Here is a 144,179-nt window from a genome sequence, read left to right on the forward strand (position 1 = left end):
AGTTCATAAAGTGGGTCAGGAAGAGATTCATGATCCAAGCCTATAAAAATCAATACAAGTAAGGTGTTCCATTTTAAGATAGTGGATGGAAGACACGTATCAAATTTTGTTTCCTCCCAAAATCCCAGTGAAAGAAATTTTTGAACAAAAGTCAAGATAGCAAGGACAGAGAGAACAAGGAAGCAGACAACAGTAAAAAAATTTTGGAAGCTAGAAGGCAAAGAGGACTAATAGCTAACAATTTAACCAACCCCCCAAAACTGAATTATAGCCAATGGCTGGGAGAGCTAAGAACCAACATAATTTACTCTAAAAATCCTCAAAGTCTCAGGACCAGATAAATAACTCTGAATTCTAGGTGAGAGGGAAGGGGAAGAGTAAAGAGAAGTGGGTTAAATTAGATTCCCTGATCCCCAGATTAATGGACTTCTATTCTACAGAGACTGGACTGGAAGGGTGTGAGATGGGCAGGGTGAGGATGGAGGAACTGCACTGAAAAGGGGAGGATTAAGTGAATTTATGAAGGCTCAATGCTAATCACAGGAACTCTGAACTGTGAGGGAACTCACATCATCTAGCAAGGAACCCAAAACTGCTTAACCTGTATCTTGAGACTAGATCTCTACTGGATGAATTGCACAATCTTAAGAAAGCCTGTTATATGTAAGGTAAACTTGGTTCTATCAAAGGCCCTCAACAATGACTAATTATGGAATCTCTAAGATCTAATTAACGTAGTAGAACAGGATGGTGTGAGTGAATTCCTGGGTAGTTACGAGTGCCACCACCAGCCCCCAAGGCTAGCTTCCCTTATAGCTTTTAAAGTACAGTGCTATAAATATATTTTCCTCATTATTTACAAAACATTTTGTTCACTCTAGTTTACTGTATTTTAAGAATCCAGTATACAAAACATGTAACATACATGTTTGTAACATACATGTTTGTATTTGTAACATACAAAATACATATTAATCGGCTGTGTAATCAATAAGGCTTCCAGAGACATCTGGGTGGCTTAGTTGGTTAAGTGCCCAATTCTTGATTTTGGCTCAGGTCATGATCTCGGTTGAGATCAAGCCCTGAAAGGGGCTCTGCACTGGCAGTGCAGAGCCTACTTGGGACTCTCTTTCTTGCTCTTGCTCTCTCAATAAATAAACATTAAAAAAAACAAAAACAACAACAACAACAACAAAAAACAGAAAATAAGTTTTGGGAAAAAAAAAAAGACAGAAATTGGAAGTCTTGTGCACTATTGATGGGAATGTAAAATGACACAGCCACCATGGAAAACAGTATGACAGCTCCTCAAAAAACTGAAAAACAGAATTACCATATGATCTAGCAATTCCACTTCTCAGTATGTACTCAAAAGAAGTGAAAGCGTGGTCTTGAAGCAACACAGGATATCCACGTTCACTGCAGCATTATTCATAACAGCCAAGAGTTGGAAGCATCCATGGATAAATAAACAAAATGTGGCATATACATTACATTGGGGTATTATTCAACCTTAAAAATAAAAGAAATTCTGACACATCACAACATGGCTGAATGTGGGGGATAAGCTTAAGAATCCCCTGGGCTTACACCAATGGGTTGACAAGGCATAAAGAAATACAAAGTCATAAAATGCTCACACCCGAGTTTGGGTAAACCAGATTGGCATCCCAAGAATAGGGAGGTGCAAAGGTGCCAGGATTAGGGAGGTGCAAAGGCACCCAAAATAGGGAGGGGGTGCAGAGCCCCCAAAAGACAGAGGGAGAGGCAAAGGCCTGAAATAGAAATGGTACAAAGGTGCCCATTACACAGGTATAGGAAATAAACAAGATTAGATGTTCAGGGTGGAAACACCCCCAATTTAGTACTGTAACAGAAAAGTTCCTTTCACAGTAGCATAGGGGCAGGTTAGGTAAATTGGTGAATTAAACTATGGACTGGACCACTGCGCTGCAGGCAAAGCAGCCCAGAGCGGAGATGGTTAACAAAAGAAAAAGTGCTTTGTCAACCCTGAGGTTATATCCCCTATCTGTCTCATCCCCGGCTAGCTAAGATAAACAGAGGTGCTACCTCATGTCTGCTGTGAACAACCTTCCTCCCGACTGCCCAGCACCCAGATTTTGTTTTGTATTAACCCAAACCCCTAACCACAAATATCCTTAAGATCCCCTTTCCCTCACATCCACAAGTTAATATTCACAGATTCATTATCCCTTTGTGCACGTCCATCGCCATGTTTGTAAGCCTTCTGATCCTAATAAAAACGGGGCAAGGACCCTTATTCAGGGCTCATGTCTTTTCCTGGACATTAGCCATCTCTCGCTTTAATCCTGAGTCCATTCTTCTGCTGGCCAAAAGAGAACTTAGACTTAGAGTCTATGGCAGATGAACCTTGAGGACATTAGGCCAAGTGAAAGAAGTTGGTCACAAAAAGACAAATACTGCATGGTTCCACTTATATGAAGTACCTAGAATAGTCTAGTTCATAAAGAGAGAAAGTAGAATGGTGGTTGCCAGGGCCACGGGGAAAAGGAAACAGGAAGTTGTTTAATGGACATAATTTCAGTTTTACAAGATGGAAAAGTTCTATAACTTTGTTGGTGAATATACCTCACTACTGAACTGTACACTTCAGAATGGTTAAGATGGCAAATTTTGTGTTATGTGTATTTTTACAATTAAAAAAAAGTTTTTTTAAGTGAGTATAATGGTTAACTCTGGAGGGAGAGGTGGCACTGTAGTGGTTAATTCTGTGACAATTTGTCTAGGCCACAAAGTGCCCAGAGCAAACGTTATTCTAGGTGTTTCTGGGAGGGTGTTTTATTTTATTTATTTATTTGGTGCAAAAAGGTGATTTTATTAAAGCAGGGGGACAAGACCCATGGGCAGAAAGAGCTGCCTATGAGGGTGTTTTAGAGGAGATTAATATTTAAATCAGTGGACAGTGAGTAAAGCAGACTGCCCTCCATCATGTGTGTGGGCCTCAATTCAAGTGACCAGCAGACAGCCTTCACACTCTATCTGCAGTATCAGCTCTTCCTGGTACTATAACAGACTGCCTTTGGACTCAAACTGAAAGATTGACTCTTCTGGATTCCAGCCTGCCAGTCCACCCTACCAATTTTGAATTTGCCAGCCTTCATAATCGTAGAGTCCATTCATTATCATAAATTCTCTCAACGTATGTACACACCTTATTGTTTCTGTTTCTCTGGAGAACCCTAATACATGTAGAATAGGAGAAAGGCATACAGTACTTTCCCTTATCCATGTGGGATATGTTCCAAGACCTTCCAGTGGATTTCTGTAACAGTGGACAGTACTGAATCCTATATAGTTTTTCCTATACATACATACTTATGATAAAGTTTCATTTATAAATAAGCAACGTAAAAGATTAACAATAGCTAATAACAGAACTATAATATACTGTAAAATAAGTTATGTGAATGTGGTTTCTCTCTCAAAATGTTGTACGGTACTCACCCTTCTTCTTGTGATGATAGATGAGAAAATGCCTATGTGATGAGATGAAGTGAGGTGAATGACGTAGGCATTGGGAAGTAACATTAAGCTACTACTGTCCTTCTGACCATACGTCAGAAGGAGAATCATCTGCTTCTGGATCGCGGTTGACTGCAGGTAACTGAAACCACAGAAAGCGAAACTGCAGATAAGGGGGGACTACTGTATAAGAGACTTGCTAAGGGATCCGTAATGTTCTATTTCTTAACCTGGGTTGTTGTATATGGTATTTATCATTATTCTTTAAACTGCATACACATTTTAAGCACTTTTGTATGTATGTCTTATCACAATTTAGAACAATTTAACTTAAATTCTAAGATTGGGATGAAACCAATCTATTTACCAAAGTTCATATCTAGGTTTCTTAACCCTTCAAATTTTTAAATAAATAACCTGGGCCTGCTAAGCCCATCTGTACCTGGAGATGATCTTAACTTAAATTGGTTTAGCTGACTTAAGTGGATCATGTGTGATGGGTCTATAATGAATCACTAACAGTAATGAAGAATGCTTTGAGTTTGACACTTTTAAAGATGATTATCCCTCATGCTGCTGAGAGATGTCATCAAACTAGACAGACAACAGTGCCATTTCAGACTTTTTCCATCATCCATCCTTGTCCTCTAGTTCCTCTAGAATACTTCCAAAGGCCAAAACCCTCATCACCCTTTCAACTATCCAATAACTTAGTATGTACTAAGCACATAAAGCCTGATGGAGAGAATAAAAAATTATTCCCAGACCATCAACATGCCCAAGTGTTTAACTTATCCTGGGTAAGTTTTAGCATCTCACATTAAAACATTCTATAACCAGGACGCCTGGCTGGCTCAGTCACAAGAGCATATGACTCTTAATCTTGGAGTTGTGAATTCAAGTCCCATATTGGGTACAGAGATTACTTAACAAACTTACTTTAAAAACAAAAAACATTTTGAAACCCTATACCAAGTTTACATTTCAAAGGCTGCTTTTTTTAAGTTCTTTAACTGGGGGAAAATTAAAATTATTCAATATGTTGTATGTTTGTCAAAAATCAGAATGAAGATGGGATCCATGGAAAGCAAAACAATTGTGGCAATGAGCTGAGCAATTTCATGGCCATCTTTTGATACTAAGCCAATTGCAAAAAAAAAAAAAAAAAAAAAAAAAAAAAGCCCACCCCACAACAATTTTTAAAAAGTGGGACAGGGGCAGCACCTGGCTGGCTCAGTTGGTAGAACATGAACTCTTCATCTCAGGGTCATGTATGCAAGCCCCACGTTGGGTATGGAGCCTACTTTAAGTAAAAAAACTTCAAAATAAGTCAACTGAAAATACAGGAATTTTAACTTATCCAATTTCCAGAGACATAATTAAGTACATATAAATTCAAGTATTTTGCATTTGTGTGGCAAAATACAGAACTTCAGAAGCTGTTACACTAAACAGGGTACAAGAATAATTTATCTTATTTAACATCTTTCAGGGGCACCTGGGTGGCTCAGTCAGTTAAACATCCACTCTTGGATCTCGGTTCAGGTCATGGTCCCAAGGTTTCTGAGACTGAGCCCCACAGCAGGCTCTGGGCTGATAGCACATATGAGCCTGCTTGGGATTCTCTCTGTCTCTCGTGCCACCCCAAAAATAAATAAACTAAAAAAAAAAATCTTTTAAAATGTATTTCCAAAATACTAAGCATATGCTCACTGTATAAATTTGGAAAATATAAAAAATCACTAAGAAAAAACTACTCGTAATCCTACTTCTGGAGGGAAACTCCTATGTCTTATGTCAGAAAGTGCAGCTGACAGAGTGTCTAAGCATAGGTTCCTCCACACACTCCCAAGCTCTTCCCCCAGGGACTTGGTTGAGTCCACTGCTGCTTTTACTAATTATCTGTGCTCTAGGCATTTCCACAACAGACCTGTGAAACAGGTGGTATTATTCCCACTTAACTCTAAAAAGAAACTGGAACTCAAAGGAAAAATAACTTGACAGGAGCAAGTGTTAGAACCACATTGAAATCCAGATTTGAAGGTTCCTCTTCATCTACATTAATACTGCCCTCAAGCCAGAAAATTCCCTCTTGACTAACCTCCACAACTGAATTAAATCTGGCTTATTTACTACTAAGTATGATTTGGTTTTCAAAGAGATAATTTAATTTAGACTCCAACAGTAATTTCTCCTAAAGGTTTTACTGGACAGTTGGATGTTTCCTATTTCCACTTTTCTTCATACACTCAGATCCATTTCAAGCTCTTTTCCTATTTTGATAATGAATTTTTTCTGAATGTATTCTTTTTTTCAACGTTTTTTATTTATTTTTGGGACAGAAAGAGACAGAGCATGAATGGGGGAGGGGCAGAGAGAGAGGGAGACACAGAATCGGAAGCAGGCTCCAGGCTTTGAGCCATCAGCCCAGAGCCTGATGCGGGGCTCGAACTCACGGACCGTGAGATCGTGACCTGGCTGAAGTCGGACGCTTAACCAACTGCGCCACCCAGGCGCCCCTCTGAATGTATTCTTATTCCACAGACTGATATATCCGGTACCTGCAGAATATACCTGTGGGTTTACAGGTCTGTGGACATATAGTAGAAAAGAAGGTCTCACAAACTTAAGTGCTTTATACACTGGGCTCACTGAAGGCATGCTCTAAAATTCTGACAACCTATAGCACATCATCAAGAAACAGATTAAATAAATTCTGGTTCATTCACTGATAGAGTGGAATATATATGGCTATGGAAGAATACCTAGTTCCTTCTTTGGTGCTCTGCATGTACGTGGTACTTCTGTGGCTGTTGATGCAGTGCCTCATCAGCTGGGGGAGGGACGGGGTGACCTCAAACAGGCCATGGCCTAGAGTTCAGGCATGCTCAACTGGCTCATGGAGGTCTATGATGAGGGTAGCAGAAGAACTTGGTGTGATCAGAATTGTTCTAATCAAAAAATTTGTTTTTTTTTAAGTTTATTTATGTATTTGGATAAAGGGAGAGAGAGAGAGAGGAGAGAGAGAGGAGAGAGATAGAGAATCCCAGGCAGGCTTGGTGCTGCCACCACAGAGAGCGATGCAGGGCTTGAACTCACAAACTGCGAGATCACGACCCTGAGCTGAAATCAAGAGTTGGACGCTCAATCGAGCCACCCAGGCACCCCCAGAAGAATGGTTTTTATAGGTGACTTGAGCCAATTAGTAAGCATATTAAGAACAGTGGAGCTAGGTTTCTGTCAGAGAATGGAGCTACAAACACAGGAAAAAAAAAGAAAGCTAAAATAAACCCTGTGGGGCAATATTGGCATTGGAAGTATCAATGTGAATTTACAGTTTCTTATACGGAGAGATGTCAGAAGTCAAGATCATGAAGAGAAAACAACACTGAGGAACTGTTCCAGGTTGAAGCTGAAAAACGGTAAGAAATATGAGTTATCGTAGACTGCATAGACTTATAAAGGACATTACTGGGAACAACTTATGTGAACAGGGTCTGTGGACTGGGTAATAATGTATCCATATTAATTTCTTGATTTTGAAGGTTACATTATGGGGTTAAGTAGAAGAGCATTCTGATTTTTAGAAATTATACACTGACGTTTAGATACTAAGTGGATGATTAAAAGGCATGTCTGCAACTTACTCTTAAATGGTTCAGGAAAAAACCATACTCTGTTAAGAGAAAGAAAAAATGATAGGATAAATGTGGCTAAATGTTGATAATTGGGAAATATGAAGGGGGATACAGACTTTCTTTGTGCTATTCTGGCAACTTTTCCTTAAGACTGAAATTTCAGGGGAACTGGTTGGCTCATGTGGCAGGGGCATGGAACTCTTGATCTCAGGGCTGTGAGTTTCAGCCCTACGTCGGTAAAGATTGCTTAAAAGTAAAATCTTAGAAAAAAAAAAAAGATCAAAATTTCACAGTGAATTGTAAAAAAAACAAAAACAAAACCAAATATAGACATTCTTTATAATATAGAATAAAGACATATTAATTTTTTTTAATTTAGTACAGAAAAATGTGTATTAGCTACTATTTGTAAGAAGGGACAATTACATACACCTATGTACACACACATAGGTAGTGAGTGTATTCTTACAGATACAGAGTGTCTGCAGAAACATACAAGGATCTGACCTACATTGGTTTCTGCCACAGATGGAAAGTCAGTAGCTAAAGAAAAATGAGAAAGGTTTTTTACTCTGAAACTTTTCAATTTCGTACTTTGTAAAAGTAACAAAAAAAATGCTTTAATTAGGTGGGTGTTTAAATTTAAGTGCCAGGCTGGCTACTTTAGAAGCATCCAGGGAAATTTTAAAACTAGATTAGCAGGCCTCAATTCCAGAAATTCTATTTCAGTGGCTCCAGGTTAGGGGTCAGATATCTCTAAAATTTCCTAATTTGAAAATATAACATGGTTTGGGAATTGGTGCTTTAACCAAATTACCCAAACCAGATTCTCTCTAAACTAAAACTCTAGGTAATTAGGAACTTAGAAACAAATACTTTTTGTCCAATGAAGGATACGATCATAACCTAGGGAAAGGATATTCTAGAAGCGAAATCAGAAAATCTAAACCAGGGTTTGCACTGACTCTTGAGTTGAAGTCAAGGCATTTACAAGTCACTCCACCATTCTGAATCCTTATTAAGGACCAAAAATATCCTTGAGGCTAAGGTCACCTGAATACTACTTAGTATAGATAATACATTCAAATACTCTGTACTCCTCAGAAGGAACATTCTATGTAAATATGTAGCAAGATTACATAGTTATGTTTAGTTAAAAAAACAATCAGTTGGCAAAAGTAGATACAGTATCTGTAACATTCTGCATCTCAAGTGGTGAGTTCACCAGTGTTCATTATTGGTTTATAAACTTCGATAGTAACTATATTTTCTTATCTGCATCAAATTTTACACGAGAACGTAATTTTTAAAAAATGCAAGCAACAAAATAACAATGAGTGTAGATGTGCGGTCCTTACATTTAAAAAGTAAATAAAAGAAAACTAAGCATTACCATGCCAGCAGTACATGTTTATTATTATTCGTGAATGGCCCCGAAGACTTTCAAGGCCCATGTTTATTAGTATAACCACAGATATGAAATATCACTTAGTGACATGGAGTGAAAAGGACAGTTTTACACATATTAAAAAAATACATACACATTCACACATAGTCTCTCTGTCAAGTGCTCACCATACACTGCTACAAAAGCAGGAGGCATCAAGCTGCAGGAGTTCCAATTACACATAACTTGTTGAAACATCTCAAGCTTAAAAACTGCACTTAGGTTGCAAAAATAAAGTTTCTTTCTTCAAACATTTTGATCAGAGCTCAAGCAATGCAAATAATGAACACCAATGATTTTCATACTACTTAACACACTTTAAAACATAAAAGGGTCGACAGTTGCAAAAGTCCTGAAAATGTAGAGGTTATAGGAATGAACAATGCATTTCATCCAAGAAAAAGTCTACAGTAGATCCGTCTCATCCTGGCTCGTAAATATTTAAGAATCATAATTTACTATACTCAAAGTTAAGCCAGAATAAACAAAATGATAAACAGAAAAATCATTACTTCAAATGAGGCATTATTGCCCTTAGTTTCTTTAGACAATTTCACTAGTGCAAGAGCATCATTTACCTGAAAGATCATGAGTCACAATTAAAGAGCACTCATACAAAACTATTTCCTTTTTTCTTTAAAAAGTGCCACATACTGTACTTCTCAATTAAAAAAAAAAAAAAAAAAAGCAAACTGCACATACACTAATGAAAGACCGTTTGTCTCCATCTCTTGTCAATGAGGAAAGGCCAGAGTGATTCTTTGATTCCAATTCGAAATGGTGTTCGCTGGCCAATGCCCAAGGTCTCTAATTTGGAGCAGTCAAGCTGAGCATTTCTTGGACGTTGTGCTCCTAAGACAGGACTGTCAGTTATCTTTAAAGAAAAATAGAAACAAAAGTATTTGAAATAAGTAAAAAGCCCATGTTGAGGTTTTATATTCTCTATTTGACTCTGTCCTTACTGCAAATCTGTCTGATTCCTGGAAAAATATACAAATAAACAATTAAGACAATACTTTTTTCTATAAACTTCACCAGTACTCATGGGCTTCCTTGTACATGATGATTTAGAGATAAGTAACAATATAAACCACCAGCAAACACGCAAAGTGAACTTTAACTAGTACTAGAAAATAAAGTCCTTCAATATTTTTAAAGCAACAAGAAAAATTGTATCAACAATACATACTATCGTGACAGATCTGGGCTTTCAACAAGTGAAATTTTAAAATGCCACGTACTGGGTGGCTCAGTCAGTTGAGCGTCCAACTTCGGCTCAGTTCCTGATCTCACCGTTAATGGGCTCGAGCCCCGCAACGGGCTCTGTGCTGAGCGCTCAGAGCCTGGAGCCTGCTTTGGATTCTGTGTCCCCCCATCTCTGTCCCTCCCCCGCTCATGCTCTCTCAAAAGTGAATAAGCATTAAAAAAAAACCATTTTTTAAATAAAATAAAATAAAATAAAATAAAATAAAACAAAACAAAACAAAACAAAATGCCATGTACTTACAGGTCTTAAGTGACTGCTGGGGAGATTGAAAGCATCTGCGATTGCACATGCCATTTCATACTTAGTCATCTGTTCATTGCCAGACCAGTGAAAGGTTCCTTTAATTGATGGATCCTAATAAAGACACAAGAATTCAAAATAGGATCAACTTTTTCAGCTGAGCAGAATGGTAGGTGTGACAGAAAAGCTAATTTAACAGGTCCAAGAATTGAAACACATCCCTCCTTTCTGGAATGCTCTCCACAAGGTATCTAAAATCAAATTCCTATAAATATACCCAGCTAAACATGAGAAGCAATTTCTTGAATTTAGGCTTAAGAATTTTTTTAAATAAAAATATAAATGACTCCAATTTTATTTAGTGGGAATCCTAAAAATGATTACAGATTTTTATGGAAACAGGCCCATTTAATGAGTATTTCTAATTATTCTAAGAAGCTAAAACCAAAACTGTTAAGAATCATTTTGAGGTAATTAGTCATAACATCATTAAATACTAGTATAGTACATATTTAAAATACAAATTTTTATGTGTTAAAAAACTATAGACAAACTTATTACTATTCTAAAATAAATCAGTCTCATCTTTCCATGAATACTCTATTTAGTTCCGACTTTTTCATGTCTAAAACTAATTCCTATTCTAATATCTAAAAATATTACAAATCATTCTTAAAAAGGCTGAAATTATAAATTCCTATGTAGATTCATTCTTCTTTGGCACTACACAGATCTTAAACAAAATTAATTTTTTTTTTAAAGATTCTATTTTTAAGTAATCTCCACACCTAACATTGGACTCAAACTCACAACCCTGAGATCAAGAGTCACACGCTCTACAGAATGAGCCAGTCAGGTGCCCCAAACAGAGTAACGTGTTAAAGACATTAGATTATTTTGTCATCCAAAGAAAAAATACAAGTTTCTAGTCATCTTGCAATAAAAGAATGACAGACAGGGTCCATAGTATATGAGAAATCAATTCAAACACAAGAGCATAATATTTTTACTATTTATAAGTATAGCCTACTACTGCAAACCACTTTTGTTTGGTCTCTTTGTCGTTCTAAAAATTTTAAATAAAAACTTGCAGTTGTTTCTTTATATTATTAATTAAAAACTATTATTTAAGGGGCGCCTGGGTGGCTCAGGCAGTTAAGCATCCAACTTTGGCTCAGGTCATGATCTCGAAGTTCGTGATTTTAAGCTCCACATCTGGCTCTGCACTGGCGGTGCAAAGCCTGCTTAGGATTCTCTCTCTCTCTGCCCCTTCACTTGTGCGCATGCGATCTCTCTCTCTCCCAAAATAAATATATAAACTTAAAAAAAAAAACAAAAAAAACCTCAATGATTTTCCATCACTTTAAAAAGAAAGAAATATTAGCAAAGAAAGCAAAAGCACTGTGACTTTCACTCAATGGTGGAAATCAGAAATTCTTCCTTCCCAAGATTCTCACCAGCATCCTCTTTTCTGCTAACTGGCGACACACAGTGGCTACATCTTTGACGTGTGTGGGGAACCTCTGCTGCCAGTGGTCCATGTTTGCAGACTTGTTACTGAACTGCACTTTATCAAACATAACAGTCACAGCACTTTCGTCAAGCTTTTCGACTTCTCCATACAAAACAGGAATTCTCAAAACAGCAGCTCCTACGAATTAATTAAAAAAAAAATAATCTTTAAAAAAATCTTTTAAAGCTGACTGGTTCTTATCTTAAGTCCTGATATAAAATGAAAGTATGCGGATTTAAACTAGATTGTAGGAAACTTGCAATGTACCAAAATGACATATGGCTTCTCTGTAATAAGGCCCATTTAATAAATGTGATACTTTCTTTTTAATTTTTTTAAATGTTTATTTGTTTTTGACAGAGAGACAGAGCATGAAGAGGGGAGGGGCAGAGACACAGGGAGACAGAGAAGGGGAAGCAGGCTCCAGGCTCCGACCTGTCAGCACAGAGCCCGACGCGGGGCTCGAACTCACAGACCATGAGATCACGACCTGAGCCGAAGTCAGACGCTCAACGGACTGAGCCACCCAGGCGCCCCATATGTAATACTGAGTTTTTAAAGGTCTCTGTCATTTGGGGTATTTTTATATGTTATTTTCAACAATCCTAGTAATGAAGAAATTCAACCGATCATGACAACTAAACACAGTAAGTGATCTTTGACTTATTAAAGAATAAAAAAATAAGAAATAAAATGCATTGAAGGCCATTATTAGGACAAGTGGGAAAATTCCTATATAAACAATATGTATAACATTATATTAATGTTACATTTCCTGAGTGTGATAACTACATTGTAATTATGTAAGAACATTCTTGTTAAAAGATAAATGGCATAGTAAACTATTCTGTGGTAGAATTCAACCAATTCTTGAATTTCAATTCTTGAAACCACTGAGTAAGGAATTATGATATATTTAGATTTTATGTTGGTCCCTAATGAGCTGTCACAACAGACTGGATAATTAACACCTTAACTGAAAATTAACAAACTATTTTTTTTTCAAATATTTTTTATTTTTGAGACAGAGGTCACAAGTGGGGAGGGGCAGAGGAGAGGGAGACAGAGGATCCAGAGCAGGATCCACACTGACGGCAGAGAGCCCAACATGGGGCTCAAACCCATGAACCAGGAGATCATGACTTGAGCAGAAGTTGGAAGTTTAACCAACTGAGCCATCCAGGCACCCCACAAAGTATTTTAATTAAATCAACATATTGGATAACTGTGTATAGAAATGCATTCAAGGATGATTCCTGCATGATAATTTAGAATATTAAAAAACTATATATCCTGGAAATCTATATTAGAGGATGCTTCTCAAAGACAGTACAGTCTAGGGCAGTGCAAGGAATCATTACATCAAGTACTATACAGCCATTGATAGGAAAAAGATAACCCAGAGATGATTCACTATGTATTAAAATACAAATATGGGGGGAGAACCAGGTTATAAAACAAAACCCATACACTTTTAAAAATTCACAAAAATTGCTTCCATACCTAACCACATCTGGTGCTTCTCCGAGGCAGCGTTATAAAAGAACTTCTGCTCTTGACTTCTTTTTAAAACCCTAAAGGGGCGCCTGCGTGTTGAGCGTCCAACTTCTGATTTCAGCTCAGGTCACAATCTTGGGGTCATGGGATCAACCCTCTGTGCTGAGCTTGGAGCCAGCTTATGATTCATATTCATTCTCTCTCTCTCTCTCTCTCTCTATATATACACACACACACACACACACACACACACATATATGTAAATATATAAAAATATCCATAAATATATATTTGTAATTTTTAATGTAGTTTTCATTATAAAATATATACAAATATATATAAAATATATATTTGTAATACATATAAATATATATGTAATTTTTAATGTAGTTTTTCTTGCTTCCCTTTTTCAAGTTTCAAACTTCCTTACCATATATGTAGGCCCTGAAAAGGAAGAGGGTGGTTGGTTAAGCATCCAACTTCAGCTCAGATCATGATCTCATAGTTCCTGGGTTCAAGCCCCACGTCAGGTTCTGTGCTGACAGCTTGGAGCCTGAAGCCTGCTTCAAATTCCGTGTCTCTCTCTCTCTCTGACCCTCCCCCAACTCATGCTCTGTCTCTCTCAAAAATGAATAAACATTAAGAAAAAAAAGAGATTCTCTCTCTCTCTTTCTGCCTCTCTCCCCAACTCTAAAATAAAAAAATAAAATAATGTCAGCTGTGCTGACAGCTCAGAGCCTGAAGCCTGCTTCGTATCCTGTCTCCCTCTCTCTCTGCCCCTCCCCGTTCATGCTCTCTCCCTCTCAAAAATAAATATTAAAAAAAATTTTTTAATAAATAAAATAAAATAAATAATAAAAATAAAAAACATACAAAAAAACCCAAATACCTCAATCTAGGAGAAATGATACTGAGCTGTTTTTTCAAAGTAGGTTACAAATATTTATACTATTAAGACTTCTTTTCTTTATACAATAATATATTTTTTTTAAGTAAGTTCTACGCCTAATGTGGGGCTTGAACTCACAATCCCAAGATCAAGAGTCACATGTTCTATGGACTGAGCCACCAGGTGCCCCTATAAAATGACATTTATGTATACATTGTTACTGGAAAGTCTGGAAAAATTCATAAATTCTTCATGATTTCTAAAATTCTTATTTTTCTTTTTTATTAACTACCTTCTTTCTCCAATGATTTATGCTCAATTTTTTCAAAATTTAAAAAACATATTTGTTTTTTTAAATATTTTACTTATTTATTGAACATTTCTTCATTTTTGAGAGACAGAGACAGACTGAGTGGGGAAGGGGCAGAGAGAGGGAGACACAGAATCTGAAGCAGGCTCCAGGCTCTGAGTTGTCAGCATAGAGCCCGACGCAGGGCTTGAACCCACGGGCTATGGGATCAGAACCTGAGCTGAAGTCGGCCACCCAACCGACTGAGCCACCTAGGCGCCCTAAAAAACATGTTTGTATAGATGTCATATCATTTCCTCAAAGCAATCAGAGGCTAAAGAAATTGTGTCTTACCTAAATTGTTCTCTAGGACAGCCTTTTCTCCTTCTAATTTTGTTTTGCCATACAGATTTAGGGGACTTGGTACATCTTCCTCTCTGTAAGGTGGATTTGTTCCATCAAATACATAATCTGAGCTAATGTAGATTAGAAATGCTCCAATTAAAGCTAAAAAAGAAAGACATGAAAAAAATCATCTATTAAATTATTACACAACATTACTCTGTACTGGTATTCATAACAGCTATTCATCATATATAAAACAAACCTCTTATAAGCAATCTACAAAACTTCAATCTTTATAAACTCAGCAATTATTTAATATTTCATGAAGACTTCATAAAGTCATCATTACCTGCTTCCTTTGCTAAATTCCCAGAAGCATCCACATTAAGTTGCGAAGCAGCATCTGGCTGATTTTCGACAACATCTGGCCTTCTCTCTGCTGCACAATGTACTATGACATGGGGCTGGAAGTTAAACATTGATGTATTTTTAAACCATAAGGAATAAAACAGGGGAGCTACAGCCTTCCAATAGTAACTCAATTCATAAAAAAAAAAAGTTTGTTAAATCAACATTCCTTCAACTACAGAATCGCTGTAATTTTTATTGTAGTTTTGCCATGCTTTCCTTTTTCAAGTTTCGAACTTCCTTAACATATATATAGGCCCTGAAAAGCAAAGAGCAATTTAGTAATCCCGAGGAAAACCAAAATCAGTGTCAACAACTATTATTTCTCAATCAAAATAAGCTTTGTCCTCTAATGTGGGTCGGAGAAAAGAGCTAACATTAATGTAATTAATATGACCTTAATACTTAATAAATCTACATTAAAGGGAGAATACAAATTTCAAATTAAATTCATAAACTCAAATCTCTTAGACTACTTAACAAATGTCAACTACCCACAAAAACTAAATTCCCAGTTCATCATTTAGTATGTCAGCTGTATAGTAAACACTGTGCAAGGAACAGGATTTCATAATCTAGTAGAAAACAACAAAAAAAGACAGATATGTAAGGAGACTATTTCAGTACAATTCTATTTCAGATAGAATGGGAGGTGCCTGGTTGGCTCAGTGGGTAGAACATGCAACTTTTGATTTTGTTGGGTTTGTGAGTTCAAGCCCCACATTGGGCCTAGAGCTTACTATTTTTTTTTTTTTTAATGTTTTATTTTGGGAGAGGGAGATGGAGAGGGAAAATATGAAGGTGCAGGGGAGGGACAGGGGCAGATAGACAGACAGAGACAGAGAATTCCAAGTAGGCTCCATGCAGCATAGACACTGACTTGGAGGCTTGAACTCATGAACCCTGAAATCAGGACCTGAGATGAAATCAAGAGTCAGATGCTTAACCAACTGAACCATCTAGGCGCTCTCTAGAACTTATTTAAAAAAAAAAAAAAAAAAAATTATGTTTTTAATTATAGATTTAATTATAGATTATATTATGTTTTTAATTAAAGATTGAGGAATGCATGGGGCATCTACTTCCCAAAGAAGGTGAACCAAGGTTAAGATTTGGTAAAACCACTGACACACAGGGCTCATGTACAAACATACCAAATGATCTCCTTCCTCAACAACTGTTAGAGGAACCATGACCTTTGGAGTTGTTTTAAAACTTCAATGTGCATAATCCAGGGTGCTTCTTAAGATGTCCTGGTCCCCACCATAGACTTACTGAATTAAAACCTCTGGAAGTGAGACACACCTAAAGAACAAGTTCCCCAAGTGATTCTGATGCGCATGTCTCTTGGACCATACTTCTGAAAAGAACTTTAACTCTCAATTTGATCAGACGTAGAATAGAACCTAAATTTTTTCATAACTTTTCTATGGCAATGGTTAAGAGTTATTTAACCTCTCTGAGCTTTTTTCACCTCTAAAATGGAAATGATAGTATCGATTTTGCAGTGCTGTAAGGTTTACAGACAATATTAAAAAAGCATTTGCATAGAAAGTGGTGCTTAACAAGAGTACTTCACAAACATAAGCTTTTTATAAAATGCTCATATTTCCAACTTTTGTCAACCTATGTTTCAACCTAATCTTTTCAAGGACTACATATACTTTGCATGCTTACAAAAAAAAAAAAAGTGCACTACTCAATTGACCTTTGAACATGGATTTGAATTGCATGGATCCACTTATATGCTGATTTTTTTGTTGTTGTTTATAAATACAGTACTGTGTTTTAAATGTATTTTCTCTTCCTTATGATTTACTCAGTAATATTTTCTTCTCCCTAGTTTACTTTATTGTAAGAATACAGTATATAACACATATAATGTACAAAATATGTGTAATCAACTGAGTTATCGGTAAGGCTTCCAGTCAATAGTAGGCTATTAGCAGTTAAGTTTGGGGGAAGTAAAATGTTATATAGATTTTCTTTCTTTTTTTTCTTTTTTAAACATTTATTTATTATTGAAAGACAGAGAGAGTCAGAGTGTGAGCAGGGGAGGAGCAGAGGGAGAGGGAGAAACAGAATGGGAAGCAGGCTCCAGGCTCTGAGCTGTCAGCACAGAGCCCGACAATGGGGCTCGAACTCACGAGCTGTGAGATCATGACCTGAGCCAAAGTTGGACACTTAACCAACTGAGCCACCCAGGTGCCCCTCTTATACAGATTTTCAATTGTGCAGGAGTCAGCATTCCTAAATCCTGAATTATTCAAGGGTCAACTGTATATTATTGCTGCTTAGTAGGTTACAGCTTAAGTACAGTATTTTCCTTGAGAAAAGAACAATTTCTAAATCATCCAGACAATTCTTAACATAGTTTATATATGTGCTAAAATAAACAGACTCAACCATACCTGAAAATCATGAATGATGTGATGAACCGCTTCAGAATCCAAAAGATTAACCTGTTCAAATTTTGGTCTTGCTCTTCTAAAACCACAGCCAAAGGCATGCCAATTATTCTGCTTAAATTCTTTATACACAGCTCTGCCCAGAAGCCCAGTGGCACCAGTAATCAAAACCCGCCTACTGGGGAGGTTAACTTCCTCCTAAAAAAGTGAAGAAGGATAAAGATTACTCACTTTGAAAATATTCTAAGAAATCAGTCATCATCATTGTTCACTAAATACTTTGAGTCTAAGAAGTTAGCTTCATGTCCTACATCTATTAGACAACTCTTAAGTTAGAATAAAAATCAAACTGCATCAATAATTATATCACTTATTAAAAGTTTTATTAATCCTATCCATGAAAAAGAACCCAAAATGATACTGTAAGGATATACCTAGTCAATTAAATTCCAACCCCCACCCCCACCTTTTAGAAAAAAAAAATAAAGATTTTATTTTGGGGGCACCTGGATGGCTCAGTTAACCGCCTGACCCTTGATTTCAGGTCAGGTCATGGTATCACAGTTTCTGGGTTTGAGCCCCGCACTGGGCTCTGCACTTAGGGTAGAGCCTGCTTGGGATTCTTTCTTTCTGTCCCTCCCCTGCTTGCATGAGCACACTCTATCTCTGAAGACAAATAAACTTAAAAAGTATTTTATCTTTAAGTAATCTCTAGACCCAAGGTGAGGCTCGAACTTACAACAAGATCCAGATTCACATGTTCTACCTAATGAGCCAGGTAGGTGCCCTGATTTCTTATGTTAATAATGGAAAATCTTATTTTAATGATGAGTGATGTCAAAATGAACAAACAGCAATTTTAATTACATCCTCCAGTTTATAAAATGCACCATTAGTTTGAAGCTTACTTATTTTTTATGGCCGGATGAACTATTTGGCTGTATTCAACAATATACTCAAAAGTTGACATTTTTTGGTCTTCAGTTTGTAACCTCAACTTTTCTTTCACATTTCATTGATTTATCATATTTTGATAGGTCTGAGTTAAGGAATTCACATGTCACAGGCATTTATGTGGAGGAAAAAAAAATGTGGCCTTAATAGTAATAATATTCTGAGTTTAACCAAACCAAATATTCAATTTTAACCAATGGTTTAAATTAAACCATTTCTAAATTTAATCAGTAAATTTTCCTGAGTTAACTCTAAATTTATCTTCACAGACCTGTTAAAACTAACATAAAAGGACAGGGACACCTGAGTGGCTCAGTTTCAGGTCATGATCTTGTGGCTCCTGAGTTCAAGTCCCACATCTGGCTCTGTGCTGTGGGTGCAGACCCTGCTTCAGATGCTCTGTCCCCCTCTCTGCGCCCCTCCCCCACTTGTGTTCACACACTCTCTCCCACTCAAAAATATATATATATATAAAAAAAAAAAAACCTAACATGGGCGCGCCTGGGTGGCTCAGTCGGTTGAGCGTCTGACTTTGGCTCAGGTCATGATCTTGTGGTTTGTGAGTTTGAGCCCCAGGTCGGGCTCTGTGCTGACAGCTCAGAGCCTGGAGCCTGATTTGGATTCTGTGTCTCCCTCTCTCTCTGCCCCTCCCCTGCTCATGCTCTGTCACTTTCTGTCTCAAAAATAAATAAAACATTAAAAAAAAAAATTAAAAAAAAACAACCTAACAGACAAAAGGACAAAAAAATTAACACAGATGAGAAAAAAAAATAAACTAAAATATTTTAAATTGATCTGTGTTGCTATTGTGAAAGAAAAAAGTCCTTACACAATGAAATTAAAAGGAACTACCTAGAAAATAAGTTGTTTCCAAAGCAGTTTAAAAAACTTCTCTTCTTAAGACGTGTAACATCAAATTTCCCAGACTCTTGAAAAAAATCAACATTTACTATTTAAAAAAACAAAAACGGGGGCGCCTGGGTGGCTCAGTTGGATAGGCGTCAGACTTCGGCTCGGGTCATGATCTCATGGTTCGTGGGTTCGAGCCTCACATAGGGCTCTGTGCTGACAGCTCAGAGCCTGGAGCCAGCTTCTGATTCTGTGCATCTGTCTCTCTTTCTCTGCCCCTCTCCTGCTCGTACTCTCTTTCTCAAAAACAAATAAACATTAAAAAAAAATTTATAAATAAATAAACAAACACCAACAAAGTTTTATTAGGGGTACCCAGCTGGCTCGGTTGGTACAGCATGCAACTCTTGATCTCAGGGTTGTGAGTTCAAGCCCATGTTGGACGTTGAGCCTACTTAAAAAAAAAAAATTTCTTACAGTTTTATCAATTTGAGGTCTTCTTATTTCAAGTGCTGTTATGGTCATCTATTCTGAGCTGTCAAAAACTTTAAACAAGCACATAATAACTAAAGATCTTTCTTTTTTAGCCCTTATGTCAGCAGAATAACTTGGCACTATAGTTTAAAAAAAAAAGGCCACCAAAATTATCTATTTATACCATAGGAAAAACCTGAAATGAAAGGGCAGACAGAAACAGTACAAAAGGTAAATTCTTGAAGATATTTTTTCTTTAGTGCAACCAACTTCAAAACATTTTAAAAGTTGAAGTGAAATTCATCTAGGCTCTCTAGTGTAAAACTTGGCTCTAAGCCAACTGATCTATGAAAACAAGGATTTCAGCCAACAAAATATTTTCTTTGAATTTTGGCACAAAAACAGCTCTACAAAGACTGAATTGTTAAGAAGATAAAACATGCCAAGTCTAGTAGATACAATCAGAAAACCATTTACACAGAATAAATACCATAAAGATCCCTGGGAAAATATTATAAAGTGGCTATAATTTGGTTTCTTCAGAGTTTCTCACTCTTTAGTACTTCACTTTATAGAAGCAAAGGAATATAGAACAGTTCTTAGGTCAGTGGTTTTTAGGCTTTACTATAGATAAGAATCATGAGTGAGGCTTTCAGATCCAGTACATCTGAGGTAAATCCTGATAATTTACATTTCTAATAAGTTCTCAGGAACGTGCTGATGATGGTGATTTGGGAACTGTACTTTGAGAAATGTAATCTTGAACTCCAGGGAAAATCCAAGGTTTTCCTAAAGATAAATTTATCTTATTCAAACAAGCCAAAAATTGTCATCTTTCAAAAAGCAACAACAAACTTTCCTTCTCTCTTCCCCCGTGAAAAAAGAAAAACAACAAAAAGTCAAAGAACAAGCATCACGCATTCCACAAAGGTTATTAAACATTGAATTCAGATCTCTGCATACTGCATTGATTCTGTGAAACACACTTTTTCCTCATTTTAACATCCCTGTTAAATGAATGAAATAGAGATGCAACTTATTACTGTCCTAGACTTGCAGTGTTTTTTGCTTTTTAGTGCATCTTAAAACAAGAACCCAGATGCTATTGTAATCAAGTACATCTTGGATTTGATGCAATATAGTAGTATTAAATTACAAGCACAGCAAGGCTCTTTGGGAATTCAATACACTTAACTTCAAAAAAGGGATGAGGTTACGAGGAAAAAAGACCACCTTATATCCTTATCCTCTGGGGTAACTTGTATGGTCCCTAGAAGAAAATATGAAAAACAGTCCATGGTACCTAGTGGTCAGATGTCAATGCTCAAGAATTTTCTTTATTAAAATAGCAGAGATCTGAAGTGCAAACATTTCCTAAAACAAAAATGATACTGTACTATCTTGTATTTGGAAACTATTGAGTGTTATGTAAGCCTATATCATACCTTTTGATCATAAGATAACCTTGTTAAACATGTAGGGTAAGTATTTCCAAACTGAGGAATCTGAAGCCTAGAGATGTTAAAGGTTGTATGGAAAACCGGAAAGGTTGGGACCAGAACTTGCTTCTTGCTTCTATGGTCCAAGCCAAATATATACAGAGTTGCGTCTTAATCCTTTGACCTTCTATTTGACTTCATAATGATTAAATTTTAACTGTTCTGCCACAAAATATGGTATTGGGAAGTTACTGAAATCTCTATTGATCGAATTCCTCATTTGGACAAAATGACTAAGGCTCCTCATACAATTTTAGCATTTTCCACATTATCCTCAACACAGAGTAGACGGAGTCTGAAAGGAGTGAAAGGAGCTTCATTTACTTAAAGTAATTTTTCCTCTTCACAGAGTTCTTTCTAGAGACTCAATGAGCACCTTCTGTCACCAGTGTAAGAGCCAAGACAAGGTTTTTCATTTGGACTGCAAATTTATTGGTTGTTAGCAAATAAAATGTGCCTCACTCTGAAATTAAAAGATGCCTAACAAAAATAGCTCTTCTATTTTTGACTTTCTCTATCAGAAATCTACCTGAAGCTTTTTAAAAGCAGTTTTGATTATTTTATTTTCAAAAGAAAAGAAATATTCCTGTAAAAAAATTATTTGACTGTTACGCCATAAAATATTTTAGTCCTGCTAAACACAGAGATGTCCATGCACTTCAAGGAACTCAGAATGAAGAATAAAAAGTTTTCTAGTTAACCCAAAACCACAATAAACAGCTCAAAAAAATCATCTACCTGAAAAATCTACTTTCTTAATTTTTATTATCTTATGTGTAAAGTATCAAATGTCACTTTGTTATTCTGAATATACTTGCCACACTCTGCAGAAACTCTTACAAGTTCAGAACTTCAAGTGACCACATTTATAGACATCAAAAAATTCTTTGAAAAGTTAAATACATATAAATAAATGCAGAACTACCACTTTTATTATGCTACCTAATCAAGTGATAACAAACTATAGGTAATGAGATAAATGGATCTTTCCAAATGGCCACAGTAGTCTGGGACAATTATTTCTACTTTAGCATACTTGCATTAACTTCCACTAAAAATGTCTTAGCAAAAGACTAACATCTAAATAGAGATCTTCTTAAGTTTTAGTGGTAAACATAATATTTGCTATTTGGAACCTTTTCAATTTGGCAGTTTCCCATCCCGCCCTCCCTCCCTCCCCCCGCAATGATCCTCATACAACATTCCCCTGGAGGCAGATCTTTTGAGTAGACTGTACCGGACTCAAGACTTAACTCAAGATCCCCTGAGTACCTAGGCAACACTGGTCTAACTCCTACTGTTACCCTATTACTATCCTACAAGACAGTGTAAACAGGTACCAGTACAGTTGTCTTCTCCAACACAATATGCAAGGCAGTCCTCATTCTCACAAGTGAATTTTAATTCTGTATGTTTTGAGAGAGCAGCAAATATGTGTCAAGATTTAGCGTGGGGACACCTAGCTGGCTGAGTCTGTACAGCATACAATCTGAATCTGGGGCTGTGAGTTAGAGGGCCCTGATGGATGTACAGATTACATTCAAATAAAAAAAAACAATAAAAAAAAAAGATTTAGGCTGTATCACTTTTAATGAAGGAAATCATGAAAACCTATTGAAAACTTATTTTCATTAGTCTACAGAACTCCCACTGTGAAAAAAAGATTAAGCTTTACATACACGTATGCATATATATGTAAACAATATGTAACGTTATGTGTTCAGTACTTTTAGGAGCACATAGGAACAACACGTAAATTTAACTTAACCTCCCAAATCCCAAAGTGATTAGAAACACTAACTATGCTGTATCTTGAAAGCATAAAAATTCTGCATTATCAAAAACAGCCACCTCCCATACCGTCTCTTATTTTCATAAGACATTAGTCTAGGCATTAACATTTCTTTTTATCCCCACTGCTAGATAAATTCTAGCAGTTCTGTGGATTGAATGTGGGGAGGCCTGTAATGAAATATGAGAGAATGGAGGAAGCGCAATACCTGGGATAGCTCTCCCACCGTAACAACCTTCCTTTATGCAATCTCTGTAGCGGTTCAAAGCCCGAGAAAGTGAAAGAGATTTGTCGGTTCCAAGCCTACTTAATGAACTTGGGCCAAGGACTCACCCTACAAGCCTCAATTTTCTCATCTGTAAAATGGAGCAAAAATCCTCTCATAGTTATGACGATTAAATAATGCATGTAAAGTGCACAATACAGTGCCTTGCACAAAACTTAAAAGTTCAGTAAGTTGTCATCTCTAAAACTGCTATTTCTGAAAAGCCACTTTCCCCTACTTTCTCAGACATAAGAACTAGCAGGATCGAGGGATATGAACAAAGAATGAAAAAGAAATTCAGAAAGATAAAACCAAAATCGAAACAGCTCAGAAAAACGCCTCTTCGTTGCTGGGAGGGGAGACAGAAGACAAGAAAGTGAAACCAGACCTACTCCTTTCCTGCCGCAGGACTGGAAGAGCAAACACAAACGGGTGTGCGCCGAGGTAAACAAACTCGGTGGCGCCGCCCTCTCCTCCCGGAGCTAGGAAAGAGGTGCTGAGACGACTCAGGGCTGGGGGCTAGGATTGCTGCAGGATGCGCAAGGTAAACCACCCAAGCCCTCCCTCCCCCTCGACCTGGCTCTTCCCCCTCTGCACTCCCGGTTGCAAGAGACGCCCAGGTCGACTCCCTCACCTCCACTAGCCGGCAGCTCCCGGGAACAAAGTGGATAGAGAGCTCCTTCTCTCGCCCCACCATGCCCGCCGTCTTTGCGCCGCAGACGCAGCGATCGCCACTTCCTCCAGCCCAGGATCGCCACGGGCCGCAGCTTCCTCGCCCTCGGCCCGCCTCCCTAGGTCCGGGCCGACCCCCTGTTCACTGCTTCCGGCTTCCGCCGCCAAGGCCGCGCCCGATGATTGGCCACATTCCGTGAATGCCTCCGAAAGGGGCCGGGCAGCGTCCTGTACGCAGCCAGCCCACTCCCAACTCTTAAAGGGATACACAAAACAAAGGCCTTGGCCTTAGGCAATGAACACAAGTTTTGTTTTGGGGAAGATTGTTTAATTTATGTACTATTTTCTCTCTTCGTCTCTCTTCTTGACTAGGGAAGGATTAAATTGGATCGCCTGAGGCTTCAAGTTTGCAGACTGCGCAGTGCATGGGAATCAACTGAGCATAAAATACGTTTAGTAGGAGAAAACATTTTAAAGCCATGGGGTGTGTTTAGGTAAGAAGGGAAGGAGGGAGCACCGTGGACGTACAGCATTAGGAATGTTTTTTACAGAGATTTAGAAAGACGAAGAATAAAAATACAAGTCCTGGCATCTGAATCATTAACAACCTCAACAACCCATTTGTCGTTCTGGGATGCTAAAATGTAGTATGTGTCAAATTCCAAATAAATCAAACTATTTTTAACTAGTTAAAAAGAGGAGGGTAAGGGGAGGAATAACTTGGGTGCCTCTTCAAAACGCAGATTCTCAGACTTTACCTGTATTTACAGAATGAAAATCTGCGGTAATATAAAACCAGGGACTCTACATTTTAGTGGATTTAACAAGAGTCAAAACCCCACCGACCACCTTTGAGAAGCATCACATTAGGAACTGCCCCGTCAGGCTACGCCAGCCTGGCCTCCGTAACCATCGTAAATTAAGGACGAAACCAAGAGACAGAGTAATGTCTGGACCTTCCACCACCTGTATGACTTCTTAAAAGTAACAAATCAGAAACAACAGCTCTAAGTGTTGAGAACGACCTCTCAGGCAACTGGTTTCCTTCCTAGCTCAAAACAGCAAAATGCCTATCAGTTGGAATGCCTGCGAAATTTACTCAGGAAAAAACCCGCCATAGACCCTGTAGGGTTCGCCAACAGTTCACCGCTCCAATCTGAGTGTTCTTATTCAGACATACACGATACCAAAACTGAAAAGTCGCTCACAAGTGTGACCGATGCTTGGATTTTTCTTAAAAGAGCTTCTTTTCATAATCCCTTTAGTTTACTTCAGAGCCAAAGACTAAACAGCCTTTTGAAAAAGTTTTTCTTTGTCTGAGCCCCGTGAATTTCCTTTCTGCCCAACCCCCCAACAAGAACTCATTTCTTTATTCGTGTTAACAGTCTTTTTTTTTTTTTTTTTTTGGAACGGTGGGGGAAGAGAACCTGAGGCCCCTCGTTTTCGGAGTTTCATTTTTATGCAAGCTGCTACCCTTAACAGTTTAGCATTATTCAGACAGTCCTTGAGAGGACTGTCCCAGCATTAAACATTCATAATCTGCAGACAAAGAGAAAGGTGAGTATGGGTGGGAGGTAGGAGAGGCAAATTTAAGATCCTCCTAATCCTCCTCCTTTAAAAACTGGGAGATTTTTGTTTTTTTTTTTTTAATTTCTAGATACAACGTTGCGATGCAACCTAATTTTTCTATTAATAAAAAAAGTAAGTGTTCAATGTGAATAAGATTTCATTGCATATTATTATTATTATTATTATTATTATTATTATTTTTGCAGAGCAGCCTCGTGTAGAGTTAGGAACAAGAGTTTTCTCACCTACTTTTGAGAACCGGTCTGATAGCTCCCAGGTAAAACTTGCATATAGTTCTAAAGGTATATGTTCATGTATAGTTTTTTATCATTCTCTTTAAAGATGAAAGTTTCTTTGTGAACAAAAATGCCATTGTTGTAGACAATATCCAAGTTCGTGTGGTGGCGAAGTCTATAAATTTAAAGAGAGCAGCCTGGAGCTAAAAGTTATGTTAGCAGATTCAGTTCATGCTAAGACAAAGAAAGGCTGGGGCACACAATTACAGATAAAATCCTTAGTTACATAGAACCTTCACCTACATCATTGCATTTAATGTGGTAAATGAAGCTGCTGTTCTGTTTTGCATTTAATTTTTGTCAATTAATGAGTCTTAGCTGAGCTCTCCATAACCTGGTTCCCAGGGTCAATAATTAAACTTGGTTTATTCTTCCATGTTCCAAAGTTACATGTTTTAAAGAAATGAATGACACCCCGTTTCTTTTTTCTTCTTTTAACACACCTTTTTGGTTTTTACCATTCACTGGGATGCTTTTAAAAGAAACTAACTCCAGAATGCTTCATTTCTTGAATATGTGGCTCTTACCTGGTCCATGTCCTCCGGCATTTCAGGCATGATTCCAAAATATCTCAGGAAAACAGACTTGGGATGAGTCTCTGCCTCTTCTGCCTGGGTCTTTGTTCTGCCTGAAGAGAGCGCAGGCACGGAAAAACGTGAGCTTCAGCTTCACTCGACCTTTTAAATTAGCATTTTGATTCCAATCCCAGAATCTCATGCAGTTTTCCACATTGCAGTAAACTGGCAGCTGATTCCCCCTGGCAGTCTTGAAAATACCCAATGAGAAGTTTCATGTTTAATTGCCTGCCAAGTTAAGGTCCATTACAAAACCATTAGGAGATCCAGTGTTGTTTTGTTGTTTTTTTTTTTTTAAAGAAGAAACAAAGAAGCAAAAAAAACCTTCCTGTGAATACTTGTTGCAATTTTCTCTGGAAGAAGAAAAGCAAGAGCTCACAGATGGAAAGAAGGCAGATCATGCAATTGATTGATTCCTATTCTGAAATATTTTATTCAGTTACACATTATGGTTATTACAACAGAATCTTTGTAAAGTTTTTCAGTGTTTTTCCTCCTGGTGTCTCCTCATTAACTATTTCAAAGGACATTAAAAGGCACTGGTGGTAACAGCTCCCTACAATTAAAATGCAGCAGGTCATTTCTATTAACACTGATCTGCCTTCTGACTGAGAAAATGGTAGATTGAGTAGCTTTAAGTTTGGCCAGGCATTAAGGACTTCTAGATCAGCAATTCCCAAACCTGTCTGTACCCCAGAACCTATGAAACTAAGTCATTCTGTAGGAGTTAAGTCCAATAATCTTATTTTTAACTATTTCAAGGACAATTAATATGCTCAGTTAAATTTGAACCATTGTTCTGGACTATGGTTCTGTAACAATTTAGAACAATAAAAAAAATTGCCATTTAGATAGAGCTAACTATATTAACTCGTTATATTCTACACACTTAGGGCACACAGCACGTAGAAAACTCTATGAGACATGCAGAAGGTCTATAAGTAATGGAGGACTATACAATTTCTTAAAATTGATAAATTAAAATTTATCAAAATAAAAGAACTTGTACCCATCAAAAGACAATATTAACAAATAGGCAAATCACAAACTGAGGGAAAAAAATCTTGGTGCATATATCTGAACAGGATTTCTAGTCAGAATATTTAAAGTACACCTGTTGAAACTGCTTGAAAGCATGAAGTTGAGGGGCACCTGGCTGGCTGAGTTAGAGGGTCATGACTCTAGATCTGGGGTTGTGAGTTCAAGCCCCACGTTGGGTGTAGAGATTACTTAAGTAACTTATTTTAAAAACGCATAAAGCTGAACAAAAATCAAAATGGCTGCACGAATGCTTCAGCAAAACTTGATTTTTTTTTTTTAATTTTTTTTTCAACGTTTATTTATTTTTGGGACAGAGAGAGACAGAGCATGAATGGGGGAGGGGCAGAGAGAGAGGGAGACACAGAATCGGAAACAGGCTCCAGGCTCCGAGCCATCAGCCCAGAGCCTGACGCGGGGCTCGAACTCACGGACCGCGAGATCGTGACCTGGCTGAAGTCGGACGCTTAACCGACTGCGCCACCCAGGCGCCCCGCAAAACTTGATTTTAAACTGAGTAACCCCTTCCCTCTCTTCCTCCAACCTTCCTTCCCTCCTCCATTCAGTAAACCTTCCCTTCTTAGCCTTTTGTTTCAGGAACCCAGTTCCACCCTGAAAACACATACACAATTCGTGTCTAAACTGGCTAGATCCTCTATTTCTCTATAAAATCCCCCAGCCTCTTTGTCTGCAGAGGGGGTGGGCAGGAAGGGGGCTTGCGGTTTTTGAAAGCCATGGCCTGCTGCAGCTGCTTTTACCCTGCAAAGCAATAAAGCTATTGTTCCTCCTTATTCCAAACTCTGTCTTCATGTTAGATTTTGGATCCGAAACACAGAGGTTGGTTACTGACAACACTACAACTCAATTGTTTTTTTTTTTTAATCATTTAAAAAATGAACACAATTTTGGGACACCTTGGGTGGCTCAGTCGGTTGAGTGTCCAACTCTTGGTTTCGGCTCAGGTCACGATCTCACTCACGGTTCGTGGGTTCAGGCCCCACGTGGGGCTCTGCGCTGACAGTGTGGAGCCTGCTTAGAATTCTCTCCCTGCCCCCCCCCCCAAATAAATAAACTTAAAAAAAAGGACACGCTTTGAACACATACTTAACAAAGACAGAAAATTGGTCAATAATTACATAAAAAGATGCTCAGCATATGGGAAATGCAAACTAAAATCATACTGAAATACTGTCACCGGCTAGACCCCAAGACCTGACCTTTACTACTTACCTGCTTATACCCGACCTTTGTCCCACATTTTTCCTTAAGCTCTTCTTTCCAGCTTATCTCTTAACTCAGGCAAAAGACCTGAAGAACAGAGTATCCCGAAACTGCAACTACCCCTCAAGCAGTATCAAATGGTAGGGCAAAGAATCTGCTGGCCCAGACCTCCAGACAAGTTTGAGCTCAACCCCCGACTCATGCCTGTGGAAATGGACCACTGAGTGATTTGTGGGGTGACTGACAGTTACCTTTACCTCATTATAATACTAAAATCTCCACCCGGCGGGGGGGGGGGGGTGGCGGTAGCGGGGAACAAGCCTCATTCACAGAACACATGTATAGGCATGTTTCCTTAAGGCGCATGCACAATCTTATGCCTGCTTCTACATATGCTGATGAAGTTCCCCTTTCTACTTGCATCCTAACCCTGGATAAAAGGAATCCATTCACCCTTGCTCAGGGACTCATGGCTTTGGAAGCTATTCCCTGTGATCTCCTTATTTGCTGCAGATAAAGTTTACTGTGTGTGACAACTCCACCTGGGGTGTAGCTCTTACCTGTGACTTACCAAGGATTGAATTTATGTTAGTTTGGTTACAATACTGTTACATACCTAATGGAATGGTTAAAATTTAAAAGACTGATAATATCGTATGCTAACAAGCATTTTCAGCAACTAGATTGCTCATTTATTACTAGTGGGAGTATCAAATGATACAACCACTTTAGAAAACTCGTAATTTATTATAAAGTTGAACCCCTAACTCAGTAATTCTGTTTCTAGATGATCACCCAGGAGAAATTAAAGCATATGTACATAAAGACTTGTGCAAGAATATTCATGGCAGCTGAATTCAAAACAACCTAAAATTGGAAACAGCTCAAATATCCATTAATAGATGAATGGATAAGTAGATTATGGTATATTCATAGTACTGGTATCTTACTTAGCTATACAAAGAAACGAACTATATGAATGAAACTCAAAATCATTATACTGAGTTAAGGCAGCTAGACACACGAGAGTATGATTCCATATATGTGAAATTCTAAAACCAGTTGAAACTAATCTATGGTAAAAGAAACTAGCTTGGGGGGAAAGGTAGGGATTGATCGTAAAGGCCATAAATGAACTTTCCCAAATAATGGAAATATTTTATATCTTTTTTTTTTTTTTACATTTTATATCTTGATAGCTTAAATTTTTTTTTCATTTATTTATTTTTGAGAGACAGAGATTGAGCACAAGTGGGGGAGGGGCAGAGAGACAGAAGGAGACACAGAATCTGAAGCAGGCTCCAGGCTCTGAGCTGATAGCACAGAGCCTGATGTGGGGCTCGAACTCACAAACTGTGAGATCATGACCTGAGCCGAAGTCAGATGCTCAACCGACTGAGCCACCCAGGCGCCTCTATCTTGATAGTTTTATATCTTCAATATGCTTATCAAACTATAAGAATTATGATATGGGGGAGGCTGGCTGGCTGGCTCAGTTGGTAGAGCATGTGACTCTGATCTTAGGGTCCTGAGTTCAAGCTCTATATTGGCTGTATAGAATATTTTAAAAATTAATAATAAAAATGTTTAAAAATAAGTTGCAATAGAATTTAAAAAAAGAATTAAGAGCTGTTCATTTCACTGTATTACTATATGTAATTTATACCTCAATTTCAAAACAATATCACAGTCATATTTTGGGCATTTGTTAGATTCAGTCAACAATATCCAGGATACTAGTTTGAGGTAGTGTTAACCATTGCATTGGTAGTGTTCTCTAGGATGCAAGCTATCAGCAGAAGGGGGGTGGGGGAGGCACAAAATGTGTTTTGTTTTGCAGGACCAGTAGTTCCTGCCAAGCAGACACCTGGGTAGGTGTTTTGCCTGGTACCCCTTGTATGAGCCATTTTGAACGAATTTGGAACACACAATTCCCCCTGAGCTGTCCTGAAGTTACCTTTAGCTCATTATAATACTAAGATCTTCTCCAATGGGTGGGGTTTTCCACCAGTTTTTGAACATACAATGTATGTTCTAACATGTTGATGTGCTAGGCATGTGCAATTGAACCAGAGTACCTAAGTAATAGAATATGCATATATGTTCCTTAATGCACATGCAAGCTCCCTGCCACTGCCCCTTAATACACTGAATAAAAGGTTCCTGTACTAACCCCATAGGGAGATAATGCTTTGAGAGCTATCCACCCCCAACCCCCTCCTAACTTGGAACAAGTAACAAAAAGTTCTTTGCTTTCAAGGCTTCTTTGGATTGTGTTCCATTTCCACCCCTTGAGTTCTGTTACAGTACAAATGACGAACTAAATGGACAGCATTTAAATTTCTAAACTCATTAGGACCTAAGAAATGTAAGACTTTTTCCTTGATAGGATATGCACACTTTTTTCAAGTTTAAGAAATAGATCTCTAAATTATAATGAATGATACCCCAAGGGCAAGAGCAAGGGTTTTTGTTGCTTCTGTTTTATAACCTCCTCTTACCTCCCCACTCCTCCATTTTAATTTTTATTTATTTTTAATTTTATTTATTTATTTAGAGAGAGAGAGAGCAGGGGAGGGGCAGAAAGAGTGGGTGAGAGAGAATCCCAAGCAGGCTCATGCTGTCAGCACAGAGTCCAACCCAGGGATCTATCTCATGACTGTAAGATATGACCTGAGCCAAAATCAAGAGTCAGAAGCTTAACTGGCTGAGCCACCCAGGCGCCCCTCCTCTCTACTTTTAAAATACCCTTTGATTCCACTATCTCAGATGTTCCCATCTCTGTGACTCTAATACCTACATGAATGACTCTGTCCTAAGCTATGTTTTCCCATTTCCAGATGCCTAAAAGGTATCTTACCTGTATGTTCCTCTGGTATATCAAACTCACAGGTCCAAGAAACTAAAAGTAAATTTAATATTAATTCATCATCTTGTCCTCTAAATCCGATCTTCCTCTTAACCCTGAGGTTTGTGAGAAAGATACTTTTTATACTAATTAACTCATAGACTCAAATATGCATATGGGGATTTATTAGGGAATAAAGATAAATTAGAATTTAATCATTAAAACAACATAGTTGTTTCCTGGTTTCCTACCTCACTTGTACTAAAATAAGTTATTTTTAATGGTTTCATAAATGTTTATTTATTTATTTTGAGAGAGAATGAGAGTGGGGGAGGGCCAGAGAGAGAGGGAGAGAATCCCAAGCAGGCTCCGTGCCATCAATGCACAGCATGACAGGGGCTCAATCTCATGAACTGAAATCAAGAGTTGGTTGCTGAGTCTCAATTGACTGAGCCACCTAGGTGCCCCATTAAAATAAATTAAACATATTAAACATATTAACATATTAAAAAAAGTTTAAAATGTGGGGAAAAATTACTAGAGGAAAATGTATATAATAATCTTGGTGGGAGGAAGTCTTTTATGAGCATATCATAAAATTCAGAAACCAACAGTGAAAATATCAACAAAGTAGACTATATAGATTTTGGTAAATATCTGCATAACAACAATAGCAACAATAATAGTGATAATTATCCAAGTCAAAAGACAAACTGGGAGAAAATATATATGATGCATGAGAAATCAAGAGCTAATTGCTATGCTATATAAGGAAGCTTGAAAGTCAGGGGGAAAAGAAAAAAACCTTAAAAGTCAACCTTTTAAAGTGTAGAATTCAGGGTGCCTGAGTGGCTCAGTGGGTTAAGTGTCTCACTCTTGATTTTGGCTCAGGTCATGACCTCAGGGTTGGTGAGTTTAAGCCCGGAATTGTGTTCTGTGCCTACAGTGAGGAGACTGCTTGGGATTCTTTCTCACTCCCTCTCTCTCTGCCCCTCCCCCGCTCACATTCTCTGTCTCTCTCAAAATAAAATAAACTTAAAAAAAAAATAAAGTGTAGAATTCAATGGTTTTCAGTATATCCAGAGCTGTGAAACCACCACCACTCTCCAGGGAACATTGCCAAATTCTTGGAAGTGGCCACTGAATTTCACAGGTTAGTGGAGGAGGGGTACAAAAGTTCAACCAAAGGATGAGAGAAAGGAATGGAAAATAAAGATGAGCTCAATACTGTAGAAAACTCTTCCAAACACTGGGAAGGGGTAAAGGCATGGGAGTGGGGGCGGATTTAACATCCAAGAAAGACTGTGAGTTTTGTTTTGCCCTGTTTTTTGCTTAGTTTTAAAAGGTCTACTATTAGAGTATGTTTGTATAACAAGGAGTGTGATCAATTAATTGATAGGAGGTATTATGGGTTAAGTTGTGCCTCCCAGAATGACATGTTGAGGTCCTAATCCACAGCACCTCAGAATGTGACCTTGTTTGAAAATAAGGTTGTTGTCCAATTCATATTTATGGAGACAGGGATGTAGAATTCTCCTGAAGGGAGACACTGCAAGTCTCGTGGTTTAGTCTGCCATCAATGGAGTGGAGAAGTATAATCCTGCTCCTGGAATTACTGTATTTTGAACAATAATACAAGGTACTGCAAGGAATAAAGGCAAGAGAATCTGAGGACACATATATTCAGTTGGAAAATTTAAAAGAGGAAAGATGAGGAAGTCCTGCCCATCTGTTTCAGTTTTCAGTTAAGTGTGTGGTAATATCGTCAGCTGGGGGTGATGAGGAAGGAGGGATACATGAGTCAGAACTGTGAGGAGAAGCCTCAAAATGAACGAAAATTGTACATAAGTAAGTTTTTAGCTAATGCAGATTTTTTGGGGGGGGGTCTTTGTGTCATCTAATGTAGGAGGATTTTAAAAACTTTTTAATTATAAAAATTTTCAAACTTACAGAAAAATTTAGAGAAGAGTTTAATGAACAAACAGCCTTATACTTTCTACCTAAGCTCTACAATTGTTTATTTTGCTATACTTGCTTTCTCTCTATATATTTGAAATTAAATTTGTTTTTCTGAAACACTTCAAAATAAGTTGTAGGCATCATGACATTTTACTCTTTCTATGTCATGACATTTTAGTCTTATTAAAAACATCAGCATTCATTTTCTAAAAATAAGGTCAGTCTATCATATGACTACAATACCATTGTCACACTTAGGAAGATTCACAATTCCATATTATCATCTACATTGTAATTTCTCTAATTGTTCCAAGAATGTATTTTATACCTTAAAAAAAAAACAAAAAACAAAAACCAACATACCACCAAGGTCTGCACATTTTCACATTATGTTTGCTTTATTCATCTTTTTTTTTTTTTTTCCTTAAGACTGTTTTTAGAGTGGTTTTAGGTTCATAGGAAAAATGAGCGGAAGGTACAGAAATTCCCCTTATGCCCCCTGCCAGCCCCTTGTACCTCACAGTTGCAGTGTCCCTCATTATCCACATCCCCCACAAGAGTGGTACATTTGTTACAGTGAATGAACCTACACTGACACTTTGCAATCACCCAAAGTCACAGTTTACATCAGTTGACTCTTGGTGTGGTACATTCTGTGGATTTAAACATATCTATCTTTGTGGTACCATACAGGGCATTTTCACTGCCCTAAAAATCCTCCGGGTTCCACCTATTCATCCCTTTCCTCCCCCAGTCGGCTCCTGGCAACGATTGATCTTTTTGTCTCCATAGTTTTGTCTTTTCCAGAATGTCACATAGTTAGAATTGTACAGTAGATAGTCTTTCTAGGTTGGCTTCCCTTACTAATATGGATTTTTCTCCATGGCTTTTTATGGCTATGTGGCTCATTCTTTTTAGCCCTGATTAATATTCCATTGTCTGGATGTACCTCAATGTATTTATACTTTCATCTAGGTAGTTTCCAAGTTTTGGCAAATATGAATAAAGCTGCTGCAAACATTTGTGTGCAGGTTTTTGTGTGAACAGTCATACTCCCCACTGTTTCCTGCCCCCTACCCCGCCCCTCTCCCTGCCCATCACATTGGCTTTTTGAAGAGACAATACCCAGTTACCTGATGATTTTCTTCAACCATTCATATAATACTTCGCTAACCTTGTATTTTCTGTAGAGTGATTTTTTTTCTTTGGAGACTTGATTAGATTATAGTGCTGCATTAGCATATTGTATCATATTAGGAGGCACCTGACAAAAAGTCATCCCAATATTAGTGGTGTCTTACCACTTGGTAGAGTGTATATATATTTGGTATATATATATATATATATATATATATATATATATACACACACACATATATATGTATATATATATATATACATATATATGTATATACATATATATATACACACACACATTTTTTTTTAGTTTGTTTATTTATTTATTTATTTATTTATTTATTTATTTATTTATTTATTTATTTATTTATTGTTAGTAATCTCTACACCCGATGTGGGGCTCAAACTCATGACCCCAAGATCAAGAGTCACACACTCCACCGACTAAGCCAGACAGGTGCCCCTAGTGGCACATTCTTTCACCATTTACAATTAATAACTAATCTTTGGGGTCCCACTTTCGAACCTGTAAGTATCCTGTAACCTAACAACTTTCACCTAATTGCCTCCATTGATGTTACTCAGCTAAGTCAATGAGTATATGGAGGTGGCAAAGTCCATAAGACTTAATGAGATTGTCTAGGGACAGAATGTTGATAAAGAAGAGAAGAGAGTCCAGGTTCAACTCCTTACTCCCTCCAATAATTACAAGTCAGGTACAAGATGGTGCAGTAAAGGAGTGAGAAAAGCAGCAGTTAGGTGAAAGGAAAACCAAATACATGGCATTGGCTCTCTGGAAAACAGAGCATTTCAAGAATTCACTGGAGAAATTGCCAGTAGTTTTGCAGAGGACTGGGGACAGAAACGAAACTACAGTGGGTTAGAATGAGAAAGCCAAGGCAGAAAGAACTTACTACGTACCTTTTTCACAGGTGGCTTTAAATATCTCTAGCCTGGGGTGCCTGGGTGGCTCAGTCAGTTAAGTGTTCAACTTCCACTCAGGTCAAGATTTCATGGTTCCTGACTTTGAGCCCTGCATTGGGCTCTGTGCTGACAGCTCAGAGCCTGGAGCCTGCTTCAGAGTCTGCGTCTCCTTCTCTCTCTGCCCCTCCCCTGCTTGCACTCTGTCTCTCTCTCTCAAAAATAAATTTAAAAAATACTCAAAAAAAAAAAATCTCTAGCTTGTGCTCGTCAATAAGCACAACTTACTGTTTTTCAAAGATTTTACATTTATTTCTCTTCCTTTGGTCATCTCTCTGAATATGAGCTTTAAAGTATTGTGTAGTAAGATAAGATTTTGAAATCTTAATCTTTGAAATTTTTTAAAAATTTTATTTCTCGTAGCACTCTCTTAATTTTCTCCTACCCACCTTGCAGCATCCATAGAGCCAGAATTAGGATGGTTTAAGTGAAAATACACAAAATAGCAAATATTTGCCCTGCTGTTGTTATTCTCTTGAATGTACAGCTAATGAGGATTATGAAGTGGATGGGGGTAAGAGAGGCTCAGTCCTTTTTCCTGACTCAGGGAGAAGAGGTAAACATTGTGACTGAGATGGGAAGGGAGGGTATTGGAGCCTCTCTGTCATGATAGTCTCCAGAAAATCTAGTTGACAAAAATTTGATTGGAGATTAAGGCTCAGGTGACTCCTAATTTAAAGGAATATTGGGGACACTTGGGGGGCTAAGACGTTGAGCATCTGACTTCTGGCTCAGGACCCTGATCTCAGGGTTCGTGAGTTTGAGCTCAGCATTAACTCTGCTGTAAGAACAGAGCCTGCTTTGGATCCGTGTTTCCTTCTCTCTCTGCCCCTCTCCCAAACTCTCTCTCTCAAAAATAAATACATAAATAAAACATTGAAAAAGATAGACGAATATTGAATGAATTAGACCCAGAGTCTCAACAAAAACTTTTGTAAAGAGAGTGGATGTCTTCATGTCTCTAGGTTCTGGGGCCTTCTGTTTTACATTGCCATCACTTTTTGGACCCCCACCCTATTTTCAGGGGATATTTCCATAGAAATCACGAATAACAGCAAAAAGAGAGGATCTGGAGGGACGGTTCCAGGGATGGTGAGAAAGGAGGCAGGGCATCCCAAACTGTGGACGATGCTTTCTTGTCAGTAGTGTGAGCATGAACTGGTATTTAAGGTTAAGGGCTAATGTGGATATACAGGGCCTGAGCTGAAGTACACATGGTGCTCAATTCCCAAGCCCAGGCTTCTGATCACTCAAATTTTCACCTGTCAGCCTCAGCAGACACAGACCAGATCCTGCATGTTCCTGGGAGGCAGCATGCCAAAACCCTTGAAGCAAAAGCCTGAAGGATTAAAACAGTCCAAAGTTCAGCCCTTTCCTTCTACAGATACCACATCCACACCTTCAGTACATCCTAGCCTGGCACTCCCTCAGAAATGTAATCCATTCATTTCACAGCTGATTTCTGAAAGGTCTGAACACTCTTCCCTAGATATACTTCTCTTTGGGGAGATTTGGGGCTGGGATGATGATGATGATGATGATTTTTGGCAACAGTACGAAAAGGTAACGTCACTGGCCTCTCACTCATGTAGTCCTTGATAGAATCCACTGTTAGAGTCATTTATTACCTTCTGTACCTCTATCTTATTATTAAAGCTGTGCTACTTTTTCTTTAGCATAATGAAATAAGTTTGTAACTATATGCGCATAAGTGTGATTCTTTCTCGCTAGACTGAAAGCTCTGTGAAGATAGGAACTGTCTTCATACATTTCTGTAGTCTCTGGCATAGTGATTATTAAAAAAAACCTTGGTGGTTTTTTGGTTTTTGTTTTTTTTGAGAGAGAGAGAGAGAGAGAGAGAGAGAGAGAGCGAGAGCGAGCACAAGTTGGGGAGGGGCAGAGAGAGAAGGAGACAGAGAATCCAAAGCAGGCTCCAAAGCTGAGCTGTCAGCAGAGCCCAACACAGGGCTTGAACTCACAAACCATGAGATCATGACCTGAGCTGAAGGTGGATGCTTAACCAACTGAGCCACCCAGGCGCCCCAACCTTGGTAGTTGTTACATGACTGGTCAATAAGGATCAGTTACCATCTGCACACTCACCATTCCCAGATGTGTATGTGTTGTCCAGAGCCTTCTCCTGAGGACCCGTATATACAAGATTCTACCTGATATCTCCACCTCAAACTCAGTATGTTCCAAACCAAATGTGTTTACTTCACTTGGCAAATGGGCTCTTTCACCCAAGTTCTTTATCTCAGGGAATACCAAGGTCACTCATCCATTGTCCAAACCAGGCTATGGGCCATCTTCTGCTTTTATTTAGATTATTATCTTTTTTCTTCTTTAAAAAAAATTTTTTTTTTTAATGTTTATTTGTTTCTGAGAGAGACAGAGAGCGAGACACACACACAGAGAGAGAGACAGAGCATGAGCTGAGGAGGGGCAGAGACAGAGGGAGACACAGAATCCGAAGCAGGCTCCAGGCTCCTAGCTGTCAGCTCAGAGCCTGATGTGGGGATTGAACCCATGAACCATGAGATCATGACCGGAGCCGAAGTGGGACACTTAACTGATGAGCCACCCAGGCACCCCTTTTTCTTCTTTTCCTAAAGCAAATAGTATCTAACACATACTAGGTACCAGTAAATATCAGTGGATAAATGATCTGACTTCTGGTCTATTCCCATAGAATTAATTTTCCACGCAGCAGAGTGACATTCAAAAACATATCTGATGCCCTTTAATAGCTCACCATTGTCCATAGGTTAAAGTTCAATGTGGGGCTTGAACTCATGACCCTGAGATCAAGAGTCGGATGCTTTACTGACTGAGCTAACTAGGCACCCCAAAGATCAAATTTCTTATGTGTTTTCTCCTTGTGATTTGCGCAGTCAGATCTACTTATCCTTGCAGTTTAACTTCTTGCCATTTTTCTGCTGGTGATATTGAATGTTGTTTCTCAAATGTGCCAAACTCTTGTACTTTCCCATTTGATGTTACATTTCCAGTGAATCCTCATATCTATGATCCTTCTTTATCTGACTCACCCCTACCCATTTCTTCAGGTCCTGGGTCGTGCTTACCTCCTGACCTGACTTGGATGGGCTTACAGACTCCACTAGGTCACTAAGTACTTTGCAAAGTAAGATCTTAGTTAACCCCTTAGCTCATCAGGGACTGTATTGCCTTTTGCTACCAAACAGTTTTATAGGGAATATTCTTATACTGAAGGCTTTGTATAGATATCTGAAAGACAGAGTCCTGGGAGAAAATTTCTGGGTCAAAGAGCACATGTTTTTTTTACTTTAACAGATACTGTCCAGTTGATTTTTAGTAATGTATCTATAGTGTATTATCATAGTTTTTTTAAATCAGTTTTTAAAAAAGTTTATTTATTTTTGAGAGAGAGAGAGAGTGCATGAGTGGAGTGGGACAGAGAGGGGGAGAGAATCTCAAGCAGGCTCTCCACTGTCAGCCAGACCCCACCGTGGGGCTTGAACCGTAAACCATGAGATCACGACCTGAACTGAAATCAAGAGTCAGATGCTTAACTGACTGAGCCACCCAGGTACCCCTATCATCATATTTTTTGATCATTGTTAATCTGATATGGAAGTATCGGCATTTCATTTAACTTTACATTTCTTGGATAATAAGTAAGATTATCTTTTCAAAATTAAAGAACATTCACATTTCTTCTAGGTTCTGTCTGCATAGATCTTGCCTACTTTTGGACTTTTAGTGTTATCCTTATTCATTTATAGAACTCTCTAATCAAAAGAAATTCTGCTTTGCCTATCATATGTGTTTGCCATTTGATTATGGAGCTTTTCTTCATCCAGATTCTTTTACTTTTTATGAAATCACAGCTGTATTTTGGGGCTTCATAGTCTTTACAAAATTTCTCCATTTTGAAATTATAAAGACACTCACATTGTCTTGTACTATGATTAGATTTTTAAATTTAATCTATATTTTATTTTTGGTTTGAAAGTGAGGTGAAATATACAACTTCTTTCCTCTATATGGAAAGCCAGTCATCCTGAAACTATTTATTGAATAACCTACATTTTGAGGAAGTTCCACCATCGATTATTTCTATTTTCTTTAAGTAGAAATAGCTATCAGTGGCTAAGAGGGAGATGCTGAAGTCTGAGGTTTGAGGAAAATTAAAAATGGGAAAGAGGGGTGCCTGGTTGGCTCAGTATGCAGAGCATGTGAATCTTAGTCTCAGGGTCATTAGTTTGAGCCTCATGTTTGGTGTGGAGCCTACCTAAAAAAAAAAAAAAAAAAGAAAAAAAGGGAAGAAAAACACAGAGTTGTTTGGTGACATAAAGAGCCTACTTAAGGTTGGAAAGCGGGACATGGTCACTATCTTTAATATTAGAGGATTTTATTTAGTACTGTTCAACAGTCTGGGTACAAAAGCATAAGATGCAGACAACTGAATTTGTGCAGTGTTGAATTTTAACAGGAACGTGGGAGGAAATACACAAAAAGATAGAGTAATGGACCGTTACACCTAACATAAATAGTAAAGTGAATTAAACAGAAGGTGGTCTGGTAAGAATTTTAGGATAAATTATCATCCTAATTGCTGTTATTTATTTTGCCCACAAATCTATAATTTGGGTATTTATTTTGCCCATGAATCTGTAATTTGGGTAGGGATCAGCCCAGGCCATTCATTGCTGTTCCACATCACCTGGGGCAGTTGGCTTGAAGGAAGGGAATCAACAAAAGATGGCTGGATTCCAAGATCAAGTGTCCAAGAACACCTTGGAAATACTGTATCATCTTTGATGACTGTGGTAAACAAAACAATGGTTCTTTCAATGATGTCCACATAGTAATCTCTGGAACCTATGAATATTACTTTATATGAGAAAAGGAACTTTCCAGATATTATTAGAGACTTTGAGATGGGAAGATTACACTTGATCAACTCTGTGGGTCCAATATAATCAAAAGGTCCTTAGATGGAAGCAGGAAGGTCAGAGTAAGAAAGATGTGACAACTGAAGCAGGGGTTGGAGTGATGCTTTGAAGATGGAAGAAGGAGATATGGGCCAAGGAATGCAGGCAGCCACTAGAAGTTAGAAAAGACACGAAAATAGATTTGTCCCTAGAGCCTTCAGAAGGGACACAGCCCCACCAACATCTATTTTTTGGCTTCATAACACTCATTGTAGACGTCTGACCTCCAGAATTGTTATATAATAAATTTGTGTTCTTTAAAGCCACTAATTTTGTGTTAATTTGTTATAGCAGTAAGGCAGGGTTTCTTTCTTTTTTAAAGGCCAAATAATATTCCATTGTATGTATTTCCTTTATCCATTCATCTGTCAGTGGACGTTTAGGTTGTTTCCATAGCTTGGCTAATGTGAATAATACTGCAATGGACACAGAAGAGCAAATACCTTCTTGTGATTCTCATTTCAATTCTTTTGGATAAATATTCAGAAGTGGGGTTGCTGAATCACATGGTAGTTCTATTTTAAATTTTTTGAGGAACCTCTATGCTATTTTCCATAGTGGCTACACTATTTTACCTTCTCACCAACAACTGTACAATTGTTCTAATCACTGGGTTCTACTCCTGAAACCAATACTACACTGTATGTTAACTAACTTGAATTTAAATAAATAAACCACAAAAAACAAGGGTCCTAATGCTTCCATATCCTAATATTTATTTTTTTTGATAATAACCATCCTAACAGGTATGAAATATTGTCTCTTTGTGATGACTAGTGATTCTGAGCATCTCTTCCTATGGCTGTTGAACACTTCTATGTCTTCTTTGGAGAAATAACTATTCAAATTCTTTAGCAATTTTTATATTATATTGTTTTGCATTTAATATTGCGTATATTATATCGCGTTGTAATTTCTTACACATCTTGAAAATTAACCCCTTTGATGTACAGTTTGCAAATATTTTCTTGAATTCTATAGGTTCTTTTCACTTTGTTGTTTCATTTGTCATGCAGAAAATTTAGTTGGATGTAGTCCCACTTATCCACTTTGCTTTTGTTGCCTGTGACTTTTGGTATGAGAAATCAGCACTAAGACCAATGTCATGAAGATTTCCTATTACATTTCTTCTAGTTGTTTTATACTTTAAGGTTTTTGAGATGATTTTTATATATGGTTCGTTCTTTTGCACTTAGATATATTTGTTGAAGATATTATCCTTTCTCTACTTATATTCTTGGCACCCTCAACTAGTTTCTGGATTTCTCACAAGGGGAATTTGTCTATGTATTATTGCTGAATCAGTATGTCTGTGGGGAGAAGGCAGGTCCAAGGGTTCTATTCTGCCATCTTGCTAATGTCATGTCTCAGTATGGTATGTTTTAACATTGCTTTAATTTTCACTTATTTTTGTCTTTATATTTGAAGTGCATTTTTTTTTATAATTTCTATATTTCTTCAGAACTGTGGCTTATAATATCATACCAACTTTGTACATCAGTTATTTTAGATGAAGATTCACCATTTCTGCATAATATACTACCAAGTATGATTCTGGGGACAAGATAGAGAGGGGAGAGCAGAGACAATAAATATACCTTAAATAGAAGCATTAATGTAACTTCATATAATACAAGTTGAATAATTGGGTAAATGACTTAATGTGTGATTTTATTTCATATTACAAAAATATTAACCAAGCAGCCAGTAGTCAGATGGCAAGCACTCTATAACAAATTCTGTTGAGGTTATGAGCATAGGTTTTCAGAGTGTTACTGAATCTAAGAATTGACTGCAGAGTTTGTTAAAAATGCATATTTTCAAGCTAAACACCAGATTCTAATTTAGTAGAACTGAGATAGAGTCTAGGAATCCACAAATTGTTGACCAACTTAGTGACCCTGGCAGGAGACAAAGAGATTACTATGGAGTTAGGCATACACTTATTTCTTATTTGAACTGGAAAAATGGATGATGGGTATGATAGAATGAACCTAGTTAGACAATCAACGGAGAGGCAGGAACGGGCCAACGTGTTTTAGCCTAGCTTAAGAGGCTCAGATTAGAAAAGGCCTCCAGTATCACACCAAAAAAACCTATGGATTTGAATCTTGAAACCAAATAAGGTTTCAGAGTAGGGGAATAATAATCTGAGTGATTTTTTTTTTTTAATTTTTTTTTTCAACGTTTATTTTTGGGACAGAGAGAGACAGAGCATGAACGGGGGTGGGGCAGAGAGAGAGGGAGACACAGAATCGGAAACAGGCTCCAGGCTCCGAGCCATCAGCCTGACTCGGGGCTCGAACTCATGGACCGCGAGATCGTGACCTGGCTGAAGTCGGACGCTTAACCGTCTGCGCCACCCAGGCGCCCCAATCTGAGTGATTTTTAAAGGAACGTTGATTTGCTGGGATGAGTTGTAAAGATGGAAGGCCAGTGAGGTTTAGAATGAGGTGATAAAGGTAAGCATCAAGGGGAGGTACAGACAATAGAAAAAAAAAGTTGGAAGTCATATAGGTAAAAATGTTGAACTTCCATTTACATACGTAAGGATAGGAAGTTAATATTAAATACATTAAAAATACTCATTACAAACATAATAGTAACAGCAACAATAGCAATAACAATAATAAAAATACTAAGAATGAAATAATCTTTAACAGGTCTTTCAGATGTTTACTTGCATCATTCTTAAAACTCCACAGGAGCTCAACAGCAGTTTGTATTGCCTGGAAGAATTATTAAAAAGAGGTGTTAGTAATCTACATTAAAACTAATCTATCAGCCATTATAAACTAAAAACAGGCATTTCCACCTTCTGTAAGGCAGGTGAAGCAATATTTTGTACCATAATTATATTTTTTCATTCACCATTAAAAAAAAAAAAGTTTATTTATTTATTTTTGAGAGAGAGAGAGAGAGAGAGAGAACACAAGCAGGGTGGGGCAGAGAGAGAGAGAGAGAGAGACAGACAGACAGACAGACAGACAGAGAGACACAGAATCAGAAGCAGGTTCCAGCCTCTGAGCTGTCAGCGCAGAGCCCAATGCAGGGCTCGAACCCATGAATGGTGAGATCATGACCTGAGCTGAAGTCTTAACGCTTAACTGACTGAGCCACCCAGATGCCCCAATATGAATTTTTTATATCAGAAACTGTCAACAAATTTTCACAGTTCATAAAAATGGACAATTTGTGATATGCTGTGAAAGCAAATTCAAAGGAAGATGACACTTATCCATTTATTCATTTCTTACCTTCTTTCAATGGGGTTTTGAGAGCAAAATTTTCTTTACTTTCATGAAGAAAAGCCTTTGAAGGATCAAAGTGTTTGATACCCAGAACTTTATTCAATTCCTCCTGAAGTTTTGTTTCACTTTGTTTTTTCTTAGCAAGCTGAGAGCGGAGTTTTGACACCTCCTATGTAAGAGAAATATAGACAACAAACAATTACTAAACCTCATGCTGGTGAAATGTGTTATCAGTGTTACTGACAAATTTCCCAAGGTGCTCATGTATCAAACCAAAAGGCAAAAAATCACTACTAGATACAGGCTTTAATACTACAAATTATAAAATGACACTGAACAGGTGTGACAAAGGGGATAATGAGACATTTCAGTCTTTTTGCCACTCTACAGATACAAAGCTATGTTTCCGATAAAAGTTCATCTCCAAATTAAATGCTGAGATGAACTTGTGGCATGATAGCAAGAGAAGCTCCAGTAACCTGCTTCCTAATGAAACTAAAAATTATTAAAAAAAAAAAAAAAAAAAGGCAACCATTTAAAGCCTGTAGAAATGGTTCTAAGGCAAAACAGGCAATGAAGAAACATCTATTCAACCAAATCTACAAAAATATGGTAAAAAAAAAAAAGGTAAGGGTCTGTGGTATTTGACCCAAGTCTGCTCCCTCTCTCGCAACTCCCAGTTTAGCAAGGTGGGATAGACAGCTGCAGGCAAGAACAGGGCCCTCTGTTTCTCCAGCTCCCACTCAGAGGCTTTTCCTGTTGTTGAGGCCACATCCCAAGCAAATGTGGTTGAGAGATGAAGGATCCTTTCTTCTGTGCAACAGGGGCTCTACCTTAGGTGCTGTGTGCAGAAAATGCTGGGAAAATGCTGTGTGCAGAAAATGCTGATCACCTTTGCTGCCTTGGCTCATAAGGTGATGATTCCATGCCAGGAAAGGCAAGCTGAGAGAACCTGAGAGTGCTCTCCTTGCCCCTCTCCCCCACGTCTGTCAAGCACTCAGTTCCCAGGCCAGATGTCTCATTCAGAGAAAAAGCTTGTCATTTTCTCCTACTTCAGCTCCAGAACCCTGTCTCAGAGATTTTACCTGGGGGAGCAGGGGTAGGAGAAGTAGACTATAAAACACATAGTTCCTAATTTCTCCCCAAAGGAACTGACTTCACTTGCAACAGCATTTGGAGAAGTTCAAGCTGGAGGGTGCTGTGAATAACAGTCAAGGTGGTGGCGCAAGGGAGCTGGGAGGTGATTCAAAATACAGGCAAAGCTGTAGGTTTACAATTGGTGAATAAGACAGCTGGGAGAAGTCCTTCTGGGGTCAGCACACAATCAATCAATGACCTAAGACATAATTCCAACAAAGGAGCCAGAATTCAACTGGATTAGTTTGAAGAGCAATTTATACTCCAGGGCACTGTTAAGAGCAATAAGTGACTAGTTATCCAGTTTAACGTGTGATGAGGGAAATAGAGGAGACAGCTCTACCAAAATCAGTGTCATCCCAGGGTGACCGTGGGCACACTTCAGACTGAACCTCCCTGAGCAGCAGTATCAGAGGCACTACACTACTGGGGGGGTGGGGGAGGAGGAACAGACTTCACTAGCACAACCCAGCCAATTACTAAACAAATCAACAAGAAAATAACAACACACCTTGAAGGAAAGGGCTGTAACCAAAGGTGCTACAACATATAATCTAAAATATCCACTTTCCAACAAAAAAGGCAGGAAAGCATGACCTATACATTGGAAAAAAGCAGGGAACAAAAACTGCCTGTGAGAGTAACCAGACACTGGATTTATTCAAAAACGGTTTCAAAGTAGCCATTATAAATATGTTGACAGAACTAAGAGAACTAAAAAAAAAAAAAAAAAAAAAAAAGTGTGAATAGTCAAATTACTAGAATCAGAAATGAAAGAAGGGACATGGTGACTGACCTTACCAAAATAAAAAGGATTACAAAAAAAATACTATGAAGAGTTGTATATCCATAAGTCAGATAACTTAAATGAAACAGAGAACTTCATAGAAAGACACAAACTACTGAAACTCTCTCAAAAAGAAAGTCAGTATGAATAGACTCATAAGAAGAGACTGGATAATAAAAACTACCCACACACACAAAAAGCTCAGATCCAGATGGCTTCACTACTGAATTCTATTGCACAGTCAATGAATAATTAATACCAATTCACAAACTATTTCAAAAAATTGAAAAGACAAAATCTTTCCCAACTAATTTTATGAGGTCAGCATTGATACCAGAACCAAATAATACCAAAAATATTGTATGAAACCTGTAGACCAATATCTGTCGGGAATATGGATGAAAAAAACCTCAGCATATATTAGCAAAAGGAATCCAGCAATACAAAGGGAATTATGCACCATGGCCAAGCAAAATTGATCAGAATGCAAGGTTAATTTAATATCCAAAAATCAATTAATTTCAGAAATAAACAAAATGAAAGTCACATGATCATCTCAACAGACACAGAAAAGGTGCTGGACAAAATTTAATACCCTTTCATGGTAAAAACACTAAAAAAACCAGGAATAGAAGGAAATTTTCTCACCCTGATAAAGAGTATCTGTGACAAGCCTGCAACTAATAGTATACTTAACAGAGAAAGTGTGAATGCTTTCCCCCACCCAAATCAGGACCAAAACAAGGATCTCCACTCACACCACTTCAACTTTGTCTGGAGGTTCCAGCCAGGGAACTTATTAGGCAAGAAAAAGTAATCAAAGGCATTCAGGTTAAAAGAGAAGTAAAACTATCTCTATTTACAAATGATCATCTATACAGAAAATCCTAAGGAAACCACTAAAAATCTATTACAACAAATAAATGAGTTCAGCAAGATTGAAAGATAACAATTTCGGTATACAAAAATCAATTTTATTTCTACACACTTGCCAGGAACCATCTGAAAATGAAATTAAGAAAACAACTTCATTTACAATAACCTCAAAAAGGATAAAATACTTAGGAACAAGTTTAACAAAAGTGTAAAACTTATAATTTCAAAACTCCAAATCATTGTTGAAAGAGATTAAAGATGTAAATAATTGGAAAAACATCCCATGTTCATGGATCAGAAGATGTAACATAGTTAAGATGGCAATTGACCCAAACCTATCTACAGATTCAACATAATTCCCATGTGAATCTCAGATGACTTCTTTGTAAAAATTGAATAGCTGATTCTGCAATTCATATGGAATTGCAAGGGACCCAGAATAGCCAAAACAATCTTGAAAAAGAAGAAAAGTAGGCGGATTCATGCCTCCTGGTTTTAAGCATTCCTTTCCTTTCCCCTTTGCCCTCTCTCCCTCATTTCCTTCCTTCATAGAATCCCAAGTAGGCTCTGTGACATCAGTGCAGAGCCTGACACAGGGCTTGAATCCATAGAACCAGAGTCAAAATCAAGAGTCGGATGTTTGACTGAGCCATCCAGGTGTCCCTACCCTTTTTAAAGGTTATTTATTTATTTATTTATTTATTTATTTATTTATTTATGCATGCCTTCTGGTTTTAAAACTTACTACAATCCAACTGTAATTAAGACAGTGTGGAAGCACAAGGATAGCTATATAGATCAGTGGGAAACATTTGAGACTCTAGAAATAAACCATAAATATGTGGTCAGCTGATTTTCAACAAGGGTGTGCAGATCATTCATTGGAGGAATGAATAGTCTCTTCAACAAATGGCATGAGAACAACTAGATATCCACATGCTAAAGTATAAAGTTGGACACTTACCTCTCACTGTATACAAAATCCTCAAATGTATCAATGAACTCAATGTAAAAGTTAAAACTGTAAAAACCCTTAGAAGAAAACATAGGGATAAATCTTCAAGATCTGGGATTTGGCAAAAGATTGTTAGAGAATAAAGAACAAGAAACAGAGGAAAAAATAGATACATCGGACTTTGTCAAAATTTTGTGCTTCAACAAACATCAAGAAAGTGAATGTACAGAATGAGAGAAAATATTTTCAAAGACTACATGTGATAAGGAACATACACATAATATATAAAGGACTCTCATAATTTGTTAAAAAAAACAATAATCCAAATAAAAATAGGCAAAGGATATACACAGATATTTCTTCCAGGGAAGATATACAAATGGCCAATAAGGACATGAATAGATGGTCAGCATCAGTCACCAGGGAAATGCAAATTAAAACCACAATTAGGTATCTCTTCATATCCACTAGTATAGTCAGAATGAAAAAGTCACATAACAAATGTTGGTAAAGATATGGAAAAACCAGAACCCTCATACTTCATAGTTGGAATGTAGAAAGATATAACTGCTGTGGAAAACAGTTCCTCAAACGATTAAACATTAAGTTACCCAATTACCTAGAAATTTCACTTTTAAGTACAACCCAAGAGAAACCAAAACATGTCCACACAAAAACTTGTACATGAATGTTTATGGTAGCATTATTCATAACATTCTGAAGATGGAAACAAGTCAGATGTCTATCAACTGAAAAATGGATACAAATGTGACATATCTAAGCAATTAAATATTATTAGGTCATAAAGAAGAATGAAGTACAGACACATGCTATACTACATGGATGAACTTTGAAAACACTATTAATTAAAACAAGCAAGCCACAAAAGACCACATATTATTTGAGCACACAAATAGGAAATATTCAGAATAGGGAAATTTATGGACAAAAAGTAGTTTAGTAGTGGGAGGGGTGAATGAGGAGATAAGGAGATGACAGTTAAAGGGTAAGGAGTTTCAGTCTAAGGTGATGCAAATATCCTAAAATTGTGCAGATGGTTGCGTATTTGTGAATGTACTAAGATCTACTGAGTTGTATAAAACTCAACTTTAAATGGGTGAATTGTATGGTATGTGAATTATATCTTAATAAAGCTGTTAAAAACAACTTAAACGATTAACTGCTTTTTTAAAGTAATCTCATGACCCCAACATTAAGAGTCATGTGCTCTACCCACTAAGCCAGCCAGGTATCCCAAATGCTTAACTATTTTTGAATACTGCTTATCTTTATATTTATTTATACCAAGGATTTTGCTATTTTGCAAATAGAAATGGATGTGTAAAGCTCTGTGAATTCTTCCAATTACACTGGTGATAGTTTTTGAAAAAAAATTTTAAAGTTTATTTTTTTGAGAGACACAATGTGAAGTGGGGGGGGGGGGGGGGAAGGGCAGAGAGAAAGGGAGACACAGAATCTAGAGCAGGCTCCAGGCTCTGAGCTGTCAGCACAGGCCCAACGCGGGGCTCAAACCCACAAACTGTGAGATCATGACCTGAGCCGAAGTCAGACACTTAACCAACTGAGTCACCCAGATGCCCCTAGTGATTTTAAAAAATGTTTAAAAAATGTTTATTTTTGAAAGAGTGAGAACGTGTGAGAGTTGGGGAGGGCTGGAGAGAGAGAGAGAGAGAGAGAGAGAGAGACAGAGGATCTGAAGGGGGCTCTGTGATGACAGCAGAGGCCCCAGTGTGGGGCTTGAACCCACGAACTATGAAATCATGACTTGAGCTGAAGTTAGGTGCTTAACCGAATCAGCCACCCAGGTGTCCCACTAGTGATTTCTAATATACTAATGAAGTATTTGGAAAACCTGAGAACATAATACCCATCTGGTCAATGGTCTAAAATAAATCCATAATTCTCAGATGGATTTTCCCCTATAAACTTAAGTTTTCCTGATATCAAAGTTCTTTGTTGAACTTAAATGTTACAGTTAGAATAAAAAATACCCCACCCTGATATCTTCAGTAGGACTAAGTGTTATTTTACAAACCGATTTGAGTTGGCTATTTTCATCTTTCAGTTTCACAACATGCTTGATTTTTTGCTTTAGATTTTGATGACCCAGTAATTTAGCATAAGAATCTCTTAGTTTATTAAGCTGTTCCTGAGCTGCTCCATGTTCATTCAACAAAGCCTGTTTCTCTGCTTCAAAAGCATCCAGTTGTAGCTGAAAAAGAGGTTTTTTATAATTAGAAATGTTAAATTTACTTGTCTCATAGAAACTACAGAGGAAAAAAGAAAAAAGAAACTACAAGGAAATTCAAGTGCAAGAACATAAAAAACAATGGAGGAAAACAGATCATGCTGACATATTCTCAGGTTCTCCATAAATTCTGGCTCTTTCAAAAAAACTTTTGTGTATTTCATTTCAAAGGTCATTAAAGTAGGGAGAAACCTATGGAAAGAAGGCCAGGAGCCAGCCTACTCTGTATATCATCTGCATCATCACGTTATAACCAATACTGCCCTCCCACTCTTTTTAAGGGTCAAGATTAGGCTTTATCCTTTTTGAAGATCAGTTTATTAATTTGAGAAACACTGAGCAAGATTGTAACAAAATAAGCATCAAAAATTTACATAGATTCATTATCAAAAATTTCTATCAGGAGAGCCTTCTAAACTATTAACTTTAAGTCTCTTATGACAAGGTAGTTCTTAGCCTATAGAAAGCGGCATAAAAAATGTCTGCAGAGTAATTTAAAAAAATGTAAAGTCCCCTTTAATAGGGAGTTAAATCGGCACTAGAAATGCACAGCAAAATGATCTTTCAGTAAAATCATGTCACTGTTGTGACTGTGACAGGGAACAAAGTGCCTAAACCAAACACAAGTGAGTGTGGTCCTGACAAACCTGGAAAGGTTTTGTTTTATTATACAGTTCTTTATAAAGGAGATGCCACTTATTCATTTCCTCAGTTAATTCTGCCACTGTGTTTTCTTTTCCAGCTTTTCTGTAAGGGAAAAAAATGAAATTAAAAAACATAGTGTGTTAGAAGAAATAACTGAGGTTATGTGGCAGTCCAGTTCTAAACCTAGATTACCTTGCTTCTTCCTCTTCCAGTTGTTTCCTAAACTCTTCACCTTGTTGCTTGAGTTGGTTCTGCAAATCAGTTATTGTTTTAAGAGAAGACACTGTGATTTCTTTAATTTCTGCTTCTTTAAGTGCTGATTTGGTCTGCAGATCTAGAAGCATCCTTGGGTTTGAGAGAGGAGAGTCCACTAAACATTTTATAGCCATTTAGTAACTTTCCCCCCTTTCTTTTACTGAAAAAACAAATGGAAAACACAACTCAAGGAACTCTTCAAGAATTTTACCTTCTTAACTGTACAAATTCTTACTTTGCAATTGAAGATCACCCAAAGCTATAATTCCCTGGATCACTTTGTAGCTGGCTTTCAACATTAAACTGTCTTAACAGTTCTAACTGTCTAACAGTTCTAAGGCTACAAGTATGGGCAGGTTTTATTTTTCCCACATACCTTGCATATTCTTCATTTGCGCTCTCAGTTGCCAATATCTGATGTTGAACGTCCTCTGCACTTTTCTCGGCACTGGCCACTTTTTCCTGAAGTGCTGAATTCTTCAGCTTAAGATCTTCTATTTCATTAGCTGTTAATGCTTTATAACTAAGTAAAAAGAAAATTAAAACAATGTATTATACAATATAAACTTTGCAGTTACACAGATTCAGTGTTCTGAGGTACTAAGGAGCTTATATGGCATAGGCTGTTCATTCAGAAAAAAAAAAGTGCCTACTATGTATATGAAGTATACTTAACATGAAAATTACTCCAAAATGAACAAATATATGATCCCTGCAAATATGGTCACAGAGTTATGGTCTTATGGTAATATATGGAAATTCCTCTCCAGGCCTTGGCAAAAAAATGGGAAATAATATGTATAATTAAATTTGTGGTATATGTTATGAAGAAAACTTTAGAAAACCTTAAACTGCAAAACAGGGGAATGTACTTTCTTTGGTGATTCAGAAAAGGCCTTTCTAGGGAATTTATAGTTAAACTGATGTGATGGACAAAGAAAAGTTATCTAAGGATTTAAGGAAAAGTATTTCAGAAGGAAAAGATGCATATGTGTTCTGAGGCAGGTAGAACACTGCATTAAGACACGAGATTGGAGTCTACCGAATAAGAGCGGCTGGCGCAGATGCTAAAGCCATGGGCCGGTGATCACCGTGGTGCACATCAGCCCTGGTGAGTGAAAAAGAGGGTTAGACTAAGGACTTGGCAGTCGAAAGATGTGAAATCTCTTCTGAAGGCAAACTCTGAATTTCACTAAATACGTTGGATATTGGGAGAAAGGGTGAGAAAGTGATTAAAGATGACTCTAAGATTTACAGAAAGAGAAGATGGGAAGATTAAGATGTCATTGACTGAAATAAAAAAGAATGAGAGAGAGGTAGAGAGAGATAGAAGAGAAATCACAAGTTGTTTTAGACAGGTTAATATTACACGGTAGTGAGATATCTGCTTGGAGGTGTCAAGTGGGCAGCTGGATATACGAGTATAAAGCTCAAAAGAAAGATCTGGTTTGAAGAAATGAATTTTAATACTATTGGCATACTGATGGTGAGTGAAGTCACAGTAGCTAGAAACCTCCTAAGGTACTATTTCTCAAAGTAGCAGGAAGGGAAATCCCTTCACAAGGTTGAAAACAGCACTAAAGCATAATATATGATATATATGTCATAATACATTATATCACTGGCTGTGATATTTGGAATCTTGAGGTTCAGGGAATTCAGAGAATTTGGTAGCACAGTGTTTTGGGAGAAAGGGAAAATTTCTGGGTGATGGACTGGTCACTCTGGCTGACATGTTTCTAGAAGTGAGTGTGTGCATTTGTTTGAACAAGTCCTGGGCTTTCGCAGTGATGGTGGGAGAGGAAGAGTCTCCTTGTGGCTGCACTTCTGTGAATAGTTTTCTCCCCTGAAAGGACAGACTGTGGTAAAGAAATGAAAATAAATTGAAGCAATAAGTCCAAAGATAGAATTAGAAAATGTTAAATTTCCTTTTAAAAAAAAAATTTTTTTTTAACGTTTATTTATTTTTGAGACAGAGAGAGAGCATGAACGGGGGAGGGGCAGAGAGAGAGGAGACACAGAATCGGAAGCAGGCTCCAGGCTCTGAGCCATCACGCCAGAGCCCGACGCGGGGCTCGAACTCACGGACCACGAGATCTGACCTGAGCTGAAGTCGGACGCTTAACCGACTGAGCCACCCAGGCGCCCGAGAAGATGTTAAATTTCCAAATGCCCATCTATTCAGATGGGTGGCTTTCTCAGTGTCCTTTTCTCCTGTGATCATTTGCTCCCACCTCCTGCTTGCAATAGCAGTTTAATGAACAGTTTGAGAACAAATCATTAAGTACATACGCACGCATATACAACTGTGCTTTGAAGATAAAGCAAGTTTGAATTCATCAAAAAAGGATTAAAAATTTCTGTTTTCTGATAAGAGTTACTTCGTATTTTGCTTTCTATTAAAATGTATTTAGTTTCAAAAAAAAAAAAGATCATTGGGGAAAGAAAGTACTATTCAATGAATGGGCATTAAGCAATATATTCTCCATATGGAAAAACAAAAATAAATTTGATCCCAGTTTTACTGCACACACAGAAATTCATTCTAGATGGAAAAATGAAACTTAAAAAAATAAGTTAATACCTTTTGGGATAGAAAGTTTTTTTATAACTTTTTATATATAAGCTTTTTATAGGAAAGGGAAGGCGGATTATCTCCAGGAAAAAAGCCATTTTATACTAAGTACACTGGCAAAATTGAAGAAATCTAACAAACTGTGGAGAGGAAGTAGATCAATGGTTACTCGTACAATGCTAGTGAGAGTGTAGAGTGTACAAATTGTTTTGTAAAGCAATTTGGCATTAAATTTTAAAGTTGAGCAGTCACAAATGTATGGTTTTAGAGTAATTCTTATTCAAGTATACTAGGAGACTACAAGAATATTAGTAAAAATACTATTAATAGTAACAAAAGAATCTACCAAACATTTAAAGAAGAGTTAATACCTACTCTTTTCAGTAATTAAACTTATAAGAGGATGAAAAACTTCCAAATTCATTCTGTGAGGCCAGTATCACCCTGATACCAAAACCAGATAAAGACACCAAAAAAAAAAAAAAAACCCCAAACAAAACAAAAACAAAAACAAAAACAAAGAGAGAGAAAGAGGGAGAGGGAGAGAGAAGAAGGGAGGGAACTACAGACCAGTATCTCTTATAAATATGGATGCAAAAATCCTCCAAAAATACTAGCAAACTGAATCCAACAATACATTAAAAAAGTCTTACACTACAATCAAATAAGATTTATTCTCAGGATGCAGGGTGGTTCAATAGTCACAAAACAATCAATGTGAACATCACATCAGTAAGAAAAAGGATGACAATCATATGATCATTTCAGTAGATGCAGAAAAAATATCTGACAAAGTACAACATCCATTCATGATAAAAACCCTCTGCAAAGTATGTCTAGAGGGAGCATACCTCAACATAATAAAGGCCATCTATGAAAAACCCACAGCTAACATCACATCATACTCAATAGTGAAAAACTGAGAGCTTTTCCCTTAAGGTCAGGAACAAGACAAGGATATTCACTCTCACCATTTTCATTCAACACAGGACTGGAAAAAGTCCTAGCTACAGCAATTGGACAACAAAAAAGAAGTGAAAGGCATCCAAATTGCTAAGGGAGAAGTAAAACTCTATTTGCAGATGACACGACACCATATATAGAAAACCCTAAAGACTCCACCAACAAAACTAGTAGAATTGATAAATGAATAAATACATTTTTAGTAAAGTTACAGGATACAAAGTCAACGTATAGAAATCTGTTGCATTCCTATATACTAATAATGAAGCAGCAAAAATTAAGAAAACTACCATTTACAACTGCACGAAAAACAATAAAATATCTAGGAATGAACTTAACCAAAGAGGTGAAAGACCTGTACTCTGAAAACTATAAAACACTGATGAAAGAAATTCAAGACAATGTGAAGAAATGGAAAGACATTTCATGCTCATAGTTTGGAAGAACAAATATTGTTAAAATGTCTATACTACCTGAAGCAATCTACAGATTTAAAGCAATCCCCATCAAAATACCAACAGCATTTTTCACAGAACTAGCGCAAACAATCCTAAAATTTGTATGTAACCACAAAAGACCTCGAATAGCCAAAGCAATCTTGAAAAAGAAAAAAAAAAAACACTTGAGGTATCACAGTTCCAGATTTCAACTTATATCACAAAGTGCCAGTAATTAAAACAGTATATGGTATTGGCATAAAAATACAGACACACAGATTAATGGAACAGAATAGAAAACCCAGAAATAAGCCCACAATTATATGGTCAATTAACCTTTGACAAGGGAAGAATGAATACACAATAGGAGAAAGACAATCTCTTCAACAAATGGTGTTGAGAAAACCGGATAGCTATATGAAAAAGAATGAAAATGGGCCACTTTCTTTCACCATACACAAAAATAAATTCAAAATGGATTAAAGACCTAAATGTGAGACCTGAAACAATAAAAATCCTTGAAGAGAGCACAACATTAATCTCTGACATTGATTATAGCAACATTTTTCTAGGTATGTCTACTGAGGCAAGGGAAATAAAAGCAAAAACAATTGATTGGGACTATGTAAGAATGAAAAGTTTTGGCACTTCGAGTGAAGGCAACAGTTAACAAAACTAAAAGGCAGCTTACTGAATGGTAGATGCTATTTGCAAATTACGTATCTGATGAAGGGTTAGTATCCAAAATATATAAAGGACTGCTACAACTCAATATCCAAAAACCAAATAGTCTAATTAAAAAAATGAGCAGAAGACATGAACAGACATTTCCCCAAAGATATCCAGATGGCCAACAGATACATGCTCGACATCACTCATTATCAGAGAAACGCAAGTCAAAACTACAGTGAGATATCACCTCACACTTGTCAGAATGGCTAATATAAAAATAACACAAGAAACAACAAGTATTGTGAGGATGTGAGAAAAAGGAATCCTTTTGCACTGTTGGTGGAGTTTGCAAACTGGTGTAGCCACTGTGGAAAAAAGTATGGGGGTTCCTCAAAAAATTATAAATAGAACTACCCCATGACCCAGTAATCACACTACTGGGAATTTACCCCCAATATATAAAAATACTCATTCAAAGGGATACAAGCACCCCTATGTTTATTGTAGCTTTATTTACAACAGCCAAATTATGGAAGTGGGCTAACTGTCCACAGATGAATGAATACAGAAGATGTGGTGTGTATATATCTACACACACACACACACACACACACACACACACACACACACACAGGAATATTATTCAGCCAGAAAAAAGAATGATATCTTGCTATTTGCAGCAACATGGATAGAACTAGAGAGTGTTAACGCTAAGTGTAGTAAGTCAAAAAACACAAATATTATACAATCTCACACGTGCAATTTAAGAAACAAACAAGCAAAAGTAAATAAATAAATGAATAAATAAACAAGACAAAGCAAGAAACAGATTCTTAACTATAGAGAACAAACTGATGAGTTACTAGAGGGTAAGTTGGTGGGAGGGTATGGGGAAAATAGGGGATGGGGATTATAGAGTACACTTATGATGAAAAAAGCAACAAAAAAAGGAAAACAACTCGAAAGTCCAAAGTGAGAATGGGTAAATTGTGATATACTAATAAAATCGAACACGTTTCAGCAGCCACTATGAACAAACTATAACCTCAGTCAACAATGTGATTCAATTCTAGAAACCTACATATTGCAGAATAAAAAAGACAAGTCCCAGGAAATGACATACACCATGACGTCATTTTTTGGCCAAGTTCAAGTTCAGCACAAAAGTAGTATTACATAAAATATTATTTGTGTGGATATACATGTAATAAAATTATATATAGGAAAAAAGTGAGGCAATTATAAATGAAGGCTCTGAGATGGTGTTTCTGTTGGTGGAAAGCATGCAGATGGTGGAGGAACTCCTACATAGATACCAAGTTGTTGAATCTTTTGGCTTACTGGTTTGGTTGTCTTTTATGGGCTCATACATGTTGATTTTATCTTTATGCTTTATAATTTATGTAACTGTTGTTTATATTTTGTATTTCTTAAATATATTAAGATAGACACAAGAAAAAGAGACCTCCTGAAATGGTCTAAGGTAATAAAACAAAAATGTTCATATTAATACTCTCTTGGTGTGAGATGCATATACATTTCTTAAACTATCCTCTGCAATGTATAGTTCCCCCACAAATAAACTTTTTTTTAAAGGGAAAATAATAAGTAGATGATATAGGAAGTGAGGAAGTGGATACAGTAGGTATAGAGAATCTTCTATTTATTTATTTTTTAAAATTATTTTTTTTTAATGTTTATTTTTGACACAGAGAGAGAGCATGAATGAGGGAGGGGTCAGAGAGAGAGGGAGACACAGAATCTGAAGCAGGCTCCAGGTTTTGAGCTGTCAGCCCAGAGCCTGACGTGGGGCTCGAACTCACGGACTGTGAGATTATGACCTGAGCCGAAGTTGGCCACTTAACCGACTGAGCCACCCAGCGCCCTGAGAATCTTCTATTTAGATGAGCTATAAAGATGAGTGGAATTTTGGATTAAAAAAGGGTGTTGGGAGTGAGAGGTATTGCTGGATAGCTGCAGGAGGAAGTTGGGGGGAGCTGTCAAAGGAGTTAATAAAATTTATATATTTTACTTTATTATTTTTTTAAAGTTTTTTTTTCTAAATTTATTTTTATATTTTGAGAGAGAGAGATAAAGAGAGAGCGTGCATGTGTATGCAAGTGAGGGAGGGGCAGAGGGAGAGGGAGGGAGACAATTCCAAGCAGGCTCCATGCTCCACACTAAGCACGGAGCCCCATACAGGGCTTAATCTCAAGACCATGGGGTTATGGCTCAATAAACCAAAATTGAGTCGGATGCTTAACTGACTGAGCCACCCAGGCACTCTGAATTTATGTATTTCAAAGATAAATGAACATTAACATGTTTTAATACAGATTGGAAAAAATCCAGGAGAAAGGCTGTAAAGGATAAGTGAAATATAAAGTCACTTCTCCTGTAACAGGTGGGAAGATAGGATGAGCATAAAGGCAGGTGTGTTTACAGGCAGGGTAATGAGATAAAAGCTTTAGAATTCTTCATGAGGAAAATAATGGTGTCAGGAGAGTAAGACAGAAGGGCCAAAGGATTGAGAGTTCATGAAATTTGAAGTGGATGGCAGGAAAGGAAATTCCTATGCATAAGATTACCAGGTAACCCTGAATGCCCATTTATGGTTGGTCATTATGGAATCTACAGTAATACCAACTATCTGTGTGATTGTTTTTTCAGATTTTTCTAGATAAGCACCCCTCCCTACTCATATCATATTTGAGAGTGTAGGCTCCCAATAAAAATACCTTTCAAATTGAGCAGTAACATCTCCGAGGTTTTGCACTGTACTCTGATACCTTTCCTGTAAAAGCAGGGTGGCTTGAGCGTGAGCAGCGTTACTTTTCTCTAGTTCAGCTTCTTTCCTAAGGAACAATTAAAAGATAAAAGGCTAATTACAAATCATATTCTATGAAAGCGGATAGTATTTACCTTTGGCACTGTGAATCATGTGTCCAATGTCTGTATCTGCATAAACTACTGGACCGTTCAGATCTAACTTTATGACCTGCTTCTAATAGCATGTTTATTTATGTACTAACTTCTCTTCTGGCTTCATCTTATCCTTCCTGCCCTTATTTTACTTTCATTTTCATCCTAATTTACTCATTTCTAAATTTATCTTTTGACACTATATGCACGTATGTAGGTAGTTTAAACATTTTTTTTTTTAGAAGAAGGTAGGGTAAAAAGACTCTAAAACACAATCTTAATGGCAGCAGCCAAATTACCAGCTAAAAAGCTGGCTGACTGAATAAAGTGTCTCTGCATTTAAGAAACACTTTTTAACTACACTTGGTATTTCTTTGAAAAAAGAGTTGATAGCCCTATGTAGATTTAAATTAAAAAAAATTTCTTTTAATGTTTATTTATTTTTGAGCGAGAGAGATAGAGTGCGAGCAGGGGAGGGTCAGAGAGAGAGGGAGACACAGAATTTGAATCAGGCTCAAGGCTCTGAACCATCAACACAGAGCCTGATGTGGGACTCAGACTCATGAACCGTGAGATCATGACCTGAGCCGAAGTTGGACTCTTAACTGACTGAGCCACGCAAGTGCCCTTAGGACTATGTAGATTTATTTTGATTATTTCAGTAATCCATATATGAAATTGTTATTAAAAAAACATTCAATAACTTATTTGGTGGATTACTTACATAGACAAAATAGCTTTTAAGTCATCTTTATTCATATATATTACAAACCTCAGAAAGTTTTTGAAATATTAACATTACATATTACCAAAATAGTGAGAAAAATTTTGAGATATACACATGAGCTTGTAAGAGACCTTTTAAAGAACATATAGAACTAAGAACTATAAATAAGAAGCTTTATTTGCTTATAGGCTAAGTTGGACACAGATAAAATAAATGGAACTAATCAAATTCCTTCTGTAATGAGCATGGGATTAAAAAATAAACACACCAACAGCTAAAAGCAATCACATAGTACTAAAGGCTTTATAATAAAAATATTCTCTTCCCTGCCCCACAGAGAAATCATTTCCAATTTTCTTATTTTTTCTCTTATGCCTAAGATTTCAGGTTGGAAGGGACCTTAGAGATCACGTTATTAAAATCCCTTTATTTTATATCTGATGAAATAGTAAATTAAAGAAATTAGAATTGTCTTGCTTAGAATCACACAGCTGGTTAACAGATCCAGCAATAAAATCCTTATCTCCTGACCTTTGCACTGAATTCCTTGAGTTGAATAAATGATTGTCTCAACTTTCTTTCCTCCCTGAAACTGATGTCATCTACTCAGTTTCTTAAAGTGCCTGCTCCCTGAGAATGGTTCCAGTATAGAACAATTCCCTAAGAATACTCTGGTACTTCTCCCCACAAAAGCAGGCATATAAAAAACCTTTGTGTCCTTTTTATCACTTACCACCACAAGAAAACAAAAAAAAAAAAAGGATTTTAACAAAAGTATCCAACAGGAGACAGATACACAGTTGTGAGATATACTACAGTCCTGTAGACTCATGTACAGTTCTTGGTTCCTTGCTAGAAATATTTTTAGTAATGAAATCTTAAGCAGTCAAATAATGTTAATTATTGTAGATACAGTTTGAACTCAAGAATCCACTTGGTATTTTAACCTAAATAAATGTAGTAGACAAGGATGCATAATGTGATGAAAGTAATACGGAAATAGCAATAAAAGAAAAGCCTGAGGGGCACCTGGCTGGCTTACTTGGTACAGCGTGCAACTCTTGATGTTGGGGTGGTGAGTTCAAGCCCCATGTTGGGCATAGAGCTTACTTTAAAAAGAAAGAAAGAAAGAAAGAAAGAAAGAAAGAAAGAAAGAAAGAAAGAAAGAAAGAAAAGAAAGAAAAGAAAAGAAAGAGAGAAAGAAAGAAAAAAAAGCCCAAGATCTCTTAAATTTCTTATTTTTGAATGTTGCCCAGGTTTGGTTGTTTTTTTTTCTCATTTTGCTTTCATTGCTACTTCTGAGTATTTGTGCTCCCTTAGAAAAGGTAATTAAAGGTATAACTTATGCTTATGCTATGTAAACTGATGTACACACAGGGAAAAAATGGAAATGTTTCTTATTAAAGGGTGAGATTCTTAGCCTTTTTTCTAAATCTGTTATTGCTATAATGCTGATGTCCAACAATTTTAGACAACGTAACAGCAGTAAAGAAACCCCAAATTTTGAGTTTGTTTATTAACAGCCTTTTAAATTAAACCTCTTGCCTAAAAAAAAAAAAAAAAGAAAGGGCAGGGGCGCCTGGGTGGCTCAGTTGGTTAAGCATCCGACTTCAGCTCAGGTCACGATCTCACGGTTTGTGTGTTCGAACCCCGTCGGGCTCTATGCTAACAGCTCAGAGCCTGAGCCTGCTTCAGGTTCTGTGTTTCCCTCTCTCTTTGCCTCTCCCCAACTCATGCTGTTTTTCTCTCTCAAAAGTAAGTGAACATTTAAAAAAAAAAAAAAGAAAGGGCACAGCTTCTGATTTTGGCTGTCATACTCATTTGTATGCATATTCTATGGATATACTTTTTTTGAGTTTTATTTATTTATATTTAGAGAGGTGGGGGGAGGGGCAGAGAGAATCCCAAGGAGACTCTGTGATGTCAGTGCAGAGTTCGATGACAGGCTCAATCTCACAAACCATGAGGTTGCGACGTGAGCTGGAATCAAGAGTCAGATGCTTAACCAACTGAGTCACCCAGGTGCCCCTCTATAGGTATACTTTACCTTTCTGTGTCTACTCCTTACTTGTAAAAGAATTCCAACCTTACTTACTTGCATGACTGAAGTGAGATTGCTAAGAGAATGTACTGGAAAGCACATTTTAACATCTGAAGTCATATGAGACATGAGATCTTACTGATACCAACCCTTTCAGCTTTTCTTCTAGGAGTTTCAGTTCCTCAGCTCTAGATTTTGTTTCCTCTTCCAATTGTGTAATCAGCCTTTCAGCTTGTTCCTCCTTTTGCTGTAATTTATCTAGTTCTTCCAGTGTTTGCTTTAATTCTTCCTCAAAGAGATCTCTCTCTTTCATCATTTCCTCTTGAAAAGAACCTAGCTTCTGTTGAAGACTGGAGGACAACTCCTACATCCAAATAGAAACCACCAAAATAATATGAAATGGCATCAAGAGATTTTTACTAATGACAAAAAAAAGTACAGAAAGTAAAGTATGAATACTAAATTCAAGAGCCTCAAAAAAACAAAAACCTTTGAAAAATACGGTATCACCTGCATCTTGTCATTGATTATATTCTGCACCTTGTTAACAATGTGGTAAATGTTTTTTCAGTTTTTCTATGCAACACACACTCACACACTTCTTATAAAACTAAAATTATATTCTACAACTGACTTTTAGCATATTTTTCTCAGAGGATACCACAGAAAAAGTGTACTATGATTTTGACAGTACGTAAATATATTTTAAAGTTATATAATATACAGGGGCACCTGGGCGGTTCAGTCTGTTAAATGTTCAGCTCAGGTCACGACCTCATAGTTTGTGAGTTTAAGCCCCACAGTGGGCTCTGTGCTGACAGCACAGAGCCTATTTGGGATTCTCTCTCTCCTCCGCCCTCTGTCTCAAAATAAACATTAAAAAAATAAAGTTATACAATGCACAAATATATCAATACTGGGAAAAAGTTCTAACATTAAAATAAAGTGAAGACACAAATAAATGGAGAGATTCTGTGCTCATGAATTGAAAAAATTAATATTGCTAAAATATCCATGCAACCACAGCGATCTATAGATTCAGTGCAATCCCTATCAAAATGGGAATTTTCACAGATATAGAACAATGGAATAAGATAAAATTCATATGGAAGCACAAAATACCCTGAATAGCCAAAGTGCTCTTGAGAAAGAAGAACAAAGTTGGAGGTATCATACTCCCTGATTTCAAACTATGTTACTCAAAATAGTATGGTGATAGCATACTAACAGACACATTGATCACTAGAACAGAATAGAGCATAGAAACAAGCCCACACATATTAATTTATGATAAAGGAGTCAAAAATATACAAAGGGGAAAGAACAGCTTCTTCAATAAATGGTACTGGTAAAACTGGAAAACCACAAACAAAAGAATAAAAGTGCACTACTACCTTAATACCATTCATAAAAATTAAATAAAAATGTATTAAATGTAAGACCTGAAACCATAAAACTCCTAAAAGAAAACATAGGCAGTAAGGTTATTGACATTGTTCTTGGTGATGATCTTTTGGATAGAACACCAAAGCAAAGGAAACAAAAGCAAAAATAAACAAGTGGGACTACATCAAACCAAAAAGTTTCTGGGGGGCGCCTGGGTGGCTGAGTCAGTTAAAGCATCCGACTTCTGCTCAGGTCATGATCTCACAGCTCGTGAGTTCGAGCCCCATGTTGGGCTCTGTGCTGATAACTCAGAGCCTAGAGCCTGCTTCGGATTCTGTGTCTCCCTCTCCTGTTTCTGCCTCTCCCCAGTTCACTCTGTCTCTCCCAAAAATAAATAAATGTAAAAAAAAAAAAAAAAGCTTCTGCACAGGAAAAGAAACCATCAAGAAAATGAAAATGTAACTTACTTACATGGGAGAAAATATTTGCAAATCATGTATCAGATAGGGCAGACAGGGGTTATAATATATAAAGAACTCTTACAATTCAAAAGCAAAAAACCCAACTCTAATTAAAAACTGGGTAGCAGATCTAAAGAGGCATTTCTCCAAACATCCAGATGGCCAACAGGTACGTGAAAAGATGCTCAACATCACTAATCAACAGGGAAATGTAAATCAAAACCATAATGAGATTCACCTCATACCAGAATGGCTATTATCAATAAGACAAGAAATATGGGTGCCTGGCTGGCTCAGTCAGTGGAGCATGTAACTCTTGATCTTGGGGTCTGAGTTCGAGCCCCATGTTGGGCACAGAGATTACTTGGAAAAAAAAAAAAGACAATAGACAGTAAGTGTTGGCAAGGATGTGGAGAAAAGGGAACGCTTGTGCACTGTTGCTGAGAATGTCAATTGGTGCAGTCACTATGGAAAAGAACATGAATGGTCCTCAAAAAATTAAATACAGAATTGCCATACAATCTAGTAATTCCAGTTCTAAGTATTTATTTGAAGAAAATGAAAATACACACTTGAAAAGATTATGCACCCAATGTTCATATCAGCATTATTTACAATAGTCAAGATATGGAAAAAACTTAAATGTCCACTGATGGATGGATGAATAAAGAAAATGTGGTATATATACACACAAATTGATTATTATTCACCTATAAAAAAGAAAATCTTGTTATTTGTGATGCTATGGATGGACTCTGAGGGTATTATATTAAGTGGAATAAATCAAAGAAAGAACAATATTATATGATCTTATTTATATGTGGAATCTGGAAACAAACAAAAACCCAGCCATAGAGAACAGACCGATGGTTGCCAGAAGTGGGGATGGGTAAAATGGGTGAAAGAGTCAAAAGGTACAAACTTCCAGTTAAAAAATACTTCAGTCATAGAGTGTTATAGCATGGTGACTATAGTTAACAGTACTGTATTGCACTTTGGAAGTTATTGAGAGAGTCTTAAACACTCCTCAGAAGAAAAAAAATTTATAGTTCTATATAGTGATAGATGCTAACTAGACTTATTGTGGTAGTAAGTTTGCAACATATACAAATGTTAAATTGTTATGTCATATACCTGAAACTTACATAATGTTGTAAGTCAGTTATACCTCAATAAAAAAGCAAAAGCAAAACCCAGTGTAGATGTGCCCAGGAACACTCTATGAAAGAAAACAGGGCCCTTTGCCTTTAAAAAGAACGGTCAACATATGGGGCGCCTGGATGGCTCAGTCCATTAAGTGTCTGGCTTTGGCTCAGGTCATGATCTCCAGATTTGTGAGTTCAAGCCCCGCACTGGGCTCTGTCTTGACAGCTCAGAGCCAGGAGCCTGCTTCAGATTGTGTCTCCCTCTCTCTCTCTCTCTCAAAAATAAACATTAAAAAAAAATTTAAAAAGAATGGTCAATGTAAATAAGCATTCTCTCCATCCTGTACACTCCTAACAATGCATTTAGGAGACACATCTCTTAAATACTAAGATACAAGAAAACATTTGAAAGGTCTGCCAACAGTAACTGCAGTTGTGGGACTGGATGGGACAAAAAATAACAAAAAACAAAAAACAAATGAAGTGGAAAAATGCTTCTGACTATACCACACCCCAATCCTAGTTTCCTCATTGTAGAGATAACCACTAGTTTTGGTATATATGCCTTCTTTTTTACACATTTATACACTTAAAAAATACATACATATAAATGATATATACTACGTATGTAACGAACATTTAAAAAAATCCTAAAAATAGTTGAGATCTTCAAGTCAGTATATATAGATCTATTTAATTCCTTCAGTTGTTGCAAGTTGCCCAAAATATAGTATTTCGCATCAGTGCATTTACCTGTTTGCTCCACTCTCACTAATGTGTTCTGTATTATCAAATATTTTAAATGTTTATTTATTTTGAGATAGAAAGCACAGCTGTGTGCCTGTGCACACAAGTGTGCATGAGTGGGGGAGGGGGAGAGAGGGAGAGAGGGAGAGAGAGGGAGAGAGAGAGAGAGAGAGAGAGAGAGAGAGAGAGAGAGAGAATCCCAAGCAGGCTCCACACTGTCGGCACAGAGCCTGATGAAGGGCTCAATCTCACCACCTGTGAAATCAGACACTTAAATGACTAAGCCACCTAGGTGCCCCTATTATCAAATGCTTTAATGTGTGCCAATCTTGTAAGGGGAAAAAATTATTTCCATTTCTTTGATTATTACTAAGGTAGAGTATTCGTGTTTACAGATTATCTGAATTTCTACTGAGAATAATAAATTTACATGCTATGCTCATTTTTTTAATAAACTTTCTTCTCACATAAAATATTTTTTATGTAATCTGGGTTTTAAAAATTTTTCAGTTTTGTTTCACATGCATTTAGACACTATTTTACAACATAACTGTAAATGCCTAAGTAGTAATCTAACACAAGAATGTGCCAGAAAATATTAAAAAAAATTTTTTTATTATGTTTCTTTATTTTTGAGAGGCAGAGAGAGCATGAGTATGGAGGGGCACAGAGAAAGAGAGACATAGAATCTGAAGCAGGCTCCAGGCTCTGAGCCGTCAGCCCAGAGCCCCAATGCAGGGCTTGAACCCACAAACTGTGAGATCATGACCTGAGCCGAAGTCGGACACTCAACCGACTGAGCCACCCAGGTGCCCCTATGCCAGAAAATATTTTTAAACTATTTTCTTATTTTGGTTTATTAGTTGCTTATAATTTTTTCACATCATCAATAATGTGGTGAATATTTGTGTGGCTTAACAGCATATACACGACTATTTCCTCAAGATAAGACTTTAAAAATAGAATTGTTGGATCAAAAGACATATATAATTTAAAGGTTTTCAGATACACAGGGAAATGTATGACATATAACAAGCAAAAGTTTTTGCTTTTTTTTTATTGTAGTGTACTACCTTCTCTTGTTGCAGAAGTGAATCACTTTGCAGTTCTTTTTGTCGTAACTTTTCATGTTCTTCCTTTTCAAGAATAAGTTTCTCCTTTAAGTTTTGCATTTCAGAATTCAGAGCTTCATCCTGTTCCCTATCCCTGTTGATGAGGTCTTCTATACAAATGAAATGCTGTATTTAGATACATGTATTTAGAGAATGTATTGCATTTAGAGAAACTGGATTTCCATATACCCATTTTTTGCTGTTAGCATGTTATACAGATCAAGTATTTCCAAAGAAATAAAGCCAAAACATAATTCTGAAGTTTGTATCATTTACTACACAAAATGTAGTGCATATCCTATGGTATGTCTTCTCAATTTAAATGGCCACCCAATGAGGAAGTCAAGAAATGTACCACTGTATATATTTCAATCAAGACAAGCAATATATTGAAATAAACAGAAAACAAACATTGTAAAAGACAAACATTCTCATATGGGAATAGGATTTTAATGTTATTTCCACAATTTTTTAAAAAACTCTTAAATACAGAGAACAAACTGAGGGTTGATGGAGTCGGGAGTTGAAGGAGGGGTGGGGGAGATGGGTGATGGGCATTAAGGAGGGCACTTGTTGGGACAAGCACTGGGTGTTGTATGTAAGTGATAAATCATGGGAATCTACCCCTGAAGCCGAGACTACACTGTATGTTAGCTAACTTGACAATAAAAAAAAAAAGTTTGTTTTAATACAGCAGTACAGTCCTTACACACTGTACATGTTACTTATGTTACATACCTTTTTCTTTTTCAAGCAGCTGACACTTAGCATTTAGGTTTTCGACTTGTTTAGAAAGCATAGCAACATTTTCCTCAAGAGATTGCTTAAGGCTTAAAACTTCATAATTCTTCTCTTTCAAATTTTCTTCTAACTGGGCAATATCTAGCTTGTATTTTTCCACTTGATCTGATGCACAACTACAGTAAAACAAATTATTTTGAAGAGCACATAATTTATTTTTTTTTCAACGTTTATTTATTTTTTGGGGGACAGAGAGAGACAGAGCATGAACAGGGGAGGGGCAGAGAGAGAGGGAGACACAGAATCGGAACCAGGCTCCAGGCTCTGAGCCATCAGCCCAGAGCCTGACGCGGGGCTCGAACTCACGGACCGGGAGATCGTGACCTGGCTGAAGTCGGACGCTTAACCGACTGCACCACCCAGGGGCCCCGAAGAGCACATAATTTAGGCACAGGGAAAATTAAACTAAAAAGGATGAAAATGATGTATTCATCACTATTCAACAAAATAAGGTCCAATTTAAAACTACTATTAATATTACCTAATTTCTTCGATGTATTCTAAGAGTTTTTCTGTTTCGGATTTTTCATCAATCTTGTCCTTCTCTATTGAAACACTGAAAAAAATTACATATATGAATACTCACAGTAGTCACACATAATGTTTAATCTGTACCAGATACTGCTGTATCAGATAGGCTATCTCTAGACTCCAAATCCTTAATTCTTATTTTCTGTGACCTCTTAAGTTGACAATTTAGTATATGCAAATAGGAAACTGAAGGTTTTTTTAAAGTGAGAAAGCTTTCCAAATAAATTCTGATAAATTTCATGATGATGAAAATTGCACCTATAACACTCCAAGTGTTAGAAATGATCTTTCTTGTAGCCTTCCCAGTCCCTACCCCACCATCACACATACAAAATAGCCTTTGTTCTAGGTTGATTTTTATGCAATTACTTCGGTGTTTACCTCCTCCAAACAACTCAATTTAAAAAATGAGCAAGAAAGTTAAATAGACACCTTACAAAAGGATATATATGAATGGTCAGTGAGCACATACAGTGAAGCTCGGCCTTAGACTAACAAAATTACAAATGAGATACTATTTCCTACCTACTAAAAGGTGGAAATCAAACAGACTGACAATATCAAACCTTGGAGACGTGGAACAGTTGCACCTATCATGCATTGCTAAGTGGGACTGTAAAATGGCTCATACAACCACTCTGGGTTTGTTTGTTTGTTTGTTTTAATAATTTACACATATACTACACTACCCTATGACCCATGTATTCCAATCCTAGATGTTCATTCAGGAGAAATAAAAACTTACGTCCACAAAAAGATATACACAGCGGACTTATTCACACTATCAGAAAACTGGAAACAAATAATGATCAACAGAGGAATAGTAAACAAATGGAGGTATATTCAGATAGTGGAATATTACTCAGAAATAGAGAACAAATTATAATACAACAGTATAGATGAATCTTAAAATACTATGTTAAACAAAAGAAGACACACACACACACACACACACACACACAGTGATAAACACCTCCCATCCCCACCCTCCAAAGACCAAACTAATTTATATGATGGAAGTCAGAAAGTGGCTTCACGTGTTGGGGGGCCTCATAATGGGGAAGAGCAGGGGAGCAGGAAGAGGCAGGAAGGAATTTTCTGAGAGGATGGTAATGTTCTCTGTCTTGTTTGTAGGGTGATTACAGAGGTGTATACAATTGTCAAAAGTCATCAAACTGAATACTTATGATCTATATATTTTTTGTAGGTAAGTTACAGCTCAATCATAAAAAGGAAGGCTAGGATTATACATTAATCACAGCTTCTTATACCAATATTCCTCAGTTTTGGTCTACCATCTCCATAAGATGATGCTACTACAAAGATGAGGAGGCCTTTCCTCATAATTTGTACAAAAGATGGACAAAAGTAATACATTTATATATCTTTTCAGCATTAAATGGGAGTGATCAGGGCTCAGCTAAAGAAGAGAAATAAGGCAAGGAGGGAGGCAATGAGAGAAGTATGGAGGAAGGTTAAGTCTCAGTAAACAAGAGAGAGGTGAGAGAGGGAAATCAACAATTAGTTATACTTAACAATTTCTCTTTCTTTTTAGGCACTCACAGTTTCCCCTCCAGTTGTGCTATTTTCCCCTGAGACTCCTCAAGATTCTTCTGAGTGACCTGTAGCTTCACCTCCATGCCTTCCTGTTTAGCCATCATACTCTACACAACAAAAATAGGTGTTAGGAAGTGGAAGTTGTTCAGGTCCCCAGATCCAGACACAGCAAACTCACCAAAAGTATCACTCACCCTTATCTTTGTTTCTCTCTTGTTTCTAAGTTTCATTAATTCGAGGCTTAGAATTCTCATAGTCTTCTGGTTATTATCTTCAGAAAACTAAGTACAAGAAACATATAAAAACATTTAGATATATTTTCTGTTAGATCTTATATAAAATCACATAAATATTGATTATTCTATTACTGGGACTATTATTTACCTACAACATATTCTGGTAGAGAAAATGCCTTTGATCACACCAGGATTACTGATTTTATGTAATATTGCTACTGTTCTTGTCCTTCTTTTTGATTAATGTGACTTTCTGGCTTATTTATTTTTATTTTACTTTTTCTAAAGATTCTATTTTATTTAAAAAAATTTCTTTTAACATTTATTATTTTTGAGAGACAGAGAGAAAGATGGCACAAGCAGGGGAGAGGCAGAGAGAGACAGATACACAGAATCCAAAGCAGGTTTCAGGCTGTAAGCTGTCAGCACAGAGCCTGATGTGGGGCTTGAACTCACAAACTGTGAGATCATGACCTGAGCAAAGTCAGATGCTTAACCGACTGAGCCATCCAGGCTCAGCTAAAGATTTTATTTTAAATAATCTGTACACACACACACACACACACACACACACACACACACACGGGGCTTGAACTCACAACCCTGAGATTAAGAGCTACATGCATCACCAAGTGAACCTTCCAGGCACCCTTTTCTGCTTACATTTTAAAGCTCCTTGGGTAGTTACCTACCTCCACATGCTGGAGAGTCCACTGCAAGCCTCCAAAACAAGCTTCTCAGAGAGGATTTTGTAATATGTGCTTGTTTAACAAAATGCATCTAAACTGCCTAGTCTATTTTGAAATATGTAGACTATACAGTTCATCCCAGGCCAACTAAATCAGAATCTCCCTGGATGGGGCCTAGGAATCTGCTTTTTTCCCTAAGCTTGATTCATACGCATCCTCACTCAAAGAGTTCAACACATTACAGGCTCTGAATAGATGACTGCTATTAAACTGAACAGTGACGTACAGCCTCCTTTTACTTCTGACAAAAGCAAATGACCGTGTTATGTCCTTTAAGATCTATTAGTATATTATTAATAATACTAATATTAAATAAAATATTTATAAACAGAATATCTATTAAACACATTTAATCCACAAATTTATTCACTTCCCACTTCAATCCCAAAAGGATTTGAAATGGAAGCCTGCTGTCATGTGATTATTTCAGAGAAAGATCTAGTGAGTTCTAGACATAAATTCTACAAGTTTTATTAATGCCCTTATTTATTAGGAGTGACTTTGAAGGAGGGTGAGAAAATGCCAGACATTAAAACAAAAAGCAACTTGTTTATCATTTCTTATGTGTCAGATACCATAATAAAAAAGACAATGATAATTCTTTTTGGAAGCAGCTTAACATTTAAGGTACATTTGGTAAAGGAAAAAGGCTAAACTAGAGCCTAAAATTCTCAAGATATAAGAAAAAAAACCTACAACATGTTTATAACTTATTCAGTTGTAAATATTACCATGAGATTTAAATACCTTTGATTTTAGTAGCTCATTAGTCCTGGTTAATTCAATAAGCTGTTTTTCTAGTGAAGCATTACTTGCAGAGAGAGATGTTTTCTCCCTGACTGCAGCATTTAGCTTAGCCTCTGTCTTCTCTAACTCGGCTTCCAGATCCTGGATCCGCTTATCCTGAGCACCACGTTCTTGCACGAGAACACGAATCTGGACGGAAACAAGGTGATAAGTGAATGATTTACCAATACAATGCCAATGTAACTAGATGCTACTGAAAATAAAACATTCAAATTCTAGAAAAAGCTTTGTGACATGATGTTGTTAAATATTCTGATTTCACTAGCTGTTTGAACATTCATATTTATAGGTTTTAAAAATCTGTAAGAACTTAAATCTGTAAGCATTTTAAGAAGAGAGGATTTTAATTGTTGTAAGCTTCCAGGTATAATTAAACTGTTCACTTTTAAGGTATTTCTACCTATAAGAGTTCTTCTTTTCTCTAGTTCTAGTTATATGAACTCAAATTATAGTTTGAAATGCTAACTATCTTTTTTATTTCAAGAAGGCAGAATGGGGCTTCTGTGTAGGATATAGTAAGCACTACAATAGGAGTGATGAGTAAGCCACCACTCTTGTTGCAATTATGAGATCAAAACCAAAATCAAAACCACCTGACAACAGAAAATGTGGAAGTCAGGAGACAATGAAATGACTTGTTTAATATAAGGGGGAAAGTACCAATCTAAAATTCTGTTCCCAAGGAAAATATCCTTTAAATTTGAAGGTGACATGACGATGTCTTACGAGAAAAGAAAAGCTGAGAGGATTTGCCAATAGCCTGCAGAACAAAAGGTACTAAAGGAGTGTGTAGGCTCAACAAAAATGATCCCAGATATTTACAAGATTTGCACTTTAAATATAAGGACAGGGGCGCCTGGGTGGCTCAGTTGGTTGAGCATCCGACTTCAGCTCAGGTCACGATCTTGCGGTCCGTGAGTTCGAGCCCCACGTCAGGCTCTGGGCTAATGGCCCAGAGCCTGGAGCCTGCTTATGATTCTGTGTCTCCCTCTCTCTTTGACCCTCCCCCGTTCATGCTCTGTCTCCCTCTGTCTCAAAAATAAATAAATGTTAAAAAAAAAAATTAAGAAAAAAAAAAGGACATAGAAAGACATAATAATGGGTCAGGAAAGATCTACCATGTAAATATTAAACAAAAGAAAGATGGGATGCCCTTATTAATATGATACAAAGTAGACATTTAAGGCAGAAAGCATTATTAGCGATAAAGAAGGAATTTTATAATGGAAAGGTCATTTCAAGAGGAAGATACAATCAAATTTGTTGTGCAACTTTAAGTTCAAAATATACAAAGCAAAATGTATATTGTGTACATTACATAGGTGTATGTATGAGGTAGAAATGAGAAAGTACCTCTTTCTCTAGCTAATAGAATAAACAGACAAAAATATCAGTACAAAACTTTTAAACATACTGAACTGACATATATAAACTGTACCAACAAGTACATATACATTCTTTTCTAGTGCACATAAAACATTTACCAAAATAGATTATTTGTTGGGTACAAAAGCATCGAAACAGCATAGTTGTATTAAGTCACATGAAGTATTTCCTACTCTTTCTTAACTGACTTTGTGTTGATACTAATCTCAGTATTTTAGGCCAAAAATGCTTACCTAAAAATGTATCAAACACCATATGTATATATATGGCTATGAACTAGATGCTAGCGATTGAATGAGCTTTAAGGTTCCCTACCAGAAGATTCTCTACGCTTATATTATTGGTTTATAAACAACATTTATAGCAAAATATTATAAACTAGAAAAAAGAACACCGAGATTATCTTTACAGGTTTTTGCAGTTAAGGAAGTTTAAGCTTCAAAAAAAGGGTTTGTACACTCAAATGCCTATGTGGCCAAGCAGATGATATAAATAAGTAGAGAGAGCCAGGTGAGGACTGAGGAGCAAATGTGGAGTATAAAGGAGGCAGCCCTGCAAAGCCCTAGCATCTTGTTGCCCTGTAGTAGAAAGTGGAAACAGTGTCGTCAGATCGTCTGATTTTGCAACATAAGCCAGAAATCTGAATGTTTTACATGAAATGTTACTTTTAAATATTGATAATTAATTCAAATTAAATAAACAAACAACAAATACTATGGGGCTTAAATAAAAAAGAGCTCTATTTGTTAAAAAAAAAAAAAAATCTCTATTCTAATGGTGCCTGGGTGGCTTAGTCAGTTAAGCATCTGGCTCTTAATTTCGGCTCAGGTAATGATCTCATGGTTGCAAGATTGAGCCCCACATAGAACTCTTCACTGGCAGTGTGGAGCCTGCTTAGGATTCATTCTCTCTCTCTCTCTCTCTCTCTCTCCCTCTCCCTCTCTCTCTCTCTCCCTCTCTCTCTGCGCCTCTCAAAAATAAACTTAAAAAAACCTTTCTATTCTAAACGACTAAGAAACTGATGCAAATTATCAGTTCTAATCTTGGCACTGCCACTCACTTACCAGTTAACTGAGACTCAGTTATCACCTCTCTAAGTATTAACCCCTACATTGTAGGCATGTATCCTCAATAAAATGATGGCCAACATAATTAAATACTAAAAGAATCAGAGCAACCAGGGCAGAGATTTGCAAAGCTATCTTGACGTATTCTTGGTCCTAAGCTAACATTTAACTGTAATCACTGGAATGTTTTAATATGTCATAAGAATATGTACACTAGAAAAAGAGTTGGTCAGCAATGTAAACATGGAAAGAAAACTGCTAGAGAAGCAAAACTGGTAGTGACCATCTTACTCCTGCTTAGGGAAGTTAGTGGACTCTTTAGGTCAGCATTGCTCAGTAGAGACTTCTGCCATGGTGGAAATGTACTGTATAGTATGGGAGCCACTCACTGGAGTGCTTACAGCGCATTTAAAATGTGACTAGTGCAATTGAACTATTGAGTTCTTACTTTTACTTAATTTAAATAAATCTCAAATGGTGAGTGGCTACCATACTGGACAGGATAGCTCCAGATTTACCCTCCAGCTCCATTTTATCCTTAAATAAGGCATATATAACTTACAGAGCAGAGGATGTGTAAGATTAGCACAACTCTTTCACAATTCAACTAACCTGCTAGGATTTCATGCTAAGAAATTCTCTAGCTAGTCACTGTCTTAACATAAACATTAGCATACAGGAAGAGTGTGCACTGAGTAAATGTAAATATTTGACACACGCATAATTGCAATATAGCAATATATTAATTTTTAGTGATCAATTTTTCATAGAGTGGGTAATCTTGAATCTGCCCCTAACAAACTTGACACTGTCAGCATACCACACTGACCACCAGGCTCCGAAACTTAGTATCTAATGAAGCTAAGGAATAGTTACCTTGCAGGCACTGGTCTGGACAGATTATCTGCCTTGCTATGCAACTCCCCAAACTGCAACAGAATACCTGTCTCTTAACTCTAAGTACTCTGCATTTTATAGCACATTTATTTTTCAATTAAGTTGAAAGCATTGCTTACCTCTTTTTCTAGTATCTTCAAATCTTTATCATTCTTTTGAGACTCCTTCTATTTAAAAATCAGAGATAAGCAGATTTAAGCACCACAAATATCACAGCCAAATTTGATTTTTAGCTATAAAAAAAGATTAAAGAGTTCAAATTCTTTTTCTTTCTTTCTTTCTTTCTTTCTTTCTTTCTTTCTTTCTTTCTTTCTTTCTTTCTTTCTTTCTTTCTCTCTCTCTCTCTCTCTCTCTCTCTCTTTCTCTCTCTCTTTCTTTCTAACTTTACCCCCAAAGTGGAGCTCAAACTCATAATCCCAAGATTAACAGTCACATGTTCTGTTGACTGGGCCAGCCAGGCGCCCTTTTCTTCTTTTCTTGAAAATATAATTGACTTTACTAATTGATTCATGCATCAGGCAGCATCCCATCTAGCAAGTAGAGGGGAGCTGCCTCCCAAACAGTTAATTTTTATTTTAAAAATTTCCTGTGTCTATTAAACATTTTGTAGGAGACTTACCCGGTAAAAGAAGGAATGGATTCTTTAAGTCTTAAAATAATTCAGGTTTAAGTTTTCACCCCCATAGATTATTGGGCTTTTCCTAATAAGTCCAGGGAAAAGAACAGGTGGCGCTTTAAGAATAAAGCTACTGAGCGCTTTCTTTCTAATGTTAAACAGCAATACATTTTGAATATTTAATTATGCTATCCCAGAAAGAAAACAATCTTACAAAGAAAAATCAACTTAAACTCTGATACTCAAAGAGTAAAAAAATGTGTGTGTGTGTGTATATGTATACATATACATACACATACACATATACATATACATCATATACATATACACACACACACAGAAATAAAAATTAAAATGGTATAAGATTTAAAAAAAAATTTTAAGTCTATTTATTTATTTTTGAGAGACACAGAGAGCATGAGCCAGGGAGAGGCAGAGAGAGTGGAAGAAAGAGAATCCCAAGCAGGCTCAGCACTGTCAGTGTGGAGACCATAGTGGGGCTCGAAATCATGAAACCACGAGATCGTAATCTGAGCTAACACCGAAAATTGGATGCTTAACCGAATGAGCCTCCCAGGTGCACCAGTAAAAACTTTTTTTTTTTTAATGTTTATTTATTTTTGAGACAGAGAGAGACAGAGCATGAATGGGGGAGGGTCACAGAGAGAGGGAGACACAGAATCTGAAGCAGGCTCCAGGCTCTGAGCTGTCAGCACAGAGCCTGACGCAGGGCTCGAACTCATGGACCGTGAGATCATGACCTGAGCCGAAGTCAGACGCTTAACCGACTGAGCCACCCAGGCGCCCCAGTAAAAACTGGTTTTAATCTAATTATTGCCTTTATTCAAAATAAGACATGTAATTTTGGTCTATGTCTTTTATATCCAACAGCCTTTCTGATACAATGGCCCTAAACTGAGTATCTATCTTTCCCATGTTAAATGGAAGAAAATGGATAAATATATTGAATGCAACCTGTTTTATGTACTTCTAAGTTGGGGAGGGAGGGGGCTACATAACTATCATATTTATTAATTTCCCACCTGATGGAATTTTCTATCAAGGAAGGCCTATTATTTAGGGGTTTTACACAAACTTGTATGTAATTTAGTTTTCTAAAAGTTATATAATTAGTTCAAAACATCAGAACTGTTTCTTCAAGAAATTCAAGTCAAGAGATTTAAATCAGTTTCTTTTTAAATATTATTTTATTAAAAAAATTTAATTCCAGTACAGTTAACATACAGTGTTCTATTAGTTTCAGGTGTACAATACAGTGATTCAACACTTCCATACATCACCTGGTGCTAATCAGAACCCGTGCATCCTTATTCCCATCTCCTCTTTCACCCATCCCCACCCCACCCCCCTACTTCCTCTCTGGTAACCATCAGTTTGATCTCTATAATTAAGAGTCTGTTTCTGGGATTGTTTTTTTTTTCCCTTTGCTCATTTTCTTTTTTGTTTCTTAAATTCCATGTATGAATGAAATCATATGGTATCTGTCTTTCTCTGACTTATTTAGCTTAGCATTATATTCTCTAGCGCCATCTATGTAATTGCAAATGGCAAGATTTTATTCTTTTTTATAGCTGAGTAATATTCCAGTGTGTGTGTGTGTGTGTGTGTGTGTGTGTGTGTGTGTGTATTTATTTGAATCAATGTGTAAGAAAAGACTGTCTGTATTAGTGCTGCCTAATAAAAATATATCACAAACCACATATGTACTTTTTTAGTAGTTAATTTAAAAAGTAAAAATTTTAGGAGTACCTGGGTGGCTTAGTCGGTTAATCGTCTGACTTTGGCTCAGGTCATGATCTCACAGTTCATGAGTTCGAGCCTCACATTGGGCTCTGTGCTGACAGCTCAGAGCCTGGAGCCTGCTTCAGCTTCTGTGTCTCTCTCTCTCTCTCCCCCTCCCTGACTCTGTCTCTCTCAAAAATAAATATTAAAAAAATATGTACTTTTAAATAAAAAGTAAAAAAGTATTATTTCAACATGTCATTAGTATGAAATTATTAGTGAGATATTTTATATGTTTTGTACGAGGTCTATAAACTTTGGTTTGTATTTTACACTTACAGCGTATCTCAATTCAGATGCTTAAGTTTCATCAGAAATAGCCATCTATATTTAGATTTCATAAAATGTACAGATGAAAAAGTAGATGCACATTCCAAGTTGTTCCAAAAACATTTAAGTTTTCCAAGAATAGAATCAAGTATCAGTTTTTTATATATTACTTAAAATTAAATAGTATCAAAAATTTAGCTGTTCACTTTGAAGTGCTCGATAGCCACATGTGGCTAATCATTTCCATACTGGATAATGAAGCCCTATAAAACAAGAAGCTTAGATAATCGCTAAATAAATGAACAAGTCTAAGCCTTGGTTTCCCAACTCTGAATCTTTTCCACATTTAACAAATCATTCTTTGCAACTCCTTAAGAAAGTACAACTTGCTTTATAAACTAATGGAAACAGTGATAATAAATAGGCTGTTGTACAAGCCGCAACATGAAGTTAAGAATTTAATGTCCCACCACTCCTTGGCAGTCTTTGAATAGCAAATAAATCTCTTAGGCATTACAATACTTTTTTCCTTTTTCTTCAATATTTACCCTTCTGCACAAGTAAGCAAACAAAGCCAAAACAACTCAAACAATGATAACTAATATATCAAAGCACTGCATACTTTTTAAAGGCTTACTAGGTGTTATAAAATTTATCTAGATAGAGAAATGACTGAGAAGTGGAGACCATTTTGTAATTCTGAACTCCAGACACATTTAAACAATGTATGTAGTAATGATGTAAACATAAATCTTGCTAGAGTCCTAATGATAATATTTTTATTAATTTATAGATTTACTTATAACCTTATACACTTAACCCATTCTAGTCAAAGAAAATAAGTTTTGGAAATGTTTTCATGATTTAGGTACTAAACCAGGTAGAATATCAGAGTTCCTCACCTTTAATCCCAAAGTCTTAACTTTTCTTGCTGAAGCAGGCAAGGTAATATCTTTGTCAACATTAAGATTTTGTTGAGATTCTAAAATAAAATAAATTGTACAGATTTTAGTTGGCACTTACATGTTTGAAACACAGATAAAACCCAATTTCCAAATTTCTTATTATAATTATTAGTGAAGTAGTATTAAAGTTATTTTTTCTGACTGTATATGTCCAAATAATTAGTTGTACAATAGTGTTTACACATCTAATACTTTTCTGATTTTCCTAATATTCCCTGATGGAAAGTTAAGGTGATTACCAAAAGGGAAACTATGTATCTATGTGAGTGTCTTGCTTAACTTTCCTGGTTACACAACAGTGAAATGATTAAAGCATTAGTCTGCAGTTGACTCTTTTGTAAATTCATCAAATAAGAAAATTTAAATATAACTGTAGCTTTGCATTTTTAGAAATACTATAGCATCTTTTAATTTAAATACTGTTACTCATAATTTTACAGCTTATGAGATCATATAACCATTATGTTATTTGGGAATCTGTTACCTTTCTGTTTTTTAAATCTTTGTGATTTCTGAAAAGATACCGGTCCTTTCAATACTTCTGAAGTTGTAACATCATAAGCACCTGGAGATGGTGCACAACCTACAGGAAACATAAAACATTAATTAATGTCTCATCTTATGCTACTTACGATCTTAAGTTAAAAACATGTTATAGTATAATGAGTAATATAAATGTAAAATGCCATTAATAAATTGTTTGTTTTTTCAGGGGTTCCTGGGTGGCTCAGTTGATTGAGCGTCCGACTTGAGCTCAGGTCATATAAAGCCCTGCATCAGACTTGTTGCTGTAAGCACAGTGTCCACCTCAGATCCTCTCTGCCCCTCTCTCTGTGCCCTCCCCCATTCACGTGCTTTCAAAAATTAAAAAAGAAAAAAAAAAACAATAAAACCTAAACATTAAAATAGTTTGTTTTTTCAAATGTAAAAATTTGATATTACAAAACAGGCCTCTTTATGAAGAAAACATCATTATCTTCCCAAATGATCTTTATTTCAATGAGTCAAAGGAACACAGGCAACTGAGCAAAACAGCAAAGACAGTCTTGAAATAAACATCAGGAAAGAACAAGCAACACGGCTTTGTTATTAAGGATTGAATATAAGAAAAAAAGATTTGGAATCAACCCTACCCAAAAAGAGTCACAAGTAATTACCATCAGATTCTAGAAATGAATAATGATCATTTTATATGTACTCACACAAAGATTCCAATACTGGGAGCTTTTAGATCTAAATGTGGTCAATAAGGGGTTGAGGTAGTAGATTTCCAATCAGGAAAGAGTCTCAAAATGAAGTACAGAATTCAATGGGGGCATCTAAGGTAAAGGCAGACTTAGAAACATTAGTCTTGGCTAGCTCAGATCTCTCACACTCCACCAACTGTTTACACCCTGGGGTAAACAGGAGGCTGACAGCGGTTTCCCTAAAATCAGTTTAAGGGTCGCACATCTTCAAGCACCTATGTCACCCATTTGGAATAGGGATCAGCAGAAGCAGCGCAGAACATATCATATTTTAAAGTAACAAGAGACTTCAAAGAAAACTGCCAGCACTGTTGCCCTTTTTGGGGAGGTGGGGATGAGTGTATGCAGAACGTGTGGCTATTCTTTGCTCCCTGCTTTTGTTTTTTATCTACAAATGTTTGTTTATTTCTTTATTTATTTAGAGTATGAACAAGTGGGGCAGGGACAGAGAAAGAGGGAGAATCCCAAGCAGCTCTACGTTGTCAGCACTGAGCCTGATGTGGGGCTCAAACTCACCAACTGTGAGATCATGACCCAAGATGAAACCAGGAGTTTGACGCTTAACCGACTAAGCCACCCAGATGCCCCATAAAAGTTTTTTTTTAAAGCTGTAGGCCCAAGCTGGGGCTTGAACTTACAACCCTGAGATCAAGAGTCACATGCTCTACCAAGTGAGCCAGCAAGATGCCCTGCTCTCTGCTTTTAGGAATGTTTCTGTGGCAAAGTGTGAGAAGCACTGGTCTAGACTTGTCAGAGCAGCCAGAAGATAAAATGCTGTTGAATTCTTGTATTCTGGTTCATCATTAGGTCTACACTCTCAAAAGGGGATATGGGCCAGCGAAAGATCAGATGGCGTACAGTGACTAAGCAGCATCACGCGAGTTGAGAACAATTAAAATCACACTTAACAAAAACTTCCCTAAAGAGCAAAGAAATCCCATTTGATACTTATGGGGATTTAGATTCAAGAACTAGGTTGAAATCCAGGCTTTGTGAGACTGTAGTATGTGCTATTTTCATGCTCTGGGTCTTTTCCTTACTAACGCTTAAATGTACGACATCACAGATACATAGGACTTGCTAGAAATGTGGGGAGAGGGGACATTAGACAAACGGGATGGGATATCCTGGGAGATAACACAAGCTTTCTGGCACAACTTCTATTTCGATCAACAATAATCGGAAGCTAACACAGGCAGTCAATACTTGTAAACAAACCAAACATTTTATGTATTACATTAAATAAATGCTTCAAACTTCCAGATCTCTTTATTTTCTATTTCTTCCACCTCGAATGGACAGCCCACCTTCCAGTTTGCCTGGCTAACTCTCACTTACCTTTCAGATCTCAGCCTCTTCCAGTTTTCTCTGAATCCCCAAATCAGGTTGGAAACCTCCCTCCATAGCAGCCTGTGAATAGTGTTCTTATCAAAGAACTTGACACTTTTGTAATGGCTTTTAATACACTTATCCATCTCCCAAATCAGATAATGTACTTACTCATCTTGCAAGTTAGATAAAATTGGTTGAAGTTAGAAACTCTCTTGATCATGCCTGTATCCCCAGTATTTGGCTCAGGGTTGAGCTTGGAGTATGGTGAAGAAAACATAGAAAGTCACTGGGGATGTCAGAATGGGAATAGAGTTTTGTAATTCCTCCAATCAGGCTTCAAATCCAGCCTTGTATGCCAATCAATAGACATTACTATGTGCCAAGTACTTTCAGTCATAGGGGAAAGATGGGAACATTATACTCTCTGATTTTCTAATCTACCTTTAAGACCCCTGTTAAGTTATTTTTATTCAAGGCTGAATTCCTCAGTTGTGAAACAGGAATAAGGGTATCTACCTCATAGTTGTTGGGGTTACTGGAGTAATAAGAGAAATCACTACAGTGCTCACATATGCACAAAGCATCAAATAAATGATAACTATTATTACTCCTGAAACTGTGAATCTGAAATATTGTAACACTGGTAAAGGCAATTTAATCTATTATAAAGAAAATAAAATTCTCCTTAAAAGACACACTGCTGAGAGAATTTAGAGAAGGTTCTTTGAATATCCAGGAAATATACATGCCCTGAATCTCTTAATTTAGAAAATATGCTTGTGCTGATCCATTTGTCACTTGGCTTTTGTTTGTGAACAAAGTGATTCTTATTTCCACTTGCATGTTGGCTCGCAAGTTAAAGATGTAACAAATGATCATTAAAAAGTGTGTATTATTGGAGAGCTGGGTGGCTCAGATCATGATCTTACAGCTCCGGAGTTCAAGCCCCGCATCAGACTCTGAGCTGACAGCACAGAGCCTGCTTCAGATCCTGTCTCTGTCTCTGCCCTCCCTTGTCTGTGTGTTTCTCTCAAAAATAAACTAAAAAAACATTAAAAATATGTATTATAATGGGTAACGGATAAATCAGGGGCTTTGATGTTCAGCCCTCCCCCTCACTTGCTGCTCAGTACAGTTACAAAACTCCTCCATTTCCTCAAGTGTACAATGAGGACAATGTCAGTACCTTTCTCACCTGGCTGTTGGAAAGAGTAAACCAGACCGAAGAGGGAAGACCTGAGCACAGTCCCTGCATACAGTTTGTGTCTACTGAATGAGTGCCTCACCAACCACATCTGAGTCTTACGGCTATTGTGCTTATGCCCTACAGTGGTTAAGAGCACAGGATGGATTCATGGAGGCCGGGTTTCATGTCCTAGTTCTGCTAGTTTGGTTGTGTAACGCTGAGCAAATCTCAGTCTCAGTATTTTTGTCACTAAAATATTGAATAACAGGATGACCTCTCAGGAATGTTGGACAATTAAAGAAGAATTAACTGTAAATACTTAGCATGGTACTGTTGATGTGACCTGTTACTACTTCATTAATGTTCTCAGTAAGCGCAGCTACCATAATTTTACCCAAAAACTGCCGTTCCCAATCAGCATTCTTGTATTCCTGAGTGGAATATCTACAAGAAACCCACAAGTTCATACGAAAAAGCAGTGGTCAATTTTTTTTTTTTTTTTTAAATAAGTGAGGCCTTCTGGGCTTGACCACCAAATACCTACCAAATAGCTTCCTTATCCCCATCCCCTTCCCTCTGCTTTAGTTTCTCCACAGACTAATTGTTTATTGGCTGTACTGTCCATTTGAATGCAAGCTACTTGGGCAGGGACTTTGCTTCATTCGCTGCTGTATCCTTCTCACTCTGAATAGTGCTAGGCATGTAGTAAATGCTTCGTATAAATCCCAGAAAAACTAGTCAGTTGAAGGAGACCCATCCTAGCCCTAAAATCGCCTATTTGCCTCTGATGAAGGGAACCGAGAGGGGCAAGGTGCGTGACACCATATCCCATCCCCCAGCTCCTTTCCCTGTACGCACCAGAAGGGTCATTGAATCGTTTCAGGGGCGCCTTAGGAAAGGACATGTTGACGACCAGCTCCACAAACCGAAGGTCATTAGCGGTCCTCGGCAACTTCCCGCTGCCTTACAGCCTACTCGCTCCAAATTCAAATCTCCCCGCTTATTCCCCGCCCACCTTCACGTCAGCAGGTTCGAAAACCAAAACCCTGGGCACACCAATCCAGGACGGGAACAGCTAAAGAGCATGCGCACCTGGCCTCGCAGCATGTAATTAGCGGTTCCGTGAGTTCCGGTTACTAGCCAATAGGAGACTATTACTGCCTCCTCCCTTCCCCACCCCAAGCAGTGTCCAATCATTCTTGGCGTTACTCAATTGTAACTTACAGAAGAGCAGCATTTGCGCAAGCGCATTTCATAGCTGAAAAGGTCGGAAGTCCGCCTTTGGCGTCATATAGGTGGCAGTGCAGGGAGTTCTAGTTTCACTGGTTCCAACCTCCTCTCGCCGTTCCTTGGGTGTAAACCCCCCCGGGTTTCAGTTCTTTCAAACCGGCTACTGAAAGGGTCCTAAATGACCATTGAAAAGGAAAAAGGAATACGCTGAGACGTCGCTTACGTCCCTGCGCATGTGCAGTGACCTGAGCGGCCTGTCCAGGGCGTGGCCTAAGCGTGGACGCTCCGCGCGTGCGCTCACCTCGCTTCTTGTGGCTGCAGCTGGGAGGCTACTGGAGTATGTCTGCCCCGTTTGAGGAACGCAGTGGGGTGGTTCCTTGCGGGACGCCGTGGGGTCAGTGGTACCAGACCTTGGAGGAGGTGTTCATTGAAGTTCAGGTGCCGCCAGGCACTCGCGCCCAGGATATCCAGTGCGGCCTGCAGAGCCGGCATGTGGCGCTGGCCGTGGGTGGTCGCGAGATCCTTAAGGTAGCGGCAAGTCGGGGCTTGTGCCCAGTTTCTTCCTGGCCTCTAAGTCCCCGAGTCCTAAGGTTCAGGGTTTCCGTGGAAAGACCTGGAAGGCCGAATGGCTCCTTGCCCGAAAGAGCTATAGCATTGGCCTAATTTTGTTCTTGTCGGAGCCCCCACTCAAGGCTGGTCCTGAGTTGAGTGGAGATTTGAGGAGCCCAATTTTCTGGCTTTCTCAACCAAATAAAACTGCTTCTTTTGTTCCTCTGCGGGTCTTCACCTGGATCTTTAAAGGAACAAATGTTTATTGTACATATATTTTCGTCCAGGCACTGATTTAGGTGCTAAGAGGTCAGAGGTGAATAAGACATACGTTTCTTGCACACAGATTATGTTCTTGTAGGGAGGCATAATAAAACTAAGCTAATAAATGTTTAGGAAGTCACGGAAAAGTAAAGAAGAAAGTAAGGGATAAGGATATAGGGATGAGGATTCAGAGACGATATCAGGTGATTTATTTTTTCATCAAAATGAGACAAAAATCTGCATGTTTGTGGAGTGGTTAAGCAGATAGTCTAGGGTTGTTTGGAGAGAATAATACTTCTTTTATTCTCATCATGCCCCTTAGATCTGAGAACTGCATTTTCCTGGATAAGCTTTATAGTTAAATTCAATTACGTCGAAGTTGGACTTCTTTCCCAGATTACATACTGACGATGTTTGACGATAGTGAAGCGAAGGGAGATTCCTTGATGCAGGATACCTGGCTCTGCCATTTCTCTAATTTTGTAACCTTGGGCAAGAGATTATTCTGTGTCCCTATGCCTTCATCCACAAAGTGTGATAATTATAGTACCTTTCTGATAGGATTGTTTTGAGCATTAGGTGCTATCCATGGGAATTAAGAGTTTGGGCAAGTGCCTGGTATGTAATGAGTTCACATGCTAGCTGTTACTGTTATTTTTAATATGGAAGTGCTTTAAGTGTCTCAGAGAAAAGGAGAGAGTCATGTGGAAGACATTGATTTATGTCCGCTTGGATTTTAATGACCTTTCTGATTGGTTGTGCAGTTTGTGGTTTCCTGAACAGTGGTTTAAGATTACCGTTCAAATTTCCCTTAGTAATTTCAGAACTTTAGCAGTGACTTTAACAGTAACTTTATTTACAATTTAGCAGTAACTTCAACTTCAGGATTTTAGATACATGTTTAGACTAGTAAGATTTTTTTCTCACTGGTGTTGAAATACGAAAAAATGTGTTTGCTTTAATGTGGCATTTTAATTTTATTTCCTAAAACTTAAATTTGGCAAGTAGCAACAAATCAAAATGGATATGAGCAGATGCATTCTCTTTTAAACTTATGTTCTGTTGATTTCTTTCTTAAACAACAGTTTCATCACAGCTTATCTGAAATCAGAACTACAGTATGTGCTTTAAAAATTTTTTAGTGCTACATTGCCCAACAATTTGAACCAGATTTTTGAAGTTTATTTTAAAAGACATCATTTCTTAATTTCAGCAGGGAAGCTCTTGTAGTTCATTTTAATTGGTAAAGTCAAAGCATTTCAGATATTAATTTCACATTTGGCTGCTAAGTGATCAGTGATATTTATTCATCTCCTGAAAATTAAGGAGTTCTGATCTTTCTTTTGAGAGCCCTGTGTTGTCAGTAAATATTCCAAGCAGTGTAAACTAGGTTGCATTTCACTTGCTACGAGGAAAGATAGGGTTGAACACCTATCAATATGTTGAAATGGTATAAAATTTTATCTCCCTACCATAACCAAGCTAGACAACTAACATCTGGATTAGATAGGAAATTAGCAAAGTTGGGGCACTTGGGTGGTCAGTTAAGCGTCTAATTTTGGCTCAGGTCATGATCTCACAGTTCGTGAGTTTGAGCCCTCGTTGGGCTCTGTGCCAATAGCTTGGAGCCTGGAGCATGGTTTGGATTCTGTGTCTCGCTCTGTGACCCTCTCCCACTTGCACTCTGTCTGTCTGTCTGTCTCTCTCTCTCTCTCTCTCTCTCAAAAATAGATAAACATTAAAAAAAAATTGTAAACAAAAAGGAAATTGGCAAACTCTTAAATCATGAAAGTCTTATAAAAATTAATGACATTAATGTTTTCAGTACATAGATATTTCATGTACTAAAATAAACATTTTTATTTATTTATTTTTTGTACTAAAATAAATATGTTTATTTTTCAGGGCAAACTCTTTGATTCTACAATAGCTGATGAGGGAACATGGACTTTGGGTAAGGGTGATCTATAATTGTTGGAATCTTTTTAAAAATTAATCTTGTCTTCAAACTTAGTATGTTTCTTCTGTAGTATCAGGTTCTTTGTCTTTGCAGCTCTGGAAGATAGAGTGATAGAAATGTATTGTAAATAGTTACCTAATGGTTTTTGAAAATATACAATTTTATGATGAACTCTAATTTCTTTGTGTTTTTTGTTTAGAGGACAGAAAAATGGTCCGTATTGTTCTTACAAAGACAAAGAGAGATGCAGCAAATTGTTGGACTTCTCTTCTAGAATCTGAATATGCAGCTGATCCTTGGGTGCAAGACCAAATGCAGAGAAAACTTACATTAGAAAGATTCCAGAAAGAAGTAAGTCAGATGAGTGTATGAATATGTATTGTTAAGCATTTTAAGATCATAGAAAAATTATTTTTTGAAATTAAAACTCAAATTTGGTTACAGAAAAATCACAAAAGTTCTTTAAAGGAGTTTTTAAAATTAAATGGTTAGAAAAATTACTGGTCTTTTTTTGTGGATTTTAGTTTTTCAAAATTTCTGGGGAGGGTTTTGTTTGTACTGCCATAGTTTATAAGTTTAAATTTATTTAATGTACACCAGTAATGCACAAGTGAACTCATAAAAATTTAATTAGTATAGACTTACATAGTGTAAAAAAGTTATAGGTTCCTTTCATTAACATCTCTCCATTCCTTGCTTCTGTTTCATTTTTATCTCATTGATATATTGGCTTGCTGCTTTGTTTGTAACATAAATGCAGGATCACACTATATGTATTGTTTGTTTTTTTTCTCCTTCTAAGTGCTTCAGAATGTTTTCTCGTTTGACTGTATCATCGTTATTTATTTAGCTCTTCCCTTTTGATAAGATTTGGATTTTTCGATTTGTATCTGTTTCACAGTTTGTTCTTTCATCTTTTTGAAACTATTCCAGTGTTCCATTAATTTATCTAGGAGAAGAATTACTGGATCAAAGCACTCTTCAAATTTTGATGGATAATTTCTATGTATATAATGGTGATTTCCTAATTTGTATCTCCAGTCTAGACTTTTCTCCCAAGTATTGGACTCACGTTTCTAGTTGCATATTCAGCATCTCCACTTGTCGATCTGACCTATCAGACTCAACATACTCAACATGAACTTCCTAACTTCCTCCCACACTTGTTATACCTCTAGCCTTCTCATCTTGGTTGATAGAAACTGCTTGTTCAGAAATGGGAAATCATCCTTCATTCCTAGCTCTCTCTCACACACTGTATCCAATTTGTTAGGAAACCTTACTGGCACTACCTTCCAAGTATATTCAGAATTTGTCCACTTGTCACCACCAACTTTCCAACCACTCTGATCTGGACCACCTGTAATGTCTTGCCTAGGTTACTCTAATAGCCTTCTAATGGTTTTCGTCTACCCTTGCCAAGCTGCAGTGTTCTCAAAACAGCATAGCAGTCCTTTTAAAAATGCAAGTCAGAACACATCGCTTCTCTTCTCAGAACTCTTTCACTCTAGTAAAAGACAAAGTTTTTTTTCCAGGCCCTATCTGATATGGTCTTCCATGATCTCCCTGACTTCTTCTCCTGCAGCTGTCTGCTTCAGTCATTTTACCTTAGTCATATTGTATTACCTTAGCCTTTTTGTATTTTTGAATATTCCAGGCCATTCCTTTTCTGTCCTTTTGACTACAGTGTTCTCCCAAAGCTTGGCTGACTTCTTCATTGTTTTCAAGTCATTGCCCCGTAAAGCTTATTTTGATCTTTGATCATCCTATTTAAATACTATAATCTCATTTCCCTTACTTTGCTCGCCCTTCCTTCCTTCCTTCCTTCCTTCCTTCCTTCCTTCCTTCCTTCCTTCCTGGCACTTGCACCAACTGCTAACGCTCTGGATCACGGGCTGGCAAGCTATGGTCCATGGGTGAAATCTGGCCAACTCCCAGTTTTTGAAGTGAAGTTATACTGCAATACAGCTATGCTTGTTCTTTTGGTATTTTCTTTCATATAGCGATACCAGACTTCAGTAGTTATGGCAGAGACTATGCGGCCTTCATAGCCTAAAATATTTACTACTTGGCTCTTTACAGAAAAGTTGGCCAACCCCTCTACTAGCTAACTTACAGTTTTATTGTTTGTGTTCTCCTATAACAATGGCAGCTCCACCAGTGCAGGGATCTTTGTTTTATTCTCTCTTGAATTCCACGTGCTTCTAATGGTGTCTTCCAAACAGTTGGAACTCAGTAAATGTTTGTTGAATAAGTGAAATGCCCTCCAAAGAGACTAAAGCATGAGTTAGTACTTACTTCATAGGATTATTATGAGGATTAAATATGTTAATAAATGCATTGCTCTTAGAACCCTGCCTGGCATGTAGCAAACTCTCAAATGATGCTAGTTACTAAAATCTATTTTCACACTTTATACTAAGAATTGTGTTTATCCATACACTTGCCAACCTTTTAATATACGTATTGATCTTCTAAACATTTGTAGATCTGAAAATTCAAATATACCTTCTAATTTTAAGTTCTATTTTGGTGATTACAGTGAAATTTGGTATCTTTTCACATGTTTATTGGTCATTTAGATTTCCTGTTTTGTCAGTGGCTAGTTCATGTCTTTACCATTTCCCTTTTGGGTTACTTATACTTTTCCTTAAAAGTTTTATTTTATCATAATTTTTTTCATGTCTTTTAGAATCCTGGTTTTGACTTCAGTGGAGCAGAAATCTCAGGAAACTACTCTAAAGGTGGACCAGATTTCTCAAATCTTGAGAAATAACCACTACTTTTTTTTTGCTGCATTCTGTGGATCTCAGCAGATGTTGCCAACTTAATCAAAGGAACAGATTATGTGATGGAAGGAAAATGTGGATACCTGCAGTTAACAAATTGCAAAATATATTTAACTATGGTTCTAAAAATTGTATTCAAATATGAATTACATAGGAAACATCTTAAATACTGTGGAAGCTATTCTACTAATAGAAAGTAACTTTTTTTTTGGACTTGTTTTTTTGCTCAGCATGAAGTTTTATATGCTGCATTTTACTAATTTCATATTTAACCTGTATTTTTAATACAAAAAACATTAGGGTATAGATCATGTGAAATGACCGGGTGCCTTCAGGGACAATTAAATTTTAATTTCAATAAGTGTAATGCAGGAATAATGATCAATAAACTTTTCTAAATAGGAATTGTGGACCCCTTTGTCTAAGTATACCAGTTCATACAAGGAATTATATTACTGAAAAAAGTTTTAAGAAAGGAAAAGTCCACAAATATATTCTGAGTAATGTAATTTCAAGAGTTAATGAAAATTTCTGAAGTAGCATATTATTCCTTGGGAGATGACTGTCAAGAAATTTGAAAAATAGTTAGAAACCTAACAATAGGAATGGATTAATACAAGACAGAAGCAGTAAAGTGAATGTGGTTATTGGGTGAGTCCTTTGTCAGTGACAGAAAGCAAATTATGGTTAATGTTTATAAGCAAGTGACATAATTTTGCTCTTCAGTGATCCAGACACATAAGTATGGATTGTCTTAAAACTGTGATTCATTCTTTTTATGTCCTTTGAAATTTAAAAATATTTCTGTCCAAAATTTTTAAAGGTTTTATTTTTAAGTAAGCTCTATACCCAGTGTGGGGCTTAAACCCACAACTCCGAGATCAAGAGTCTCATGCTCCATCGACTGAGCCAGCCACCTGCCCCTAAGAAATATTTTAAACGTTCCCAACATTTAGAATAGTTACGTGTAAAGTACGCAAATTGTTTTCTTCCTGATCTGTTTGTAAGTTTATGATATGATGCTGCATCACCTCTGAGTACCTTAGTGTGTATTTCCTTCAAAGAACATGCTCTTACATCACAACAATACAACTATTAAAATCAGGAAATTAGCATTGATATCTTCTGACCATCTAATCCTCACATCTTCATTGCATTCAAGTTTAACTGTCCCAGTAATGTCCTATATAGCAAAAGGATCCAGTTGGAATCATGCCTTGCCTTTAGATTAGATGTCAGGTGTCTTTGGTCTACTTCAATCTGTACCAAGTCTTCATTTTTTCTTGACTTTTGCAGCCTTGGCACTTTTGAAGATTACAGGCTAGTTTTGTACAATATCCCTCATTCTGAGTTTTGTCTGATACTTCTTCTTGATTAGATTCAGGTTATGCATCTTTGGCAGGAATGTTACAGAAGTGATGCCACGTTCTTATTGCATCCTGTCATGAGTTAGTAACTTTAATTTGTCCTTTTTCTGATGGTCTTTACTTTAGATCACTGAATAAGTAGTGTCTGCCAGTCTTATCCACAGTAAAGCTATCCTTTTTTGGTTTATAATTTTGTGGGAAAGTAGTTTCAGGGTACTACCTTGTTTTCCATCAAGCTTCCAACTTATATCTATATGGACTCATGATTTGCTACTTTGTTCAGTGGGTTAAAATCTATTGTTACCATTACTGTGATGCTCACAGTTTTTCTTGATTTGGCCAGGGGAAGACCATTCTAGGTGACTTCTGTCCTTTTGACATGTCCCATCATTATTTGAGTAATTTCTTACTCCCTTCCATAAGATATAACAGACTTATGGTTTCTCTGCCCTAGCTCAAGAAAAAGCCTTTTTTTTTTTTTTTAACGTGCCCTGTTTTTTTTAAATGGAGGATGGTATTTAGAAGCCAAGATATGTGTGCTAGTGAGCAATTGCTGTTGGTGTGTGTGTATGTTGCTTATATATATCTGTATTTATTTCTATATGTATATTTAAAACCATGAGTTCACACTTAACGCTTTCATTTCTGATCCCGTGGGGTTCATTTTTCTTTTCTCCCTTCCTATAAAACAATAACAGTGAGAAGCCTGATTCCTATATTCTTAATGTATTTGGCTCCCTATACTAGGTCATCTTCTCATCTTCTCATGAATTCTTTCTTTACTCTGCTCAGGCTCCCGACACCCTGCTCCAAGCAAGGATATCCTCACCTGCTTGCACCCGAACACCCTATTATGGGCCAGTGCAACCCAGCCATACCCTTTGTCAAAATGTCTACCTTGTTCACTTTACCCAGTTACTTTAGGAATTAATTGTTGGGGAAGAGGCTTTTTTCTTCTAATTGGCTTCTCTTCTTGACATTTAGAAAAAAAAATACTTTGAATAAACAGTAAATTTAACTCTCCTGTTCATAGTTTTATAAATTTAAAAAAAAACGTTTATGTATTTTGAGTGTGAGCAAGAACCAGCAGGGGAGGGGCAGAGAGAGAGGGAGACAGAAGCCTGAGCAGGTCCATACTGTTAGCACAGAACCCAATACAGTGTTCGAATTTACAAACTGTGAGATGATGACCTGCGCTGAAATCAAGAGTTAGATGCTTAACCGACTGAGTGAGCCAGGTGCCCCCATAGTTTTGTGAATTTTTAACATATTGATTCTGTTCATAAGTTTTGTGAATTTTAACATGTAGAGGTATGTGTAAGCACCTCATAAATCAGGAGATTGAACTCTATGCCCCACACTGGGCTCAAATTCATGACGCTGAGATCAAGTAGACCCATGCTTTACTGACTGAGCCAGCCATGCACCCCAAGAGGTTAGTTTAATCATCACAAAAACAATGCTCTTCTTTGTAGTCATACCCCACTCCTAGCCTCAGACCCTGGCAACCACTGATTAAGACTGTCTCTAGTTTTGTCTTTTCAAGAATGTTACAGCAATGGAATCATACATAATACTAAAAAAAAAAAACAAAAAAAAAACCCAGCTTTATTGAAAAATAATCCACATAGTATACATTTCACCCATTAAAAGTATATAATTCAATGGTCTTTAGTATAGTCATCTATTCAGCCATTACTATAGTCAGTTTTCATTTTCATCACCTCAAAACTCATTCCTTTTAGCTATCAACTCTCTCCCTTGATGGAACCCCCAGCCAAGCAACCACTGAATAATCTGCTTTCTTTCTCATAAATTTCTCTTTTTTGGGCATTTCATATACATGGAATCATAATATGTGGTCTTTTGTTACTGGCTTCTTCACTTGACATAATGTTTTAGTTGTTTATCCGTGTTCTAGTACGTCAGTATTTCAATCTTTCTATATGGCTGAATAATATATATTATTCAGCCGAATAAGCCGTTGTATAACTGCCACACATTTATCCATTTGTCAGTTGATGGACATTTGGGAGGTTTTTACCTTTAGGCTATTATTAGTAATAATAGCCAAAACATTCAAGTTCAAGTTTTTATGTGCGTGTATATTTTCATTTCTTACCTAGAAGTTCTATAGAAATTATGTCTGATCATTTGAGGAATTTCTGGATTGTTTTCCAAAGTTTCTACACCATTTACATTCCTACCAAATATCTCCACATCTTTGCCAACACTTTTTATGCAATTTTTGTTTTTTATTTTAGTCATCCTAGTGGGTATGAACTGGTATCACACTGGTTTTTTGTGTTTCCCTAATGACTAATAATGTTGAGCATCTTTTCTTGTGCTTATTGGCCATTTATATATCTTCCTTGGAGAAATGTTTATTCAGATCCTTTGCCCATTTTTAATTGGATTATCTTAAGAGTTCTTTATATATTCTGTATGCAGTCTCTTATATTATTTGTATGTATTTTGTTCTTTTGTGTAGTTTTTTCACTTTCTTGATGGTGTCTAAAAAGTGTGAATGTTTTTAATTTTGATGTATTCTAATAGATCATGCTTTTGGCATTGTGTCTAATAACTCTTTGTGCACTCCTAGGTTATGAAGATTCTTTTCCAGTGTTTTCTTCTAAAAGTTTTATTGTATGTTTTACATTTAGATCTGTCACTTATTTTTTTTTTGTATAAGCTGTGAAATCTAGTTCATATTTTTGCATGTGGATGTCTAATTATTTCAGAATAATTTATTGAGAAGGCATTTCATTCTTCATTAAATTGTTTTTGCACTTTTGTCAAAAATTAGTTGCTATTTATATGGGTCTGTTTTTGGTCTTCCTATTGTATTCTATTGATCTTTGTGTCTGTCCCTTCACAAATACCACACTACCTTAATAATTGTAATTTTGTGATAAGTCTTAAAATTGGGTAGAAGATTCCTTAAATTTAATTCTTTTTTAAAATTGTTTTGGCTGTTTTAACTTCCTTTGCCTTTCTGTATAAAGTTTAGAATCAGCTAGTGTATATCTACAAAAAAGTCCTGCTAGGGTTTTCATTGGAATAGCATAAGTCTTCAATCCATGAATGTGGGGCATCTCTCCATTTAGGATCTCTTTGATTTCAATCATGAGCGTTTTGTGATTTTTAGCTTGTAAAGCATTTACATCTTTTGTTAGATTTATTCCTAAGTGTTCATTTTGTGGAGCTGTTTTAAATGATACATTTTTTGAAATTTCAGTTTCTAATTGCATATAAGTAGTGTATAGAAATGTTGATTTTGTTTGTTGACCTTGCATCCTGTGACCTTCCTAACCTTTCTAAACTTATTTCTAGGGTTTTTTTGTTATGAATTCCTGGGATTTTCTTCATAAACCACAAACAGGAGGTTTTATTTAATCAGTACTACTCCATAAGTCTATTTGTTCTTGCCCTATTGCACTTGCTATAAGAATAGAAGTGGTGGAAGTTGCCATCCCTGTCCTGTTTGATTTTCAAATTTTGATTTAATTTTCAAATTTTGAACCTGCTTGTATTTTCCCACATCCCAGACTTGGTCATGGTATTTTACTGCAGTTTATGTATCTGGATTTGTTTCTTGAAGATTTTTGTGTCTGTTCATCTGGGGTACTGGTCAGTAGTTTTGGTTTTTGTATTATATTTATCTTGGTTTGCTACCAGGGTAATGCTAGCCTTATAAAATGAGTTGGGAAGTGATTCTTCTACTTCCTAGAAGAGATTTGTAGAATTTGTTTTGCCTTCTTTCAGTGTTTCATGGGATTTTCCAGTAAGATTTTAAACAACAAATTCAGTTTTTTTTTTTTAAATTGTTTTAGGTAATCTTTGCACCCAGCGTGGGGCTCAAACTCATGACCCCAACCAAGATCAAGAGTCACATGCTCTACCAACTGAGCCAGCCAGACACTTGAATTCATTTTTTGTTTTCAATTTTTAATTTTTTTTCAACATTTATTTATTTTTGGGACAGAGAGAGACGGAGCATGAACGGGGGAGGGGCAGAGAGAGAGGGAGACACAGAATCGGAAACAGGCTCCAGGCTCTGAGCCATCAGCCCAGAGCTCGACGCGGGGCTCGAACTCACGGACCGCGAGATCGTGACCTGGCTGAAGTCGGACGCTTAACCGACTGCGCCACCCAGGCGCCCCAATTTTTAATTTTTTTAATGTTCATTTATTTTTGAGAGAGAGAGAGGAAGAGAGAGAGCACGAGTGGGGAGGGAGAGAGAGGGAGACAAAATCCAAAGCAGGCTCCAGGCTCTCTGAGCTGTCTGCACAGAGCCCGATGCAGGGCTCGAACTCAAAACTCTGAGATCATGACCTGAGCCAAAGTCAGACACTTAACCAACTGAGCCACCCAAGATTGAATTCAGTTTTTAAAAACAGAACTTACTCAGGTTATCTAGTTTTAGTTTACATTATTTTAGTTTAGATCTGGTAGTTTGTGTCTTTCAAGGAACCGATTCATATAACTCGATGTGCATAGTTGTTTGTGTTAGGTCCTGAGTGTCCTTTTAACATAGTGGTACCTCTTTCAGGCCTGAGATTGGTCATTTATGTCTTTTTTGTCAGTCTTGCTAGAGACTCATCAATTTAATTGCTTTATTCAAAGAACTGGTTTTTGGTTTTGTTGATATTCCTTATTGTTTTCAATTTCATTGATTTTTTTTTTTAACCCCTCCTTTTTTTATGACCATTTTCCATCTGCTTGCTTTGGGTTTATTCTGCTCTTTTTCTAGTTTCTTTCTGTGGAAGGTTATTGAGACTTTTTTTTTTTTCTTAATAAAAGCAATTTGTGAATTACTCTAAGCACTAGTATAGCTACATTTCATGCATTTTGATATTTTCATTGAGTTCAAAATATTTTACTCCCTTTAGACTTCCCTTAGAGCCATGAATTATTGAGAAGTCTGTTGGTTTCCAGGTGTTCGTAGATTTTCCTGTTACTGTTCTTAATTCCTAGTTTATGATCAGAGAACATACTTTGTAATTTTAGTTATTTTAAACTTCTTAAGGGTTGTTTTGTGACTCAGGATATGGTCTGTTTTGGTGAATGTTCCATGTCTATTTGAAAAGAATACTTAATCTGCTATTATAGGATAAAGTTTTTTATGTCAGGGATTCAGTTAGTTGTTGGTATTATTCAGTTTTTGTATATTCTTGTTGATTTCCTAGCAGTTCTATAGATTACTGGTGTTTAAGTCTCCAGATGTAGTTGAAGCTTTGTCCATTTCTCTTTTCAATGCTGTTTTGGCTTCTTGTATTTTAAGTTCTAATGTCAGGTGCACACAAAGATTTTATTCCTGATTTTAATTGCTCCAACATCTATTTTGTCAAATTGACACAAAAAATTGGCATGTCTGTTTTTATCTTTATTTTTTTTATGGATGCTCTACCCCCAGTGTGGGACTGAGACTCATGACCCCAAGATCAAGAGTTGCATGCTGTACTGAGTGAGCCAGATGCCCTCCTCCCCGCCCTAAATTGATGTCTGTAAATCAAGCCTATTTGGCTTATGTTTACTCATTTTCGTTTATGAAAATTACAGATTTTAAACTTAGTAAGCAATAACACATCTTATAAAAATCATTTTATTAGTAAAAATAGGAAAAGTAAATTCCACAGTATTATTTTCTGATCATGATGGTGGCACTGAAGTTCATGTGGCCAGAAAATAGTTTCAGTTGTAAAGTACACAATTTCATAAGTCCATGTAATTGTCTATTTTGGGAGGTAATGTGCAGTGGTTAAGAGCACGGTCTTTGCCTGGATTTAAATCCTCATTCCCAAATATCAGATATGTGACCTTGGGCTAATTGCTCACCTTTTGTGTGGCTCCAGTTCATTTGTAAATTGGGATACTCTGATTTGATTTGGAGGATTTGAGATGATTCATATGAAACATGACAGTAGTACCTGACAGTAGAAAACTATCATTGCTAATCACAAATGTTAGATCTAGAAATGTCTGTTTTTATATTTTTAAGTACTATGCCCAACATGGGGTTTGAATTTAAGACCCAGAGATTAAGAGTCACATGCTCTATAGATAGAGCCAGCTAGGCCCCCCAGAAATGTGTTTTTAGATAGTATGTTACATAATTTGAAATACAGAAGGTTCAGGTGCCCTTTTGAAAACTAACACTGAAAAGAGGGGTTATTAAGTATGTCTAAGCTAAGTGCAAAAGGAACTTTCCTTTATTAACAGTTTTTGTATCAGTAACTCCTTGCAATGTTCACATTGTCTTCTTAGTTTAATTAACATAATTGCTTCAAAATCCTGTTGTTTCAGTTCAAATTACCAATTGATCTAAGCAGGCTAACACAGCACCTGGTTGTTAATCTGTCATTACCAAGCACATTGCTGGAATGCCCTTTAAAGTAAGACAGTTTGTACAGAACTTCAAGTGGGCTGAATATAAGGGAATTTGTACTGAGGATATCCACAGTAGTCATGAATCTACATGAGGGAAGTAACCAATGTTGCATAAACACCACCTTTTTAATGCACATTAAAACATTTGTCCTAATCTTGTCTTCTAAAAAGCCATTAGCAAGTAAAGCAACAATTAGGTAAAAGCTATACTATTGAGATTTTGTTCCTGCTACTGTGCATCTTACTTTCCTGCTAAATTTAAATTTACTGAGTGGAGATAGCTTTTTATTGTGGTTCTGGCATCACATTGCCAAAATAGTTAAACCAGAAGAGGAACAAACACAAACTACCCAGCAAAGGAATGCATGTCAGTAACTTTATTGAAAGATAAATCCCTTAGTACCAAAACATAATGGTAGTTGGTTAGGCTGCCTTTGCCAACTCAGAATTAATCACTGATGAGGTCAGATTATTGAAATAGATGAGCCTTTTGGGAAAACTGAGGTTATCCACAAAACACAGTTTACAAAACTATAAGATATATTATGGTTCTTTGGTTTATTTTCCAGGCACATTTACCCATAACATGTCAAATTTGGGTAGAGCCATTCTGGATGGACTCAGGCTATTACTCACTGCACTGCATAACTGTTTACAACACTTTTAATGCCATAGATCTCCTTATAGACTTAATAGAAAATCCTGAATACTACCTTAGCAACTTCATAATTATGAAGACATCTCTTACTTTAATGACTTTCTTTAGGCACAAGAGGGACAATTAGTGAAAGTATATTCTCTTCCTTTTAAAATTCTAAATTAGCAGTTCTTTTTTTAAATGTTTATTTATTTTTGAGAGAGAGTGCGAGCATTGGAGGGGCAGAGAGAGAGGGGGACAGAGGAACCAAAGCAGGCTTTGCACTGACAGCAGAGGGCACGATGCAGGGCTCATGAACCGTGAGATCGTGACCTAAGCCAAAGTTGGATGCTTAACCGAATGAGCCAACCAGTACCCCCTGGAATAGCAGTTGTTACAAAAACAGCCCTTAGTAGAAGCTTACGGAGTGTTAAATCAAGTTTTTGGAGTGAAGTTAATTTATTCTGAATTACACAAACCAGTTTTTCTTGATGGGATTAGACGGAGGCAGTAGATATTGTGTAAGTTTTGTCATGGATACAAATATTACCTGTTTTTTAGAAAAAAATATTAAAGATAACCTAATATGCCAAAATGACTAGGGCTGTAGTTTTGCTTTTATAAAATGCCCTCAAATTTAAATGTGATTTCCAAGTAGCAATAAAGTCCACATCTCTGGATTATCTGTTTGCACTACAGGTACCAAGAAACCATTTTCACTGCCTAAAACAGTAACCCTTATTATGCCTTAAAAGTGCATTTGTGAATTGTTGGTTTTGATGTATGCCTCATAATTTAGAATTTAATTAGGTTACCACTTTTAATACCACCTAAATACAATATACTGACCCAATCTACAAAGTTGGATCAATGTTTGAAATGAAGATTCACAGTTAACCTTCCCAGGCCTGTTACTAACATTTCACATTTATACTCTTAGCTTTGATTTGTATGCCTCACAGATGAATTCAAATTTAATTATAATTCCACTACAGCATGTTAATTAGGTAGTTTTCCCAAATCTGAGAACATCAATGCTAATCTCGTTGTGATGTTTTGAGGCTTCACAGCTTAAATCCATTATAACATTATGGAATCCATAGCTCAGGATTGTGGAGAAAGGCTTCAGAGGAGTATTGTCATTGTAACAATCCTATTTAAACAAAAAATCAAGTTATTAGAAGTCTACAAAATATAAATATTAACTATTAAAAATCAACTGTTCAATTGAAGATTTATAATCATATCATACGTAGATGTGTTAATATTTAGTTTGAATAGGAAAAAGTGAAATCACCACTCAGGTAAATTTAGATGGCACCAATGTGTATCGTATCAGTGACAAGGTTTACATTTTTTATGCATATAACTATTTTCCAGTGTTCTGCTATAGCAATGGTATACAACTACAGCACTGAGACACCCTGGCAGTTTGCAGATACCCAGTGTGGAGATCATCTGCCATAACTTACTTTAAGAATAACATCCAATTTCATACTGATTTTGTTTATAAGTCAATAGTCTCAAATTACTTCATTTATGGTTGAAACTTTTGGTCCTGTTGTCCTACTCAGGCTAGTGTTAACTTTAAATGTGCAAGAACTTGAGTCTACATAAAGCAAAATGAGGTGAAAAATACTGTCTTAGTGCTTCTTTTACAATTCAGCTTATTAAGGTGATTTTCTAAGCTGATAATTTAATGAAGTGGCCAATGTGCATATCAATGATTGGATAAATTCCTTACTCAGGGCATTCTATTTTAAATGTAGTACATGCCCTCAAATATTAGCTAACTAGATCAGTGAAGTCATTTTCTCCATTGCTATTTTAATTCCATTGCTTATTTTGAAAATAATTCAGATTTTAATTCCTCAACTCTAGAATAAAACTGTAGCATTAGAAGATTTTCTCTGTATGGAGAGTAACTATGAACCAAATTTACCAATTAAGGGACCATTTCAGGAATTGTTGGAAGGTGGGTTATTCTGTAGTAACTATGTTTCAATTGCCGTGCTGTACGTCCAGAAACAATCCATTTCAATTTTTGAACATTTGGTTTGGAACACTTGTTTGATGAATATTCAGTTAAACACTTGGATACAAGCTCTTGCCAGAAGGTCAAATCTCTGCCACTTATCTGTACATAAAAAAAAAATTATCAGTCAATAAAAAAGTCCTATAGTATTTAACTATAGCAATAATTGTCATCTTCCTAACATGTGTCTTTCCTTGTCAAATAAATCTGAGGATAAGCTACTTACTTTTCAAACAGACACATGACATCTCATTTTACTTCAGGAGATAGTACAAGTGGTTTAGTTTCTTTTACAGCTGTTAACACCATTTAGGCTATGACCTTGACATACCTTGGAATGTGTCTGAAGACATTCTATTCCTTCTGTTAACTCTACACACTTCTGTGCTTGGATCTCCAGTGCAATGATAGACAATGCCAACACAGAAGGCTAAAAGATAAAATTTAAAGTAGGTATTGAATAGAAAATAGGTATATAAATAGGTTTAATCTTTATATAAAATATTTACCTTTGCTTTAGAAAATATGATCCTGCAGTGGCATGCCTTAAGCTGAGCTTCTAGTCTTTCAAAATTAAGACTATTCTTCCTTTAAAAAGAAAATGAGATTAATTTTACATAGAAAATTTAAATGTAGTCACAAGAGATTTTTAGAACACTGAAATCATTTTAAAGTAAAGTTTATGCACACTTACCACAGAAAATAAATTATTTGAAGAATTCCTTCAATGGCATTAACTTCTTAAAGATGTCATAAATGAATTTTAAATAATTGGTTCCCCCTTCTTAAAAAATGTATCATGCCACAACTACCCAGTTTTTTAATCTATTTGTACACCTACTAAAGTTCTTTTTCCATAAATCTGTTAGATGCTTACTTACTAGGTTCTATGAGTTAACTAGTCTATAAATGGAAAATGTAATAAAAAAATGTAAACATGTCCTTTAATCCTAAGAATTGGCCTTCACAGACTTCAAGAAGCTGCTGACAGCTTCTGCTGGATAGTGAAGTGAAAGTGCTGAAGGTGTCATTTTGTTTACTTTTTTTCCCCTCATTTTACTTATTTTCATTAGAATTATCCCAAGATACTGATTATTTGCAACATCCAGAATACCATTTTGATTTCCAAATCTTTGGGCAAAACAAAGGTCACATACCTTTCAATTGGCAAGTTCTCTTGAATGAGTGAATAGTAGAGTTGCAGAAATTGAAAGGCAGTAGTAGCTTTGACTTTCCAACACACCTTCTCCAATACAATCTTTTCCATTCTCATCAAGTCTGAAACTGTGAACCTATACTGGCTTATTCGGATCAAGTCAGTTGCCAATGGGACATTCCTTTCCTCTTCTATTGATTTTACAGCCAGATAGAAGCAGCTCAGCCCAACACACCCAAGGTGTTTGGGCTGTACCTAAAAAGACAGTAAGCCCATTTCTTTAGCTTATTTCAGTTAAAAAAACCCATAAAGGATAATATAGAACTCAGACCCATCATTACGACAATGTATCCTTGAGGTTTATTTTTCAACTGTGAAGGACCTAACAATATCCAATCATACTTCAACTGCTGCCGGTCAATGCTATGTACCTACTTGGAACCAATTTTGGAGAAAGTGGACTAAGTTTCAGTGTAATGTTTGACTTCAGCCCATATGAAACCTTTTTTTCCCCCCTTTGTAACTCACTGTAGAACTGTCAGCACTGTGTTCTAGTTGGGCCAAATAATTAACTGGTCAAAGGCTTCTGTGAGGACTGAAACACCTTTACAGTTTATGCACAAAATTTCTTTCTAGGATGATGTGTTTTTCCAGGCTGTTTTCTTTATGTAATGTGTAAAATAGTTTTTAAATACTTTAGCACACACTGTTTATTCTGCTTCTAAAGCTTTACCCACTCCCAGTCTTTTATTTATTCTTTCCAGAATACCGACAATGTAGCAGTGTCAAGCTTCTATCCACCCTAAATTCCAGCTTAAACTAAACTTTAAGAAGCTTGTACCAGTGTTTGTACCCTTCTTTTCTTGGAACCCCTCTAATATATTTATTCCTCTTTAGATGTTTAATTTTATTATACTTTGCATTGTATAATAGTTATTGGCGCAAACATTCTCCCATAAGATTATAATATTTTTAAGGGACAGATGTGTATTATTAATCTGTGCAACATTTATAGATTCAAAGGTAGTGTCCAAAGAATAGTTTAGTCTGTCTGAGCAAGTTTTTTGAACCATCCAATTCAGCAAATACTGAGTTCTTTCTGTATATGATGTGTTGTGAAGGACTAAAAGATGAGTTTCATTCCAATTCACTAATGACCATGGGCACAGAGAAGGCAGATATATTTTTAACAGTTAAGCAAGCTCTGAAAGTTACATGGATGTCCACTTATCCAGTATAGGGAAATAATTACATATGTGTTCCTCCTTCAAAAGATACTGTCTTCCCTACTGTATGCAAACTGATGTTGGAAATGGCAATTATAAGCAAGATCTGAATAGGTCTAGGGCTAAAACAATTAGAACTTTATATATGACTAGAAATTAAGATACTCTATTGACCAGGTGGTTCACAGCATCAAAAAAACAAAAACAACAAAAACAGCAAAAAACCTCTCTCTTAAGTAGGCTTCACGCCCAGCATGGAGCCCAGCTTGGGGCATGAACTCCTGACCCTGAGATCAAGCCCTGAGTTGAGATCAAGAGTCGGACGCTTAACCTACTGAGGCACCCCAGTGCCCCAAACCTCTAATTCTTAACCACAATCTAGCATTCGGCCTCTAACAAATTTCTTTAAATTTAAAAACAACAGTAAATAAATGAAAATGCCCAACCAAAAATTTTTAAAAAACAACAGCCACCTCTCATACTGGGAGAGTCTGCAATTATTTGTTATTAGGTTGTTTTTCAATGTCAGAAGTTAAATCTAATGATGCATTCCTCTTGATTCTAAGGAAGAGTATTCATCAATGCTGTAGCACACAGAATCATCACAATGTTTTGGCTACTTGATGAATATAAAAAGGTCAAGTTTATGAATACCAGCCCAAAGCTAGCTATTCCATCTCCAAAACACACTGAGCAAAATTAAGAAATACTCTGTGTAATGTAGCTTTAAACATACCTTCATTTTGGACAGGAATCTGTCCAGTAAATTCACAGCTAGAGAAAATGTCTCCGTGTCGAAGCCAAAGAACTGAGTTAGACTAAGAAGATCTTTTACTTCAAAGTCCCTTAGCCTTGCAGTCATTCTGAGGCCATTATCGTGTGCAGATTCGATTAGTCTCAAGCCGCAGACCTTTGGCTGACATCTCGACTCCTGTTCCAACAGGGCATTCAGCTGGTGTAGCAGTTTCTGAGAGTCAGTTGTTGTCAGTACCTCTATCATCTATATATAGAACAAGGCACAGAAAGAGTGTTAAGAAAAGCCCTTCCTGCGTTCAACAGAAAGCCAAGCAGTTTTTACTCAAGTCTCCCCTCCCCCAAAGCAGCTAGTGAATCTAAGTCCTTGCAAAGTGCCATCTGTTACCCCCAACCCCATGCCACCAGTTGGTCACATCCCAAATTGTGAGTTTTCTACAGGGTGGGAGCTGTGCCTTAAAAAATTTGCAAACCTTCAAGAAATTCTTGTTCAAGCCATTCACTGTCAAGAAATACCTAAGAATATCGATGCTGCAAGGGTGAAATTAGATGGTAGTATGTATTCTGCTATATATTAGCAACAAGGAACTGTTAATGTTAATTTTACTTAATCTCTAGTGCCTCATCTATAAAGTGGGTATGACTATTATTACCTACCTCATAGGCTTGTGTGGAAAAATGAAATCACCTAGGTATAGTGCTTAGCACCTATAGTAAGTACCTAGTAAACACGGGACAATAATAACTTATTTCTACGTCTGTAAAACGAGGTAACAATATTGGTCTCTGAATGGCTATTAAGATGACTCACCTAGAGTTTTGCACAGTGCGTAACACACAGCGCTCAATAATTGATAACTGTTATTGGTGTCAGTAAAGGAAGCTTAAAGCGTGCTATGGGAACACGGAGTGAGGGCAGGAGGCTAATTTAGTTGCAAAATGAATTTAGGAGTTTCATTAATTTAAAAGCCGGTATTCCACAGCTACTATGTCCTGGCCACAACTAAGCCCCGGATACAGGGCTACCTCCCATACACCAACTGAAAGACAGGGAGGCAGGGGGATCTTTAAAGTGGGGCGACGGACGCAGATGAGGAACCACTAACTTTATGGGTCCAGCTCTTTTAGCCCTGGGCTGGTCCCTGGGGCCTGGCCAACCTGGCGTTAATACTTCTCAGGAGGTCGGGTCTGGCCCCGCCCCTCCAAGCTCGAACTAGCCTGGACTTGTTGCTTACAGCAGCGGGAGAGTTAACTGAGAAAAAGGGCGCGGACCGAACTTACCCCTCACCCTACGCCCCCAACCCTGCTACCTAGCTGCACCACGAAGTCAACCCCGAAGTCCCAGCTCACCTTGACCGCGACTGCGGCTCCTCGGTGGTAACCTCCCTCCCCGGGCCTGCTCTCACCTCACCCCAGGATATCAGATCCGACAAGCCCACGAGGCGAGAGGACTCGCGGGTAAGAGGTGAGTGGCCCGGGGAGGGAGAGCCGTCCTGGGTGGAGGTCTCCGCAGCGCCGCCCAGACGACACTGCCCACCACAGAGTCAGCTCGGAGCCGAAGGGGCCGCGCCTGACTGCCCGAGTAATATATTGGAGGGCGGGGCTTTCCCGAGTCGGGAGGGGGAGGGGGAAATTTTCGCCCCTGATTGGTGTAGTTCCTTTGATGGATGGCCCCAGCGGTCCAAAGAGGGCTAGTCTGTGGAGGAAGAAGTCTAGCCAATCAGCACACACTTCCCATCAGAGTCAAATTCTCCGCCCCTTGAGACCACGCCCTACTTCCTCTAAGCGTCTCTCATTGGAGAATTTTCTAAAGCGTCTTCAATGAAGGGGAGGTCGAACTAAATGCTGCACGCCCCCTGTCCCTGGTAAGGTCTCCTCTGGCAACCGGATTGGCCAGGACATCCTTCCAGAGTGTACTGGGAGTTTTTGTTTCCTGTGGTTTAGTAAAGTGGTTCGGCCTTCTCTTTTTAAAATTACAGGGGCTAGTTACAAAACACAAAGTAAAGCCTTGATTTTTCATTACAGATGGAGAGTTGGTGTATTTTCTATGGGGTGGTGTATTAAATTTCATAGGTTTCTTCTTGTGAGCTTTGGATATCAATATTTCTTGCCTTAATTTGCTTTTTGTATAATTTATCAAAGAATGGAGTCGGGGTAGGTACAGTCTTGGTCTTTACCAATTTTCTGAATTTTATTTTTTAACAAATTGAAAGAGAAAAGTTGGTAGCTTTTTAAGGGCTTAAAATGGAAGGTGTGTGGTTGAGTCCTAAGAGGAGTACATGGGGAAATAGTTGTAGTAACTATGAATCTAAGTCCACAGATCCGTGTGTGAAGTGAGCCCATGCCACGTTGGTGGGAAAATAATTGGCCTGAAGCCTTCTTGGACTCCCTTCCTCTTTCTCTCACTGTCACAGATGAGAAGGGTCTGCGTTAAAAGGACCTGAGGACTGGTGAGCAAGGAGTCAGTTATCAGTTCTCATGGACTGTGCTGGGATGTCTCTGTTCTCATGATCTCTTCCTGGTTAGTGGCCATCTGGGCTATTAAAAGTAAAACTCTGAAAGATTTACTGGTATTTCTGCTCTTTACGGTGTATTTTCTTGAGGCAATGCCACAGAATCAAGTCCTGAAATGGGGGCAGAGTTGTGGAGAGAAAGGGGGAGGAGAAACTGGGGAGAAAAGTTAATATTTCAAAATAACACCTCAGCCACAAAATCATGTTAGTTGACAAAGTGCAGCCTTTCAAATGGGGAAGGGGCCTTGGTCCTCCTTGAAAACAAACTTACATAATGAATATAAATGGACAATTTAAAAAATACTACAATAATATGTGAGTTTACAAATGTACATGTTTGTCTTTTGGCTTTTAGTTACAGCATCATTCACTGATATCTATTGAACACATAATACGTGCCAGTGGAGAACAACATATATTGGTCCCTGTCCTTGTGGAACATGTAAGGCTTGTGGACACTATGAACACATAGACTTTGGAATAAAACTTTTTCAAATCATAGGCTACTAACTAGCTATGTGACTTTTAGCAAGTTATTAAATCACATTGAGTTTCCATTCTTTTTTCAAAAATGGGAAGTAAAAGCACCCTCTTCATAGCATTATTGAGAAGATTAAAGCAAAGTACATAAAGAAGTAGGCAATATGCCTGGAACAGAGTAAATACTTGCTAAATAGTAGCCTTTATTATTAAATTACTAACATTTCTTTGGAAATGTCTTGCTTAACCATACATTTGATTGTGTTTTCTCTATTGTCAGATTTAGTGTTCTCAGCCTAGAATCAGACTATTAGAATATTATTTATTTAAAATTAATAAAAGTATCTAAGTTGCATGTATTATTTTCTATACCTATTATACTTGAAATTTTCACATGAGACTCTACGTAATATATCATTATTTATGTAAAAATGTTTCTCTCACATTAGAATCTTATTATTTTAAAATCTGCAATTCCCTACATGAAAGAAATTGTTTCAATAGCGCTAAAGAAACATTGATTAAAAATAACTCAACTCAAATGGATATTCCTTACCTTTTCTCGTTCCCCTCACCCCGTCATTTCTATTCATAATATTAGAATACAATCATTTAAATAATTGAAAAGACCTAACTAGAAAAATGTGCAAATGTACCACCCAATTATGTGCTCTTGTGAAAGAAAGAAAATGAGCCATTCATTAGTTATGATTTTATTTTTAAAGATGTGTAGATTTAATAATGAGTTTCTGTCAGGAATAATTCAAATGACTGGCTTCTAAGGTATTTTCTAGGCTCAATGATATATGCAGCTGCCATCTTCTTACTTTCTTCTCCGTCGACAGTTAAGTGCAGCAAGAACCAAAGCTCAGAATAATAGCCTTGAGGCTGGGCAAGAATCCCAGGCAGTCACAGGAAGATTTAATCATATTCTCTACATTTTAGACTGCAGAAGTGCCTTTGAGCAACAAAAATTATAACAGGTATAACAGTGATTGTATGTCAAATGCTGCCATGACTCATAGGGAAATTCCTAATTGGTTCTGTTTCCATCCAGGAGATTGGAGGAGGTTTTGCCTCACCCTCTTTGGGCTCCTTGACAAATGTCCAGAACTTTTGGATGTAGATTTTTCCAGTTGTGATGAGGGACTAAGAAGTGAGGATGAAAAGGATCTCAGCTTAGTACCTTCCCCTCTGTTTCCTGATCCTTCCTGGAACGAGTTATTACAACCCCTACTACCTCCAGCTGTTCGCTAGAACATCTACTCAGTCCTGTTTGTATGAAGACAGCTTGCTTGTCAGTGGCTTTTTTTGAGTCTTTACTAGCTCCTAGGATACCAGAGAAATTGTGTATCGTCTGGGTGGTGGTGGGGAGGCAGGACGAAGGATCCGTGGAAAATAGATTAGTAAGGTCAGGTATATCTTGCCCTTCAGAGATTCTCACTACCTCAGAAAAGGTAACCGCTTTCAACTAATTGGGGTTTAATTATATTCAAAACACCTAACTTTGTTAAGTAACCACTGCTTCATAAAGGCACTGGGAAACGTTAGAGGGAGATCTCCTGTTCTCTAGCATTTAGTTTAATGGTCACAGATTCTGTTGACTGCAGGGCTAAAAGCCAAGATCAGCCAATAATAAAAAGAGTTTGCAGGGCATCTGGGTGGCTCAGTCGATTGAGTGTCAGATTCTTGATTTCAGCTCAGGTCATGATCCCAGGATCATGGGATCGGGCTTTGCATTGGGCTCCTTGTCAGACTCCCTGCTGAGCATGGAGCCTGCTTAAGGGTCTCTCTCTCTCTCTCTCTCTCTCTCTCTCTCTCTCTCTCTCTCTCTCTCTCTCTGTCTCTGTCTCTCTCTCCCTCTCTTTTCTCCTCTGCCCCTTCTCCTGCCCCCCCCCAACCTCCTGCCTGTGTGTGCCCCCTCTCTCTCTCAAAAAAGTTTGTGTTTGTCATATATTTACCATGTTCCAGGTTGTATGCTGAACTTAAACCCATGTGATCTTACTTAGTTCTCTAAAACTCGGATATTATTATTATCATTATTATTATTATTCAGAAATGAGGGATATCTTGTATACTTTCCATTTACTAGCTACCATTTACTGTTTACTAAATATACTTTATACATAACTTGAATTTGGATTTTATTACATTAAAAAAAAGTTTTTATTTTGGAACATTTCAAACTCATTACCTATCTTCAGTAGCTATCAACATTTTGTCCATGTTGTCTATTTACTTTCTGTTTGTCCATTCAACAAATATTTACTGAGGACTTTGGAGGTGTCAGACCATTGTATTTTGTAGTCCAGAAGTAAAAATGTTATAATTCTTGGGGCGCCTGGCTGGCTCAGCCATTAGAGCCCGTGACTCTTGATCTTGGGGTTGTGAATTCAAGCTCCACATTGGGCATACAGTTTACTTAAAAAATAAATGAATAAATAAATAAATTTAAAAAATGTAATAGCTTTTGGGCCACAGGGTGTGTTGGTTGTTGCTCTCTGTGAAGATAGGGGATGGAAGGAGAAGCTGGGTCATTGTTTTCCAGGTGCATCTCTTCTTTAGTCTGAAGGCCACACTGAGGGGGTCTCTGTGGTCTTCTGCTTTAGTAGGAGAGGGTGGGAATGGGGAGGGATAACAATTCCTTTCCTTTAAAAAAATTTTTATTTATTTAACATTTATTTTGAGACAGAGAAAGTAAGCAGGCAAGAGGCAGAGAGAGAAGGAGAGAGAGAGAATCCCAAGTAGGCTCTGCACTGTTAGCACAGAGCCTGATGAAGGGCTCAGTCTCATGAACCATGAAATCATGACCTGAGCCAAAATCAAGAGTCTGCGGCTTATCTGACCGAGCTACCTGGAAGCCCCAGTAATTCCCTTCCTTATTCAGGTTTCTGCCTAGGCCGCTACCCTGTCTTCCCCAAAGCATGTGCGTATACACATACACATCTAAACAAAAGGTTTTGACAGAGTTGAGGTTTGGCAAATGAAACATTGCATTTGCTAATCTTGCGTTTTTCTTCCTTTGCATTGTACTAGAATAAGGTTATGTTGTAGGCCAGAACTTTTGTTCTCTACATTAGCCTTAAACTGTCTGAGGCCTTCCTTGCTTCATGTCATTACTTTCCTCATTTCTTTGGCCTCTTAACTCTAATTCCTGATCTGAGATTTGAAAGATTTAGCCAACTGAAGAGGCTGGTGCAAAGGGCATTCCAGACAAAAGTAGCAGTATGTTCAAAAGGCTCCAAGGAAAGAGAGGGTGAGTGGATTTCTACAAATGGGATATAGATTACTCTGGCTAGAGGTTGGAGGGTGTTGAGCGGAGGTGTCTAACAATGAGATGGGGAAAGAAACGGTTGTTCATCCTAAAGGGCCATGTATACCATGTATACCATTCTTGGAATTTTGGACTTTATTCTATAAGTTTTAGGTAACCAACCATGGAACTTAAAGAGAATACCACAATTGGACTGTGATTTAGAAAGACCACTGGGCAACAGTGTGGAGGCTAGGAAGAAGGAATCAAGAGTGTACTTGCGAAGAGTAGTTGAGAGACCATTGCCTTAATCTAGGGAAAAAGTGACAGGATTGAACTGAGAAATAAGAAAGTAAAAATGGGAATGGAAAGAAGGAGATAGATTTAAGGGACCTTTCGGGCTAGAGCTGGTGGATGTGGAGACTGGTTAGATTTGATTGGCCAGGGGATCAGGAAGAAGGAAGAGTTCAGTAATAATGTTCAGATTTTTGGTTTAAGTAACAGGTTGAATGGTGATTCTATTTATGTGCTAAGATCAGGGAATACAGGAAAAAGACCAGGTTTGTGGAGGAAATATTTGAGCCAGTGATGCCTGAGGATAGCGATGTCCAAAAGACATGCAGAACAACTCTGGGTACTCCAGATAGCCGTGGGCTTCATCAGAATATAGGGGATGATTTGAGTTATAGAAATAAATCAGGAAGAAGAGATACAGGAGAGAATGTGTTAAGGAAGCAAGAGAAAAGTTTTCAAGGAGAGAGGGAGCACCAGTACTTGATGTTGTAAAGAGGATAAAATGATGTATGAACACAAAAGAGAGAAAATGAAATCAATGAATATACAAACCATTCTTTCAAGGAGATTGACTATGAGGGGTGGAAGCAATGGGCAGAGGGTGCACATGATATTGAGAGAGATGTTTTGCTTTTCAAAGATGAGCTAGATTTGCACGTGTTTAAATGATGCCTGGAAAGAGCCAGCAGGGAAAAAGAAGCATCTGACCACTGGAACAATCTAAAGCCTCATGTGACACTAGTCAATTTACATTTGGTCAGCTGTATTGTTATAGAAGCTTCTAGTCAAATACTCACAGATTACAATGGAAGCGAACATCACAGAGGAGCAGAAATTCGATGTATTTAGCATGCTTGAAATTCTCTAAATAGATGTTAAGAAACATCACTAAAAGCTTCATATATGTTTATGTTTTCTACAATTGTTTTATGTTCATGATTTCCAGTCTGAAATTATTTAAAGGGCTCTTCTTGATTTAAAATATTCTGGCTTGTCAAGTTTAGGAGCATTGTATCAGTGTTGAAGAAAGAGTAATAAATTAAAACATGCATTTTATGTGCCCATGTGTAGTTAAAATATGATGGAACAAAGCTTCAATTTGCTTAAGCCTTCTAAAATATCTAGCTTTTTGTTGGAAGTCGCCCATGCATAGATTTAGCTCAAATAGAATAAAAACTTCAGGCACATTATTGAAGTTTCTATTTTTAATGGAAATATGCATATATTTACATCCTGCAACCATAAATACAGTCTATGTGAGCATGAAAATACTTGGATGTGATAAATAATACTGCCAAATAGCATTGATACAGATTTCTCTATAAGACGTTTCCTGCCAATCCTTGCCTGGTAGAAGAACTTTCAATAATTAATTTGGTTGAGACACAAGGGACAGACTACATTTTGGGTCTGTTTCCCTCCTTATTAGTTCACAGCCTCAGTGCTTTCATATTTTAACAGTTCATCAAAAGTTGTGAGGCTTAATTGAACTAATACATGGAAAGAGAACATGTAAGAGCTCAGTAAGTATTAGATATTATTATTGTTATTATTAGCATTTTTTATTCAATTTTGAGAGACAGAGACAGAGTGCTAGCTGGGGAGGGGCAGAGAGAGAGGGAGACACAGGATCTGAAGCAGGCTCCAGCCTCTGAGCTGTCAGCACGGAGTCCGACGTGGGTCTTGAACCCATGTACTGTGATGCGAGATCATGACCTGAGGTGAAGTTGGATGCTTAACTGACTGAGCTACCCAGGCATCCCAGTTATTATTATTTTTACGTAGTCTTCAGAACCCAGCACAGAACCCAGCACAGGGCTCGAACTCACGACCCTGAGATCAAGACCTGAGCTAAGATCAGGAGTCTGATGCTTAACCTACTGAGCCACCCAGGCATCCCAGTGTTAGATATTATTATCTGTAGGTTTAAGTAACCTTCTGAGAGATAAATTATAATGCATAGCACTGCTGACATCAGTGATTAAGTGTATTTAAACTGAGTAATGTTATCAAGACATTGCCCTTCATTACTTACAATAATAAGTTAGCCTTCCAGTTGTTTTAACCTTGAAGCGGGAATTCATCTCCTAATATGCCAGATATAAGAGCTCAAAAACTGGGAGGAGTTGGCTTAATATAAATCTAATAAACATAATCCAATATTTTAGGTTTTTCTTTAGACTTCCTTCTGGTAAGCATTTTCCTTAAGAACTTTCCTTAAGAAACTTTTCATTAACGTGAAAGTGTGTAATGGTTCCCATCAAGAGGTAATGGCATCTTCTCTTTTTTTTTTTTTTTAATTTTTTTTTCAACGTTTATTTATTTTTGGGACAGAGAGAGACAGAGCATGAAAGGGCAAGGGGCAGAGAGAGAGGGAGACACAGAATCGGAAACAGGCTCCAGGCCCTGAGCCATCAGCCCAGAGCCCGACGCGGGGCTCGAACTCACGGACCGCAAGATCGTGACCTGGCTGAAGTCGGACGCTTAACTGACTGCGCCACCCAGGCGCCCCGGCATCTTCTCTTTTAAGTAAACTTCATCATTGACAAAGGAATTTCACATATATTTTCTTGTCTAAACTTCCTAGAATCCTTCCCAGAGTTTCAGGGCAAAGATTACGTTTTAGTTTGCTAGGTTGCCATGATAAAATATCTCAGACAGAATGAATGGCTTAAATGACAGAAACTTATTTTCATATAGTCCTGGAGGCTGAAATCCAAATTCGAGGTGTCAGTAGGTTTGGACTCTCCTAAGGTCTCCCTTTGGACTACAGATGGCCACCTTCTTGCTGTGTTCTTACATGGACTTTTCTCTGTGCTCACATCTTGCTGGTGTCACTTCTTCTACTTATAATGACAGCAGTCATATTGGTTTAGAGCCACACCCTTAGGATCTCATTTAATTTTCTCTCATTAAAGGCCCTATTCCTAAAAATAGTCACAGTGGGGTTAGGACTTCAGCACATGAATATTGAGGGGCACACAGTTTAGTCCATATTTTCTTGGAGAGAACAGTAAGGCCAGAGATTTTTCAGGGTCACTTGGCTTGTGGTTAGCTTTTCATGATCCTATTTTTCCCCATCACACATCTCACATTTCCTGCTGAAATTATTTCTCCAGAAATGCTTTCTTGATGGCATGTATTTATGAAATGATTTAAATTCAGAAACAAAAGAATGGTATTTTATTCACACCTGAAATCCAAGTTTAGAATTTCTTTGATTGTATTTTGCTCTATTCAACTGAACTGACTGTCTTGGACTTCACTATTGTTTATTTTTAGATGGTCATTTCACAATAGCTTTTAGACTAGCTTGAGAAATTAAGGGTTAGCTTATTCTAATAGTCCCTAACTCACAAACCCTTCAACAAAAAACACTTAAAAAAGGGAAAGAAGCTGTTATGAAATTGCTAGCAAGGGATGTCATGTTACAAACCCCTCTTGGGCCATGAATTAACTATTGCTGTTTCAGATTTTCTTTTTTTTTTTAAATAGAGGAATTAATAGAGACATCTTATGAGTATCAAAACAAATTATATGTCCGCTGTGCCCTCGCTTCACCTTTCTGGAGGCTGGGGAAGCCAACAGTAAGGTGCTGGCAGATTTGGTTCCTGGTGAGATCCCTCTCTCTGATATACTTATAGCCACCTTTTAGCTCTATCTTCACATAGCAGAGGGGGTTTGGGGTCCCGGGCCCTGAGAGGATGGAAAGGCAAGCTCTCAATGAACTATTGGGACTTCATCAAGATAAAAAGCTTCTTCACAGTGAAGGGAACAATCAACAGAACTAAAAGGCAACTGACAGAATGGGAGAAGATATTTGCAAATGGCATATCTGATAAAGGGTTAGTATCCAAAATCTGTAAAGAACTTATCAAACTCAACACCCAAAAAACAAATAATCCAGTGAAGAAATGGGCAAAAGACATGAATAGATACTTCTCCAAAGAAGACATCCAGATGGCCAACCAACACATGAAAATATGCTCAACATCATCATCAGGGAAATACAAATAAAAATCACGATGAGATGCCACCTCACACCTGTCAGAATAGCTAAAACTAACAACACAGGAAACAATAGATGTTTGTGAGGATGTGGAGAAAGGGAAACACTCTTGCACTGTTGATGGGAATGCAAAGTGGTGCAACCACTCTGAAAATCAATATGGAAGTTGCTCAAAAAGTGAAAAATAGAGCTACCCTAAGATACAGCAATTGCCCTGCTAGATATTTACCCAAAGGATACAAAATTACAGATTTGAAAGGGACCCGTGCACCCTGATGTTTATAGCAGCACTATCAACAATAGTCAAACTATGGAAAAAGCCCAAATGTCCATCAACTGAGGAATGGATAAAGAAGGTGTGGCATATATATGCAATGGGATATTACTCAGCCATCAAAAAGAATGAAATCTTGCCAGTTGCAATAAAATGGATGGAGCTAGAGTATATTATGCTAAGTGAAATAAGTCAGGGAAAGAAAGAAAAATACCGTATGATTTCACTCATATGTGGAATTTAAGAACCAGAACAGATGAACATATAGTAAAGAAAAAAAAAAAGACAGGGAAGCAAACCATAACAGACTTTTAAGTATAGAAAACAAACTAAGGGTTGATGGAGGGAGGTGGGTAAGGGAGGGCTAAATGGGTAATGGGTATTAAGGAGGGCACTTGTTATGATGAACACTGAATGTTATATATAAGTGATGAATCAGTAAATTCTGCTCCTGAAACTACATGTTAATCAGAATTTAAATAAAAATTTGAAATAAAAAAAAAAGAAAGAAGAGCTGTCCAATCCCATCAACTGAGTCCCACCTTCCTCACCTCATTCAAACTTAATTATCTCCTACAGACCCCACCTTCAAATCCATCACATTGAGGAGTTAGGGCTTCAACATATGAATTTTTGGAGAGCACATTCACTCCATAACAGAGTTGTTTCTACTTTTTGTTTGCTATGAGTAATTCTGCGTTCATGTACATGTTTTAGTGTGGATATATATTTTTATTTCTGTTGGGTATTTACCTAGCAGTGGAATTGATAGGTCATATGCCAGCTCTATATTTTGAGTAATTACCAAGCTTTTTTTCTAAAGTAGCTACACCATTGTCCCTCCTCACCAACAATGTATAAGGGTTCCAATTTTTCCACATTCTTGTCAACACTCATTATTTGGTGTTTTGATGATAGTCATCCTAGGGGCTGTGATGTGTTATCTCATAGTTTTGTTTTGCATTTGTCTAATGACTAATAATGTCGAGCATCTTTTCATGGCCTTACTGGTCATTTTAATATCTTCTTTGGAAAAAAAATGTTTTGCTCATTCATTATGGTAAAATATTCATCAGATAAAATTTACCACTTTTAAGTGTACAGTTCACTGGCATGAAGTATATTCAAATTGTTATGCAACCATCACCACCATCCATCTTCACAACTTTTTCATCTTCCCAAACTGAAACTGAAATTCTGTGCCCATCAAATAAGTCCCCTTACTTTGATCCCCAGCTCCTGGAAACTACAATTCTACTTTTTGTCTATGAATTTGACTATTCTAGGTATTTAATATAAATGTTATCATACAGTATTTGTTATGTTTGTGACTGGCTTATTTCACTTAGCATGATGTCCTCAAGGTTCATCCATATTGTAGCATTGGCCAGAATTTCATTGCTTTTTAAGGGTGAATAATATTCCATTGTATGTATGTACCCTGTTTTGTTCACCCATTTATCAATCAAAGGATACTTGGGTTGTTTCCACCTTTTGGCTATTGGTGTGATGAACACTGGTGTATAAATGTCTCTTTGAGACCCTGCTTTCAAATGTTTTGAGTATATTGAAGTGGGATTGCTGGATCATATTATAATTATATCTTTAATGTTTTGAGAAACTGCCATACTGTTTTCTATAGTGGTTGTACCATCTTACTTTCCCACCAACATTGCACAATGGTCTAGTTTCTCTACATCTTTGTCAACACTTGCTAATTTTTTTTCTTTTTTTTGATAATAGCGAACCTAATGGGTGTGAAATTGGATTTATGTGGTTTTAATTCGCATTTCTCCAATGATTAGTGATGTTAGACATCATTTTATGTTCTTTATTTTATTCTCTTTTCTTTGTTCAACTGATGTTTATTAGGTGTCTGGGCACACAGAAACAAAATACATGATCCAGGATCTCCAGAAGCTCTTAGCAGAGTGTAGTCTAGTAGTAGTCGTCGTCGTTGTCGTTGTCATCATTGTCTAATGCTTAAATTTCTTGGAAAAAATTACTAACTTGTCTGAGTACCCACTCTCTCTTCTGAGTAAAAGTAATAACACCCATTCCACAGGAATGGATGTTGTGTCTTTTTGTGTCCTTATTGGTCATTTGTATATGTTCTTTGGAAAAATATCTATCAAGTCCTTTCCCCATTAAAAAAAAAGTTTATTTATTGTGTGTGAGAGAGAGAGAGAGAAGGAGAGAGTGAGCACGAGCAAGGAAGGGGGAGAGCGAGAAAGAGAGAGAAAAAGAATCCCAAGCAGGCTCCACACTGCCAGTGCTCAGCTCAACGCAGGGCTTGAACTCACAAACTGCAAGATCGTGACCTTAGACTAGATCAAGAGTTGGAGGCTCAACCGACTGAGCCAATCAGACACCCTACCATTTATTTTTAATTTTTTAATTTTTTAATTTTTTTGTTGGCCTCTGAACTTTTTATTGGCCTCCTGCTCTCCATAGGTACCCTGCTTCTGCTGCTTCAGTGCCTCAGAACTTTGGTATCGTTGGTCTTAGGACCTTGCTGTCCACAATCTTGTGGGTGGTGGTCATCTAGATGGTTTACAAGGAATTGCTGCTATCCAGGGCATCACCAAGACTGAAGTCCTACCTGTGTTCCAGCAGGCGACGGTAGGTGGTGATCTCAGCCTTCAGCTTAAACCTGACATTGAGCAAGGAAAGCCTCATACTCTTGGCCACTCTTTGCCCCTGCCCCTCTGCCTGGGCTGGGACAGCTCTGACTCCAGATGCAGCAGGACCCTGTTGAGTTGCTCCATCTGCATCATGTAGTGGGCCTCCACCTTCCAAGCTGTTCCCCAAGCTGGCCTTCAGGTTTCTCATTGAGTGCAGGTTGATTTCCAAGGTCTGGGCTGTACGTCTCAGCTCCATGAGGGTCATCTCAACTGATCCTATCTTAGTGGTCTGTGAGGTAACCACTGTGGTGCTCTCCTCAATCTTCTCAGACCAGTACTTGTCCAGCTTCTCTCGGTTTTTGAGCCAGTTCATCATCCTGGGCCCGGATGTCCGCCATGATTTTGCTGAGGTCCTGAGATTTTGGGGGCATCCAAGTCTATGGTCAACCCAGAGTTGACAGTTTGGTTTTGTAGACCTTTTACTTCCTCCTCCTGGTTCTTCTTCATGAAGAGCAGCTCCTCCTGGAAAGCCTCAATCTCTGTCTCCAGCTGCAGCCAAGTGACATTGGTGTCATTAGTTACCTCACAGAGGCCATGGATGTCACTCTTCAAAGACTGGCACATGGCCAGCTCCATCTCATACTTGATTTTGAAGTCATCATTAGCAAGATGGGCATTGTCAATCTGCAGAACAATGTGGACATTGTCCACAGAATTTTCAAAGAACTGAGCCTTGATGGTCTTGAAGTAATGTCCCCAGTTTCTGACCTGGGGTTCTTTCTTCTCTAGGTGTTTCCAGATTTTGATCTCCAGTCTCTGATTATCAGCCTCCAGATTCCTCACCCTCTCCAGGTAGGAGGCCAGATGGTCATGCAAGTCTTGCATGGTCTCCTTCTTGCCCTGGATTTCCCCTATGCCCACCAGACCCCTGGCTATCCTGGTGGCCATGTCCCAGGCCCCCAACCATCCTGAAGCTAGAGTAGCAGGATATGGAGATCCAGGAGCTTGAACCCTCAGTGCCTGCATAGACCCTGGCTGCACTGCTGACTGGCTGAACCTGGTGGCTGGGCGACTGCACTGAGCCCAGGGACCCGTAGTTGGAGGAAAAGGTAGAGCGGTTGGTGAAGCTCATGCTGTTCCAGGAGTAAGAGGAGAGGCCAGGAATCAGGCTTGGGCCACCACCCATACCATTTTAAATCAGATTTGTTATTGTTGAATTCTAGGCATTCCTTTTATATTTGGGATATTAACCTGTTATCATATACAGTAAAACCTTGGTTTGTGAGCATAATTCATTCTGGAAACATGTTTGTAATCCCAAGCACTTGAATATCAAAGCGAATTTCAAGAACCAATGGCCCAGTTGTGATCATGTGATGTTTGGCATCATATACTACTCATATTGCAAGACATCACTGGTTTATCAAGTTAAAATTTATTATAAATGTTTGTGCATCTTGCAGAACAAGTTACTCACAATCCAAGGTTTTATTTATATGACTGGCAAATATTTTCTCCCATTCCATAGGCTGCATTTTTACTCTGTTGATAGTGTCCTTTCATGCACCAAGGTTTTTCATTTTGATGCAATCCAGTTTTCTATTATTTTTCTTTTGTGGCGTATGCTTTTGATGTCACATCCAGGAATCATTACCAAATCCAACGTTGTGAAGCTTTTCCCCTGTGTCTTCTTCTAAGAGTTTTATAGTTTCTCTACCCAACATAAACAGAAAAGGTTTTGCTTTAGATAAATCATTTCTCTTCTTCCTTTTTCTTTTCATGTTGTAATCCCTCATGTTCCCTATATTTACCACAAAGTGGCTAGCTAATCTGAGAATTTAACCTGTACCAATATTAATGTGTTTTTCCTATTGGTTATTTATGGCTACATTAAACAACAACAACAACAACTACCTCAAAGCTAAGTGACTTAAAACAGTGATGCCATTTACTTACTAACAAATCCATACTCAGCCAGAGTAGGCTAGAGTGGCTCAGAGACTGATAGCTGTAATTCTCTGAAGGGTCACTCACTCACTCACTCACTCACTCACTCACTCACTCACTCACCTGTGTGGCCTTAATGCTGTCTGGGTGGGACTTCAGCTTTGGTTGTAACCAGAATACTTGCATGTGATGTTTCCATATGACTGCTGGGCTTTCTTATAGCCTGGTGGCTGGGTTCCAAGGGTGAGCACATAAAGAAAGAGAGATAGAGATTAGAGAGCAGGCAGGAGCCATATGGTCTGTATGAACTAGTTTCTGAAGTCATGCCACATTCCTTCTGTTGTTCTCTATTTGCCAAGCAGCCTAGTCCACTTCAAGGACAGGGAAAATAGGCTCTGCTTACTGATACATGGCTGCAAGGTTCTGGGAGAGCATTTAAGGCCAGGAATATTGCTGTGGCTATTTTTGGAAATACAATCTTCATACCTCACAATAGCAATATACAAATTCTGAAAAGGCAATATTAAAAATCTAAAGAAATGATTGTCAAAATGGGAGTTTCAGGCAATAAAACACAGTTTTGGCAGAGATAGTTAGACAGCCCTTTCAGTAACATTAGGTAGGCAACCACATATTCTATAATACATGGACCAGTTCAAAAAGGGAACAATGAGCTTTTCTAAGGACTATGTGAGTCAAGCTGTCTACACAAAGTCTTGCAAAGTAGAATTTATTTTTGAAAAATCACTAATCTTAAGATTTGAAGAGAATGTTCTAATAAGTTTCCTTATCATTGCTGCTTAAACTTGTGTAGAGATACTGTCATTCAGAATGGTCAGGATGTTATCAGTGTGGGTTCTTTTTTTAAATTCTGAAGCCACCTAATTATAAAATTAGTAAAGATTAGACAGTTTGAAAGATGAATGTTGAAAAAATATTATGTCAAGGAAAGCAGAAAAGGACATGGATTTGAAGGTCATCTAGAATTCTGTGGAGAGTGATTCTGTTGGAACTGAGTGCTGAGAATATCAACAGTGCCTTATTCATGCTGTTTTTGAACTTAAGGTCTAAGTGATTTACATTTGGTAACCAGATCTTATTATTATTTCTACTATGTACCTGTCTAGAAAGTTACTCGTAACTGGGGGAAAAAGAACTACTCCAAATTTATACTGTTTGTCACTTTGCCAATCAGAAAGTTCTACAAATGAATACTTTTGATATTTTTTGCAAACTCTAGTCTAATTACCAGTACCAAATGCTGACACTCACTGGAACAGAGCATTAAGTGAATATTGGGTTGTGACAGCTAATTATTCTGATTTAAGAAGGAGTCTGTTTCTTCATGCTCTTAGTCACAGACTGTTATAGTGAGACATTGTTTTTCTTTGTTTACTCCCATGAGTTTTAGGTTAATGGTTAAGTAAACCCTAATACTATCAGTTAACCAGAATGTTTGACTAACTCTCCCTTGTCATTGCCCCAGACAACAGAGCCTTTATCTTATATGTAAGCTCAAGACCATTGTGGTAGGTACTGGGAGTTCTTGTTACATAAGTGCTGACGCAAGTTACCCCCAGTTACAATAGTAGACATAATATGAACATATTCACTAATGAACCAAGCACTTATGAAATTAGTCTCATCTCAAAGATTCTTTCACTCATTAACACTTGTGTCTAGCCCACCCATCAGGTCAATGTCTTTGTCAAGCATAATATATAATGTAAATAGGACACAGATGGATTACAAAATTAAGTTGCAAACCTTGTAAAAAGGATGATGACAGGATAGATAATTCAGAAGGGAATGATTTGAATATCAAAGGATAAGGAGGGGCCCTTGGGAAAATTGATGAAACTCTAGTATATTTTGCAAAAATTTTAAAATTGAATATGAAGGAAATACTGACTTAGGACTCTCATCAACTTTATCAAAAGAATCATGCCAGAACTAAAACAAAATCAATCCTTAATTCATTTTTTGTTTGGTGTATTAGGACATATTTGTAATTACAAACTAACTTTTATTTTTTTTTATTTTTATTTTTTTAATTTATTTTTTAATTTTTTTTCAACGTTTATTTATTTTTGGGACAGAGAGAGACAGAGCATGAACGGGGGAGGGGCAGAGAGAGAGGGAGACACAGAATCAGAAACAGGCTCCAGGCTCTGAGCCATCAGCCCAGAGCCTGACGCGGGGCTCGAACTCACGGACCGTAAGATCGTGACCTGGCTGAAGTTGGACGCTTAACCGACTGTGCCACCCAGGCGCCCCACAAACTAACTTTTAAATATAAGATAAAATTACAATCTTTGGTTTCTCTTCTCATTATGAATGTCCCTATAAAAATTTTTTTCTCATTATTTAATATGAATTTCTATTCCACTTTTAATAGATGTTGTTTTCCTGTTATTAATTATCCTCAGATAATGAGGACATCCTAAATCAATGCTCCTCATGTTGGTAGTTTTCTAAAACCTATATTCAATTATTTATTTATTTAATGTTTATTTATTTTGAGAGAGAGAGAGAGAGCGAGAGTGAGTGAGCTTGAGCAGGGGAGGGGCAGAGAGAGAGGGAGACAGAGAATCCCAAGCAGGCTCTGTGCTGTCAGTGCAGAGCCCAACATGGGGCTTGAACCCATGAACCATGAGATCATGACCTGAGCTGAAACCAAGAGTTGGATACTTAACTGACTGAGCCACCCAGGCACCCCTAAAACTTGGATATTGAAACATTAATTCTCTCTCCAAGACTACAATCCTGTAGACACTTCCTAGTACCAAATACTAGAGTTCACACCCTCCTTTAAAAAAGTTTAGAATTACAGCAGATTTCTAGAATGCTAGAGTCTGACATGACCTAACATGTCACTGTTAAGTGACAATGCACCTCTGCAGCCCTCTGTTTTCTTGTGGAAGAAACTGAATTGTCGTCTTGTTCCCCCGTAACTGCTCCAGTAACATTGATTCTGTTTTCCCTGACTTGCATGTGTGATCTAAACATAAATTCCTCTGCTTGAAATGTCTTCCACCTTCTTTTTTCTACCCTTCTCAATCGTTATGGCCCTTTAAGATAGTTTTCAAACACAGCTTCTTCAGTGAAGAACTCCCTAGTTCCCAAAAGAAAAACAATTTTTTCTAAGTTTTTACATCATTGGTCTTATACATTTGACAGTTATCATCTTTGTCTTCTTAGCACTTACAGTAACAGCTAATTCCATCTACTTCTGTGACTCAAATCCCCTATCCCACTTTTCATCCCCTGCTTATGTTCATTAGAGACAAAGCACTGAACATTGTAACTGCCTCTTCTTGCATTTACCTTAATATTTTATTTTGTATTTTTAAATGGACTGTGGGCAATCATTCATCTAAGAGCAATTTTGCCCCCCAGAGGACATTTCACAATGTCTGGAATATTTTTTAAAGTTTATTTATTTATTTTTGAGAGAGAGAAAGAGAGAGAGTGAGCGAACGAGCATGCGCAGCTGGGGAAGGGCAGAGAAAGAGAGGGAGAGAGAGAATCCTAAGCAGGCTCCATGCTATCAGCACAGAGCCTGATGAGGGGCTCTATCCCACAAACTGTGAGATCATGACCTGAGCTGAGACCAAGAGTTAGATGTTCAGAGCGCCTGGGTGGCTCAGTTGGTTAAGCATCTGACTTTGGCTCGGGTCATGATCTCGTGGTCTGTGAGTTTGAGCCCTGTGTTGGGCTCTTTGCTGACAGCTCAGAGCCTGGACCCTGCTTCTGATTCTTTGTCTCCCTCTCTCTCTGCCCCTCCCCTGATTGCGCTCTGTCTCTCTCTCTCAAAAAATAAATAAACCTTAACAACAACAACAAAAAAGAGTTGGATGCTCAACTGACTGAACCACCAAGTTGCTCCTGGAATAATATTTGATTGTCACCACTGGGGAAGAGCTATGTCTTTTAGTGGTAGAGTCCAGGGATGCTGCCAGATATCTTCTAATGCACAGGACAGGCCCCACAACAAAGAATAGTATGGTCCAAAATGTCAGTTATACCAAGGTGATTGCACGTAATGACCTTTGCTGTGTTAGTGATCAGACAACTGGGGATATATCCCCAAACCTTTTTCAAAAATTATTATAGAACTTCTTAGTGAGGATTCATTTTCTCCACTAAGGGATCCTCTAATATTATGCCTGCAGAATAGAAAAAAAAAGTTTAGCTGACAGTGTTTTGGGAGTGAGATAGGGAGGGGGAATTCTTAGTCCCCCTGTTTCCAGTTAGGTGCCCTACCCCTTCTCTCCTCAGTGCCCAGTGTTCCAAAGTCCAGGATCTCTCTGCTTCAGTGTCTTTATAGAATAAGTTCTGCAGTGTCCTGTGGTGGTCTGGGTAAAGTAAATTCCTGGCTGTGGTGTGGTCATGGGGATATGGGGGTTTAATGACTCCTTATACAGATTTTTAAATGATCACCACATCTCACTCTGTTTTCTGAGGTACCTGGAGCCTTCAGTTCCTGTATGCTTCTCTCTTTTCCTTTTCTCCCTTCCCTACCCTTACATCTGTGTCCTTCCCTCCTTCTTCCTTTCTTTCCTTCTGTCCCTCCTTTCCCTCCCTTCCTTTTGTCTTTCTGTCTTTCTCTGACTGAATAGGTTTCCTTTGGGGGTATAATCTTTTTCCTGAAGTCAGGTTTTAAGCTTTCTCCACTCTGGTGAATCAGTTAGCTTTTCATCTTTCAAAAATGTGTTAACTTCTTCATCAGCTTCCTTCCATTCTCTTTGCATTTTAGAATGATATTGTTTGTATTTATTTTACTATTGATTTACTATTGTATTTATTTTACTATTGTTTACGGAACACCTGTATTCAGTCAGCCACCTTAGAAGAAGTCCAAAGTGTCCTTAGTCTTTTTTTAAAAATATTTATTTGTTGAGAGAGAGAGAGAGAGAGAGAGAGAGAGAGAGAGAGAGAGAGAATTCCAAGCAGGCTCTGTGTGCTGTTAGCGCAGAGCCTGATGTGTGAGATTATGACCTGAGCTAAAATCAAGAGTTGGATGCTTAACCAATTGAGCCACCCAGTTGCCCCCAAAATGCCCTTAGTCATTTTGCATGGCTTTGGAGTATTGGATAATACAAGATTCTTTTAAGAATGAAGTGATTCTTACTCCAGAGATTCATTTTTTCCCCTTTTTTCTGGCACAGGGGGTGCGATGTACATGCAAAGGCAGATAACCAGAGAGCATACACATCAGATCTGGGACAGCAGTGTTCACTGGAGAAAATTCATAGAGACAGAAGTAGCAGGCAGGTTGTTAACTTTTGTCCACTCATTCTAGGGCAGTACAGAAGTCTAGCAAAATCAGTATTGCCAGGAAGCAGAATTCTGGGGCTACTGAGCTAGGTAGGCAAAGTCCCTTGTGCACCATTTACATGGTAGCAGTGGAACTGCCCACCTCAGGGGGTCCTGCAAAAGCAGACAGTGAGGATAGTGGCAACAGTCACAATGGACTGAAGATTAGATGACTTCTGTCGATTTTTCAGGTGCTGGTAAGCTCCCAAGATTCCCATGTAACTCTGGAAAAGGAAATGATGACAGAGCTGGGTTAAAGGGAAATACATGCGAAATTTCTTACACACTTGGACAATTAAGTGTCACATAGAACATGTATGTTTGAGATGTTGTCCCCCTGTCTCAATATGGCCTGACTTAAAATGAAACTAGGATGTTTTTAGGCTTGTTGAACCAAAAGAGACTTGATCTTTTTCGCTGCAGAAAGGGCAGACTATTTATTGCTATGAAAACTTTAGTTTGTTGGCCCTTGACGTTTAGAACTATGGGGGTGGGGTGGGGCATTATAGTGTTCGAGAAGTAGAAGTGAGTTTAAACAGCACAATGGGAAAAGGGGTGAGGGCAGGTTGAGTCTAGATGATATAGACTAGTATGGGGCAGGCAAAGACTAATGGAGCACATGCTGTCTCTTGTGGTCCCTGCTTTCTCCAGGAACCAGGTTATTGTGCAAAACCAAACTGCATACTGAGCAAAACAAAGCAGAAAGATGAGTTCATTGCAACAGTTTTGACGTGCAAGCCCTGAAACTCAAGACTATGGAGCAATGAGTTCCAAGTTGCTCAGACTGAAGGACTTTTATAGGGTAAATGCAGAAGTTATCTGGCTTGTTCAGCTGATTGGTTGCCAGGTGGTCTTTTTCCTTATCTGGAATAGGGTGGCTGAGTCAGGGCAACAAGGAAGTCCAGAGATGCTGTAAAGAGCCTTGGTGTTTGGGGTTTGGCTGGCATCCTCTGCTGATCTCTGAGGAGAGTTGTGAATTCCTGTGAGGTGAGGTTAACTTTTGTTCTTTTTTATACACCTGCATTGACCGTCTCCATTTTTCCCCTGACATAAATGACTCCATTTGAGTTTGGCTGTACATTGTCATTGCAGGAACTGGCTCAGAGAGGACCTGCTTCCCTTGCCTCTCACGTCTTATGTTGATCAAGGGCTTCCGGCTGTGTTGGCAGGTGTCACAGAGGAAGGAGGATCACGGATGTGTGAGCGCCACATGACTTAGTCGGGGAAATGGATCAAATCCAGACTGGTGAGTCCTGTGGCTCGGGGTGTAGTACGAATGACATTTCTGGGGATAAGATGATGGGGGCATTTGGTTTGGAGGCTGAGAAGGACCACCTTCAGGATAAAATTAAATCTTGCCTAAGACAGATCATGTGTTTCAAAGTAAGTAGACTGAAGAGTTCTTTCTTGGGTTAAAAATATCACTGTTTATCTTCTTTTCATTTGAAATAGCTTATTTTGCAGTTATTTATGAAAAGATGCTAGGAGGAAACAACATTTCACAATTAAGTACTTTACAGGATCTGTCAAAGAAGATAGAGAGTATCTTACTAACAAGTGAATGTTTTCAAAAGCCTAGAATTCAACCATTTAGATACCATCCTGTGTGCTAGCTATGAAGTAACTGTGATTTTAGCTAAAAAGAAAAGAAAAGAAAAGAACCCTTCAGTGAATAGGAAGTAATAAAGAAATTCTTTAATGCGAATTGTATTTGCTTTATATATATATGTGTATATATATATATAGATATATCTATATATATATATCTATATATATATCTGTGTGTACATAGTACGTGTGTAAGTATACACGTGTATTTATATATGTAAAATTTACAACAGGCAACCTGTGGCAAGTTTGAGAGGGCAGTGACATGTACCAGAGTGGGTGTAACTGTTCTTAACCATCTCTTTTTTCCATATTGAAGCCAGTCCCAGAACAATGGCCTAGGTGCCCCAGTGCCAGTAAACACAATCCTTCTGGAACTCTCTGGCTCCATTTTTGGTAGTGCCACAGGGTGTGGGCTTGGTTTTGTTAAAGTAATTACACAAGCTGGCCGTTAGACTGGGGTACCTCTAATGCTTGTTAGCCTGCTGAGCAAACCAAAACCTGAGCCAGGGCCAATGCACTGGAACCCGAGAAAATCAAACTGAAGAACAATCACAAACAGCCAACCAGGCATTCCCAAATAAGGCAAGCACTTAAGCTATCACCAATCAAATAATTTCCTTCTTTGCTTCTAGGTCTCCTGTCTAAAAACCTCTCCCCTAGTGCCGGTCAGTGGAGCAACTCCTAACCACTGACCGTTTGGCAGTGTCTGATTCCAATCAATGTCTGTTCAATTTAAGTTTTGAAAATGTTAAGGTGCCTCAGTTTAGATTTTAACAGTTTTCTTTCATTGCAACATAGTGGCAAAGAGCATTGGAAGTTGAGGGAGTAAATAGGGAGAACAGGCCTCAGAGTCTGTTTTGGTCTGAGGCTTAGGAGAAAGAAAGCTTCTACCTGGTTCAACTTGATTACTAGATTTCTGCCTTTGAGATTGGGTTCAAGGCCTGGCTGGTATTAAAGTGTTCCTTTCCTCTCCTGTGTCTGGTTAAGAGCAATGATAATAGCTATTATAATTCTCCTATTTCTGAGTTTGCTGCCTGTAATAACATCCAATACCTCTTAATATGATTCCAGTTTCTAACACAGCATAAGATTCACAGCCCTGCACAAGCCAGTGATATCCTACCTTTTGAGTTGATTTATTGGTTCTATCATTAGATTTCTTGGTGTCTTCAGAACACATGATTTTTCTTATGAATGTATTTTATTGTCAATTGGCTTATATACAACACCCAGTGCTCATCCTAACAAGTGCCCTCCTCAATGCCCATCACCCATTTTATCCTCTCTCCTCCCCTATTGACCCCCAGTTTGTTCTCTTTTTTTTTTTAACTTTTATTTATTTTTGAGACAGAGAGAGACAGAGCATGAACAGGGGAGGGGCAGAGAGAGAGGGAGACACAGAATCTGAAACAGGCTCCAGGCTCTGAGCTGTCACCACGGAGCCCGACGCGGGGCTTGAACTCACGGACCGTGAGATCATGACCTGAGCCGAAGTTGGACGCTTAACCGACCGAGCCACCCAGGCGCCCCTGTTCTCTGTTTTTAAGAGTCTTTTGTGGTTTGCCTCCCTCCCTCTCTGTAACTATTTTTTCCCCCATCCCTTTCCCCATGGTCTTCTGTTAAGTTTCTCAAGATCCACATATGAGTGAAAATGATACCTGTCCTTCTCTGACTTATTTCACCCAGCATAATACCTTTCAGTTCCATCCATCTTGCTGCAAATGGCATGATTTCATTCTTTCTCATTGCCAAGTAGTATTTCATTGTATACATAAACCTCATTTTCTATATCCATTCATCAGTTGATGAAAACTTAGGCTCTTTCCATTAATTTCGCTACTGTTGAAAGTGCTGCTATAAACATTGGGGTACAAGTGCCCCTATGTATCAGCACTCCTGTATCCCTGGAACCTCCGCACTGCTTTCCAGAGAGGCTGCATCAGTTTGTATTCCCACCAACAGTGCAAGAGCGTTTCCGTTTCTTCACATCCTCGCCAGCATCTGTTGTTTCCTGTTCATTTTAGCCACTCTCACCGGCGTGAGGTGGTATCTCAGTGTGGCTCTGATTTGTATTTCCCTGATGATGAGTGATGTTGAGCATCTTTTCATGTGTGTGTTGGCCATCTGAATGTCTTCTTTGGAAAAGTGTCTATTCATGTCTTCTGCTCATTTATTCACTGGATTTTTGTGTATGTGTGTGGGGGAAACACATGATTTAATGAGATTATACCTTTGTGCTTTCCATTTTCATTGACTAGCAGCTTACTTTCAATTCACCCTTCAAAGCTGTTTTAGTTTCCTGGGGCCACCGTTACAAATTATCACACATTTGGTGACTTAACACAACAGAAATTTATGCTGTCACACAGTTCTGGAGGCCAGAAGTCCAAAATTAAGATGTTGGCAGAATTGGTTCCTTTTGGAGACTTTGAGCCCCTCTCCCAGCTTCTGGTGGGGGCCAGAAATCCTTGGCATTCCTTGCCCTGTCACTCCAGCTTCTTCCTCGATCCTCACGTGACCTTTTCCTCATTTCTTCTCTTCTCAAGTCTCCCTCTTCTTTTAATGTTTATTTATTTTTGAGAGACAGAGAGAGACAGAGCATGAGCAGGGGAGGGGCAGAGAGAGGGAGAGACACAGAGTCCGAAGCAGGCTCCAGGCTCTGAGCTGTCAGCACAGAGCCTGATGCAGGGCTCGGACCCACGAACCGTGAGATCATGACCTGAGCTGAAGTCGGATGCTCAACCAACTGAGCCACCCACCCTCCCTCTCCTTTCTTTTAGAAGAATACTACTAGTCATTGAATTTAGGGCCCACTCTAAATCCAGGGTGATCTCATCATAAGATCCTTAATTACATCTGCATAGACCCCTTTTCCAAATGATATCACATTCACAGAAACTGGATGTTAGGACTTAAATATATCTCTTGGGGGGGCATTATTCAACTGATTACAATGGCTTAACTCACTTTTCTTGCTGAAGGCTTTCCAGAATGGTCCACACTATTTCTACCTCCCCTGTGATCCTGTGGCACTATTCTAATTGTTTGTGGGCTTGTAACGCATGAGAGATTAGGTGCTCCTTAGATTTGGTGTTCCTAGCTCAGTGCCTGACCGAGGTCATAAGACCTCAGTGTGTTGGTTGAACTTAAACAAAGCATTGCTCACGTCACATTGTTATTCTAAGGCTGACTTACAACAGCAATAGGTTATTCAGACCAGAGCTACTCACAATTCACTTTGAAATCAATGAGCTTCTTCCAAGGCCAGATAACGTCTGAGTGAGAAAATATCTTACTCATCACTACTCATCTTTTTTATGTCTTATGTATGGTGCCAAGTGGAGAAGGCAACTGTTCATGTGATACTTATTCATTCAACAAATACTGGACACCTGTTCTGAGCCAGGCCCTGCCCTAGGCATTTGAGATACAATATGCATATGATAAAAAGTAGCCAGCACCTGGACAAGGATGGAGACATGTGAGCACTCAACTTACATTATATTATAGTAATGACTTGGGTGCTGAGGGAGGTGCGGGGTGCTGTGAAATTCCTAACATGAGCCTGGAATCTAGACTGGGGGACAGGGAAATTATCTGGGAAGAAGTGATTAACATAAATAAGGAGCAGTGAGGACTTGTCATGGTAAGGCGGTAGGGCTGAATGCTTCCAGGAGAGGCATGTGCAAAACTGTGGCAGTGAGAGGGAAGGTATGACATGTTTGGCAAATGGTTGAAGATGGCAGGGGCAGTGGTTCTTAAACGTCGGCTGCATCAGAATCTCCTGGAGATTTGTTAAATGTAGACAGCTGCGACTTACCCCAAACGTTCTGTATCAGCAGGCCTAAGAAGGCTGAAGAATTTGCATTTCTAACAAGTTGTCAGGTGATGCTGATCCTGCTCATTTGGGGACCACACTTTGAGGACCACTAGGCTAGAAGGAGCACAATGAGTAACGTGCAGAACTGGGTAGAGTGGGATGGACATAAAGTAGGGGCTAGATTATAAAAGGTCTTGAAGGATATGTTTGAATTGGGTCCTGAGGCCCATTGGAAGCCTTTGATGGGGCTGGATAGTGATACGCTTTTGATGACTTAAGTCTATATATGAAGAATCTGCTAGAGGGGGCAAAACTGAGGGAGACTGTTGCAGGAGTAGAGGAGAGAGGCAGCGGTCACTAGTGCAGAGGTGGTTGTGGGGATGGAGAGAATGGATGGATTTCAGAAGTATAGGAAATAGCATAAGAAAGTCTGTAAAGGAGCTCCTTTAAAAAGTGAAATTCTGTCATTAGAAGTGGGGACTAAACTGTTATCCCCCAGACCGATGGCATTGTATCATCTGGGAACTCGTTAGAAATCCATGTTTCCAAAAGTGTAGCAATGGGGTCCATTATTCTGTAATTTAAAAAGCCCTCAGGATGATTCTGATACCTACCATAGTTTGAGAGCCACTGCCTTGAAGCAATTGTGTCCTTAACTGAATGCAGAATAAAACGAAATGCAAAATAGAAGAAAATCCAAATTAAATAAAAATTAAAGTGCTCATATCTTATGGAATGACCTTGCATTAGGAAATTTTAGAAATAACAGTGTAAATTACTCAGTCTTTTCAAGGTGATAGATGGCTGACCTAGGTTTTGACAGGATGGTGGGGCCAAGACCTTTGGAAATGTGGGGCACAGAGTTGAAGAGAACTCAAGGAAAATGTGTCAGTAGCTTTACTTCTGTGCTCAAGGAAGCTGGCACTTTGCTGCCAATCAAGTCTTGTGTGGAGGAGTTATTTTTTTACATTAGAAGTTCCTTTGGAAGGATTCATAGCTCTGGTTCTTAAATACAAGGGCTTGGTGTTCATTCATTCAACCACTAGATGGCAGCCTCGGGCCACTTTTCAAGCACTCAGAAAAATCTAAATTTAGGAGGAAAAAAAAAAAAAAAAGCCAAGAGTTTGGAAAGGATGCCAGCTCATTCGTTTCTATCTGGCTCGTGGTTTTGACATTCTATTCCTTTGGACTTCTTCCATTAATTATGACACTCAAAGTTTTTTGTTCACTGAGAGGCAGAGAGCCAAAGCTTTAATTAAACCCGTGGGGGCACTGCCTCGGTAACCACCACGCGCCAGGCACTCTACATAAATTGTTTCATTTCATTCTCATAACATCCTTATGAACTAAGTATTATTACCTCTCATTTTACATTGGAGAAAACTGCGGGTCAGAGAAGTTTAGCAATTAGCCCAAGACCACCCAGCCTAAAGGTAGAACTGAGTTTGGAGCCCAGGTTAGCTTAACTGGATGGTAAACCATTCTCACTAAATCCTTGAGAATTAGTAGGTTTTTTGCAATCTCAGTAAATTACAGCTAGATTGAGCTCCAAGTTTTCTAAGATAGGAATCACACATAAGGTTTTAAAATAACTGTTCTCCATATTCCAACATTAGAAGTTTCATTGAAAAGAAGAAAAAAAAGAAGTTTCACTGGTTTTATTTGTGGGATGGCATTTGAGTCTTTTCTAGATTTATTATAGAAAAGAAATCAGTTTAGTTAGGATTTAGAAATAAAAATTTCTGATTCCAACTGGATGTTATAATTCTGACCCTTTTGCTTCAAAAATAATAGAAATTTAGGTATGATTTTCTTATGGCATGCATCCCTTTCTACTCTGTACTATATTTGTGTTCACAATAAAATAATCTACTTCCCTGTGAGTCCAGGAAGATAGGATCCATGTCTGAGTCATTTCTTTATATTCTTGCCTTATATTGCTTTTATTGAGTTTGTGTGTAACCAGAATGCATCTAATAAGGGCAGAGAAAAAATAAATGTACAATAATCCATATGAACAAAGTACCAAACTTTTTTGTAAAGACAGGATCTGTTAAATGCCTTGCTAAGCCAACTTGGAGCCTGAGGCAAAAGCAGCTTTTTGGTGCCTCCTTAAATTTTGCAGTCAAGATGGGTGCCTCATTTACCCTAGTCCCAGCTCTGGAAATCCTCTTAAGTGCTTGTTCAGAAAGGTTTTCTCAACATATAGCCAATAAAAAATTATTGAGGGGCTACTATGTGCCAATCATGATGCCCAACTTGCCAAATGAAATGGGGAGTAAAAATGGACCTAACTTTTGCTCTCATGGAGCATATGCAATATACTACTCATAGGTGGAAAGCATTATTATGTAGTAATTGACTATTAGTCACTCACTCCTTTGTTATAAACAGGAAAAATAGGTGGCAAACTGAACCAGGTAATGGCAATTTAGTGGAGCCCTATTTTTTTTTCTGAATTTTATAACTTCTGAGTATAATTTATAGATTGAGATCAGACAGCATTCCAAAAGACGGTTATTATCTGTTGAAATAAACTGTTGTCCTTAAGTTTTCTTCTCTCATTAGTATTCTGACCAGGAAGATGAACACATTATCATAATTAAGGACGCCCTACATTGCTTTTCAGTTTCATCATGGTGATGAGCATGAATTTGGGGATGGTCAGACTTGAGTCTGTGAGTTTTTAAGAACAACTGGTATCATAATGCTGGGGTTTGCCTCCCAGCTCAGCCATCTGCTGGTTGGGTAACTTTGGAGAACTTATTTAACATCTCTGTGCTCCTGATTCCTTATTGGTAGAAGGAAGATAATAAGAGTAAATAAACTAATCCGTGGAAGGTGCTTGGAACAATTCTTGGCTCACAGTAAGTGCTTAATATATATGTGAGCTTCTACTAGTTATAGTGGCAATAATTCATCACCTGGATCTTGTCATTACTTGCCTTATGTAAGCTTCAGTTACCTCAACTGGAAAATGGAAAAAAAAAATATTATCTACATCATGAGGCTCTTGTGATGACTAAGTGATAGCATAAATGGAAATCACTCTGCTGGACATGTAAGTACTCAAAAAAATTGACCTTTTTTTTCAATGTCTCCTTAAACAAAGACTCTCCAAAATCCAATAGGAACTATAGATTATTCATGTTGTATACTTGATGTTGTTTCATAGCATCTAGGACGTAATAGGAATTCAGTAAATGTTTGATGAAAACATGTGGAAATGTATACATATTAGAATCATAAAAGCCCTTAGGTAGCTGAAGTGCGCATGTAATTGTGAAGTAAATAAAGGTTATTTTGCGTGTGTGTGTGTGTGTGTGTGTGTGTGTGTGTGTGTATGACAGACAGAGAGAGAGAGAGGGAGGAGGGAGTGAGATTATACCTATCTAGGAAAGTACTATGGTCTGATGTTCGTGTCCTCCCACATTCACATGTTGAAATCCCAGTGCCCCATGTGATGGTATCAGATGGGGCCTTTGGGATTAGGTGACAAGGGCTCTGCTCTCAGGAGTGAGATCCATGCCCCTATAAAAGAAGGTCTAGAGAGCTAACTCACCCCTTCTACCTTGTGTGGACACAGTGAGAAGCTGGCAGTCTAACCTGGAATAGGGCCTTCCCCAGAACCTGACCATGGGGGTAACCTATCTTGGACCTTCAGTCTCCAGAACTATGAGAAACTAATTTCTATGATTGATAAGGCACCAGTGTGTGGTGTTTGCGACAGCAGCTTGAATGGGCTAACACCAAGGTAGATGAGGAACTCTGCTGAATCCTAGTGAACCTTTTTGTGCTTCCCTTTCTTGTGTTTACAAAAGATGCAAAAGGAAGCTTCAAGAAGATAATGCAGACTTTTGCAAGTTCAAAAGGATATTTCCAGTTTTATGGCTATCAGTTTCCCTGACAAATGACCCAAGTCAAGTGGAGTTATTCAGATAGCTACCAGGATAGAGTAGTTCACTGGAGAAACGTGAAACCAAGCAGCACCCGATAGTGGTATTTTCCCCCCTCTTCTTGATTGTGTTCTCAGCTTGGCTCACCCTTTTATTTTCTTTCCATATCTTTTTGAAAAGTTGGAGGAAAAAGAGGTCAATCAATATTTACGTTGAAGATTAAAAGCTGTAGCTTTCTTAGCATACATCTTTTAAGCTGATGCCGTCGATATGAGGATGCCTGGACACCCCAACCCTTGCCATATCCAGAAAGGTTTTGTCTGCATAACACTGCCAATTAAATCTTATTGAATATCTGACAATGAGAGAGCATCAGTTTAGGTTTGGAGAGTTCAGGCTGTAGTGTTTTTATATCATAATCTCAGGATTATTGGTCCACTGAAAAAAAGAAAAATTCCATTCTCTTAGAATTTTACCTGGGCCTGTTAAATAATCAGTCAGATTAAATTATCCCCTTAAGAGAAGAAGTGACCGTAGTCTGGAAGGTAGGAGTGTGAGCTCTTTGGTCGGCTTCTTGGCTTTTAATGTGGCTTGCACTGTTTGCCAGCTGTCAGATTTTACAGCTTGCTTAGACTTTAAGTGTCAGTTCTCTCATTTATAGGATGGAGAGAGTATCTGCTTCATAGTGCTGCTGTAGAAATTAAATGAAGTAATGTATGTAAAGCACAGTGTTGGCATATTACATGTGCTCGATAAATATTAATTATTGTCATTGCGATTCAGCTGATTGGGCATCAGAGGGCTGCAGCCACTTATGAAGTCACTTCTGAAAGGGGAAAAGTCAGAGCATACATTTTTTCCAAGGTCGCTATTTTGCAAGCTTTAATATTAATACACTCAATTCAAGGGATGAGCTTCTGAAAAATTGGATAGCTGAAGAGGAAAATTACCTAATCACCAATGTGATTTAAAAAGGTTGCTTCAAATGACACCGAATGCTAATAACAAACTGTTTGGAAATGAGAATATGGATATCCCATGCCCTGGCTTATTTTGTCTTCTCATTTACACCCCACATACACTTTCTCAGAAAGTATTGATAACTGTGAGCCCTTTCACTGTACGTATATATAAGAAAGTATAGTGTGCAACCTGTTTCTTTGAAACCAGTTATGACAATTTTAACAAAAGATTCTGGGGTATCAGAAGTTTCCAAATTGTCGAAAACAAAAGAAACATAAATTTAAGGTAAAATATTTGAATATAGTCACTTTCACCACCAAATGAAGGTGCATGAATATTTGGTTTAGGTTGAGGAAATAGATACATTTCTGGCTACTGTATATAATATAAACTAAATTGAGGACTGATGATTGTGAGTACCTACTATTTGGTGGATTCTGTCTTTAGGTCTGTCAAAATTATCTCATCTCCATTAAGTCTTTCACCGAATAGGGTCAACAGACTATTCATTTCTCTATTCCATAGATCAAACATTATGTATTTTGTTTTTATGCACAATTGCAGTTTAATCTGCCGGTGGTTTTACTGTAGAGGAACGATTACCTATGGAGAGTGATCAGTTCTAAATCTGACTTTTGAATGGATCAGGCACATGCAAGAGTGATTTATCTACTAAGAGATTAGGGTTTATGGGCTTTTTTTAAAGGGCTATGTTTGAGACCTGAAAAAAAAAATTCTTTTAATTGGCTCAAAAATACAATAAAAAGCTAAAAAATCATAATGGAATAAATGTTGAACCAGATATTCACAAAACACAATATTTTGTCAATTATAATAATTCTGAAATGTATGTCATAGAATTTCACTCAATTTGACAACCTTTTTTAGATTAATTTTCTCACCTCATAGGAATTTGCGATGATTACTGATATAAATTTGATATAGTTTGATGAAATTTATAAAATGCTTAAGAATGTTTTTGTAGCTGGGGCGCCTGGATGTCTCAGTTGGTTAAGTGACCGACTTTGGCTCAGGTCATGATCTTGGGGTTCGTGAATTCGAGCCCTGCCTTGGGTTCTGTGCTGACAGCTCAGAGCCTGGAGCCTGCTTCAGATTCTGTGTCTCCTTCTCTCTCTGCCCCTCCCCTGCTCATGCTCTGTCTCTGTCTCTTTCTCTCTCAAAAAGATAAAAAAAAAGACATTTAAATAAATTTTAAAAAAGGAATGTTTATATAGCAAAAATTACTTTCATTTTTAAGAAAACTTTTTAAAAATATTTATTTATTTTTCAGAGAGAGAAACAGAGACAGAGCATGAGCATGGGAGGGGCAGAGAGAGGTTGACACAGAATCTGAAGCAGGCTCCAGCCTCTGAGCTGTCAGCGCAGAGCCTGACATGGGGTTGGAACTCAACGAACTGCGAGATCTTGACCTGAGCCGAAGTTGGAACTCAACCGACTCAGCCACCCAGGTGCCCCACAAAAATTACTTTTAATGAGGCATGTGGGGTATATTTTCATTTGATTCATTTATATGATGTGAGGAAGAAAACTCTAGATGTAAGAGTAATACGGCCTTGTGGTAGTTTCAAAATACCTGGGCCGGCTTTTATTTTTAGCTTGCTATCTCTTTCTACATGGCCAATATGGTAGTGGTTAAGCAGTATGACAGGATTACGGACTAAAAGCTAACAGCAAGCTCCATTTGTGCCTGTCCCATCATTAAGTCAACAGAAAATAAGCAAGGTAGTTGCTTTTCAGTCAGTATTGTTAGCTGCGTACTGTACTGCTGTAATGGTCTGTCAGCTCTGATTCACTCGTATAGAAAGATTAGAAGAGGGAGAAATGCCTTTTTAATCATTGTCCTGGGAATCGACATGCTCTTTCTCTGTAACCAAACAAGAACGATCTAAAGTGCAAGTGCTCATCTCTTGAATCGCAGATGAGGCTCCATTTTCAAAAGAAACACAAAACTCTCCAGTGCAATCACCAAGCTTGATTTTTAGGAGCCTTAACGTTCACCTGGGATCAAGCTGAAGCCTCAGGGTGGGACTTAAAGCCTTCAAAATCCACCACCGTGCTAAACTTGCACCCTGGAATGCTTTAATTAGTTGATTCATTTTTTAAATAATGAGGAAAGAAAACCAAGTGCACTGAGTTCACAGTTTCTAACTCTGTAACTGAAGACAAATAGGAGTCGGTTCATGAATTCCTGACACTAGATCAGAAATTCACTCTGTGTTCTTGCTTTGCATTCTTTTGCTCACTTTTCCAACGAATATGTATTAGGCTTTCCTAGCTGCTGGGAACAAGGCTAGGCCCTAGGCATGTAGCAGAGAATAGGTCAGATAAGTAATGTTTTCCTATAGCTCATGTAAACGACACCATCTGGTCATTCTGAGTGGAACGGGAACAATTGAAGAAGTTACAGGGTTGTTGGATAGTAAGTAACTGGCGTTTACAAAGGAAAGTCTGTGATGTTCTCTGGGAGAAAGTGGAGCTTGAACCAAGAACTGAAAGAAGAATGAGCCAACTAATTGACTCGGTGGGGAAGAGTGATGCAGGGAGAGGAACAACAAGTGTGAAGGTTTAGAGGGGGAAAGAGATGCTCTGTCTTTCATGAATGACACAGCAAGGAAGGAGCCAGGGGAAAAACAAAACTAAGGGAGAGTCCCAATTAGATAATTCTCCATGATTTATTTGATGAATACTGATTAGGAGGCATTTTACTAAGTACTTTTAGCTATCTGAAGATTAAGTCATAGTCCTTATCTTCAAGGAGTTTACATAGTAAAGGTCATTGTTTCCCTGGTAGAGATTCATTCTATAAATCACTGAACAAATTCATATGCTGCTAACATATATTTCAAATTGAACTTATCCTAAAAAATATAGAAACAGACTGACAGACAGGAAAAAAATGGTTTGGGATTGGACTGTTAAAGACACAGATTTATGGTGTTCTAGAAAGCTGAGCAGTTGCCCTAAGACCCACAGTTATTTTGATCACATGGCCTTAAAAATCTCAGATTTCCTCTGCTATGTGACTCCAGAAGGGGACTTAAACTCTCTAAGCTTTAACTAAAACATCTGAAAAATGGAGGTTTTGGGTGGAATCTAGCTACTGATTCCAACTGATTCTGGATCTGAATGACATGGCCATATAACTATGGCCAACTAATTGCCGAAAGGAAGGACACAGACCCCATGTGGGCTGTTTCTTCTTGGTAGCATTTTCTTGGGGAGGTTGGAAGACTACAGTACATGTCACAATGTGAAGTGTTAATTGTTCATTTATTGTCTTGTCCAGTTACTGTTGTAATAAGCCCTTTGATACAATTGTTAAAAACATTCCAAAAAATACCCTATGTTATAGGTATTTTACCCCCCCCCCCCTTTTACAGATGAACAAACTGAAGTTTAGAGAATCCAAGGTCATTTTTCAAGTCAATAGCAGAGCCTGATTTTGAACCTGAGTTTGTGCTCTCTCCATTATACCCAAGGAAAGCCCAATCGCAGGCAAAGGGATAGATGACGTTTAGAGATCTCTTCTGGTACTTTTAGGAAGAACTACCTAAATGGGACATTTGTTATAATCTGGAATGGTTGCTAAGAGGAGCTGTAAGGCCTTTAAAAACAGAATAGCTATTTAGCCAGACGGGAGAAAAGAGAAATCAGGCAGAACAAGGCACTAGCATTCACTGAGTGCATACTTTGTGCTAGACTCCACACTACACACTTTGAGACATCTCATTTAAGTCTGCCAACAAAACTTTAGAAGGAAGTGTGACTATTCCCTCATAGATTGGGGGTGTCAGTCCTGACAAAGAAAGCAGAGCCTAGAAGTTAAGGAATTTGCGCTTGGACAGCTAGCTGGTAAGTAGCAGAGCTGACATTCAGACTCCCATTTCTTCAAACCCCAAACCTGGGCTGTTTCCACCAAGAGAAGCCATGTTTTAGACAGGAAGATCGATGATTTCTAGATGTTTCTTTTGTTCCTAGTAATTTGTTATTTTATTTTATTATTTTTGTTTTGCCCTTTGGTCATCTGTTTTAATTTTTTATTTCTGTATTCATTATTTTTCACATATACAAAACATAGCTGATATATGTTTTCCTTCCTTTACTTTTTGCTCAGCTCATTTAATATACCCTTTTTTTCCCTTTGGTTTTCCCTTTGCTGTCTATGACCAAAGGCTGATTGATGAAAAGTTAACAGTTCTCTAGTTAACATATTAAATAGACTTTTATCCCTCCTGCCAGTGTTGAGGCAACTAATTATCATCCCTGTTTGGGAGCAAGGAAAGTTGACCTCAGAGAGACCAACAGAGCCCTTCAAAGAGAAAATGAAGAAGTGGGGTCTCCCAACTCCCTCAGCTCCAAGCCAATCTGATATAATTGCCTGAGAACAAGGACTCAAGTACTTGGAGTCTTCACAGATAGAAAGCCTCAGAAATAATGATTCCAGCAAATCAGGGCTCATGAATATGCAGCTTATTTCTGCTTAGAGACACTTGAGTTATCGAAATTAAAAATACAAAATTATGGATTGCAAAGAAAGCGGCAGGGATTTTTTTTATTTTAACAATTGGAAAATATCACTGGAAATGAAGTCTTCCTGCCAACATGAAGCACATTATAATCATGCCAGGGAAATGATGCTTTTCTAAATGCTTGTTTTAAATAGATTTTTCCCCAAAATTCTGTTTAAAGATAGACTACGGAAGCTTTAACTCATATGATTTTTCTTTTTGTGGATTTCAATTTCAAGGTTATTCATTTTGGGACAGAGTCTAATACCATCTCATTCACAAGATGTTTCCTATAGTTAGCATCTACCCTCGAAAGCCCTGAACTAACGCAACTTGATTTTGGTGTCTTTTTCTTTCAGAGGTACCTCCCTTTTTTCCAGGATCTCCTTGGGTGATTCTAAACCGAGTGTGGCAAAGACCTTCCATTCTTTAGGCTTGACCTCCCAGACCTTATGCCATGCTTAGACCATATCTTCTTCCCCTTCTAGTCCATCAAAGTGAGTTGTTTTGTACTGTTTTTATTCCGGATCTTTTGAGGCAATGTGGTTAGTAAACATAAATGTACATGTAAATGTTTTATAATTTGTTACGTTACTCTTGTTTTTTTACAAGTTAATTTCACAAACCCCATTTTCAAATGTCTGGACTTGCAACACCAGGCTGCTACCATGTGGTTAAAATTGTTTTGATTATGTGGGTTGAACTACTAGACGTAAGAACGCAAAACGAAAATCACTCATTTAAAATTATGTGTGTATATGTGTGTGTGCGTGTGTGTGTGTTTGAGGAAATAACTAAAACAAAGCACAGGATTTAGTAATATAGAGGATGTTTGGCAGATATATAGCAGATGTTTTTCCATTTTCCTCTCCATTGACTATGGCAAATATTTCTAACAGCCAAGACATCCTTTTCTGACTAAGTTAGGATGAGACCTCAGAACCCTTCCTAACATAGCACCTGAAGCAGTCTATAGCAATTAATAGGAACTAGCATTTGGGATAAAATCATGTATGTTTCTTAATATAGAACAAGCTCAAAATAGCAGTAACAAACCAAGGCTTTAAGCCGTCAGGCTGGTAAGCTGCTGCTGGGATGGATGTAGGAATGAGACAGAGATGACCTTCAGGGGTGAAGTCAAGGTAGGATAACAATGTGGTATGAATAGAGTAATTCAAATGAAGCAAATTTCGAAACTGAGAGGCAGTGTGAAGGGTGGGATCCTAGGGAAGGTTGGTATTGCAGACAGGCAATGCCAATCCTGAAGTGACAGGAGTGTCATCTGGGGGAACTATGTAGGGTTGGGAAGGAGATAGAGCTAAAATTGAAGGGATTCCTTGAGGCTTTGCAGTCTTATTTCTGTTCCTAGCCTATTGACCTCAAAACCTTTTCCAAATGCTCACCATCTACTTACATAAGACACCTTGGCATTTGCCATTTTGAATGCCAGTTTAGCATCATAGTTTAGCATCATCTATTATGCTCTTTGCATTCCTAAGTGGGCTTCTGCAATTGGGTAAATAGCCCTGTTTTCTAAAAAAAGACAACAGAGACAAGAACAGGACCACATGCATCTCCTCGAACCCTCTCGTTTCTTGAAGGATGCAGATAAGATTACTTAACTGCATTTAATATGCCTGCCTGTAACCCCAAATGAGGTTGAAATGACAATAAGTCTCAAACTTTCTAGGCTGCCTTAGGACCAGTTGAGAACTGCTTTCACTGCATCCTGCTTCTTGCTACCTATTTGGGAAACCATTAAATTTCATGTTCCGATTGACCAAAACATAGGAGCTAGGGACCAAATAGTTCTGCCAAAACTAAACATTTGCTTATATAAGAAACTTGTTGGAGTTATGGGGTCAGGGATATCAGCTTTATAATCTCTTTAGTAAAAGTCCGATTCCCTTTCTTGTCTGAGTGGGATTTCAATGTATCTGGAATGGAAAAGTTGAAAAATAGGGGCACCTGGGTGGCTCAGTCGGTCAAACCTCCGACTTCAGCTTAGGCCATGATCTGGCAGTTCGTGGGCTCAAGTCCCACATCAGGCTCTGTGCTGACAGCTCAGAGCTTGGAGCCTGCTTCGGATTCTGTGTCTCCCTCTCTCTCTGCCCTTCCCTGGCTCATGTGCTGTCTCTCTCTCCTTCAAAAATAAACATTAAAAAAAAAAGTTAAAAAGTCTGGATATTCTCCCAGGCAGCTACTGGTCTTGACATTCACCTGACACAGGCACATAGATAGATGGTTTGAATTGCTGTATTTGCTTTTCCAATGTCATCTCTACCCTGCCTCCCCAACCCCCCCCCCCCCCCCCCAACTACCACTTTCGTAAGAAGAAACATGAACCCACATGGAACTGAAAGGGAAAAGTCAGTCACACACTGAAATCCACATTGTGTCCAGATTGTTTATTAGATAGTCCCAGGTTAGGGGAGGAAAATCCTGCCTTTGTATGGTCTCTTCTCTATGGGCCAATGAACAGAGACTGATGGAGGTGTTAAGCCTTGTTGGTCAAAGTGGATCTAAACTCCTTTACTTGAAATCAGGTTTACTTCACAATGATCAACCAAAGTCTAGGACTGAGACCACTATCTGGATACTTTAGGTACCGTACCAGGAAGGAACCTAATTTTGCTTCCACTAATCTGATTTTACTGAATAAAACATAGGAGAATCTTTGGCCTCTGTTGTAAAGATATTTAAACTTTTATTTCTGACTTTTTTTTTTTAATTTTTTTTTCAACGTTTATTTATTTTTTTTGGGACAGAGAGAGACAGAGCATGAATGGGGGAGGGGCAGAGAGAGAGGGAGACACAGAATCAGAAACAGGCTCCAGGCTCTGAGCCATCAGCCCAGAGCCTGACGCGGGGCTCGAACTCACGGACCGCGAGATCGTGACCTGGCTGAAGTCGGATGCTTAACCGACTGCGCCACCCAGGTGCCCCTAATTTCTGACTTTTACTTGGTCTGGGGAGAATAGACTAAACCATTTTTTTTTATTAAGATGAATGCAATAATTACAGATTAAGTTTCTCAGAGATAAAACATTCCCTCTTTTATTTCTACTCCTATGATGTGAAGTTGCTTGCTTAGCATATTAGTTTTTTACAATTGGTGTAACAAAGTACTTCCAATTAGGTGGCTTAAAAAAAAAACAGAGGTTTATTATTGCACAGTTCTGGGAGTTCGGAGGCCAAGATCAAGTGTCAGCTTGGTTGGTTTCTTCTGAAACCATGAGGGAGAATATGATCCATGCCTCTTTCCCAGTTTCTGTAGTTTTCCAGCAGTCTTTGATATTCCCTGGCTTGTTAGAAGCATCTCCCTGCTCACTACCTTTATCTTCACATAGCATTCTGTGTGTGTGTGTGTGTGTGTGTGTGTGTGTGTGTGTGTGTTTGACTCCAAATTTCCCCTTTTCATAAGGATACTAGTCATATTAGATTAGAGCCCATGTTAATGACTTTGTTATAAATTAAGTACCTCTTAAAGACCCTATCAGTAAATAAGGTTACATTCTCAGGTAAGGGAGGTAAGGACTTAATGTATGAATTTTGGGAGGACACAGTGAAACCTGTGATACTCAATTATATTGTGTGGATTGCTTATATACATGTGCATATATGACTGTAAAACCCAAATCACAATCAAAATACCATTGCTTTCATTAAGAGGAACTTTTCAAATATATTTTCCTCTTCCTAATTTGAAGTGAGACAGTCAGAATTTATCAATGTCTATCCAGTATTGTGTTGGAACTGTGTAGTAATCCTTTTTCCTCTCTGGGAAATAGAACTGGATGGACAGCTGGCTTCAGAGTTTGCATGAAGAGTACATAATCCTACTTATGTAACCCATCGTGTTTGCAAAATCTGCACTGCAGTTTTTGAGAGGGAATGAGATGTTTGAAAATAAAATCTGCTGTGCAGGAGTGGAAAATGTATCCATTCTTCACATTATTTTTGTTGTCTTTATTTTTATTTTGCATTCTCAAGAGGTATGTATCCTTGCTTGAATGCTTTGCCTTTGCTACACATGTAAGGAATTCAGAAAAAGTGAGATGTGGCACTAGGTCTATTCATTGACCTTCTTTGTGATCTGTAAGTTGTTTAGCCCCTCAAGGATTATGATATCTTAAATCTTTTTTTTTTTTTTTTTTTTTTTTGTTAAAGAGGGAGAATGAGTAGGGGAGAAGGGCAGAGGGAGAGAGTGAGAGAATCCCAAGCAGGTTCCACACTCAGCATAGAGCCTGATTGGGGGCTTTATCCCATGACCCTGGATTACAACTTGCACCAAAATCAAGAGTCAGATGCCCAATCAACTGAGCTACCCAGGTGTCCCTATGATTTCTTAAGTCTTGAGTTAACCAGGCTAAATAGAGGTGGGATGAGGAAAGAGTGCATTAGGAATGAATTGAAATTTTGCTGCCCTTAAAAGTCTGAGGGTTCATTGATTAAATTGTAATTCTGCAAAAACCAAAAACACAAAAAATGAGTCATTGTATCCATGTGCTAGGCATCTGTTTTTTCATATCTAGTTAGAATACTTTTACTCTCCTTTTTTTTAATGTTTATTTATTTTTGAGACAGAGAGAGACAGAGCATGAGTGGAGGAGGATAGAGAGAGAGAGAGAAGGAGACACAGAATCCAAAAGTAGGCTCCAGGCTCAGAGCTGTCAGTGCAGAGCCTGACGTGGGGCTTGAACTCATGAGCTGTGAGATCATGACCTGAGCTGAAGTCAGACGTCCAACCAACTGAGCCACCCAGGTTCCCCTACTCTGCTTTTGATATACAGCACTCTTATCCCTTCTTTTGTAGGAACTGTCATTCTTTCATTACAAGTGGTTCTTTTGGGGATGACAATGATAATAACTTACTTCTTTGGGCACTGGCCAATCATATTACCCTATCAGCTAGTGAAAATGATTAGACAAAAGGTGGGCATATGAACAAGTCAACCAATCAGAGACCTTCCTTGGGATTTTAAATACTAGTAAGGAGGTTTTGTGAACAAGAATGTCTCCGTTTTGGGTTTACTAAGCTGGGATGACTTAGTCTTATCTGAAGTCATAGGCTCCTCAACATCTTATGACAGAAGCCTCTGTATGATAGGAAAGAATAACACACACATGACACACAGAAGGAAGGAGAGAGATAATGAAATTTTCATTTGAATTCTCGGAGGTCAGTTTCATGTCTGAACTTTTAAGTTTCTTGAGTCAATAAAGTTGTCTCATTGCTTAAGCTGATTTCAGTTGGTGTTCTGTCAGTTGCAACAGAAATGATCTTTTTCTAATACAGTCAATAAAAAGTAAAAGCAGTAATACTTATATTAAAAGTTCAGGGTCTCTGCACTGCTAAGGAAAACTTTCTGCAGATAACAATATTTGAAAGGTATTGGTAAATAATGTATTTTTCATAATTATATATTTTTAGAATTGAAGCTAGTATTTTTAATGGAGTTACTTTTCTTTCCTGTTACCACTTGGGATCTTACTTCTTAGTTTACTCTTGTGTTTCCTCATAATTTGAGGGAACATTCAGACTAGTATCCAGAGCTCTCAAAAGCCATCTGGAAGACAGAAGGTCTTTAAGATTATACTATACCATCTGAAATGCTTGTTTTCCAATTATCCTTTAGGACCAGCTGAAATGCTACCTTCCTTGCAAACTCCTCCAATTTGCTTAGTTAGAAATGGGTCTCCACCCATATATCCCCATAGCATTCTATGTCTTAGTGACACCAGCCCCATTCTGCCTTTTTTTTGTGTGTTCCAGTGTTATGTAATAAATCACCCCAAATTAGTGGCTTAAAATACCCACTATTTTATTATTTCTCATCATTTTGTTGGTCAAGAATTTGAATAGGATTTAACTGGGGGATTTTTCTCCATCTGCTGTTGACTGAAGTCACTTGATGGTATTAGCTGGTCTGGTTTTGAAGGTGGAAGACAATGTCACTCACCTGTGTGGTGCACTGGAGGGGTTCCTATTGTCTCTTCTCTGCCTTTTTGGGTTCTCTTCTCCCTTACCTCTTGGCTTCATGCCTTAAAAAATACCCTTCCTTTTATTTGAGAAGAGTTTCTGGAGGGAGCATGTATTTAATCTAGTATTTTTACCTGGAAATCCCCCAAACCTAAGTTTACAAAGCACTTTCACATTCAGTTTCTATATTCTCTTTACAAGAACCTTTTGAGTATATTCCTTCATCTTTTAAGGAAGGAAAACTTAAAACAGACAAGGTAAGTGTTTTGGTATTGAAACTTTTTTGGTTTCAAGGAAAAGAAACTCAAGTCAGTGAAAGTAAATATCACGTGTCCATTTTCTTTAAATATCCTCATCAGCCTCCCAGTCTATACTTATGGTTTTGAAGGTTGCTTTAGGTACATCATCTAGATTCATCTGATTTCTGGAGCTGGGGTATTCATTAGAATTCCCAGATAAAATAGAAGATGCCCAGTTAAATTTGATCTTCAGGTATACAACACATCCTTTTTAAATAAGGACATGTTTCAAATATTTCATGGAATACTCCTACTAAAATTAATTATTATTAATTATTGGGGTGCCTGGGTGGCTCAGTCGGTTAATCATCTGACTTTGTCTCAGGTCACGATCTTGCAGTTTGTGAGTTTGAGCCCAGCGTCGGTCTCTGTGTTGACAGCTGGGGGCCTGGAAGTGTGCTTCAGATTCTGTGTCTCCCTCTCTCTCTGCCCCTACCCTGCTCATTCTCTGTCTCTGTCTCTGTCTCTGTCTCTATCTCTGTCTCTCTGTCTCTTTCTCAAAACTAAATTTAAAAACATTAAAATTTTTTTAAAAAATTAATTTATCTAAAATTCAATGTATCTGGGCATTCAGTATTTTTATTTGCTAAATCTGGCAACTCTAGTCTGCTTAGGTCAGCACAGGGTCTATTCTTGTGAAGAC

The 144,179-nt window shown here is 37.8% G+C and overlaps 4 protein-coding genes, 1 long non-coding RNA gene and 1 pseudogene across 7 annotated transcripts; 2 read left to right on the top strand and 4 right to left on the bottom strand.

The window, feature by feature from the left end:
* Window positions 1–8,531: 8,531 nt before the first annotated feature.
* Window positions 8,532–26,509, bottom strand: MAT2B (methionine adenosyltransferase 2B). 2 transcript variants are annotated; one of them, XM_003981336.6, is made up of 7 exons: window positions 26,343–26,509; window positions 17,449–17,643; window positions 14,979–15,093; window positions 14,639–14,791; window positions 11,554–11,747; window positions 10,097–10,210; window positions 8,532–9,463 (listed from the first exon to the last, which is right to left on the bottom strand). In XM_003981336.6, the coding sequence occupies exons 1-7, from the start codon at window positions 26,370–26,372 to the stop codon at window positions 9,293–9,295; spliced, it is 972 nt and encodes a 323-aa protein (XP_003981385.1). In that variant the 5' UTR covers window positions 26,373–26,509; the 3' UTR covers window positions 8,532–9,292. The 2 variants fall into 2 exon arrangements, with proteins under 2 accessions (XP_003981385.1, XP_003981384.1); XM_003981335.6 differs by lacking the exon at window positions 26,343–26,509 and adding an exon at window positions 23,913–24,074.
* LOC109503266 lies at window positions 23,690–26,189 on the top strand. The gene is made up of 4 exons (XR_002744989.2): window positions 23,690–23,822; window positions 24,323–24,444; window positions 24,721–25,507; window positions 25,726–26,189. It is a non-coding gene; the product is annotated as an uncharacterized LOC109503266 (long non-coding RNA).
* Window positions 26,510–43,071: 16,562 nt separating the features above from the next.
* On the bottom strand, window positions 43,072–82,422 carry HMMR (hyaluronan mediated motility receptor). 2 transcript variants are annotated; one of them, XM_045035911.1, is made up of 18 exons: window positions 82,225–82,422; window positions 78,086–78,184; window positions 77,539–77,618; window positions 74,067–74,111; window positions 70,538–70,726; window positions 69,000–69,086; window positions 68,812–68,912; window positions 67,199–67,273; window positions 66,655–66,833; window positions 65,878–66,026; window positions 61,215–61,429; window positions 58,114–58,230; window positions 51,105–51,251; window positions 50,666–50,818; window positions 50,476–50,575; window positions 49,616–49,792; window positions 43,811–43,973; window positions 43,072–43,282 (listed from the first exon to the last, which is right to left on the bottom strand). In XM_045035911.1, the coding sequence occupies exons 1-18, from the start codon at window positions 82,268–82,270 to the stop codon at window positions 43,263–43,265; spliced, it is 2,142 nt and encodes a 713-aa protein (XP_044891846.1). In that variant the 5' UTR covers window positions 82,271–82,422; the 3' UTR covers window positions 43,072–43,262. The 2 variants fall into 2 exon arrangements, with proteins under 2 accessions (XP_044891846.1, XP_044891839.1); XM_045035904.1 differs by having other exon boundaries at window positions 74,067–74,114; window positions 82,225–82,421.
* Window positions 82,423–82,637: 215 nt separating this feature from the next.
* NUDCD2 (NudC domain containing 2) lies at window positions 82,638–88,563 on the top strand. Its single transcript, XM_003981338.6, has 4 exons — window positions 82,638–83,124; window positions 85,315–85,363; window positions 85,569–85,720; window positions 88,062–88,563. The coding sequence occupies exons 1-4, from the start codon at window positions 82,936–82,938 to the stop codon at window positions 88,143–88,145; spliced, it is 474 nt and encodes a 157-aa protein (XP_003981387.1). The 5' UTR covers window positions 82,638–82,935; the 3' UTR covers window positions 88,146–88,563.
* A 7,714-nt stretch (window positions 88,564–96,277) lies between these two features.
* Window positions 96,278–103,300, bottom strand: CCNG1 (cyclin G1). Its single transcript, XM_003981339.6, has 7 exons — window positions 103,073–103,300; window positions 101,706–101,969; window positions 99,745–99,998; window positions 99,097–99,175; window positions 98,919–99,017; window positions 98,495–98,689; window positions 96,278–97,705 (listed from the first exon to the last, which is right to left on the bottom strand). Exons 2-6 carry the CDS (start codon window positions 101,967–101,969, stop codon window positions 98,498–98,500), a joined length of 888 nt encoding a protein of 295 aa, XP_003981388.1. The 5' UTR covers window positions 103,073–103,300; the 3' UTR covers window positions 96,278–97,705; window positions 98,495–98,497.
* An 11,565-nt stretch (window positions 103,301–114,865) lies between these two features.
* LOC101087967 lies at window positions 114,866–116,486 on the bottom strand (annotated as a pseudogene).
* Window positions 116,487–144,179: the final 27,693 nt, after the last annotated feature.

The sequence above is a fragment of the Felis catus genome, chromosome A1, assembly GCF_018350175.1.
Source record: "Felis catus isolate Fca126 chromosome A1, F.catus_Fca126_mat1.0, whole genome shotgun sequence".
NCBI lineage: Eukaryota > Metazoa > Chordata > Mammalia > Carnivora > Felidae > Felis > Felis catus.

Coding starts and splice junctions, on each gene's coding strand:
- MAT2B (XM_003981335.6), bottom strand. CDS start 23,975: ATGGTGGGGCGAGAGAAGGAGCTCTCTATCCACTTTGTTCCCGGGAGC. Junction 15,094..17,448: donor ACATCATTCATGATTTTCAG/GTATGGTTGAGT, acceptor TTTAACTTCCAG/CCCCATGTCATAGTACATTG. Junction 10,211..11,553: donor TAGCAGAAAAGAGGATGCTG/GTGAGAATCTTG, acceptor TGTCTTTATTAG/GATCCATCAATTAAAGGAAC.
- HMMR (XM_045035904.1), bottom strand. CDS start 82,270: ATGTCCTTTCCTAAGGCGCCCCTGAAACGATTCAATGACCCTTCTG. Junction 77,619..78,085: donor AAGATTTAAAAAACAGAAAG/GTAACAGATTCC, acceptor ATTTTATTTTAG/AATCTCAACAAAATCTTAAT. Junction 68,913..68,999: donor AGAGAGAAACAAAGATAAGG/GTGAGTGATACT, acceptor TTTGTTGTGTAG/AGTATGATGGCTAAACAGGA.
- NUDCD2 (XM_003981338.6), top strand. CDS start 82,936: ATGTCTGCCCCGTTTGAGGAACGCAGTGGGGTGGTTCCTTGCGGGACG. Junction 85,364..85,568: donor TGAGGGAACATGGACTTTGG/GTAAGGGTGATC, acceptor TTTTTTGTTTAG/AGGACAGAAAAATGGTCCGT. Junction 85,721..88,061: donor TAGAAAGATTCCAGAAAGAA/GTAAGTCAGATG, acceptor CATGTCTTTTAG/AATCCTGGTTTTGACTTCAG.
- CCNG1 (XM_003981339.6), bottom strand. CDS start 101,969: ATGATAGAGGTACTGACAACAACTGACTCTCAGAAACTGCTACACCAG. Junction 99,018..99,096: donor TCATATTTTCTAAAGCAAAG/GTAAATATTTTA, acceptor TTTATCTTTTAG/CCTTCTGTGTTGGCATTGTC. Junction 98,690..98,918: donor GTCTTCAGACACATTCCAAG/GTATGTCAAGGT, acceptor TTTTATGTACAG/ATAAGTGGCAGAGATTTGAC.